Here is a 118,281-nt window from a genome sequence, read left to right as displayed (position 1 = left end):
GTCCATCACTCCACCACCATCACAAACAGCCACGCCAACTGACCTATTACTCCACCAACACCAACCACCCCACCATACCAACTATGCACCACCACCAGTCCACATCATTCCACCAACACCACCGTCATCAGAAACAACCACACCAACACCCCCTGACCATCACTCCATCACCACCACAAACAACAGCCACTCCACCACCCCACCAAAGATGACTACCCACCACCACCAGTACACACCATTCCACCAACACCACCATTACCCCAGAAACAACCACACCACCACCAACTACCTCACTACCACCTCCCAGGCATCATCACACCAGCACTCCGCTACCACCCCATCTTCACCCAACCATCACTCCACCACCATGGTACCACCACAGTCCCACTGCCACTGATCCACTACCTCCACCATCGCCCCCACCACCATACCACCCAGGTTCATCCACCCCCATCCCATCCTCGCCCCACCATCCTAGCATGTTGAGGAAACAGGTTCCAGAGGCATGAGACCACTGGTCTAGACCGTCTAGAAGATTCACACAACTTTTTGTTATTATTATTTTTACTATTATACTTTAAGTTCTAGGGTACATGTGCACAACATGCAGGTTTGTTACATATGTATACATGTGCCAAGTTGGTGTGCTGCACCCATCAACTCGTCATTTACATTAGGTATATCTCCTAAAGCTATTCCTTCCCCTCCCCCCACCCACAACAGGCCCCGGTGTGTGATGTTCCCCTTCCTGTCACACAACTCTTTAAATCTGTCATCAGAGAATGTTTAGCAAGCTGTCTAGGACAATAAGTAATAATAATAGCTTATAATTTTGAGTAATTGCTATGTACCGGGGACCATTCTAAGTGCTTTTCATGCATTAACTCATAATAACTTTATGCAGAAAACACCATTATGGTCCCTACTCTAAAGATGGGAAACTAAAGACAGAGACGCTAAGGAACTTGCTTAAAGCCTTGCAGCCATAAGTAATATCTGGGACTTAGCCCAGGCCATCCATGCTCTGCACCAACTTGTCACACTGTCATCTCACAAAATAAATCTTGGCACTTTAATGAAGAGTAGTTATTAAGTTCACCAGGTTACTGGCGGCACCAGTGCCATAAAGTGAGGCAGGATGCACCAGCAGCCCACGCGCTTGGCTACTAATATTTGCCTCTCCCATGCACACCACATGCTTAAGGAACAAAGCTGTGATCCTCAGTAACAATGGCCAGGCACGGTGCTAACTGTGTACACGATCTGTTTCCTTACTTCTCACCACAATCTCCTGAGGTATAAGAATTTCCGTTTTATGTATGAGGAAACTGAGGCTCAGAGGTGATCAACAACTTGCTGGTTACATGGTAGACACACATGAGAGGACCCTGTTCAGAGGGGTCATATTTACCCAACACGTGCCAAGCATCCTGTGAGCTCTAGGAGTCCACAGCACTTAGGGCTGGTTCCCTCCTGTGTTCCCAGCATTTAGGATGGAGTCTGTAAAGTCCTGCTTTCAACAGTGAGTTGTTCAATGTTACTCATAACTAACATTGGAAACACAACAAAAACAGACAACAATCCCTAAAGGCCAGAGAGGCAGACAGTGTAACAAATGTTCATTTTGGAGTCACAAGTAGGTTTGAACTCAGAACTATGTTCTGTGGCCGCGACTGCACCCACGTGGACATCTGCTGTATTTCCTCCAGCCTGACCTACTTCAGGGCAAGTGAAGGACTGCAGAGCTGCTCCTCCCTAGGATGCTGACTTGTGAAAGTGGCTGCGGCCCTTTGCAATTAGACACTCTAAGACCTCAATTCTGTGCACTTAAATATATACAGTGACCTAAGTGCTGATGTGACCAAACGACAAGGGAAATTGTGAAATTGTTCCCATTAAAATCAGCCCTAGAGGCAACCACTGCATAACCAAGAGGAAGGCCTGGCCAGGTCCTCGGGTTTTTATCATAGGATCACAGCTTCTCCACAGCTTTCCACCTCCAAAGCTCTCATTTCCCTCCCTGCCACGCCAACCCCTGCCTCTGCCCCCTTCCCACACATACACACAAACAACACATTCTTCTAACAGCCACTGTATCCGTGGAAAACCTTCAGCTGTGTTTCTAACCGGAAGGAGGGACTGTTCCTATAAGATTTTAAAAAACAGGTATCCTCTCTGCTCTAGTTTCGGGGGGGCGGGTGGAAGACAGCAAACAAGCTGGGGCACTAAGCTTCGCATTCTCATCTTGTGCCTGGGAGACTCACTTTTTCATATCACGTCTTCCTGGGTTCATGAGACAGGGATACTTCAGCTCTTGGCGGGGTATCCGCTACAGAGCCTCATCACAGCACCTCAATTACACTGCTAACAGTAAAGAAGAAAATTTGAACCAATTTTAGAACGAGTTAAGAGGGAATAAGAAAAATCCCAGCTATGATCTTTTTAAACATAAGTTGTGAAATAGTTCCCTCTTGTGGCTAAACTGGGAATTGCCACTTTAACCTTCCGGTTCTCCAATGGCTGGAAGTTAATCAACTTTTTAGTGTCAGAAGAAGCCTATGGACGTCTTCCGAAATTTATAATTACAAAGAAAACTAATTGCATTTCAATTAATTTATCCAATTATGAACAAGTGGGGGCTATGCAGATAGATGTTGTTTTTTAACACAGTAAACAACAAGACCTAATGGCAGGTCTAATTACCATAAATTCATGATATGCTCATTTGTGATGGGCATAAATGACATTTTGAGAAATCAGTGGCAGCTGTAACAATATGTGAAAAGCTGAGATTTCTAGAAATAACAAAGTCTCAGTTTCTGGTACTACTACAAAGGTTGGTTTTTTGCTATTTATAACTGAAGTAAATTCTAAATTTCAGAAGTTAAGCTCTAATCTTCTCCCATTCTAGTTCATTGAGCTCTTGAAGCCTCAGCCTCCCAAAGTGCTGGGATTACAGGTATGAGCCACCATGCCTGGACCTCTAGTTCACTGATCCTTTGAATTCTATTCCTGGGCCCCTTGGGGTTGGTGAAACCCAGCTGTTCTAATCTAGCTTAATTCATTCATTGAGCAGCCTCTTTACATGAGGCAAAGTTACCAATTTTGTAGTATTTCTGGGGAAAAAATCCTCCAAGGTGTGTGAGAACTAGGAAATCTGAATTAAATGGTCAACCCAAAACATTGTATACAGCTGAAACAAATCCAAAAAGTCAGAAGCACCAGCTTCCCTCCTGTCCTGGCTGAACATCCCCCTGTTGAAGTGAACTTCAGCCAAATAAAGTGTAGAGAGGACTAGAGGCAAAGGAGGGCCATTAAACCCAGCAAAGTCTCCACAAGCGTGGGGTGGTGGGGGCAGGTTTGCCTGTACTAGGAATAATTAAAACAGCCAAGTGTCTGAGCATCTACCAGGGCCAGTCTGTTCCGCTTTCTAACACTCTCAAGAAGGGATCGTTACTCTCATTTCAACAGTGAGGCAATGGAGGCTTAGATGGAAAAGTCTTGCCCAGAGTCATACGGCTGTTTAGTGGTGAGGCCAACACTGCCTCCCAGAAGACCCCATGGGCCCCCATGGCTTGGGGAGAAAAGCCAGTCCACAGGGAGGCTCCCTGTTGTATCCATGCCTCTGGCAGAGGCAGCGAGTGGGCAAGACAAGGTCGGCTGAAGACCCCACAGCCACAGATAGTGACTCCCACAGCACAGCACCCATGGCCCACAAAGGACCCCCTGGATGGAGCACCCAGACCCCGCTCTATAAGCCTCTAATCTACCAAGGAATTCTGCACCAAGTCCAAATGTACTTCTTCTCCCTGCTGAGCTTACTAACCCTCATCTGACCACCTCTCTCTTGTGCTTACATCTTCTTGGCGCTTTTTACATTTAACTGAGGTCTCCTGCCTGCTGCCCCTTCTCACCTCTGAACCCCCCAACACATGGCTCTTTGTCTGAAACGCTCCACTGCCCAGCCGGCACAAGCACCACCTTCCCCACTCCACACAAAAGCACACCCAGAGCGGGCAGCAGTCTCCCTAGGAAGGAGCACCAGTGGTGTCCCAGCAACTACAGTCAGGTCCACCCTGGATTCCTGCCCCCAAGCCCTCCTCAGCCATTAACATCAACTGCAAGATTTCCTTATGGCTGAACACCCTGTGAAATGTCCCATGTCTCCCCATATGTCCCAGTGGCCTCCTCAGGACCAATCCCCGAGGCAGGGTACGCCTGGTTAACCTCACTGTGCCCCCCACCAGTAGGCCCCCGCCCCCCACAAAGGGCAGAGGGTGCGCCCTCACTCTTGGGACCCAGGATTAAAAGCCCAGTTCCCAGGAGTTTGGGAGAGTCCTTCAGGATAATTAGCTTTGGTGACATGTCAGCATGTACTGGCCTGAACAGCAAGGCCTGGGTGCGAGCCACCAAAATCAGCCTTCTCTTTGACTGGTTTCCGTCACCCACTAGCACCCAGCCTTTACAGCATCTGTGGTTGGGAGCAGGTGTGAGGGTGAGGGTCTGTTAGATAGAGCTTGGAATGGGACATGCCACCCAGGTTTGTCCACAATGTTCTGATGGCACAGCCCTGGCTTGTGAAGTTCAGCGCTGAGGACGAGCCCCTGCACCCCGTCCTCACTGGGTAGGTGCAGACACTTTTCGGCGGCCCACTGTGCGCTGGTGATGGTTGCAGCACCAAGAAGGCATACTCTGGAGTTCTGAGTAGTCAGACTTAGCGCTGAAGCTTCCTGTGCTCTGAGAGCCCTGGGGCCCAAGGGCCTCACCCTTTTGACATCACTGAGCTCCACAGTTTCTCAGCCTCTGATCTGGTCCATCTCAGAAATGGGCCCCAGGGATCAAACAGGCTTCTTCTGACTCTAAAATGTTGATTAACTTCTCGTGCATCTCAGAAATGGGCCCCAGCAAGACTCAGATGCTCTTCTACTGGGGCCAAGTGGGAGCTTCATTCTCCCAAAAACACCCATTGTTTCTAGTGGGTTCATTTCCACCATGGCAGCCTTCTCCACAGGTGGGGCAATGCATTGGCCTACGCCTTACGTAGCATGATCAGGCTGGGCCACTGTAGGAATATTCTTGAATGCCAGGATTCATGTTCTTCTTTCGCAGTCATAGGGCATTTTGCCTGGGAAATAAGAAAAAAAAAAGGAAAAAAAAGAACACTCCTCAGCACTGTGGCGTAAGTGATTTACCTCCCCCCATTCTGGTGACCCTCATATCTGACCAGCGGGTGAAAACATTCAGGCTACTCTTCAAACTCAGTTTCATCCCCCTCCCAACAGCAGCTTCTGAGAGCCTTATTTCTGCTCACCAATTCTCCAATGGGCGTCATCATCAGACCATGGGGTGCAGTTGTGCATGATGTAAATATTCTTTGCCATTCCAGAGATGGACCAAATGTGCTGGGTGGCTGTGAATTGAAGCCCACCAACCCAGAGACACAAGAAATATTCACTGACTGATTGATTGATTGAATTTATTTCTGACTCAGAAGCTCATTCCTCAGGGTGCTGAGAAATTCCATCTCAGTAATGACTGGTTCCCCACACAAACACCCCAGGGGTTGCCAGGTGCTCCCTGGGCTACTGCCTGGTCTCACGGTCCCTTCAGATGTGGAAGCCCCACTGCGTTTGAAGCATGACCCCTCTGGGAATGCTGTGATCTCCTACACCAAAAACTCATCCTCTCTGAAATGTTACCACTCCCTTTGACTCCTGCCAGAGACTGCAGCTTCTGCTGCCACCCACCCTCCAACCCAACAAACAATCCCAGGGGCAGAAATATGCAACGGGTTTAGCCACCTGGCTGGAGATGAAAACAGGGACAAATACAAGAGCACTGCCACCCACAAATTCACATCTTAATACAGTATTCACTTGCAAACCTATCCTTCTAGCTCAATGTCCTTCTCTTCTGGAATACAAATTCCCAGGCGCGGTTTAATCCCCAGCACCTAGAAGAAGAGTAAGCAGTCTCTCAACATACAGTTTTGAATGACTAGGAAGAAAAAAAAATGAAGGGATAAACGATGGATATAAGGAATGAGAGCAAAAGTCTTTCTAAAAAACAAAACTCCATGAAACAGGAGAAACTTTGAAAACTAACATCTAACTGCAGTGAGATCCCAGCTTCATCACAGGCCAGTCCCAGGTATTCAAGCTCCCTGTGCCTTGTTTCTTCCTCTCCCGTAAAATGGGAGATCAAATCAGTGGCCACCTCACAAGTGGTGCTCAGCTAAAATAAGTTAATGGACTTTAAATGCTTAGAAGAGGACCCGTAACATGACAAGCATTCAGTAAGTGTTAGCTGTTTTCAGCAGCAGAGGCAAGAGCAGCAGCCAAGAGGAAGCTACACTCATTGGAGCAGTTCAGCTGAGAGGCAACAGGGTGAAAGGAACCCGAGCCCCAGCTCAGCTACTTGGCAGCCATGTGGCCTTGGACAAGTTGCTCAGCTTCTCTACAATGAAGTTGACTCCTCTGTTTTGAATGAATATGAAAGAAAAAATACCATTTTCATAAGGTTCATATGAAACTTCAATGAATTATTACGGGCTGGGCATGGTGGCTCATGCCTGTGTGAAAGGAAAATCTTGGAAATCTTGGGGCCCCGAAATTACTAAGCTAAAGGGAAAAGTCAAGCTGGGAACTGCTTAGGGCCAACCTGTCTCCCATTCTATGAAAACTCAACCCTCTGCTCACTGAGATAAATGCACATCTCATTGCCTTCTTTGGAGAGTCTAATCAGAAACTCAAAAGAATGCAATCATTTGTCTCTTATCTACCTATGACCTGGAAGGCCCCTCTGGGCTTGAGTCTTCCCACCTTTGCTTCAAGTTGTCCCCCTTTCCAGACCAAACCAATGCTCATCTTACATATGTTGATTGATGTCTCGTGTCTCCTTAAAAAGTATAAACCAAACTGTGCTCTGACCACTTCGGGCACGTGTCGTGAGAACCTCCTAAAGCTGTTTCACAAGCACGTGTCCTCAACCTTGGCAAAATAAACTTTCTAAATTAACTGAGACCTGGCTCATATTTTGGGGGTTCACACCTGTAATCCCAGAACTTTGGGAGGCCAAGGCAGGAGGATCACTTGAGGCCAGGAGTTCAAGATCAGCCTGGGAAAAATAGTTAGACCCCCATTGCTACAAAAAAAAATTGAAAATTAGCCAGGTGAAGTGGCACACACCTGTAGTCCTAGCTGCTTGGGAGGCTGAGGTGGGAGGATGTTTTTGAGCCCAGAAGGTCAAGGATGTAATGAGCTATAATAATGCCACTGCTCTCCAGCCTGGGCAACTCTGTCTCTAAAAAGTAAAAATAAAATGAATTATTCAAATACTCATCACAGCGCTTAGAACTAGCAAGTGCAAATACATAGCTGATGTTGAGCAAGTCGCTATTGTAAGGTCAGCTAAGAGAAAGGATGAGTAGACCCAAAGTCAGCCAAGTGAGTTTACTGACCTGCCAGGCTGCTCCTTGACAGGCAGAGGCAGCCCCGAGCTCACACACCAGGGAGGTTTATGGGGGTTGACTGTGGGGGCTGGCATGGCATACATTCTGAGTAAACCCACACCCTAGAGTTGTTTTGCTACATCCTAACAGCACTGCATTATTTCTAGCTCAGGTTACATAACATCTAAAGGAAATGGGGGGGGAATCCTTGCAGGAACAGGGGGCTAAGTTTCACCTATTATATAAAAGAAAGCGGCTACCATGATATCAGTGAAATCGAGCAGCTACTAACTAGAGGGGAAAATGTGAGATCAGTAAAGATTGTACCAAATCACAAAATATGATGGCCATATTTGAAAATTGTTTTGGAATGCTCAACATCACTAATCATCAGAGAAACGCAAATCACAACCACAATGAAATGTCATCTTACCCAGTCAGAATGGCTACTATTAAAAAGACAAAAATAAACAGATGTTGGTGAGGATCTGAAGAAACGGGAACTCTTATACAGTTTTGGTGGGAATGTAGACTAGTAGAGTCACTATGGAAAACTGTATAGAGATTTATCAAAAAACCTAAAATAGGAGAGGTGGAGCAAGGTGGCCAAATAGAAGCCTCCAGCCATCACCCCCTCTGCAGGAACACCAAAGTGAACAACTATCCACAAAAGAAAGCACTTCACAAGAACCAAAAATCAGTGGTTGGACATATAACACATTCTCTATAAAAAAAGAGTACATTGAGAAGTAAAACTTAGTCATGACTTTATTAAATATGTCAGTCCCTAATCATTCTTACAGTATTTTGCTATGTTCAGAATATAAAAGAAAAAAAGTAAATTGCAAAAAATATTGTATCTATAAGAAATTTAAACATTTTTAGTATTAAATACTTCAAAAAACTGGTTTTTTACCTTTTTTAAAACTAAAACTAGAATTACTACTTGATCCAGTAATCCCTCTATTGAGTATCTCCTCAAAGGAAAAATAAATCAATGTACCAAAGGGACACCTGCACACACAGGTTTATTCAGCACTATTCACAACAGCTAAAGTATGGAATCAACCTAAGCACCTATAAATAGATGAATGGATAAAGTAAAGAAACTGTAGTATATATACACACAGTAGAACATCATTCAGCCATAAAAAACAAATACAATTATGTCATTGGCAGCAACATGGATGGAACTGGAGGTCATTATCTTAAGTGAAATAAGCCAGGCACAGAAAGACAGATACTGCATATTCTCACTCAAATGTGGGAACTAAAAAATTTGATCACTTGGAGGTATAGAGTGCAAAACGAGACAACAGAGGCTGGGAAGGGTGAGTGGGGGCAAGGAGAAGAAGAGAAGTGGGGTAAAGGACACAAACATAGAGTAAGATGGAATAAATTCAATGTTTGATACCAGAGTAAGGTGGTTATGCTTAACAGAAATGTATTGTTCCTGGGTGATGGGCACCCTGAATATCCTGGCTTGATCACTACGCATTATATACATGTATCAAAATGTCACATGTACCCCATAAGCTTGGACTAATTTTTTCAAACACATTGGTGACACTGTGTGGCAGACCAAGTGCTGCAGAAAAAGGAATTGTGAATTAGATTATTTCAAGAAACTTCTCCAATCAAGAAAAAGGTTGAAGATTAAAATAATGGGTAGAAAATAATAGTAGCTAACATTACTAAACATTTATTATGTGCTATAGAGATAGAAAACATGTGGAGAGATCTAGTATCTGTAACAACAGAGACTCCAGAAAGCAGTCGAGAGCGCATGGAAGAGAAGCGATAAATCCTCTAAGCTTACTAAAGGCTTGAGTATTTGTATCCAAAGCTCATCTGGACTTCTGGGGTTCTGCTCTGACATGTGAAGAGCTCAGCAGCCACCCCTTCATCCTCACAACAGAAAAGAGCTGAACAAACTGAAAATCCACAACTCTTTTTTTCATCCACCAGAGAATCAAGACCGGAGAAATAGACGAATACAGAACCAGGAGCCAAAGCCACTGGAGCCAGGATCTAGGAGGAAAAAAACTGTAATGGACAAACTGCTGGAAGCTGAGTGGGGCCTAGACTGTGTGTTAAAAACTCCTGGGGTCCAGTCCTAGAGGGGCCTCCACGTTTTCATGAGTTTCACCTCCAAAAGCCCTACCAGAGTCTTGTGGTGAAAATTTGGGGGAAACCCCCTGATGCTTCCAGCAAAAGGGGAAAGTAACCATCTGAGCATTCTGTTCTCCACTTGCCCTCAAGGGAATCTATACTGGTTACAATGTAGGGGAAAGGAAATACAGTCCCCACTCTGTATCCATAGGTTTTGTATCCCTAAATTCAACTAACCTTAGACCAAAACAAATTTTTTTAATTGTATCACTACTGAATACCTACAGACTTTCTTTACTTGTCATTATTCCCTAAACAATACAGTATAACAACTATTTACATAGCATTTACATTGTATTTGGTATTATCAGTAATCTAGAGATAATTTAAAGTATATGGGAGGATGTGCATAGGTTATATGCAAATATTATACCATTTTATATCAAGGACTTGAGTATCCATGAATTTTGGTATTTGTGAGAAGTCCTGGAATCAAGCACCTGCCAATGCTGAGGGACAACTGTAACCAACTCCAGCCCCCTTTAACTAACTTCCTGTCTCACCTAAGGAGTAAAACAAAAGCTGGGAAGCACTTGTGAGGGTCACAGGCCAGGGCCAAAGGCTCCCTGAAAGATTGAGACCAAATCATAGGATTACAGAACATTTCTACCCTCACACCTCAACACCACATCAGTAGCGCTCCTGTGTAGTAATAACAGATTACGCTGAAACAACTGCAAGCCTGAGGCTCTATTTAAGAAAGAATGTCTAGGGAAAATCAAAAGCAACAGGGAAAACAAAAATAAGGACACTAAAGAAAACTGAAATCTCGGACATCTACAGCTATGGTAAGTGATAAACACAGCCAAGTTCTTAACCAGATAAACATAAACCCTTATCCTAAAGATCTGTTTACCTCAGGCCCTTTTAGCCAATATATCAAGTCTGCCTTTCAACAATAAATTACAAGGCATATTAAAAGGCAAGAAAAACACTCTGAAAAGATAAAGCAAACAACAGAACAAGACTTACATACGGAAAAGATTTTGATATTATTTGACTGAGAATTTCAAATAATTATACTTAATATGCTAAGGGTTCTAATGTAAAAGTGGACAGCATGAAAGAACAGATGAGAAAATATTCAGTGAGCTTGAAGATATGTCAAGAGAAACTTCCCACAAACTGAAATGCTAAGAATGAAAAATTGGAACAGAATATCCAAGAACTGTGGGATAATAACATAACAAGTAATATATTCACAAAGGGAACACCAGAAGCTGAAGAAAGAAAGGAGTAGAATGAATATTTGAAGTAATAATGGATTAGAATTTTCCAGGATTAATGATAGATACAAAACCACAGATCCAGGAAGCTTGGAGAACACAAATCAGGACAAATATAGAAAAGTCTACACTTTAACAAATCATATTCAAACTTGCAGAAAACCAAAGACAGAGAAAATCTTGAAAGAAAGCAGAGAAAAACCTGCCTTATCTATAGAAGAATAAGGATAAGAATTTCATTAGACTTCTCTTCACAAACAATGCAAGTAAGAGGAGAAGCAAGGAAATATTTATGGTGTTGAAAGAAAATAATCACCAACCTAGAACTCTGTATTTGGCAAAATTATCCTTCAAAAGTAAAGGAGATGATTGTAGACATAAATATAAAACACAAAACTACAAAATTTCCAGAATATAACATAGGAAAAAAGCTAGGTGACCTAGGGTTTGACACAGATATGATATAACACCACAAGCATGAGCCATGAAAGAAAGAATTGGTAAGTTTGACTTCATTAAATTAAAAACTTTCACTCGGTGAAAAAGCTTTTTCTCTACAAACTGGAAGAAAATATTTGCAAAACATATCTGATAAAGGAACTACATTAAAATATACCCCCAAAAAACATTAAAATTCAACGAGAAAATCCTATTCAAAAATGGATAGAGGTCCTGAACAGATGTCTCACCAAAGATACAAGATAGCATATAAGCATGTGAAAAGATGCTCAACGTCATAAATCATTAAGAAATTGCACATTAAAAATAATGATATACCACTACACACTTATTAGAATGGCTAAAATCCAAAAAGCTGACAATACCAAATGCTAGCAAGGATGTGGAGAAACAGGAACTCTCATTCAGTGCTGGTGGGAATGCAAAATGGTACAGCAACTTTGGAAGACAGTTTGGCAGCTTCTTACAAAGCAAAACAGTCTTATATGATCCAGCAATTGTGCTTCTAGGTTTTCACCCAAATAAGTTAAAAATGTATGTCCATACAAACCTGCACATTAATGTTTATTCATAAATGGCAAAAACTGGAAGCAACAAGTGTGTCTTTCAAAGCATAGATGGATAACCAAACTGATATATCCAGTATTCTCATACAATGGAATATTACTCAGTACTAAAAAGAAATGAGCTATGAAACCACAAAAAGGCATAAAGGAAACTTACAGGCCAAGAAGGCGGTCTGAAAAGGCTACATATTGTATGATTCTAACTGTATGGCATTCTGGAAAAGACAAAACTCTAGAGACAATAAAAAGATCAATGGTTGCCAAGGATTAGGGAGAAGGGTGAGTAGGTGGAGCACAAGGGATTTTTAGGACAGTGAAATATGAGACTGTGATGGTGAATACACGACATTATGCATTTGGCAAAACTCCATAGATGTACAACACAGAAAATGAGCCTAACATAAATGATGTACTTTGGTTAATAATAATGTGTGAATACTGATTCATCAGTTGTGATCATGAGCTACACTAATACAAGATGTTAACAATAGGAGAAACTGTAAAGGGGTGGGGTAAGGGGGGTACAAGGGAACTCTATGCTTTCTCCTCTATTTAAACCTAAAACCGCTCTTAAAAAATCTATTAAAAAAAAAAAAAAAAGTTCATCTATTACCAGGTAATTTGACTAAAGACAGACCTTTGCTGGAGAAAAAATTCAATTCTAATGGTTAAAAGTTTTGTAACACTTTACTTATAAGGAAAAAAAGTCAACAAACCTCTCTTCCACAGCACTGTGGTCTGTTTCAAAGTGCCTTCCCTTGTGCAGTTGCCTCATTTCCATCTACATTGTATTTCCTTTCTGAAAACCCCAATAGTGATAAAAGACACTGTTAGGGAAAGGGAATAATATAAAGACCTTAAAATATGAAATAAGAAGAAAGTGAATCTTCCTTTAGGAGCCAAATACTCTTTCATTAAAGGGAATGGTGCAGCCAACGCTGGGTACACGTGGCCTTTGTGGAGTCACCACCCTGTTGTAAATTCCCACCTTCCTGCTGATGAGAGAAGCCAGAGGATGCAGCATATTCAGTATAACCCAGGGAGCGGAACAAAGAAATTGCTAATAAACCAAACTGAGTATAATTTATTTCCTGTTGCTATGGTAATAAACTACCACAAACTTAGTGACTCAAAACAACACAAATTTATCTTACAGTTCTGGAAATCTGAAGTCCAAAATGAGTCTCACAGAACTGACGTCAAGGTGCTGGCAGGCCTGTGTAGGCCTTCCTTCTGTAGGATCTAGGGGTGAATCTTCCTTCCCTTTCCCAGGTTCTAGAGGCTGCCCACTTTCTGTGGCTCATGGCCCCATCTTCTTAGCCAGCAGCATTGGGTCAAATCATTTTCATTCTGCCATCTGTCCTTTTCTCCTTTTTCCATCTCCTCCTTCCACTTTTAGGAAATGGAAATCACACTGGATCCAGCCTGATAATCCAAAATCATCTCCCTATTTTCAAGTCACACGATTAGCAATCTTAATTCCCCTTTGCCACGTAGCCTAACGTATTCACAGGTGCTGGGGAACAGACATAGGCCATTATTCTGCCTGACGTTGTCAAAAGGAATTAAATGTGATTATGCTCTCTTCCCTTTCTAGGTATAGCTATTCTCTGTGATTCAATGTTAAAAGTTTCTTGCTGAAAACTACTTAAATATCAGTCTAAAATGCAAATCTTCATTTAAAAAATTATGATACATACTTTGGATAATTTTGAAAAAACATAAAGCATAGTGGGATTAGAGATTGGTAGTGATTCAATACATGTTACTGTTGTTAATAATGTCAGGTGTGGCTGAACTTAGAAATAATTCTCTAGCTAAAAACAGTCTTTGGTCTCTATGAAAGAAAAAAACTCCAGTTTTAGATGCAACTATCACAATTCACTGTGTCCCTTCCACAGAGGGTCACAACACACCTGCTTCTGGGAGTTGGTAAGTCTAAATACAACGTGAACCCTGCGTGCACTGGTAGTGGAGACTGCCTTAAGGAAGAAAACTGGGTCAAGGGACAGGGGCAGGAAGGACACTTACACCATTTTCTACCTTTTGAAATTTATACCGTGTGTGTATTGCCTATTCAAAAAAACATACTACTTTTAAAAAGAATACATTATGCAGCCCAGTCCATTGTGGTGGGCTGATGAAGGCTGAAGGGGCCATTCCTTCCAGGGTTCAGTGGAAAAAGGAGACACTGGCCCCTCGGGGAGTTCCTCATCCAGAATTGCTGACACCTACTGGCAACAGAGAAGCCCACAGGCTGGAGGCAGAGTGAGACTGGTGTAAGACAGAAGGCAAGAACAAACCTCCTGAATGTTCAAAAGCCATCCCAAGAAGGGAAAAGAGAAGAGGACCAGCTATAACCAAGTTATAATAGACTGTGTTTACATATTTTATAAATCAAGTAATAAAAAAATGCAAATATCAACAAGTATAATCAAGATGTACAATGTAAAAATAATAGTGCATTAGCAATTATTAGCCTAAACCCTGTTTATTTGATTTCCCTTCCCCATCCCCTCCCCCTTTTTTTTCTTTTTTTTTTTTTTTTTCTTGAGACAGAGTCTCGCTCTGTGGCCTGGGCTGGAGTGCAGTGGCCGGCTCTCAGCTCACTGCAAGCTCTGCCTCCGAAGTTCACGCCATTCTCCTGCCTCAGCCTCCCGAGAAGCTGGGATTACAGGCGCCCGCCAACTCACCCAGCTAGTTTTTTGTATTTTTTAGTAGAGACAGGGTTTCACCGTGTTAGCCAGGATGGTCTCGATCTCCTGACCTCGTGATCCACCCGTCTCGGCCTCCCAAAGTGCTGGGATTACAGGTTTGAGCCACCGCGCCCGGCCCCCCTTTTTTTTCTTAGACGGAGTTTCACTCTTGTCGCCCAGGCTGGAGTGCAATGGCCGGATCTCAGCTCACTACAGTCTCCGCCTCCTGGGTTCAAGTGATTCTCCTGCCTCAGCCTCTAGAGTAGCTGGGACTACAGGCGTCCACCACCACGCCTGGCTCATTTTTTGTATTTTTAGTAGACATGGGTTTCACCATGTTGGCTAGGCTGCTCTCGAACTCCTGGCCTCAGGTGATCCTCCCACCTCGGCCTCCCAAAGTGCTGGGATTACAGGCATGAGCCACTGGGTCCAACCCATCCCCTACTTTTTAAGAAACAACATATGGCTGAGAAGGAAAAAAAGAATATTAATGCTTTTAAAATTACAGGTAATAATATTTCAAACAACTAGGAAACATAAAAGAACACATAATTCAAGCAATGAAAGACAGATGTAGAAAACAGAAAGGATTAAATATTTGTATCAGACAAAAATATCAAAAGATCATTTAATTTTACCAAAATCGTTAAACTTCCCTTTTAAATTCCAAAAAAAAAAAAAGGTTGAGTCAAGTAACTAAATCTAAACATCTCAAACTAAAGCAGGTGCACACATTAGATTAGAAAACCTGCTAATACATCCAAAAACAAAACAACAGTAGTCATATAAAAAGGTAGGCAGGTGCAATGGCTCATGCCAGTAATCCTAACACTGTGGGAGGCCGAGGCAGGTGGGTCGCTTGAGCTGAGGAGTTCCAGGCCAGCCTGGGGAACATGGTGAAACCTCCACCTCTACAAAAAAAATATAAAAATATATATATATATATATGTATAAAATACATATAATATCTATAATATATATATAAATATATATATATAATTTATAGATATATAAATTAGCCAGGCATGGTGGCAGGTGCCTGTAGTCCCAGTTACTCAGGAGGCTGAGGAGGTTGAATCAACTGAGCCTAGCAATTTGAGGGTGCAGTGAGCCAAGATCGCACTCCAGCCTGGGCAAGAGCGAGACCTTGCCTTAAAAAATAGAATATACTGCAAGATGGAAAAGGGCCACTCTCATGTTCACAATAAAGACAGACTTGATGAGTGCGAATCACGTGGGCTTCAAAGTGTGTAAAGCTTAAAACAGCTAAAAATATAGGAAAATTTAAAAACAGTGGTAAGAGACTTGAACCTCTTCACCTCTATCACTTGTGTTCATAACTTAAGCAACTTTTAAGCAGAAAGGATCACGGGAGCCACAGAACTGAGAGAAGCCAGGATCCTTTGCAGTGCGCCAATGAGGAGAAAAGGCAGACAACTTGGATGTGTCCCAAACTGATAACCTACAAAGGTAAGATCAGTCATTGGGCAGGGACACAGACTGGCAGTAGCTTGTGGCCTGAGCCTCGGTGGGATGGAGCCCTCTGGTTCACAGGCTCTAGTCGATCTGCTCACAGGGCATTCCTAAGCCAATCCTGCCCTGTGGTAGTGGTAAATACTAAAGCAGGCCAAGCATGCAGCTTCTCAGTCACCTTCACGCGGGCTGCAGCAGAACCCATCCTCACTCCCCTGATCAGCTGATTATTATGGTAATCTTGCTGATAATTTCCAAAAATTGACCTAAAAAGTGGTATTTGAAAAAAATACTCCTAGAGTAAATCACATAAGCAATGAAAAACATGCCCCATCCATGACCACTAAATTATCAGGTTGCAGGTGTAAAAAAAAAAAAAAAAAAAATTAAACACTATCTCCCTTTTGTAGTCTCATGCATTTAGTCAAACTGGGTATTTTTTTTACATTTTCCAATTCACCATTTGTCAAAGAAATAATGGAAACTATAAAGCTGAAGAATAAACACTTTAAATAAGAATTCATACTCCAAAGAAGTAAGAATCTTTCAACTTTTATTTCTAGGATACATTCATCTGGACCTTTTTTTTTCTTTACAATTTTCCCCCTAAGATAAATGAATACAATAAAAATATAATCCAACTACCAGCAATGTTTCTAACCAGAAAAGAATCTAAAATCTCTGGTGTGATAATATAGGATTTTTTTTAAAAATATAAACTTCATACCAGAAATAAAGCCTGAATATTCTCTTTCTTTAAAAATATAATTTTTCCTTCTTTGCTCTTCCATGTAAATCTTATAATGAACCTGTTATTTCTAATGTCTATTTTTAATCCAGCAACTATAACACTACCTAGCAGGGTTTTTTCCTTTACACCTTGTTCTGTACTGTGAATCAACTAATAATTGCAAACGTCTCTAAAAGGTGAGATGCCACTTGGCTGTAGCAAGATTCTTCAAGAGATGCTGAAAATTAAAAAACAAAACACAAAAAATCCCTATTAGCAAACTGAAACCTACTTAACAAATTATATTATCCTGTTTCTGAAATCAGAACATGTATAAAAGCACTTTTGCTAACTGTAAAGCTCAAATGGAAAACATTTTTTAAAATCTGTTTTGACTATAAAGACTGCTGACTGGGATAGAACTTTAGGGACACAAGGCTCTGTGAAATCCATTCTTTTTTTCTGTAACTTCTTAGTTTTGAAGGGGAGGATTATAAATTGCAAACAAGCTGGGGTATGGATACAGGAGTATCTCATAAAGATTGATTGGTTTGTGGTGACATGTGACTGTTTTTCTTAACTGAAAATAAAGACCAAGGGGCACAGGGAGAGTTCTCTTAGATCAATACTTAATATCAGACTGATAAAAACTAGACAGTGTTTTCCCTACTTCTGACTAGTTCCTCTATGCAGAGCTTCATTATTTAAGTATAATCCAGTTTAAAATAGTATTCCAAAGCTCAACATAAATGGTCTGGGGATGATTTCCTTTCCTTGGTTTAGGAAGATAATAAAGCCTAATTATAAACATGGGTACAACACACCTGAACCACAGAGTAGTACCCTTCCAACTCCAAATCAACAGTATTATCCGTAACAGCAATAAAGGGCTGCATTTCGTGTGACTGATTGTCCCCAGACACAGGTGATCAAAAAGAAACCAAAGGATGAGTGAACTGACAAGAGGAAAAGGGTTTCGGTTGCTACATTTAAAAGGTTACACTAACAGAGCCGATGAGAGTCAGGTGTGCTGTGGCAGGAGCAGCTATGGGGGCCTCCTTTCCTAGTTTCTGAATGATCTTCCTGTGGCTCTGGGAGCAGGCCCAGCATGGGGAATGGGCTAAAAGGCTTATACATCTCTTTTTGGCCCTCAGATGCACTTACCCTTTTCTTTGGTGCCCTCTTTCCCCAAGAGAATATTCAGGCCAATTTTGTTTTTTCCTTTTTTCTGCATTAGTAAGACATTATAAACTAGCAATGTGTAATACCTCTAACTCTCACTGAGTGTCTTATGTTAGTATAAAGTACCTCAAGTAATAAGAATGTGGAACTTAAATGCCACTTACAGAATAGTCAAACAAGCCCATGTCACACTTTGATAATCCAAAGTATTAAATCTTAGCAATTGATAAAGTAAAAAACTACTTTTGCTAAGGTTTAACTATTGGACTTTAAACCAATTTTAATATTCCATGAAATCAAAGCCATTTATATTGAATTAACATGCCTTCATGTTTCCTACACACAACAAAGTTTAAAATATACATATATTTTTAAACCAATTCACTCCCTTTTACAATCATACTTTCATTCGAACATTTAAAATATAAATCCAAACTGTCAATGAAAACAACAGTGGGACAAGCAACACTATCATTAAAATGAAACAATAATGCAAGAAAAGGTCAGCGTTGAAACTCAGAAAATAAACATAAATAGATTCATTGGAAATCTGCTCATACGCCTAATGTGTTCAGAAATGAACCTCACATAAAACAGATCCCACTGCGATGTTAGACAACTCATTCCTTTCTCATTTTCTCATTCCATGATGCATGTCTTCACTATTTTTACTGAGGTTTATACAGTGAGTAGATATCCTAACGGCAGAGATGAGTATTAAATACATAGCCTACTCCAGAATTGGCATATGTTCCCAACCATTTTTTTGTATGCTCCTTGAATTATAAAATAGTCCAATCTTTAAGGAAAAAAAATTAAATGGCTTAGATCTATTCATACATATTGGGCATTAAATGTCACTAAGTTAACACAGTAAGGTGGAAAAAAGGATAAGAGGGTACAGTAAGTGTTCCCCAAACAATTCCATTACATTATGAAGTATTGTCAATGGCATATTTATTTTAACCAGGTTACGGGGAAAAAAATGCAAGAATTATTACCAGAATTTGCATCAATTTTCTGGAGAAGCGAACAATAAAACATTAAATATACACATTTATTTGTATATTTATTTGAAGAATCTTTGGTAGCAATTGCTTGTTTCTTCCACATTATAGGACTTTTTAAAATAAATGTCAAAAGCCGTTTACTAATCAGCATATGAAAGATAAACTATGATACTATTCTTTTGGTTTCCCTATAAAACGTCCTTGATAATAACTTGTACTATTCATGCACTTAAAAAACAGTATATGTTTAACTTATATACATACAAAATGAGACTAATACCAGAAAAAAAAAATTAGACAGTAATGAGAATCAATAACAAAACATAACAATGACAACTGTTCTTAAGTAATTTATTTTAAAATTATAAGATTTACAATGCCTTGATTATGCAAAATAGCATAATGGAAATTAAACCAAATCAATAAACCAAAGGGAAAGAAAACTTAATTTTCTCGAGTATCCATACTTAAACCATCTTTGTAAGTATCTGATGTCCCAACAGTGTCTTATGTAGAAAGTATAATAGTTTCAAATGTTTCACTTGCAGGTTTAATTTCTCATTTTCAATTTTTATGAACTGTAATACAATTTCAAATCCTATTATACCTAGTGTTTATACTGCAACAGCAGCAAATCTCACATGTGTAATCATATGTGGAAGTGGGGCACAGCTTCTAGCTGTAGACAGAAATTATACACTGCATTCAGTCCAGGAGAGTACATTACATTAACCAGAGCGTAGAGTTTAGTACACTTATTGCAGGGTTGGTATTTCTTTCCCTCTGATCTGAATCAGCTGAGCTGCTGAGCAGACATATTACTGCTGTGGATAGTAAGACTGCTGTGGGGGCTGAGGGAAGGGGTATGAAGGCTGCTGGGGTCCTGGGTATGGAGCCTGTCCAGGGCTCTGGTGATACACTGGTGGATATGGCATATTATACTGGCCATATGCATAAGGATTATAGCCCATGGGCATGGGCATTTGGCAATACCTGATAGGGAGAAGAAAACAAAAAAAACTTGATTGGTAAATCAAATACTAAAAAATAAAACAATAATTATTCTAGAATTACGTTTTTCATGAAAGTCATTTCTATTTTTTAGTCTGTTAAAGAACAGTGGAGAGAGAAAAACTGTTTCAAGGCACTTGTCAGAGAAAAGCATTCCTATCCTGTTCTTAATTACAACAAAAGAGTACCAAGTGTTTAATACTATCCAAAAAAATACCGAAGAAAATAAGATTAAGTATTCAAGTATTAAAAGAAAGAAAAAATATGGAGACCCTTCATTTTAACGTGGCAAAACTAGTCATCTAAATACATTCCTCTTCCACAATATTCAATATTCACTGTGATGTACATAAATTTACAACTTTAAAAGTTCTAATATTTGGAAGACAACATGTACTTACTAAGTAAAATTTAGAGCACACCTTAAAAGGTAGTCAAATGTTTGGATTTTTAAGATTAAGAAATTATCACAGAGGTTAACCTTTAAGAAAGTGCAACCCATAATTAGATAAATTTCTATTCAACTGTTTATTAAATGCCAAGTATTCTAAGTATAGGGATGTAAATAAGGCCTTATCAGTTTTGCTATGCTACGCTCAGAAAAGGTACCTGTTTATCACCTAAAGTCCAAGGAAATACCTACTGAACTCTATACAGAAGAGATTATTTAATATAAACCCAATATGTAAGGTATAAAAACAAATTTTAAAAGCCTAGGAAATAGCTATTTATGTAAGTGACCATAACATTATTTTCATTTCTGGATAAGCTGACAGTGTAGCTTATTCATTCATGACACTTCCATTTGTAGAAGGGGTGACCCTGTTTTTAACAGGTTAGCCAGAGCCTAGAAACAATATTAGCCAACTTGGGATACATGATGTTGAAGCCTTACCCAGGATATCCTGGATAGGTGGGATAGGGTGGTCCCTGGGCCTGTGGAGGAGGAGCTGAGCCAGGTGTTTGTGATGGAGCTGGTGCAGCAGTCCCAGCCCCCACTGGAGCTGGAGCAGTAGCAGAAGGAGCTCGATTTGCTGGAAGCACAGGTGGTGGAGGCCTGGCTGGGGGCTGGGGCTTAGTAGGCTATAAGAAAAAGTCAGCATTGACTATAAAATGTTTCATTTCTCTCAAACTGCTATTAATTAAAATTAATAAGGACATATGAGAAACTCTAGAATCCAACCAAATATATTTTTATTTCCCATTCTTAAATACTGGCTTATTACTATAGAAATATATCATAGTTGAATAATTCTCCAATCTGTGGAAACTCCATAGCCACTGCTCTTTTCCTGGTGCCTAATATTTAATCATTTACTGCTTCCTGAGTGGCTGGACATTTGAGGTGGAAGAAAGCAGCACAGGTACTGTTTACTACCATCATCTCCTCCCAGTCCCCAAACTCTATATGAAAAATGTCAAACACCAGAAAATTTTAAAAGAATAGTATATAAAATAATCACACATCTGCCAATGAAATTCAATAACTATTAACATTTGCCATTTCTGCTTTATCTATAACTACATCCATACATATTTGCAGAATCGTTTGAAGTAAGTTGCAAACTTCATGACACTAGCCCTAAAGACTTCAGCACTCAAGTTCTCATAAGGATATTATCCTACATAATCACAATACCATTTTCATCCTTAAAAAACTAATGCTATTCCCCAATGTCATCAAATATCCACTCCAAATTCAATTTTCCCTAATTAACACAAAAAAGCTCATATAGCTATTTTTATAAACCAAAATCAACTCAAAGTTCATTTGCATTTGATTGTAAGGAAACTTTCATCTCTTTTCATCTAGAATATGCCCTTTTTTTAAAACCTATGACACTCACTTTTAGAAAAGATCAACTCAGTTATTTCATATAAATGTCCCATGTGATAGATTTGTCCAATTGTTTCCTAATGGCATAATTTAACTTCTCATTTTATCATTTGTTTTATTTGCTGTAAACAGAAAGTTTGTTTAAGGGCTTGATTAGATTCGGGCTAAGCATTTTTTTGGTTAAGAATTCTTGAATGATGCTGTGTTTTACGTATCGCAAAATATCAGGAGGTTGGTTACCTGATGCAGGTGGTAACCACTAGATCCTTCCTATGTAAACCATGTTTTATCCATTAAAACAAGTAATCATCACTAATGTAAAATCTCTGTTTAAAATATTTGCCTACTAACCGGCATGGTTCTTGGCGCTGGAGTTGGAGGAGTTGGTGCATGTCCTCCTGCTGGCGAGGACTGATATGCAGGTGTAGGAATTGAAGGAGCACTAGGTTCTCTGGCAATGCTTTGTTGCAAGTCCCTTATCAAAGACAAAGTATTAAAAATTAACATGATAGAAAACAATGAACACACATAAAATACCAGCTTTTCTTTTCTTCATACATGAAATATAGAAAACAGATTCCAAACAATGATGGCATTTTAAAATATACTACATTTCAAATTAGTACAGCGACTATGGAAAACAGTATGGAGGTCCCTCAAAAAACTAAAACTAGATCTACCATATGATCCAGCAATCGCTGGGTATATATCCAAAAGAAAGGATATCCATATATTGAAGAGATATCTATATTCCCATGTTTGTTGCAGCACTTCCAACAGCCAAGAATGAATGCAACCTAAGTGTCCATCAGCAGATAAATGGATAAAGTGTAGTATATATATGCAATGGAATATTATTCAGCCATAAAAAAAATGAAATTCTGTCACTTCCAGCAACACGGATGGAACTGGAGGACATTACGTTAAGCGAAATAAGCCAGGCACAGAAAGACAATTGCATGTTCTCATTCATATGTGTGAGCTAAAAACAAGGAGACAGAGAGTAGAATGATGGTTACTAGAGTCAAGGAAGAGTAGGGGGTGGGGATCAAGAGAGGTTGGATAATGGGTACAAAAATACAGTCAGATAGAATAAATAAGTTCTAGTGTTTAATAGCACCATAGGGTGATGATAGTTAATGGTAATTTATTGTGTATTTCTAAATAGCTAGAAGATTTGGAATGTTCCCAACACAAAGAAACGGTAAACATTTGAGATGAGGAATATCCTAATTACCCTGATTTGATTATTATACATTGTATTCATGTATCAAAATATCACATGTGCCCCACAAATATGTGATGAATATCCTAATTACCCTGATTTGATTATTACACATTATATTCACGATCAAAGTATCACATGTACCCCATAATATGTACAATTATTTATCAATATAACAAAAACTGAAAAAAAATAAAATATACTACATTTCTATTCTTGACTAGAATCTCAATCCTCTTTCTTCCTACTGTTTAATAAAATGAAGTTGTATCTTTTTTCTATTTCTGAAGACTAGGGGAAAAAAGTAAACATTTTCAGAGATCACAGTTATAGCTAGAGTAAGAAACATGTCAAACTGGGCAAGTAATCCTAAAAGACTGCCCACCCTCTAATAAAAGGTAGTCCCTGGATTTAAAAAACTCCTAACATCATCTATCTAAAAGTTATCAGAAAACTACAATGACTTATGTAGCCAGTGTTGTAATCACTTTATCAGTGTTTATACAAAATAAAACAGATGAAAAAGCTAACCTTTTATGCAAACCATTATGCAAATTTCTAGATAAAAACTTTCTGAAGACATTCAAAGAAATGTGGCATTGAGATATTTTATGTTAAAAGATAACACATGACCTGTCACTAAGGTAAACTCATGAAAGACATATTGCTGAAAATACTCTTACAATTTAGTACTAAAAATTAGAAAATTTTGTCTTCTCTAACAGTAATTTGAAATTCATCCCAAAACCACACTAAACAATACCTAAGGTAAAATGCACTCCATGTAATACATGATGTCAATCATCTTTTCACTGCACTGATTAATGTACACAGAGAAGTAAATATGACAAGTCCCAAAATGTCTGAGACAGTACCTTTTGCCCTGATTTAACAAATAACAGCAAAGCCCCACATTGTCCGCATCCCAACTTCCCTCTCAAGAAGGGCCCCAATCACTCCAAACATAAAGAAAACTAGTATACATTCATCAAAAAAAAAAAGCTACTTCTTAATACAAGTAAATAACTGCTTATTATTTATTAATAAGTTTTTAATATCAAAATTCTAAAAGGTCAGATTTGGAAATATCTAAAATATATATATATATATTATAAAGCTTTAACACAATACCTTTTTTCCTTTGATAAACTCTAGGGATGGATGCAGTAAATAACACATTTACAGGGCAAATGATAATTTCCTAGCCACTTACAAAAGATATAAATCAATGCTATTAAATAAAACCAATAATGTAAAAGAGCAAAAAGATATTTTAAAAAATGCCACCAGTATTCCTACGCCCAAAATCTGACAATGGTTTTCAAACCATTAGTAAAAAGAAAGTAAAGCTCAGAGTAAACCACTCATTCTTCTTAAACTCTTTAAATTACTGATGAAAGATTTCAATGAAAACAGAAATTAAAAAGCAAAGCCTCCAGCTAATAAGCATATAAAAAGGACATATTAGTCATCAGGAAAATGAAAATTAAACTCATACAATGAGATAATACTACAAACCCAGCAGAATATAGCTAAGGGCAAAAATGTGGAGCAACCAGAACTCTCAGATATTGCTAGGAGGAATATAAATTAGTACAATCGCGTTGGAAAACTATTTGAAATACCAACTAAGCATACACATACCCTTTGACCTAGATATATACCCAACAGCACTGCATATAACATGCTCACCAAAAGCATATACTGTCTAATACAGTAACCACTAGCCACATATAGCTATCAAACATCTGAAATGTGGCTAATCTGAATTGAGATGTGTTGTAAGTATAAAATACACATTAAACTGGGCACGGTGGCTCACGCCTGTAATCCCAGCACTTTGGGAGGCCGAGGCAGGTGGATCACGAGGTCAGGAGTTCAAGATCAGCCTGGCCAAGATGGTGAAACCCCGTCTCTACTAAAAATACAAAAATTAGTCGGGCTTGGTGGTGGGCGCTTGTAAACCCAGCTACTCGGGAGGCTGAAGCAGAGAATTGCTTGAACCCAGGAGGCAGAGGTTGCAGTGAGCCGAGGTCATACCACTGCACTCCAGCCTAAGCGACAGAGCAAGACGCTATCTCACCCAAAAAAAACAACACACACACATTAGATTTCTAAGACTTAGTATGAAAAAAAGTAAAATATCTCTCATTTATAATTTTACATTGATTATATGTTAAAATGATAATACTTTGGACATACTGGGTTAAATGGAATACTGAAATTAATTTCACCTGTTTTCTAACTACAGCTACTACAAATTTTACATTTTCCATTGCATATGTCACTGCATAGTACTTCACCATATAGATATAGTTTTATTTAATTAACCAGAACCAGACATTTGACTTGTTTCTATATTTTTACTGCTACCAACAATATTGGACAGCAGTGATTTACAACATTCATGCCAGCACTATTTACAAAAGCTCAAAACTAGCAACTATTCAAAATATTCAACAGAATAAATAACTTGTATATTCACATAAAATATATACAGAATTGAGAATAAAAGATCTACAAATACACACAACTTATACTGATGAATCTCACAAATACAATGTAGAATAAAAGCCAGTCATAGAAGAGTACATCACATGTGATTCTATTTATATGCAATGCAAAAACAGGAGAAAGTAATCTATGTTCTCTCACAAGTTAGGATAGTGGTTGCCCTGGAAGAGAAAGATAAAGAAAGACTGACTGGGTGGATGCATTAACAATGCTTTTAGTGTGCTGAGAATTTTCTGTGTATTGATCTAAGTGCTGGTTGCCTGGGTGTACTCAGTTTGTGAACATTCAACAAGATATACACTTATGTATACTTTTCCAGTATACATTATATTCCGTAAGATTTCAAAGTATTTTGGCCTTGAGTATTAACAATGACTAACAAAATTAACTCTCAGATATTCAAAAGCTAATATTATTATATGGCCTACTTTTCCATCTTTCATTCACCTTTCAATCACTGAGCTGAAAATATTTGACAAGTGTATATAATAAATATACACACAAATAGCAACAAACCTGCTTTTTAGATATATGAATTATAAAATATTTAAAATGACAATATTCCAATCTTTCTTCCTTAGAATATCCAGAGCTTCTTTGTGCATAAACAAGTCAATTTCTATGTTTATTGTTTTCTTCCTTTTTACACAAAGCATACTCTACACACTGTTCTGCGTCTTTTTACCATAACTATCTTGAAGATCTTTCCATATCAGTAAATTGAAAACATCCTGTTTTTTAAAATAGCTGCACAGCATTTCACTATACAACTATAGCTTTATTTCAGCAGCCCTGGTCACTTTGTTTCTGCTTTTTTACTGCTATTTGCAATGCAGAAATGAATAAGCTCATAAATATGTCATTTCTAGCATATTCTAATATATCCTCAGAATAGATTCCCAAAAACAGAATAGCTGGATTAAAGGATGTTTGCGTTAGTAGTCTTATTCTTTACAGCTAAACTGCCCAACACAAGGATTGCACCATTGTGTATTCTCACAGCAATATAAAATCTATTTCTCCAACATGTGACAACAAAGCATGTTATCAAACTTTCGGATTCTTGCCAAACTGAAAAATATTATTTCAGACTAATTTTAATTTGTATTTTATAATGAATGAGGGTATTCTTTTTTTTATTTCATTTATTTAAGAGCCATTTATATTTCCTTGTCTGCAAAATTCTGTTAGCGTCTTTTCCTCAGTTTTCTATTGGGTTTTCTTCTCATTGATTTCTAGTTCTTTTCTAAATAAAGTAAATTAGCCTTTTGCCTGTGAATAAGTTTCAAATATTGGATTCCCAATTTGTTATATCCTGACTCTGTTTACCATATTTCTGTGAGGAACTTATTCTTTTCTTTTTTTTTAATACCTTCTGGAATTTAAGTAGGAGTTATTAGATGCTGCCCATCCCAGCTTTATTAAGGAATTCTCCATTCTATTTTACACCTTATATATCATTTACAAATTTCAAGTTTGGTCCACTCAGAACTTACTTTGGTATAAAGATAACTTTTATTTTCTAAATGGCTGGGCAGTTGTCCACAACCTCTTCTGGTTGGCTGAAGATCTTTTACACTAAATTCACATATGTATTTCAATCTATTTCTATTTTCTATTCTGTCTTTGTCTAATCATGTACCAGCATCACTGTGTTTTAATTAAAGATGGTATTATATACCTTAATATCTGGTAGAACTAGTATCCCTTCACTATTCTTTTTACTGTTTTCCTGGCTGACCTTGTTTCTTTTTCTACTTGAACTTCAGGATCAACTTGTCTAATTCCAAATGAAAAGCTGCTGACATTTTTAATCACAAGTATGTTGAATGCATATGTTTATTTCTTTATTTATGTTTGTTATTAGAGATAGGGTCTCACTGTTGCCCAGACTGGAGTACACTGGCTATTTACAGGTACAATCATAGCGCACTACAACCTAAAACCCTAGGGCTCAAACCATCCTCCCACTTCAATCTCCCAGGTAGCTGGGACTAGAAGTGCATGCCATCACGCCCGGCTGATGTATAAGTTAACTTAGAATTGACATCTTTGGCCGGGCGCGGTGGCGCAAGCCTGTAATCCCAGCACTTTGGGAGGCCGAGACGGGCGGATCACGAGGTCAGGAGATCGAGACCATCCTGGCTAACACGGTGAAACCCCGTCTCTACTAAAAAATACAAAAAACTAGCTGGGCGAGGTGGCGGCGCCTGTAGTCCCAGCTACTCGGGAGGCTGAGGCAGGAGAATGGCGTGAACCTGGGGGGCGGAGCTTGCAGTGAGCTGAGATCGCGCCACTGCACTCCAGCCTGGGCGACAGAGCGAGACTCCGTCTCAAAAAAAAAAAAAAAAAGAATTGACATCTTTATGAAGTTGAGTCATCCTATCCAAGAACATGTTTTTTAAGTCTTCTTTTGTGTCCCTGAAATAGTGTTTTCTTCACATAGATCTCAAATATTATAAACTTATATTTTATCTTTTTTGTTGCTATTTTAAGTGGGTCTCTTCCTCCATCTTATCTTCTAAAGGCTTATTTACATGAAAGTCACTGATTTCTACAAATTATATTTATGATCAACAACTTCAGTAATAATTATTTTATTATTTGCAGAGTTTTGGGGTTTTCTTGGGTTTTCAAGTAGTTGTACAATCATAATGTCTGTAAATAGTGCTAGTTTTACTTCTTCCTTTCCAATTTTTTAATTTCTCTCTCATGTGATTGCCTTGGCTGGTACTGCAGTACAGTATTTAAAAATAGTGCTGATAGTGGTTATTTGTTTTCTGTTCTTGACTTGAGAGGGAACTCTTTATAGTGCTTCTCCATTAATCACTATACTGAGTTTTGGGCAGAAATATATACACACACAAACATATATATACTTTCATGTTATGGAAGCATCTATCTTCTATCTATTCTTATTTTACTGAGTATCAGAACACTCATTTTCTCAAATGCTTCTGCCTCATCTATTAAGACAAACCAGTGATCCTTCCTTTGATATGAAAACACTGAATACTGAATACTGGAATAAACGCCCCCCCTCCCCTTGTCAATAATTCTTTTTTAACGTCCTGGTGACTATTACTGTCAAATACTTTATTTAGGACTTTTGCATCCATATTCATAACTGAAACTGGTCTGTAGACTGTTTTGTATTAATTTTTGTTAGATTTTTTATCATTAAGACTAATATGGAGAATACTCATCTTTTTTTAGGCTGTGGGGGTGGCTCACACCTGTAATCCCGATCACCTGAGGTCAGGAGTTCGAGACCAGCCTGGCCTACATGGTGAAACCCTGTTTCTACTAAAAATACAAAAATTAGCCAGGCGTGGTGGCGCACACCAGTAATGCCAGCTACTCGGGAAGCTGAGGCAGGAGAATTGCTTGAATCCAGGAGGCGGAGGTTGCAGTGAGACAAGATTGCATGATTGCACTCCAGCCTGGGTGACAGAGCAAAACTCCGTCTTTAAAAAAAAAAAAAAAAAAAAAAAAACTTTTTTTTTAAACATTTAGAACATTTTTAAAACATTCTATTTATTTGCTTTTTATAGGTTTAGCAGAAATATTCTAAAAGCAACTGACCTGCTCTTTCTTAGAAGAAAATGGTAACTTCTCTCATGAACATGAGCAGAGAGGTGAATGAACACGAACATGTTCATTCTCTGTTCATGAATATGAACAGAGAGATGAATAAAGATCTAGTTGCCTGAAAGGGTCATCAGTATAAGACTCTTTCAGCTCTTTATATTTATTACTAATGAATATAAACTTTAGGATCAACTTGTTTAATTCCAAATGAAAAGCTGCTGACATTTTTAATCAAAAGTATGTTGAATGCATATGTTTATTTACTTATGATGGTTTTTTATGTACCCGAAGTACAGTTTGGATATAAAATCTTTAGCTTGTATTTATATGATATAAAATCTTTAACTCATATTTACTATCCTTGAGATTACAGCAATCACTCCACTCTCTTCTAGCATACAGTGCTTTCAGCCTAATTTTTTTCGCCTTTTTATACATTGACTTGTTTTGCCTGACTGCTAAAGGATTCTGCCATTATCTTTTAAGGCCAATAATTTATATGCCTTGAAGCTGACAGTTCTTGATCATTTTCCCCTACCATATGATACACTCTTTCAACAACCTTCACTTACTTCAAGAAAATGTTCTTGAGTATCATTAAATAAGTGTTCTGTTTAGAGAACGTTAAATAACTGCTCTGTCTGGTTTTTCTTCTTTGAGAGAAATCCAATTTTGCATATATTAGGTTTTCTGTGCCCATCTTCTCTCTAATCCTTTGTAATTCTTTCTTGACTTTGATTTCATTTTAATTTCCGAATTTCTACTCTGTGTTCCTGTGTGTTCTTCAGCATTTATTTGCCCTTTGTGCTCCTTCCCATTTTGTGATGGTTTTATTCTTCCCTTCTACTTCTTTCCTGAATTCTGACACCTCACATCTTATCACTTCCTGTTTTCTTACCATATTCCTGCAGTTCTGGAATTTCTGCTCAAAGTGTTCCTTAGAGTGCTTGCAGTCCCCAACCTTTTTGGCACCAGGGACCAGTTTCGTGGAAGACAATTTTTCCACAGGGGAGCGGGAGATGATTTCAGGATGAAACTGTCCCACCTCAGATCATCAGGCATTAGTCAGAGTCTCACAAGGAGCGCACAACCTAGATCCCTTACATGGGCAGTTCGCAATAGTGTTTGCGCTCCTATGAGAATCTAATGCTGTGGCTGATCTGACAGGAGGTGGGACTCAGGCAGTAATACTCGCCCAGCCACCTGCCTGCCTGCCACCCACCTCCTGCTGTCCAGCCCAGTTCCTAATAGGCCACGAACCAGTACCAGTCCATGGCCCCAGGACTGGGGACCCCAGCCTTAGAATGACTGCCTTCTTACATTTGTTGTTGTTGCTGTTGTTGTTTAGTTCATGGTCAGATGTTTGCTCATAATTTTCATCTATTCTGTGGCAATATTATTTTGGTAAATGTTCTTCATCTATGAAGTTTTATTAAATTTTGTTAATGTTTTTTACCTTTTATCAGCACTGTGCTACTCTGTATTGATTACTCAGCAGAAAATGAGTTGTATGTTAACTGGCCCTGCTTTCTCAGCAGCCTCCTTCTAAAAGTGATTTTGCTGGTATTCTCCGAGCTATTCATGCTGTCTCCTCCATGTTCTATAGCTGTAGTTTTATGTAAGGAACCTACTTGCTAGTTCAAAATAAACTGCTTGTATTTACTGGCACTTCCTGAGATCTGCCACCTGAACTGTTTTATCATTTCTGTGACCTCACTGTACTTCCTGCATCTAGAGTTTCTGCTTCTTTTCGTCCTTTCATTCCCAGATTGTGCAGCTGTTTGCTTGTTGCTTTGTAAAATACTCGATCTACTTCCTTCTTCCAGGAGAAAAGGAGGGAAATTGCTATCTCATATTACCAAATTCACACCAAAAGTCTCTACATGATTTTTTAAAAGAAAATTCTTTAAGTACAATTTGATACACAAAACAGACTTACTTTAAGAGTTCATCTCTTTCTGTCTTCCGCGCAAAAACTATATCACTGCATTTGTTCTGGAACCTGACCAGGATTTCAGTCAACTCATTGTAAAACTATAAGCAAAGAACAAATACAAGTAATGAACAAGAACAATTTTTTAATCCAGAGAGTAATGTGATCTAAAGCTAATTTGTCAATGATAGTTAAAGCCGAAGAACTGAAATCTGCATGAGATACATTCATACAATTTACTAGGCCCAACAACTTAATATTAAATGTGATCCAAGATTCCTAGAGAAAATAAAAATAAAATCATTTTTACAGAACATTCTCATCAAAAATGTAACAAGTTAAAAGTTTCATGATCATGAAAATCTTCCTAATTCCTAGAGAAAAGTCAATTACTTAATAACATTAAACCTATTTAAGTGGAAGGATTAGGTTTTCATATTCACTACAGAAATGCAAGCACACTTCAGAAACCCTTAAAAGAATTTCTAAAGGCTCTCTGGAGGGTTTTCTCAGCTTACCTATTTAAACAAAGCATTTTAAACCAAATTAAAATGGCATTTTACTATCCTATTTGGAAGGCTTTGCAGTATTTTCACCCTTTCTTCAGAGGGTTTTACATTTTACCTACTGTATTTGTGTCAAGGTAACTTTATTCAGTGAGTATTACGAAGTTAAGTACCAAAAGGAATTATGCATCTGAAAAAACTTAAAAGTCACTGCTCCCTCAAAAACAAAGTAACTGGTAAAAAGAAATATAAGCAAATTCCCTAAACTTTTTAAAGGACAAGACAAGAAAGTACTTACATATTTAGGAAGCCCTCTTGACGCTTGGGCAGGCCACAAGTCTGTCCTCAGCAAACCACCACACAGAATATAAAAGTCATGCCCCCCACCTTTTCTATCACAAATCAGTCCCCAAATTAGTCAATACTCCTGTCCTCTCAAAATTCATCAGTCAACTTCCTATCCCTTAAAAAGGTGTCACTGACATCTCTGCTAATTCCTGCTACCTCGAATATTTATACCCCTTTTCTGCCAGTTGAAATATGCAATCCCATGAAATGTTGCCACCTTCATTAAGCTTTCTCCCTCCTATAACAAACTTCGCAGAGACAATAGCGTTAACGCTAAAATTCCAGGCAAAGAGTAATTTGGTTCAACTGGAAATACCATTTAACTTCCAAACTATACGTTCACATCTGTACTTGCTAGCTATGATTCCTTTTGCATGTACTTCATACCTTTGTGCCCTCCTTCAAATTAGCTACCAGTTCAACAAAGTTGTCATATGCAGTAGCTAAATTCTTCAAAACTTCTTCTCTTAAGTTAGCTTCATTATTAGATTGTTTCATTTTCGAAAATTCCTGATGTGAGACCTTGTTAAAAGAAAGATTTATGTATTTACATTTATTTATAAAATATAGCTCATAACATTTTTATTGATCTTTTCCAATTATGAAAATCATATGTAATTAAATACATATCCAAAATTACTAGAATTACCTAGTATACTCTTTTGAAGTCTCATTATGCTTTAAATCTTTCTTAAGTAAAAATTTCAAAAATCCAATAGGAGTCAAAACAACCAATAATGACCATGGATTTCTATTAGTATATAACACTTGCAAAAAATATAACATGAAAATTATTTTACCTTTTGGAATATTTTATATCATATATAGATACAATATTTAGGAGTAGAAATGCATGTTTAATTCTGCACGTTAACTATTAAAAGAGCAAAATTTCAAGTCTTTGTTAGTCCAAATTACCTATCTGTAAACACGAACACTAACTTCAAACTTCTCAACATACTTAGTTTGCATTATCTTTTAAAAAAATGACTGAAGTCTGTACGTATGTTAGCCATATAATTAAAGGTATCAGTAATTCCAACTAATTTCGATTTTCTTCCTATACGGAAAAAAACCAAAGCTATTAAAAACTTGGAACCATGAAAAATATCTGAAGTATCAAGCACTCCTAAGTAATATGCAACATTTTAGCCATAGAAATGACTTTGTTTCTGCAGGGCGTGGTGGCTCACGCCTGTAATCCCAGCACTTTGGGAGGCTGAGGCGGAAGGATCACGAGGTCAGGAGATCCAGACCCTCCTGGCTAACACGGTGAAACCCCGTCTCTACTAAAAATACAAAAAATTAACCAGGCGTGGTGGCGGGCACCAGAGGCTGAGGCAGGAGAACGGCAGGAACCCGGGAGGCGGAGCTTGCAGTGAGCCAAGATCGTGCCACTGCACTCCAGCCTAGGTGACAAAGCGAGACTCCGTCTCAAAAAAAAGAAAAAAAAAATGACTTTGTTTCATAGATATAAATAAAACTGATGTGCCAAGTTTAATTTTACAAAATACACATGTATTAAGTTCTACTCTTAACTACAGATATTCTCCAATGTCATTTTCCTAACTGAATATAGGTTTAGTCCAGACATATCCTTTCTGTAATTTTTAAAACATATATCTTATTAAATATATGAATTTCACCTGAATATTTTTAAGAAGTTCTTCCTGTTTCTTTAGAGATTCTTGGACTTTAGTTGTAAGACCTCCATAGACTCGATCTAGTTCAGTAACAGAAAGAGCTTCTTCATTTATCACACCATCTTGAGCCAGAGCTGTCAAAAACTTGCTTGTCATGTCAAAATTCACAGATTTCAAGTCATTCTCCAGACCCTCTCTTTCCTTCTTTACTTCATCAAGATTTGACAATAAGGATTTTAAGACATTTACAACCTAAACAATAAAAAAGACACCTTAGTTTAACTGAAAAAAAAAATTTTCAAAAAGGAAATAATATATAAAGGTTCATTCGGGCTAAGAGAGAGATGGTTTCTCAGAGAGCCAAATATAAACTGAACGTCAGGTTTATATAGACAGACATTGTACCTTCAGTTGACTCAGATTAAAACAAAAGCAGCATTAATAACAATAGCAACAGCTACAATTTACTGAACTCTTATGTGTTAGGCACCATGCTAAACACTTCAGAAATATAATTTTATGTATTCCTTACAATACCCCATGGGGTATATATATTTATGACCCCTATTTCAAAGATAGGGATAATGAGTCTCAGAAAAATTAAGTGACACAGTTATACAGCTACCATGGGGCAGAGGTGAAATTTGAGACCTAAGTCTGACTAATTACAAAACCAATCTCTTAGCCACTCTACACTATACTCCCTCCCGACCATAGCTGTGAAGCAGGGGAAGGTATGATTTTGTAGGTAAGTAGATATCCTATTTTGCCTAGAGAGACTGAGAGAGACATAGAGAAATAGAGGTGAACATAGAAATACAGACAGTTATGAAGCAAGCATGGTAGATGGAGAAAGAAATAGAGAAAGATACAGATATAAACCTATATACCACACATCTATTTTATACACTGGGAGAGGAAGAAGGTAAGAGGGTTCTTGTGCCTCTCTTCAAATATCATTAAGAGTTTTAGGCCAGATGTAGAGGTTCGAGCCTGCAGTCCCAGCACTTCAGAAGGATCACCTGAGCCTAGGAGTTCGAGACCAGCCTAGGCAACAAAGTGAGACCCCATTTCTACATTAAAAAAAAAAAAAAACTAGCTGGGCGCAATGGTGTGCACCTGCACTCACAGCTACTTCAGAGGCTGAGACAGGAGGATTGCTTCAGCCCAAGGGATCAAGGCTGCAGTGAGCCATGATCATGCCACTGCACTCCAGCCTGGGTGACAGAGAGAAACCCTGTCTCAAAACAAAACACAAAAACAAAATAGAAATTTATCTCTTGTATTCAGTCAAGACACTCTCTGACCTATACCCACATGATTCATAAACACCCCTTCATATTAATAGTGTTCAAGCACCTTCTAATGAGCACTTTCAAGTTGCCCCTTTCACTCATCTCTTCATACTTTGCTAGGACCACCACGAAAAACATCAACCCAATCTCCCTATTCTGCTTGCCCCAATGAGGCTCATAGAAAGAAAACTGGAGGAAAGACAAAGGAAGAAGAGGGCACCATGAGCCTTGTCTCCACCCGTCTTTCTCATTACCAGCAGCAATTCCAATTCCCATGGATCCCCCTACCAACTGCCTGTTTCTAAAAATTCCTATCCTACTCTTCCTTCCACAGTCTTAGTTAGCTCCTTAATAGGAATGTCCAATGTAACATCCCTTTGTGAAGACCAGAGACTCGAGGTTTCTTCTAAAGGTAGGTGAATTTCCTTTTTGGCCTCATTTACACCCATATCTCCTAAATATCCTAATTTTAAAACGGAAGGAAGTGAAAGGAAAAGAAGGGGAAGGGAAAGGAAGAGAAGGGGGAGGGGGAGGGGGAGAAGAGAGGAAGGAACGGGGAAGGGAAGGAGAAAGGGAGTGAGAGAAAGAAGAGGGTACAGGGGAGAAGGCTGTGGAAAGAGAAACATGATTCCTAGAAAACATCAAACCACAGAAACTCTAAAAGGAAGGAGGAAGAGAAAGAATCATACTGGGTGGATATGGCAAAGTCTGTTGAAAGACCTAGTAGTACTTGATATTAGATGATGTGAGTAAAACTTTTCTTCCAAGTGACTTCCAGGATATATTATTAAATGAAAAAAAAAAAAGGGGGTACAAAGGCATATCTAGTATACTGCAATTTGAGTGAGAGAGAAGGAAAATCAGAAAATAAATACACACATATATAATACGTATATATGTATATGTATGTATTCATAATTTTGGGGGGTTTTTTGTTTGTTGTTGTTCTTGCAAAAAGAAAATCAGTAAGGACAAACCAGAAACTAACAAATATGGTTACTTACAGGAAATATACAGGAAAGAAGTAGTAGGAAAAGGAATGAGGCTTTCTGCATGTACCTTTTGAATCATGAACATTTACACACTCAAAAAACAAGATTAAGTCAAAACTTGGATAAGGAAACAAATGAACTAATGGTCTATCAAAGTGAAACGTAATTACATAGAAAAAAAGTAATTGCATAGGAAAAAAAAAAAACTTCTACTCTGACTGTACTCCCTTAAAGACCATAATGGACTTAGTTACTGTGCAATCAAGGACAGGTTACTACTTAGAAAATCCAATTTTCTCAACTGCAAAATGGGCATAATAGTACCTATGTCAGGACTGTTGTGAAGACTGAGATAATCTATATAAAGTGCTCAACATAACTTCTAACAAAGGGTAAGTATTCAATCACATTACCTAGATTAGGAAGAAAAGCTAACCGCAACTTCCATGGTATCTAACCAGACGGATACAGAAGCTTTCTAACCAGACGCTACAGAGGGCCGAATAGTTAACAAATCCTGTGATATTCAAAAATGCAATAATTCTAACTTTCTGGAAAAAAAAATGCCATTTCAAACAACCAATTTATGAACAAACTTGTGGACTACCACACAAAGATAGAGATCCCTTGTATTATGAACATCTTTTTAAAAAATTTCATATGCAGTATACTAGTTTAACATAATTCAGATTATATGACACTGGCCTCATTTTAACAGAGTAAATGAAGTAGAAAATGAATTAAACTGCTTCCACAAATGACCAAGATAATAAGAAAACCACTGCCTACATTTTCTTATAAATTCAAATTTGAGGTTTAACATGTTATTAAAGTATATAAATAATTAGAATCCTAGGGTATTTATTTCTTACATACAGCTCCAGCTATCTTTCAACTGCAATTAAATGTATCCCTTTATTAAGTTAGGCTGCCAGTGATGATTATTCAAACAAATACTTTTGTTTTGGGTACCGTTCTAGATGCTATGGACACAACTACTAACAAAAACAGTCTTTTCCTTCATTTGGGCACCAGAGAGGATTAAATAAATATGCAAAGGGGAGGATTAAACAAATACACAAAAATAGAATAATGTGGGTAGACAATGACAAAGATGGAGAAGAGGTGACATCTGAGACTAATGAAAAAGAAGTAACAGCCACGGAAATGGGAAGAAAGCCCTGCACAGAAGGAAACGCAAATGTAAAAGTCCTGTGGCAGGCACAAGCTTGGCAGGATCAAAGGAAAGAAAAAAAAGGCACTCTGGCTAAAGCATAGTAAACAAAAGGCAGAACAGCAGATGAGGTCAAACAGAATGGCAGGAATGGCATCACCTAGGTTGTCAATACTTTGTCTTTTAGATCAGAATCTTACAAACTTTTTTGGTAAAGGACCAAACAGAAAATATTTTTGCCTCAGTAGGCCACAGTCTCTGTTGCAGCTCTTTAACTCTGCTTTGCAGAGTGAAAGACAATGTGTAAATGAATGAGCGCAGCTATGTTTCAACAAAAATGTATTAACAAACACTGAAATCTGAATTTTATATAAAGCCCATATATTAAAACATTCTTTTGATTTTTTTTCCAGCCATTTAAAAAATGAAGTAGAAAGTTTTACATTTTTTTAAATGAGTTTCACATTTAAAAAATGTAAAACTCATTCTTAGCTCATAGGCCATACAAAGAGAAGAGGCAGGCTGGATTTGGCCCACAAGCCAGTTTCCTGACCCCAGTTTTATATTTAAAACCCTCTGTAGCATTTAACAGCACCAAGTACAATATGAGACATAAGAAATGCCCTCAATGGGCTGGGAGCGGTGGCTCATGCCTGTAATCCCAGCACTTTGGGAGGCCAAGGCGGGTGGATCATGAAGTCAAGAGATTGAGACCATCCTGGCCAACATGGTGAAACCCCGTCTCTACTAAAAATACAAAAACTAGCTGGGCATGGTGGTGCACACCTGTAGTCCCAGCTACTCGGGAGGCTAGGCAGAACTGTTTGAACCCAGAAGGCAGAGGTTGCAGTGAGCCAAAATTGCACCACTGCACTCCAGCCTGGGTGACAGAGTAAGACTCCATCTCAGAAAAGAAAAGAAAAGAAAAAAGAAAAAGAGCTACTCGGGAGGTTAGGCAGGAGAATTGCTTGAACCCAGGAGGCAGAGGTTGCAGTGAGCCAAGATTGCGCCACTCCACCCCAGCCTGGGTGACAGAGTAAGACTCCATCGCAAAAAAAAAGAAAAAAGAAAGAAAGGAAAGAAAGGAAAGAAAGGAAAGAAAGGAAAGAAAAGAAAGAAAAGAAAGAAAAGAAAGAAAGAAAGAAAGAAAGAAAGAAAGAAAGAAAGAAAGAAAGAAAGAGAAATGCCCTCAATGAAATCTTCTATTTTACTTTTATAACCTTGTCATTTTATTTTCAGAAAAGGCAAATAAGCAACTATCTCTACAGCAATGAAAGCAGAAACTTGATACATTTACCCTACACTAAAGGTAACCTAGAGGAGTTTTTTTGTCTCTTTATGTTAGGGACCAAGGTGCTCAGCACAGTTCTGGAATAAGTAGGCCTTCAAAAAACACTTGGTGAGTAAATAAATAAAGAGATTCCAGCCATTCTCAGTATGTCTATAAACTTTCTGTCATGAGGAATCAGGAGTAAAAGCTGTGTTTGCAGATCCTCCACTAGTCTGTGAATCCAAAAAAGGCACTCCTTTGGGAGGGCACACAGTTTTAAACAGTTCTCTCTATGCTGTACCTCTAAGGAGGTAAAGCGTTTTTTTTAAAGGTCCCCCCCACCCCCCATTACTCCCAGCAGATGTAACACTTTGAGTGTAACTGAACATCATCCTTGTGCAAAAAAAGATGTTCCTTCCTCTGGCTAGACTCAGCCCCATATACATTAGGGCCAAGGCTTGGCCAGCCAACCATAGACTAGATTTCATGCCACAGTAGATCATAGGCAACCAATCACAAGTGATCCTAGGTATTTAATATAAAAATTTTTAAATACAGATTACCACTAGTCTGCAAAATTTTTCAGAGTATGTCAATATGTAAAACCAGATGCCTGAAGAGACTGAAAATAAGTAACTAGACAGTAGGCTTCTTCACAATGAAAGAAAAGAACCGCCCTACCATCAAACTTGGACTTTTTAATAAAACGTGTACATTGCATCACTCTAATCAGCAATCAAAAAACTCAGTTTTTATCATAAAAATTCTGGCTAAAATGTGTCATCAACTATTATGACAACCATCTGAAATAGCTTTGATACACCTGATGCTTGCCTTATTTGATAAAGGCATATGACAAATGAATATACAGAGAGTACTGAAATTTTTGTGGTTCCCTGTCAAGAAACTTCCATAAAATGACTTCATATTGACTACAAAAGTTCCTTTCTCCTGTGTAACACAACTAAGGATTAATAAAACTGATACAACTGAATAAAATATCAACAAATCAGTGCATACTAATGCAGATTTTGCTTAGCACAAACCATTTTTGCTTTTCTACTGAAAGCAGAAGAATCAAGGGATGAAAGCCACATAGTTCTGAGTCATGTACAAGACACCAAAAAGAATACGAAGAGAGTACTAAACAGAGATCTTTTTCTAAAATAAAAAAGGTACCAGAATTTATTGCTGTTCCAAGGGTCTGCAGTTTCTTCTTCGGGTTCTTTGTTCTTTACAAGTTAACCTTCTGACCACCTCCCTTTTCTCCCCTACGTCCTCAAAGCAACTAACTCATATTCCTTGTTCCATTGGGTTCCCCTGTCACATTCAGGTTCAATGCACATTCAACTATGTAGCTTTCTCTTCCCTTTGAGAGGTGCCCAGTACCTGTGCATTTACCCTACACTAAAGGTAACCCAGAGGAATTTTTTGTCTCTTCATGTTAGGGACTAAGGTGCTCAGCACTGTTCTGGAATAGTAGGCCTTCAAACACTTGGTGAATAAATAAATAGATTCCAGCCATTCTCAACATGTCTATAAACCTTCTGTCACGAGAAACCAGGAGTAAAAGCTGTGTGTGCAGATCCTCTGTACCTCTGATAACTCTCTAGACACAGCCACTACTCGGCCCTTCTCTGATCCTACACGTTTACTTTTTCTGCCTATCCACTCTGTTCTCGTAATGCGCCAATCTCTTAAGAAGCCTCTGAAGAGAACTGCTCCAAATTACTGAAATTTAAGTACTTCATCTAAATCCCCATAACATACCTCCTATACTTTCCCTGTGACATTTTTAAACTTCTTCCCTATATTACAGTCATCCTTGTACATGACTGATATTCCACAATGGATCATAAATTGAGGGTAAAGCCTGTGTATAATTCATGTTAATTTTCCAATGTATCCACCATAGTGCCTTACACAGAGCAGATATCCAGTAGGTCTTGGAATAAATATATGAAATATATAAAATGCTTCTATGGAAAGACAAATAAGGAATGAAACTAATACTTTTCAGAACTTACTATCCCAGGAAATTCACTTTTTTCAAGAAGTTTTCAGCAGTATTTCTTGCCCTTTGGCTTGTTTTCCTGTGCAGAGATTTGGGACCTCTATCTTATTCTACTAACTTACCCTACCTCCAGTGATAGGCCATTAAATTATACTTGCACTTTCTCTTCTTTTAGGACTTTCCAAATCAGATGCCCTACTATTCGATTTTCTCTTTCCTGTCATCAGTAGAAACACCATGATGGTGCTATCCATTTATTAACATGCACACCTTGTCAATCTTCATTTCAAAGGTAGTCCCAGTGAAACAAGGTGGAAGGGAGTACAGAATAATGTAAGAAATAAAGAATTTGTGTATCCGGCCATACCCAGTCTTTCATTTCAGGAAATTTCTATACTTCCAAGTTTCTCTCTTTTATAAAACCCGAATTAAATAATGTTGACCTGTGAAGTATCTAAAATTTAGTTCAAAAAACGGCATTCAATAAATGGAAGTTACTATTATAGGATAGTTAATATTAGTATAATTATCTATTACACAGTCTATATACTACTTTAAATATAACAACCCCAATTTATTTCTGCATTTTTTTAAAGATGACAATAAGAAAATTGGCAGTTCTTTATATAAAATGGCTTGAATGTGGTTTTCTTAAGCAGATGACCACCCACATCAAAATGCCCTTCTTACCTCACTGCCCTGCATGGTCTTTGCTGGATTAGCAGAAGGGATGGCAGCATTCAGCTCAGGCTCTGGCTTACACAAAAGCACGATGGTGTCACGATGAGACTGGTAACATTCTTTCACTTGTCCATCTGCTTGCACAGCTTTATCTAAAACTGTTCTGAAGTTGGTTCCCTCTGGGAGAAAATAAAAGTTTCGAGAGCATAGAAGTGATTCTAACAGCAACGTTTATGGGCTGGTTATATGTTGAGTTCTAGTCTCCAACTTTACTTATCTTCCCCTTCTATAGACCCCTATTCACTTAATAATAAAAACAGCTCCTAACAGTCTTTGCATTCTCGTTTTTGGAAAGATGACAAAATCACTTATAAAATCAAAAGCATAGCTATACCTTAAAATATACTTGGTAGTTATTATCTGCCAAATAAAAGCTAATTAATATTAATCTTTTCCTACAACTCATGAATGTAGGAAGAAATTATTCTCTCCAAAAATTGGTCCATTTATTTTAAAAGTACTCCTCTCTCAAAAGAGCAATGTGACTTTAAAAAAAAAAAAAAAAGATTTATTTTTAGAAATATCTCAATAATATGCAAACTTTTTACAAAGATAAGTAAAACTAATCTGCAGCCACCATGAAGACAGCATTTATCTCAGCTAGCACAAAATCTTAATAATCCAAGTCTTAAGCAGCATAAGTTTGGCCTCAAAATAACTTAAAGCTCTTTTTTTTTTTTTACCACCCAGGATTCACTACTAAATGAAAAAACATTACAAAACCATAAATGCAATATGCCCTCATTTATGTTTTTAAAATATGCACAGGGGCCAGGCATGGTGATTCAAGCCTATAATCTCATCAGTTTGGGAGGTGGAGGCAGGTGGATCACTTCAGCCCAGGAACTCAAGACAAGCCAGGGCAACATGATAAAACCTCATCTCTGCAAAAAATACAAAACAAAAATTAGCCAGGCGTGGTAGCATGTGTCTATAGTGTCAGCTACTCAGGAGGCTGAGGTAGAAGCATTGCTTGAGCCCTGGAGGTTGAGGCTGCAATGACCTATGATCCTGCAGCCTGGAGTGACCTATGTCACTCCAGCCTGAGTGACAGAGTGAGACCTTGTCTCAAAAAATTAAATAAATAAAATAAAATATGCACAGAGCTTAGAATAGAAAATGAAAGTTGGAGGATCATTTTAATTTTCACTTTATACCCTTCTTAAGAATCTGTACTTCTGACAATGGGCAGATTACTTTTGTGAACTTTTTAAATCTTTATACTAAAACTGAGGAAAAACAATTTCAGTAAAAATGAATTTACAACTGAGCCTAATTTAATCAAGCAAAAATGTGGGTCCAAATTGGGAATTTATTTAAATGAAGGTCATTTATACACATTTTTACCTGCTCTTAAAGGCTTATACAGTTCATTGGATGGTGTCCTTTGCCAGCGTTCCTTAAATTTTGCTCTTAAATCATTATCAGTTGCTTCTTCTTCATCCAACAACCTTAATGACTTTAAACGGAAGCAAAAAGAACCCTGAAATGTCATTTCTGGTATAAAAAATGTAAAGCATTAAACAAATGTTCATACACAATATAAGTGAGAATTTGGTGAGATGGGAATACTAGGTTAGAATATAAATCGACTTTTTTCTTGCAGACATCTAAGTTATAATGCATTTAGCAAAAAGTCTTATAAATTTAAGGCTGAATTAGCTATTACCTTTCTCAGTTAAAAAAAAAAAAGGAAAAATAAATAAGAGACTATTTACATCCATACACCAATTTAAAGAAAGTTTTAAGATTAAAATAAATAGAAGCCATAAATAAAACAAAGGGGAAAACTGATCAATTACATGAAAATAAAAGATTTAGACTTCCATTCCAATACAATAAACAGAAAATTATGTTTACATATTTTTAAATGCCTTTTTAATGTATAGATAAGATGACAGGATAGTAGGGGGCCAGAAACACAAGAAAATACTAATCTACCAGTAGACACTGTGCTAGCACCAGCAATATATGACAATTCCTGATAGCTCAGGACAAAGAATAGCAAACTTCTGTCAAACACCACAGAGTAAATATTTTAGGCTTTGTGGGCCACCGTCTATGTCACACAGAATTCTTCTTTTTGACAATGCTCTAAAAAAGATAAAAATTATCCTTAACGACAAAAGCAAGCAACAAGCCAGCATTTGGCCCACCCATCCATAGTTCACCAGCTGTGTAGTTCACCATTGGCTTGGATTGTGAATTTAGAACATGGAACGTCAACAAGAAACATAGGTCGGGACAATAAAAGGTGAGAGGTCAGATCAAAAGCACTCTCCACCTTCAAACCAGTATAGTTCCAAACAGGTGATTCTCAGTGGATGAATCTTTAAAACAGAAAACTGCCCTACAGAAGAAAACATGCCTGTCTGAAGAAGTATTATCTGAGATTCCAGATCAAAAGCCTGAACTTGGGACTAGAAACCACACTATCTGTGTGACACAAAGTCCTAAGGTAAATTATAATTAAAAGATTATAAAAGAAAGGAAAAAACCTCTTAACTTTAAGGAGGTGCCAGGTATATAATGCCTTTTTATGGCAGAAGCGAACACAAATCCTTTCTAGAATTCACCTTAAACCTAGATCTCAATGAATTCCCACAAATAAATTACAGGAAATATGAATGCACAATCAAAACTCACTGAGCACTAAATGCAATACAGTACTCTGCACTGGATCTTGGAACAGAAGGAGGAACACTGGTGGAGTAACTGGTAAAATCTGAGTAATAATACTGTACCGCTGTCAATTTCCTAGTTTTAACAAATGTGCCATGACAGCATAAGATTTTAACTTTCAGGGAAGCTAGGTGAAAAATACACAGGAACCTTCTACACTAAATTTGCAAAGTCTCTGTAAATCTGAAACTATTTTTTAAAGTTTTAAAGTAAAAAACAGTAACAAAAAAACTGAACACAAGAGAAAACAAGCCACCATAAGCAAGAATCAGCAAAAACTACAAATCGTAGAATCAAACCCACAAAAACTACAGATATTGGAATTACAAGATAAATAATATAAAATAAATACATTTAATATATTTTAAGAAATTAGGGATAAATTAAAGGGTTTAACCTTCCAGGTTAAGACAAATTAAATTAAAAAGAAACATCTTGCTACATGCTATTTACAAATGACACACCCTAAGGCATATGAGTTGAAGGGCAAAGATACTACAAGAAAACTACAAAGCAGTATCTCTTATGAATATAAACACAATATCTTCAACACAATACTATCAATCCAAATCCAGCAGCACATTATAAGGATTATAAACCATGACAAGTAGGATGTCCCAGGAATGCAAAAGTGATTCACACCTGAAAATCAATTAATAGAATATTCCACATCAGTAGAATGAAGGAAAAACCGTATGATCATCTTGAGAGATGCAGAAAAAATATTTGACAAAATCCAACACTCATAACCAAAAAACCTCAACAAACTAGAAGGGAACGTCCTCAACCTCATAAAGGCCATCTATGAAAATCCCACAACTAACATACTTAATAGTGAAACACTGGAAGCTTTCCGCCTAAGATTAAGAACAAGACAAGAATGTCCACTCTCACCATTCCAACACTGTCACAGTCCAACTCACCAGTCCAACACCGCACTGGCCAGGACAATTAGACTACGACAACAACAAAAAGGCATCCAAATTGAAAAGGAAGTTGTAACACTACCTCTACTTGCAGATGATATGACCTTATATATAGAAAATCCTAAATAATCCACAAAAAAAACTATTAGAAATAATAAATTCAGCAAAGTTGCAGAATATTAAACCAGCTGCATTTCTATACTCTACCAATGAACAATCCAAAAAGGAAATTAGACAACAATTCCATTTACAATAACATCAAAAAAGCATAAAATACTTACGAATAAGTTTAACCAGAGAGGGACAAGACATTTACACTGAAAATTACAAAACAATGTTGAGAAAAAAGACCTAAAAAACTGGAAAGACTTCCTGGGCTCATGAATTGGAAAACCTGATATTGTTAAGACTGGCAATTCTCCCCAAATTGATCTAAAGATTCAATGCAATCTTTAACAACCTTCTAACTGTTTATTTTTGCAGAAATCAGCAAGCTGATCCTAAAATTCGTATGGAATGGCAACAGACTGCAAACAGACAAAACAATCTTGCAAAAAAAGAGAAAAGTTGCAGGACTTACACCTGTTTCAAAACTTACTATACAGCTTCATTAGTAAAAACAATGTGGTAATGGCCTAAGTATAGACATATAAATCATGCGATTTTCTAGGAAGGTGCCAAGACCATTCTCTTCAATAAATGGTGCTGGAAAAAACTGAATAACTAAACTCAAAAAAAGAAGTTGGACCCTTACCTCACATCACATACAAGATATAATTCAAAAGGAATTAAACTCCTAAACCTAAGAGTTAAAACTGTAAAACTCAGCCAGGTGCAGTGGCTCACACCTGTAATCCCAGCACTTTGGGAGGCTGAAGCGGGCGTATCACGAGGTCAGGAAATCGAGACCATGGTGAAACCCCGTCTCTACTAAAAATACAAAAAATTAGCCGGGCGTGGTCGTGGGCGCCTGTAGTCCCAGCTACTTGGGAGGCTGAGGCAGGAGAATAGCGTGAACCCGGGAGGCGGATTTTGCAGTGAGCCGAGACTGTGCCACTGTACTCCAGCCTGGGTGACAGAGCGAGACTCCGTCTCAAAACAAACAAACAAACAAAAAGTCTGTAAAACTCAGCTGGACGAAATGGCTCACGCCTGTAATCCCGGCACTTTGCGAGGCCGAGGCAGGCGGATCATCTGAGGTCAGGAATTCCGAGACCAGCCTGACCAATATGGTGAAACCCTGTCTCTACTAAAAAATACAAATTTAGCTGGGTGTGTTGGCACATGCTTGTAATCTCAGCTACTTGGGAGCCTGAGGCAGGAGAATTGATGGGAGGAGGCAGCTGCAGTGAGCCCAGATCTCACCACTGCACTCCAGCCTGGGCAATAAGAGCGAAACTCTATCTCAAAAAAAAAAAACTATAAAACTATAAAAGAACAAATAAAGATAAGTCTTCATAAATTTTTGGCAATGGAATCCTAAATATAACACCAAAAGCACAAGCAACAAAGAGACAGATAAACTATTGTATCAAAAGAACTTTCCTCCATCAAAAAAAATACTATCAAGAGAATGAAAAGACAACCCACAGAATGGGGGAAAATATTTGTTAATCATATATATAATAAGGTCTAGTATCCAAAATACATAAAGAGCTTTTATAATTCAACAACAAAAAGACAACCCAATTTTTAAAAGGGCCAGAGACTCAGACATTTCTCCAAAGAAGGCACATAAATGGCAACCAAGCACATGAGAAGATGCTCAGCATCACTGATCATTAGGAAAATGCAAACCAACACCACAATGAGATACCATTTCACACACATTAGGGTGGCTGTACTTTTTTTTAATGGACAATTATAAGGGTTGGTAAGGATATAGACAAACTGGAACCCTCACACACTGCTGGTAGAAATGTAAAATGGTCCAACTACTGTGGTAAAGAGTTTGACAGTTCCTCAAAAGCTAAACTTAAACCCACCAAATGACTCAGCAACTGTGCTCCAGGTATATGCCCAAGAAAATTAAAAACAGACATTGAAACAAAAACTTGTACACATATAGCAGCATTACAGTAGTCTCCCCCTTATCCATGGTTTTGCTTTGTGCAGTTTCAGCTACCCGAGTTCAACCATGGTCTGAAAATATTAAATGAAAAATCTCAGAAATAAACAGTTCACAAGTTTTAAATTGTACATAGTTCTGAACAGTGTAATGAAATCTCTTGCTCCCGTCCTCCTGCCTGGGTTATTAATCATCCCTTCATCAAGTGTATCTGCGCTGTATATACTATCTGCCAGTTAGTCACTTAGAAGCCATCTTGATTATCAGATTTAAAAAAACAAAAAATACTAAGGTTCACTACTATCCAAAGTTTAAGGCCTCCACTGGGGGTCACGGGACATATCCCCTGCAGATAAGGGGGGCACTACTATATGTGGAATTGTCAAAAAGTGGAAACAACCCACATATCCATCAGCTGAGGAAAGGATAAACAAAATACGGTTTAAGAATACAATGGAATATTATTTAGTCACAAAAAGAAATGAAGGACTGATACATGCTACAACCCGGATGAACCTTAAAAACATTATGCTAAGTTAAAAAAGCCAAACTCAAAAGACCGCATATTATATGATTCCACTTATATGAAATGTCCAGAAGACATTTCAATAAATCCACAGAGACAAAAGCTAAATTAGTGTTTGGCAAGGGCAGGGGAAAGGGAGAACGAGGAGAGACTGTTTATGGGTGCAGGATTTCTTTTAGGGGGATGATACTCACACAACACTGCAAATAAACTGAAAACCACTGAAACATACACTTTGAGGAAATTAATGGAAAATTTACATTATGTGAATTTTACCCAAAAAAAAACCTACATGCAGTTGTAAGATAAATATAGGTGAGTTTTTAAAATGAGGAATTAGATATCTTAGAAATGAAAAAGATCAATAAAATTAACAACAACAAAACCACTCAATAGAATGGCTTAAGAATGTTAAAAAACACAGCTGAAGAGCCTATTAATGAGCTGGAAGGCTGGTCTAAGATAGTCCCCCTGAAAGAAGAACAAGAACACAAACAGGAAATGTTAAAGATAATGTTAAGTGATATGTAGAACTGATACTATCAATCTAAAGAAATTCATGAGGAGATTATGGAAAGAATGGACAAAAAGGAATGAACAAACAGAATCCATGGATAGGGATCTAAGATATAAAGATCCTAAGTATGATAAATTATTATTTTTTTAAAAACTAGTGAACACTTCAAATTTATAAAAATCAAGACCAAAACAAAATTTCTGAAAGCTACCAGAGATGAACACTCAAAAAGAGTATCAGCTTTACAACTTAAATTTACATCTTACTTAAAAATCAGACTCTCCAAGTACAAGTGACAGAATAACACACACAAGGCTGTTAGGAACATCAAGTAAGATAAATAAAAGTACCTCACATTAAGTTAGACAACAGACTTATGCATAAACACTAATGTGAGGTTTTTTTATGTTTTCATATTTCTAAAGATGCTTCTCACAATTGACACATTAGACAATGTTTCTATCAAAAAAAATTTACAAAACCAAACATACATATTCAATTAATAGCAACTTAAAAGGAAATACAGTTAATATTTATATAACTACTAAGTAGTACACACAAATTCCACTTCACAACTATCTTATTGGCTAACTAATATTAACCCTATTTTTTTGGATGATCAACTGAAACATGAAGATATTAAGTACTTTACCCCAAGTCACAGGTAGGTTTAAGAGCTGGGAATCAAATCCAAATACAACTCTACATTCTGAGTCCTTAACCAATGAATTATGTGTAAACTACCAACTATTAAATGATGATTTACTCTTACTTCTATTTGCTAAATGTCCCAAGACTGCTTTTCATTTGATGTGCTATGCCTGCATTTCTTAGTGTTTGTCTCCTCCCTCACTATCAGACAATTACTTCTTGCTGCTGCCACTTGCATGTGGTCTTATACAATACTCTCCACTTTCTTCTCCCTATGGCTAATAAAGAAATTATTAGACATAATTTTAAAAAGGACATTAGAAAAATGTCCTTTCAGTGAAACACCAGATCATATGCTTCTTTACTCACAAATCAACAAATTTTAAAGAACTATAAGGTACAACAGTGTTTGTCAAATTTTAATAGGCACACACAAGTTACTTGGGAATCTTGTTAAAATTCAGATCCTGATACAGTCGGTCTGACATGGGGCCTGAGATTCTGCATTTCTATCAAGTACAACACAGAAAAGCTTTAGTACTGAAGTACGTAATACCAATTATGATTTCTTTAGTTTTTCTGTTTATTGAATGTGTCTACACAAATAAGGCTGGTGAATGTCAACTGTATAATTAATATAGAACCCCTCATAAATAGCAGCTTTCTCAAGTCAACAACGCAGTAAATTTCCACCTTAACCTTTTTCAAAAGCTGATTTGGATTGAAAGGTGAGTAATAATCACTATCTCATCATCATAACAGTTAAAGTAACTGCAATACACCATCATCATTAAAGGAATATAATAGTAATAATAGCTGTAACTTATTAAAGCATATCCTATAGTCCAAAGGCTAGGCATCTTACTGTTCTAGCTTAATTAATTATCTAAATGACCCTGGGAGGTAAATATTCTCATCCACAAGACTCACACTCTCTCAAGTACTCTGCCCCTACCCCAAAGTACTTGGAAATGGTATAAATACAATATCCTCTGAAAGTTAACTGAAAAATCAAAACATCATAGATTAAAGCATTGATAAGTCATCTAAAATAGGTAACATGACTCCTAAACTGGCAAAAGCCCATATAACCAGTGAAATGTATTTTTGCTAAGGAAAGAAACTTTACCAATTAGGGAGAAGAGGTGAAAGCACTATAAAAAGAGAATAACACTGGCCAACAGTTAGCTTTAGCCAAAAAAACTATAAATAATATTTCACTCCTACTAATAAAATGCCATCTCTACTGGAAAATGGATGCAGTTGCCTTATAAAACATCTGATGGCCTAACTTCCTTTGTCTAATTTCCATGATTACAAGAAAGTTGATCTGCCTATGTATAAAATAAGTCAATAATTACAAAGACTGAACAGTTTGTATAATAGTTAATTTATCTTGGTATACTAGTTTTACACAGTGGTCATTTGAGTTTCATTAATGTGTACTTACTTACCCTTAAGATACGAATGAAACCCATTCTCACTCAACCAGAATTTCTCTTATGCTAAAGAGAAGGCTCTGGGCCACAGTAAATTCACCAAAGTGATGAATACTAACTACACTGTGAACACTAGCATGAGGATGTCTCCAGGCCCAATCCCTGCTGGACATCAAGGGATCACAGTGTTTATACTTGAAAAGCAAATCTTATAAAACATACCTCATCTAGGATTTCTCTATTTCGTTGCAGTAATTCAGGCAGCTCTTTAATCAACTGATCAACAGTCTGGATGCCTCCCTGTTCAATCACAGATCTGGATTTAGTCAATATAGACTGAGGTACAGTGTCTCCAGACACATCTTCAATTGCTGCTGGAAGATTAAGGGAAGCTAGCACCCTGAAAAAATGAGATACTATATTATGTTGAAGTCTAAAACAATTTAAAATAACTCCTCATCAATATTTACTTTATTTAATTTAATCTTCTATAACCAAATCAACAGCAATGGAGTTAGCACCCAGAAAAACTAGATAAGCCCTATCAATGAAAAACAAAGCAAAGATTAACAGAAAAACAAAACAAAAAAAATCAGTGATTGATGAAATTAAACCAAAATCATTAAAAAAATTAAGTTCACAATTCAGAATTAAAAGCCAAAAAATAGGCTGGTGCAGTGGCTCACACCTGTAATCCCAGCACTTTGGGATGCCAAGGCAGGCAGATCACCTGAGGTCAGGAATTCGAGACCAGCCTGGCCAACATGGTGAAATCCCGTCTCTAATAAAAATACAAAAATTAGTCAGGCATAGTGGTGGGCACCTATAATCCCAGCTACTTCGGAGGCTGAGGCACGAGAATCACCTGAAGCCAGGAGGCGAAGGTTGCAGTGAGCTGAGATCTCGCCACTGCACTCCAGCCTGGGCAACAGAGTGAGACTCCGTCTCGGGGGGGAAAAAAAAAAAAAGCCAAAAAATAAGAAAAACTATGACCACATTAAAATATATTAGGTATCATTGGTTTACAGTTCAAACTTCTTTCAGTCTAAGTAATTAAAAGTCAAAAATTCTATCCTAAAAAAAGTCTTTTATACTTTTGATTGTTACAGTATCTCTAACAAGTCAGAAACAATACACAAATTATTTTTTTCTTTTCTGCTCTCTTTCAACAGAATCAATAGTTATAATTTCATATCATCTAGGCAAAATGTCAACAGAAAATAGATGCCCTAAGTATTCATTACAGAATCTTCATCTGTTCTCAGTTTTGTGGCACAATAACAATTCCTGAGTTATTTCATTTACATGATGGGGAAGGGAGGAACATATCCCTACCTACTATGTAAAGACAAAAAGGCAAATGAAATCATGTAATACAATGAACTCCTCAGAAAATAAGCTCTGTAAAATCTCGGACTGTCTGTTAATCACATGCTAGCGTAAACTTACATCCCTTTCTTGTTCAAGAAAAATGATGGTAAAATCCATGCATTAATCAAAACTAAAAACATGAAAAGGCAAGCCAACTACGAGAGAAATATAGTTGGCCCTTAAACAACACAGATTTGAACTACATGAGTCCATGTATATGTGGTCTTTCACCTCTTTCACCTCTGCCACCTCTAAGACAGCAAGACCAACCCTCCCTCCTCCTCTTCCTCAGCCTACTCAACATGAAATCGACAAGGACGAAGACCTTTACGATGATCCACTTCCATTTAATCATAATAAATATATTTTCTCTTCCTTATGATTTTCTTAATAGCATTTTTTCTCTAGCTTGTAAGAATATACTATATAAGACATATACAAAATATGTGTTAACTGACTGTTTATGTTATCGGTAAGGCTTCCGGTCAACGGCAGGCTATTAGTAGTTAACTCAAAAGTTATATGCAGATTTGACTGTGCAAGGGGGTCAGCTTCCATAACCCATATGACCGGCGCTATGATTAAGATAGAGAACATTACTGTTACCCTAAAAAAATTCTCTCATGCACCTTTCCCAGTCCTCCTTCTCCTGGCCCCTGGCCACTACTGATCTGCTCCGTGTCTTAAGTTTAGTTTTACTTTTTATACAATTTAAAATAAGGGTAATCATTCTAGCATATACATATACAGTACTTGCACTATGTACAGTATATACTTAGAATGTGTTTTGCTTTTTTTCACTTAGCTACAGTTTTTGAGATTCATCTACATTATGTGTATCAGTTTGAGTCTTTCTATTGCTGAGCAGTATTCCATTTTATGGTTATAGAGCAGTTTGTTAAACTCTTTCACCTGTTAATGGACATTTCAGTTTCTATGAACATTTATCGAAAATGTTATCGAAATTGGTTCGGAACACTATAAACGTACCATGTATCTGAGTTCATTTCTTCTTCTCATTTCCCCCAAATAAATACATCTTAAAATACAAATTTTTAATCAAATATCCTCACCTTGTTTCTATAATTTCTTCCAACTATATTTGCTAGAGCTTCATAAATACAATGTTCACCAAAAATGGTTGTGTGTGTCTACATTTTCTATTTTATGTACTCTTGACACTTAGCTCTAAGCTCAGAAACTAAAATGTTCATGAACTAAAGAACAACCAAACGGAAAACTTTAGGCTCTAAAATTAAGCTCTACCTACCCATTTGCCAAAGTGGTGGCTTCTCTCATCTGAGCAATTGATCTGTTAACCAAATCAGCCTTCCTCTGATTATAGGCAGCCAAAGACTGCTGCACTGACACAGGAACCATCTTCTCAAACAGATCTAAAATTAGGAAGAGAAATTACAACAAAATTTTAAGACAAAAATCCGAACTGTAAAAGCAACTCTTCATATTTTCTTTCTAATATTTACATAGTCTATAAATATTTGATATTTAAAGATCAAAATATCAATAGTCTATTGATATTTAAAGATCAAAACTAAATCACTATTTAAAACACAATGATAAAGAGAATTTTTAGATCACTACATTCATGGACAATGGCAACAATGAAAAGTTTCTTCTTTGAACTTAATTTTCTTTAACTTTTTCAGATGTGTGAGGGATCTTCGGTGACGCTGTTCATTTGTTGATTAAATTGACTGAGCAAGGGGCCGGGAGTAGTGGCTAAGGCCTGTAATCCCTCCCAGCACTTTGGGAGGCCAAGGTAGGCAGCTCACCTGAGGTCAGGAGTTCAAGACCAGTCTGGCCAACTTGGTGAAACCCCCATCTCTACTAAAAATACAAAATTTAGCCAGTGTGATGGTAGGCACCTGTAGTCCCAGCTACTGGGGAGGCTGAGGCAGGAGGATCATCTGAATCCAGGAGGCGGAGGTTGCAGTGAGCTGAGATGGTGCCACTGCACTGCAGCCTGGGCAACAGTGCAACACTCGGTCTCAAAAAAAATTTAAAAATTGACTGAGTGGGTCACAGCAGCAGGATTCTATTTCTGGCTCCAACACTTCCTAGCTATGTGACCTTGAGGAAATTACTTAACCACTCTGTGCATCAGTATCCTCATCAAATAGGGATAATAACAGTACCCCTCTCAGGGCACTTGTGAAAACTAATGAGCTAATATTTGTAAAGTGCTTAAAGAGTGCCTGGCACATTGTAAACACTTTGTGTTTGCTAAATGAACATATAATCACCCTTTCCCAGTAACAGAATGTTCTCCTTGGGATCTCAGCTAGAGGCTACCATCTGTTGTATACATCTACAATATAATAACATTTATTTATCTCATACAAATATCACTACAGAAGTTTACATGTTTGAAGAAACAGGCTGGGCACGGTGGCTCATGCCTGTAATCCCAGCACTTCGGGAGGCTGAGGCAGGTGGATCACCTGAGGTCAGGAGTTCCAGGCCAGCCTGACCAACATGGAGAAACCCTGTCTCTACTAAAAATACAAAATTAGCTGGGCGTGGTGGCAGGCACCTGTAGTCCCAGCTACTTGGGAGGCTGAGGCAGGAGAAATCTCCTGAACCCGGGAAGCGGAGGTTGCAGTGAGGGAGATAGTGCCACTGCACTCCAGCCTGGGCGACAAAAGCGAGACTCTGTCTCAAAAAAAAGAAAAAAAAAACAGTATTTTTGTGGTTTATTTTTATATTCCATTTTTATTTTATTTTATTTATTTATTTTTTGAGAAGAGATCTCACTCTGTCATCCAGGCTGGAGTATGGTGGCACGATCTCAGCTCACTGCAACCTCCACCTCCCACACTCAAGCAAACCTCCCACCTCAGCGTGCAGAGTAGCTAAAGCCACAGGCATGCACCACCATGCCAATTTTTTTTTTTTTTTTTGTAGAGACAGGGTTTCACCAGTTGCACAGGCTGGTCTCTAACTCCTGAGCTCAAGCAATCTACCCATCTCAGCCTCCCAAAGTGCTAGGATTACAGGTGTGAGCCACCACATCCGGCCATATTTGTTTATTTTTAATGACAGCATCTTAAATAACAAATGTTAACAAAATGACAAGTGCTACAGTCTTCATCAAACACACAGTTTCAAGTCTTCTAACCACTGTATACTTTACATATGCTTTGTTTACTTTCCATCTTAACATTGCACTGACACAATACAATATTTATTCTTATATTCATTTTAAACAACATGAAAGCGAATTATATTCAAAGCATACAATAGCAAATATGTGATTTTTAGCTAGGAAAAACAGAGTAAACTAGAGGAAAATAAGATTAACGTGTGTCTGAATAATTGACATACCAGTAAATTTCTGACTGATGGGTACATTGACTGGGGTGGATTTCACAAGTGTGGCTTTGCCAATAGGATCTAGATCTTTAAGGTCTGGAACTCGATCATGATAAATGAAGTCATTATCCTTCTTTGCTGCAGTAAGGGCACGATTGATTTTGTCAGAAAAATCCTTCACATTAACATATTCATCATAGCGAGATGCCACTGTTTTAATCAGTTCTGCTGCATGCTAAAAAGAAAAACGTCAACAACAACAACAAAAAAAGGAGATGATTTTCTTTCTCTTTCCCCACCAAGTATTTAAGCATTGGTTTCAAAAATATATATTTAATTTGAAGACTTGCATTTCCAGCAATGTGGCTGACAGGATTATCTGGAAATTCTCCCATCACAAAATACCTGAAAACTGAAGGATAATACATAACAGCCATCCCAATAAACACATAGGCAAATTATCAAGATAATAAAAGAAATCCATGAGCCAATCAGTATAAACTGACATTGAAGAAAGCTGGCTGTTGGGTTCTTTCTTTTTTTCTTTCTTTTAGACAGAGTCTCACTCTGTGACGCCCAGGCTGGAGCACTGTGGCGCCATCTCGGCTCACTGTGACCTCCCAAGTTCAAGCAATTCTCCCACCTCAGCCTTCCAAGAAGCTGGAATTACAGGTGTGCGCACCCACACCAAGCTAATTTTTGTATGTTTTGGTAGACATGGGGTTTCATCATATTGACCAGGCCAGTCTCCAACTCCTGATCTCAAGTGATCTGCCCACCTCAGCCTCCCAAAGTGCTGGGATTACAGGCATGAGCCACTGTGCCCCATCTGGCTGTTGGTTATTTCTATATCCAAAGAATTAGCAATTAAAACTTATTAAAGTCCCCCATGGAGACCTGAAACAAGGGTCTTGAAACCACACAACACAGAGAATTGAGATGCAACTCTTTCACTCCTTCGCATGAAGGCAGGAACTAACCCTCAGTGAAAGGGTGGATCTGAAAAAAATTACGCAACAACACAGGAAGTGAACATGTCAATATCAATAATAATTTTTTTTTTTAAGTTTGGCCTTATAAAAAAAAAAGAACATAAGCCACATACAAATTTAGGTGGTATTAGGTATAAAGACATCATATAAAATAGACAATGAGGCCAAAAGCATTATTAGGGATAAATATAATACATAATCTTTTAATATTTGCCAATTTGCCAGAAAGATATAAAATTTCTTACATTTGCCTGTAATAGTTTCTATATAAACAATTATAATGAGAAATTGATACATCTACCCATAATCAAAGTGGAAGATTTTAACATATCTGTCTCAGCAATGGCTGGACCAGATTTTTTAAAAATGTAAGATTATAGAAGATTTGAGCAACACAATTAACAAGTTTGGCTTACCACACATAGAGAACACTAGACTCCACAAATAGAAAATATATTATATTATCAGGCATATAGAAAGCATCTACATCTATAAAATGACCAGATGAAGAGATAAGGCAAGTCTAAAACACCAAAATTACAAGAATACAAAAATGGTTTAATACTAGAAAATCTACTTATATAATTCTCGAAAATAATGTTACAAAATCAAATTTCTCCATAGATGTTGAAAAAGAATTTGATAAAATTCAGTATTCTTGATTTTTTAAAAATCTTAGTAAAATAGAAATAGATATATAGTTCCTTAACATGATAAAAATCTTAACCTCCAAAGCTGGTATCAAGCTTAGAGAAAGACAACCAAAACAAAACAAAAGCTACCCTTCAGTGTAAACTAGGAAATGGGAAATTGCACAAATTTAAATCACTTTTTAAATTTGTAAATCAAATTTGATTTGTAAATGTGGTTGAACCCTCCCCCAAATAGCAAACACTAGTACCAGAACCATAGGTACCCTATACATAGAGGGGGAAAACAAGGGAGTGCTAAGGGTGCCACCCTCAGTTAAAACTACTTTAAGCAAATCTGAAAACAATAAAACAGGATAAGTAAACCTTGCCAGGTGATGATAAAGGCAAAGCCAACTGGCCCCTATCACGCCACCAGGGGATCACAGAAAAAAATGTGATGCTGAAGGGTCTCATCCCAAGAGAGCTGCTGAGAAAAAGAAGTAGACAGATTAACTAAAAAGACAGGGTTGCTAAGGGAAGCAGAAACAGAGAACAGAAAAGTAGGGAGGGAGAAGAAAAGGCATAAGCACTCAGAAAATGCCAGCAAAATATAAACCCTAAAAGTAGCTGCAGCAACTTGAAATGCAAAGGCTGTGAGGAATTCAGGGAAGCACAGGTATGGAGGTAGTAGGATTCTTCCTAATCCAGGGTAGGCTTTAAGAGCCAGAGAAGCGTACCTTAGGAGGGAGCCCTTAACACAATGATGCTTGTAAAGCTAACCCTGCCCATTTCCCCACACAGGAACCTCCTCCAGCAAAATAAATCTCATTCAAACACAAGTAACTGAAAAGGCAACTCATCTCTCAACATAAAAAAACCATAAGAAAAAAACTGAAAACAAGCAGTATATCTTTCCAGTAGATAATGAAACTCACCAAAGAAATGTTGCCGCAAAGTAGATGAAAACAGTATGCCAAAAACTAAACTAAACTAAAATACTTAAGAACACAATGACAGTACCAAAAGAATAGAAGACTGGATTGCCCAAACCAGAGTGAGTGATAGCCAAATAGCAAAAGAATATAAAACAGGAAGTGGCAGAACTCACAAAAGTAAAGAAAAATACGAATTTAAGAAAGCAAGACTGAGACATTTATACGAGGAGCAAAAGGGAAAATAGACATCACAGAAATCGTAGTAAAAAAACATACAGAACAAGAAAAAGTGAAGAAAACTCAACACAGAAGTTGGGAAGGAGAAGGCTGTTACAAATTAAAGATTCACAGAGCATATCAACCAAATGCAAAGTGAGGACTTTGTGTGGATCCTGATTTGAACAAACCAAGACCCCTGAGAAAAAAATCAGGGAAAACTAAACTAGATGTGGATAATAATGGATTATGACTACTAATTCATATTAATATTAATTTTGTTAGATTGGGATAATGAGCCATCTAACAAAATTTTTTGTTTAAATTTTTGTGTTTTAATTTTTTAAAATCTTTATCTCTTAGAGATACAGGCTAAAAAACTTAAGAATGACATGATAGGTGAGATAGTTGTAAAATACTCCAAAAAAATAAGAAGGAAAGGGGAAATAGCTAAAACACAAAATAGTGAAATACTGATAAGCACTTAAGTTGCGTAATGGAAATTCAATGATCATACTTTTATATATGTTTGATGTTTTCCATAATAGTTAAACAAAAAAAAATTCATATGAAGAAACATATGCAAGAATAGTCAAGAAAATTCAGAAAATGACAAAATTCAAAAAACAAGCAAGAATAGGCAGAAAATTCAAAAAATAAGAGATAATAATACCTATCAGACATTAAAACAGTCTAGTATAAATAACTAAAATGATATGGAACTGGAGTATGAACAGATAAACACGTCAATGAAATAACAAAAGCAGAAATAGATCCCAGTACATACCATGAATCTAATGTGTGAGAAAGTCAGAATCTCATATCAGTGAGGAAAACAAGGCTATTATAATAAATGGTTTGGGGACAACTGGCTAGCCATTTGGAAGAAGACTTTAAAAACTGGATCCCTATCTAGCACTACACATCAGGATAAATTCCAAGTGGATCAACAATCCAAATATATAACAAATTACAGACATATTTATATTTTGCTATCAGCCATCATTTCTATTAATTTATTTAAGATATACCTGCTGCTATGTACAGGACTGTGTTCCCCAAATTTCTTATTTTGAATCCCTAACTCCTAATGTGATGGTATTTGAACATGGGACCTCTGGAAAATAATGGGGTTTAGATGAGGTCATGAAGGTGGGGCCTCACAGGGGATTGGTGCCCTCATAAGAAGAAGACACCAGAGGGCTTGCTCTTGCTGTTCACCATATGAGGACACAGAGAGAAGGCCATCTGTAAATCTCACCAGAATATGACCATACTGGCACCCTGACCTTGGATTTCCAGGCTCCAGAACTATGAGAAAATAAATTTCTGTTGTTTAAACCACCCAGTCTATGGTTTTCTTATGGCAGCCTAAGCTAAGACACCTGCTGAAGTACAAAATAACTTGTGTACGTGATTTTTTACTGTAGCACTGTTTATAATAGTGAATCCTGGAAACATTCAAGTATCCAGCAATAGGAGACAGCAATAAACTGTGGTTTACACAGTGAAGTATAAAGAAGCTCTAAGGATGATCTAGCTACTGCTGAATTAAGATGAAGAGACCTTCAGGATACATTGTTATATGAGAAAAGAAGGTATATAACACTGTATATATTAATAGCATACTACCACTTCAGTAAGAATGAGAAGTGAGAATATGCAATGTATGTGTGTGTGTGTATGTATGTGTGTGTTGTGTATGTATATATTTGCTTCTATTTCAAAGAAAGAAAAAGAAAAAAGAAATTAATGGAAATTAACTATGGGGCAGTGGGAATAATGGATGGAGGGAAAAAGAGGAACAGGAATTAAACTATATAATCTTATATATACCTATTTTCCCCATTTTGAAAAATTGCAAGCCCACAAAATAATCACGTAGGTTCAACAATTACCATTTTGCCACATTTGCTTTATCTATTCCTTTCCCATACAAACACATAATCATGTACCTTTTTTTCTTTTATTGCAGAACTATCTGAAACTGAAGTTAGATGTTATGAGCCCTCATCCCTAAACACATCAGCAAGTATTCTTTCTATAAGGACAATCTCCTTAATACCTACAACCTAGTATCATAACTAAGAAAATACTTGCACAAAATCGATTTACAATCTTGCTAGGTCCTTCATTAATGAGTCAAATAAATCTTTGACATGTAGTCATTCCATGTGAGTCATGTTTTTGTATCTGTGTGTATATGTGTGTATTTCTATATCTTTTTGAAAATTGTATTTCATCATCTTTGAAGATCCACCAAGATGACCAAGAAGATCCATCTTCTGGGGCCACATAAACTGCACTGTTCAAGAACTGCAACTCATGAGCTGTATTAAGCTCAGGTACAATTTTTCTTGGCCCCAGAAGTGATTCCAAGCAGTAATTTTACCATTGCTGCCATTTTATCTATTGTTTTGATTTTCCTGATTGTGATTTTATTTTCATTTCTGGTTTGCATAGGACCAGTAAGTTATTTCTCTTTGCTAGTAGCCAAAACTAGAAAGTTGGTTTAATAGTGTGACCTCCTAATGATCTCCATCAGAATCATGGGGTATTATTCTCTCCTGAATGAGAAACTACAGAGAGTATGGTTTATTGGTCAACTTCCTGTCTGTTCTGTTTGCCTTCTTGGGAGTGTAAATCAATTAAGAATAACTGTCCTGTGAAATATGGACCAGCGAGTGTGTTCTGTGTTAACTTTTTTTGAGAAGGGGTGTCACTATATTGTCCAGGCTGACCTCAAACTACTAGCTTCAAATGATCCTCCCACTTCAATCTCCCAAGTAGCTAGATTACAGGCAGGTGCCATCACACCCAACTTCTGTCTTAACTTTTAACCCATAAATAAAGCTGTAAAACTAAAGCTGCTAAATCTATGTGTCTATAACTGAGGAAGTCTTTACCTCTCTCCCATTGTGTGAATTTGAAATAATTTCCATTTTCAGGGGTACTTAAAAATGAGATTAAATTTCAAAAGGAGTTCTTTCTCTGACTGATTATATTATAGAGACTAAATATGGGCTTACTTAAATCTAATAGTCCCAGAAACCAGAAAATAAAGAAACTAAACTTATAATTTAAATATGCTAGCCTTAAAAAAAAAATTCTTTCCACAAATTCCTTGTTCAGAATCATTTTTATATATGAATCTAAGTTACTGTAATCAAAGTGAAGTCCCAGACAAATCTGGGTTTGACTTTTTTAAAAAGTCTTTCTCTCATTTGGTCACTGTGAGATGTTTCCCCATGAAAAGGCTAATTAATTAATCTGAACCTCCTAAACAACATTTCCATTGTTATGGTCTGAACGTGTCCCCCAAGTTCATGCGCTCCCAATCCCAAAGTGTTGGGACATGGGGACATAATAAGAGGTGATTAGATCAAGAGGGCTCTGCCCTCATGAATGGATTAATGTCATTATCAAGGGAGAGGGTTAGTTATCAAGAGAGGGGCTTCGTTAAGCAGTTCGGCTCCCCTCTTGCTCTCTCTCACTCACTAGCACTCTCTTGCCCTTCTACCTTTCATCACAGGTGACACAGCACAAAGTCCCTCACCAGGTGCCAGCACTTTGACATTGGACTTCCCAGTCTTCAGAATTGTGACAAATTTCTGTTCTTTATCAATTACCCAGTCTGTGGTATTCTGCTATAACAGCACAAAATGAACCAAGACAACCACAGTATCTTCTAATAATCAGTACATATTTAAACTTCCCTAACTCAAATGCCCTAAGTCATATTTCTATCCTCTGCCTACTAATACTCAAAACACAAACAACTCATACAAACAGCTCTTGCTCCTGCTAGCAAGTTGCCTCAGGTGCCATAATCTCACAGCAAGTTTCTGACAACCCCAATGCCAACAGTATGAATACAACTGCACAGACGGTACTTGGCTATTCACAAGAGAGAGAGATATATATGTGTGTGTGTGTGTGTGTGTGTGTGTATATATGTGTATGTGGGTGTGTATATATATATGTACACACATCTCTCCACTGTCCTCAAGTAATGGAAGTATAGGCCCAGTTTAGACAAAGACCAGTCCACAAGTTAAACACTACACATACTCCTGGAGCATGGCAATTAATTTAGAATTATTTTCACACTAAAATAAACATGCATAAAAAAGAGAACTGAATGCAAATTTTGCATGAATTTTTCAGAAAAAATATGAGCCCTCAAAAAAAACATGCAGTAAAGTCTAAAGATAACAATCTGGAGATGGCAATTAATTTAGAATTATTTTTACATTAAAATAAATATGGACTAAAAAAGAGAACTGAATGCAAATTTTGCATGAATTTTTTAGATAAAATATGAGACCTCAAAGAAACATGCAGTAGATAAAGTCTAAAGATAAAAACAATCACTGTCGCTGTTGATAGGGGTGATTAATGGGAAAGGTTTTTATGGGCAAACTTGGAAATCTCACTAGGAAAAAAAAAAAGAGATCCAAGTTAGTTACTTAAATATTTATTACCAAGAGACTCACCTGTAACCTTGCAATTTCTTCTCCAAATTTCTTCTGCTGTTTTGCCAGGATAGACTGATGGTACTCAGCATTGGCCTGCATGATACAGTGCTTTGCAGCCAAGACAGGGAACACCTCCTGGAAATAAAAATACTGACCAGGGGAGAGTCCAACCACACAAACCATCACAGACAACATGGGATGCAGGAAGAAAAAGGAAAAGAAGACAGAAATTAGAATCACCCCATTAATGGTTTAGAGATTAAGGTTAGTCATTAGGTGTAAACAGAGAAGACGACATGATTTTGTATGGACTGAAATCTAAATCCATGAATTAAATTTTTTTTCTTCCAATTGAAGGGGTTTTTTTAACTGTTAACTGAAGGCAATTTAGGTTTTTACAATTCTCTTTAATTGATCCATGAAGTCAACATTTTGTTTACAAAAAGAAAGAAAAGCATGCATTATTAGAAAGAGAAGTAGAATGGACATTCACAGAGGAACACCAAGCACAGGGCTTTAGAAGCTTTCTTATGAGCCCTTACCCAGCCTGTAGAGTTAACTAAACCATCATTACTCACAAATACTAATGAAATTGCTCTATAGATGAATGTTTCATCATGTTTTAAAAAAAAGACAGTAAATTCTCACTTAAATTCATATCCTACGAGGGTTCTTACTAAAGATGATTTTAGCCATATAAAAATGATTTAGTATCATAGATACACTAATATTTCAGTATCATGTACTCAAAAACATATAGACAAATGCACTAAGTATATGACCAATGATAATGATAAAGTGCTATTTTGCCTATTTGTTTTGAAAATAATTCCAGTCAAAATTAATTTTAAAAGATCCAAAGACATAAAGCAGAAAAGCAATTATATTAGCAGTGGCTCTTCCAAAATGCCAAATCCTAACCTGTAACCTCACTGCTTTTAGGAAGTATATGATATTAAAAAATCCAAAGAATTAGGATAGACAATCACTGTCTAAATAAAAAATGTAAAAGAATCAAAAACTGAATTACTACCTTGTGTGCTTTCCTGTCTCCCAGGGAATAATTTCCTACCTTCCTGGATCACTACTTGCAGACATTTCAGTTTTGTAACTAGAATATGAAAATACCTTATGAGCTTTATTAGTAAAAAGGAAAAAATAAAAGACATCTAAACTTCAAACTACACTCATGCCAATTCTCAGGGTAAGGCTGGAGCAACTTGATTCTGAAACAGGAGATTTTCAAGGAATACCAGGAATGCTGCAGAGGTAGCTTCCAAGTCTTTGTAGGTGACATTCTTCTCTCCATGACAGGACTGAACTAATGGCCCAACAGGAAGTAACGGAACACTGTGCAGCTGAACATGAGGTCTTTCAGATGAAAAAAACATGAGAGGAGATCCCGAGTCTCTTTTTAAGAGGAAGGCTATTAATACCCAAGAGTCCTGGGCAAATTTCTACTAGGCTCTTGGTGTATCTTAAATCCCCAGGAATCGTCACATTAATTCCTTATTGATCATTTTCTGAGTAATAAGTACTGCTGATGCACTTATCTGCATTTCTACTTTGCCCCCAAGTTGTCTGCAATTTTTTAATGTACAAAGATTCCTGAACATGACTTATAAATCCATAAATTCCCCTACCAAAAAAAAAAATCATGTAACAGATACCATATGATGAAACTAATTCCTTGAACATTTCTGAAGGAAGTAGTCGAAACATATATTTCACTCAAACTTTAAGTTTTCTTTATTAATCATTCCAAATGTACCTGTTAGTGATTTGCTTTGTCATTAAATGATCATCACTAAATAGTCTTTTCAATTGACACTTCAGAAAGGTTTACATTAAAACATTATACTTCCTGTGATATGTGGTTTAAGATGGTTGCTTTTCCTTAGCTGTCCATTAGCAGCCCAATTTTTTTTATCCCTGTTGGCAAAACTTAATTCTAATCAAAGTATCAGATGAATTTGTTAAGTTTTCTTTTCCTTTTTTCTTTATGTCTGTTTCTGCGCTTTAAGACTCATCTTTAAGAAAACAGGACAATAATTAAAAGTGTGAATAATCAACATGCTCAAGTATATATGCTTGTACCAAGTCACCAATGATTCAGAACTACACAATGCCTTGATTTGATAAAAGTATTAAAAACAGACGGTCAACGTTTTCCAGAAAGAGTTCTAGCTTGGAAAAACAAGTTTAGTAAAAGGTAAAGACAAAGACATCCCCTAAATATAAAAGAATTGTTCATGCATCTTAAATTAAAAAAAAAAAAAAGAAAAAAACTATTTCTACTATATACTTCAGATAACTATATTAAAACTTCAAATTTCTTCGTAAGTTTCAACTTGCTTCTTATACACAAAAAAGTCTAAATATTTCCACATGCAAAGTAAGTAAGTGTTTATAAAAACAATAACTGACCTTGGGGAGAGTATCTTTATATTGACACTGTTTGAAAGCATCACCAAAATAATCTGCAGCCTGATTAGCCAATTTAGCTATGATGGCATCTTTCATTTTATCTGGAATACAATACGAAGTTGACCATTATAATTAAAATAAATATGAGTTAATCTGACACGTCTCAGTATAAACATCGAGATCACAAGTTTGTACACGCATCTTAAAACGTCTTTCTTGATAAATCACATTTTCTGCACAAAATTTAAAACAGACAAAATAGATTAGTGGTTGCCAGCAGTGGAGGAAAAGGGAATGAGGAGTGACTGCTAATGGGTACACAGCTTCTTTTTGGGATGATGGTAATGTTCTAAAATAAGATAGTGGTAATCAAAACTCTACGAATATACTAAAAATCTTATGTTGTACACTTAAAAAGGGTGAACTTCAGTGTATATAAATTCTATCTCAATATAAGTTGTTATTTTAAAAGAAAAAAGTATTCCAATTCCTATTTCTTCCACATGATGACTCATCTCTTATTTTCAATTTCTCTGTACTTACATATTCAGCCTATATTTCAATCTAAACTTATATGTCTTATAAGAATTATTCTTATTCCCTCATTCCCAGGGCCAGGGACTGTGCCTGGATAGTTCCTTCTTGTCATTTAGGTCTACTTTAAACAGGACCTCCTGAAAGAAAGCCTTCTTGACTAATGAATCTAAAATTAGCACAGCTTCCCCTACATCCCTATCCCATAACCATACCACCAGCCACTGTCATATAATTCTTTCTTATTTTTTATAGCAATTATTTATGAAATTAGCCTGGCAACTTAACTCTTGCTTATCATCTCTCCCGTCGCCAAAACATAAGGTTGTTTTCTAACTGTTTATCTAGAAACTAGAACAGTGACTGGCACAGAGTAAGTACCCAATAAATATTTGCAAATAAATGTTTGACATGTTAAAAACATACACAAATACTATTCCAGAATGGAGTGTTTAAAGACAATTACTAACGATCCATTTCATGACTTCAAACACAGCCTACATTCTTAAATGTGCATTTGTGCCACAAATTCAGAAAAGGACAGCTAAAAATTTTCAATAATCCATATATCAAGTTCAAGAAGGAAAGCTCAACACTGAACATATATTCTAATCACTTTCTTAATTTAAAAGCCTTATCGCTTCTTTTCACATGCAACGAAATGGAAGACAAATTGGAGTTACCTCTTGTGGCTTTTAAAAAAAATACTTCTTGAGCCTGTGCCAGCATAATAAGACTGAGGGTCCCAACAGTATCTGGAGATATGTCCACAGTAGGCTCTCGATTTAAGGCAGATAAAACCGTCTCTTTAATATGTAAAAAGGCACCACTAGCAAACTAAAGGGGGGGGAAAAAGAATTTCTTTAAAACCTACAGGAACTCAGCAAGACTTAATTTCCTACTGTTACATATAAAAGTCATTTCAAATGTTAACTCAGTGAACATTTAATATATTTAAATTTTTATATTATGCAAAACCAATCTAAAACATCTGACCTACAGACAATAAGGTTATCTTTCTAAAACTCTATAGCGTAAGAAGAGATTTAACAAAGGATAAAAGTAAATTACAAGGAAAAACAAAGTAAACCAATGGAACAATCTGATTAAGCTATTTTTAGATACACTTCCTCAAAATTAACATGAGAATAGACACAGGGATAAACATTAAAATATTTTTAGTACTGCAATACTCTTGTTTTGGTCCCAAACAAATTCATCTTACAAATAATTAAACATGCCGTAGTTAGGGGACACCCCAAATAGCACATACACCTAGTCCTCTGAGGAACAGCATTACTACCCATTGCTAGTGATTTCCGTCTGGCCTTCAGAGCTCCCTAGCGAAACGTTCCCCTTCAGATTTCTCATCTCAATTATATTTTGTTAATACTGAAATAATTTTGCTTCTATGAAACAAATTATACTAAGAAAAAGAAAGAAGTCAGTCTGGGATTAAAATGTGTCATGAGTTGGCCGGGAGCAGTGGCTCACGCCTGTAATCCCAGCACTTTGGAAGGCTGAGGCAGGCGGATCACCTGAGGTCAGGAGTTCAAGACCAGCCTGGCCAAAATGATGAAACCCCATCTCTACTAAAAATACAAAAATTAGCTGGGCATGATGGCACACACTTGTAATCCCAGCTGCTCAGGAGGCTGAGGCAGGATAATCACTTGAAGCCAGGAGGTGGAGGTTGCAGTGAGCCAAGATCATGCCATTGTACTCCTGCCTGGGCAACAAAGCAAGACTCCATCTCAAACAAGGGAAAAAAAAGTGTCACGAGTTAGATAAATAGACAACACAAAGAAAACTCAAAGTCAAATGTATTAAAATGAAAAGCATGTTTGCAGTCATTAAGTATTATAAGACTAGAGTATCTGTTAGGAACGAACAACTGAACTTGTTTAGTAAACTAGTGAATCAAAGTCTAGAACAGCTAGGTGTCTGAGTCTCTCATTTACAGATGAGGAAATGGAGGTACTAAAGAGGTTAAAGAACTTGCCCAATGGCACAAAGCTTCTGGGTGGCGAGCAGCCTAGATAAGGACCTAGGTCTAATACCACCAGTTATCTTTCCATGATACCAGGTGCCCTGCTGTGAACACTCACAGAATGGAATGTTTCTTTCATAATTCTGAATGACCTTTCTAAAATATCATATACCAATTAACTGAGTTACAGTTAACCAAAAGCTAAATAAAATTTTACTTCGTTTTCACTATTTTATCTTATTTATTTTGAGACAGTCTTGCTCTTGTCACCCAGACTAGAGTGCAATGGCACAATCTCAGCTCACTGCAACCTCCACCTCCCGGGATCAAGCGATTCTCCTGCCTCAGCCTCCCGAGTAGCTCAGATTACAGGCACCCGCCACCACACCCAGCTAATTTTTCTATTTTTAATAGAGACAGGTTTCACCATGTTGGCCAGGCTGGTCTGGAATTCCTGACCTCATGATCTGCCCACCTTAGCCTCCCAAAGTCCTGGGACTACAGGCGTGAGCCACCACGCCCAGTTCGTTTTCACATTTTAAAATATTTGCCATGTATAGCCTCAAAAAGAAACAGCATATGCATTATGTTTGTCATCTATGCCTATTCAAAACTGTAAGGCAAGCCACAATTTGGAGCATGTTGTTTCCTTAAGGTACATTTTCCTTTTACTTTCTCAGAATAGCATTACTCACCTCTCCCTTAAACATAAACAATAGGAAAAAGCAGACTATCTTTGAGACAAGCAAATTTCATGGGAGGTTTGGGGGTGAAATAGTGGAAGGACATTTGGAATTACATGAAATTTGGAATCAGAACTACTGAAACCCAAATGGACTGCTAAATTAAGACTTCTGACCTTTAGTCTCCTCATATGTAAAATGGGAATGACATTATATGACATACATTGCAAGGTTTATCTGAGGGTCAAATAATGTACACGAAAACACTTTGCAAATTAGAAAGTAATATAAAATGACAACACGATTATATGTATTACTTGACACTAATCATTTTTTTAACCAAAACAAAAAAAAAAGCTGAATAAATAATAAAACAACTGCCACAAAATAACATGCCATATTAGTAAATGATTAGTATGTAAAATAATTAGGTAACTTATGAACATTACGTGTCTGACTACATTTAAATATGACCTCTCCACATGTCTCAAAGTTAAAATTTTATTTTCTTGCCAATTTCTTGTCTTTATTTTTGTAACAGTGAAATTTCAAGTGTGTCTCACTCTAAGAAAATATATGAAAATAATGTACAAATTTTTTAAATTAGGTGATTTATTTAAAATGGATTTACCCTAAATGCCTGAGATGAAATCTCAGACATTTCATAATTTCTTCAACCAACAATTATTGAGCCTCTATTATGTGCCAGGCACTGTGCTAGGTGCTGGGTATAAAACAATGAGGAAAAACAGACTTGGTCTATAGACAGTTTATCTAAGGGCTTCAACAGTAAGAATCAATTCATTTTAAAAGTGCATTCATTTAAGAAAACATCTGTTGGGTAAGAAGTATCTATAAACCTAAATGCAAATTATTTTCCACTTAATCCAATTTAGTGTTGATCATTATTGCAGTAACTACTTTTCCGCATACCTGGTAATGCTTAGCAGCGATTTTCAATCCTTCATCATTATCCAGGTTCTGTTCTGCTGCAATTTGGCTAGCTAAGGCTGCACAATTGAACAACACACAGCTCTTTTCATATCCTAAGCTTGCAAGAGCTGTAAAAAATTAAGAAGGAAAAATTTATCAGATTATTTTTTCTAAAGAAAACAAATGTTTCAAAGAGAAATACTATGACCTCTGTCATCCCGCTAACTCTCACAAAAACAAGTTTCCAGACCTGTTTTCTTGCTGTCATATGCTCCCATATTTCAAGCTGCCCTTACAGGCATTTATTTCCACAACAATATTCCCATCACCTAAAACGCTAAAGAACAGTAAGTTATTCTTTCTCTCCTTCCCTTTACTTCCACATTTCTATTACAATCAAATTCAAATGCAAAAGTCATTTTCATGTCATTTCTCTCAGTTTCTTAAATTTGAATAATTATTTCCATTTTTCCACCAACTCTCAAAATCATTGTCCCACCACAGTCAAACCAGTTCCTCATTACCACAAATCTAAGTCAATGCAATTACTCCTAGCTGGCCTTATGCTTTACTCCCTCAGGCAAATACATTTCTCAAAGAGCTAGCAGATTAGATGGGCTAAAACCCAACTCTGATAAAAAATCTACACACCTCACATCCACTTAGGATAGCTCCTATTAAAAAACAAACAGAAAATAAGCATTGATGAAGATACAGACAAACTGGAACCCTCATGTACTGTTGGAGGGAATGCAAACTGGTGGTTGGGTATGGTGGCTTACTCTTGTAATCCCAGCACTTTAGTAGGCTGAGGCAGGAGGATCTCTTGAAGCCAAGAGTTTGAGGTCAGCCTGAGCAACACAGCAAGACCCCATCTCTACAAAAAAAAAAAAAATGTTTTTAATCAGCCAGGTATGGTGGTACATGTCTGTAGTCCTACCTACTCGGAGGCAAGAGGACCATTTGAGCCCAAGAGTTCAAGGCTGCAGTGAGCTATGATCATGCCACTATACTCCAGCCTGAGCGACAGAGCAAGACCCTGTCTCAAAATAAAAAATAAAAAAAGTGCAACTACTGTGGAAAACAATACGGCAGGTCCTCAAAATATTAAAAATAGAACTGCTATTTTATCCAGCAATTCCACTTTTGGGTATACACCCCCAAAAATAATGAAAGCAGAGTCTCAAAGAGATATATGTATGCCCATGTTCATAGCAGCATTATTCACAATAGCCAAACATGAAAGCAACTCAAGTGTCTGTGGACTGATGAATGTATAAACAAAATGTAGTATATACATACAATGGAATATTAGTGAGCCTTAAACAAGAAGGAAATCATATGCTATAACAGGGATGAATCTTGAGGACATTAAGCTAAGTGCAATAAGTCAGCCACAAAAAGACAAATATTGTATGATTCCACTTATATGAGTTACCTAGAGTAATCAAATTCATAGAAACAGAAATCAGAATGATGGTTATCAGGGATGGTGGTAGGGGGAGACGGACTGTTGTTCAATGAGTACATTATTTCAGATTTGCAAGATGAAAAAGTTCTGGATATATTCTACGACAATGTGAAAAACACCCAACACTAGTGAACTGTACACTTAAAAATGATTAAGATAACAAACTTCATGTAGTGAAACTTTTTTTAAATGCAGTCTATGATTCTACAGTTAAATTCAGAGACAGAAAGAATGGTAGTTGCCAAGGGCTGAGGGAAGAATGGGACATTATAATTTTTTTTTCCTTTTGAGACAGGGTCTCATTCTGTCACACAGGCTGGAGTGCACTAGTGCAATCACACTCATTGCAGCCTCTACCTCTTGGGCTCAATCGATCCTCCTGCCTCAGCTTCCTGAGTAGCTAGGACTACAGGCATAGGCCACCACACCCAGCTAATTTCTGTATTTTTTGTAGAGACAGTGACTCACTATGTTGCCTAGGCTGGTCTTAAACTCCTTGGTTCAAGCAATCCTCCCAACTTGGCCTCCCAAAATGCTTGAATTACAGGCATGAGCCACCACCCCCAGTCTGTGAAGTTATCATTTACTGGGCAGAGTTTCAGTTTTGTAAGGTGAAAAAGAGTTCTCAAGACGATGTTTGCACAATAATGTAAATGCACATGTACACTGAATATGTACACTGAAGTGTACACTTAAAAGGGTTAAGAAGGTATATTATGTATATTGTATCACAATTGAAAAAATAACTTTTAAAAAAGAATCTATAATATCTCCCTATTACTTACAGAATTCAATCACTTTGGAATTCAAGATCTTGCATAATGTGCAAGGCATTGACCACCAGGCAAAATAAGGTTCCTTACAAAAAACACTGAACAAACCATCTAGGAGAATCAGAACACTACATTTGTATGTTTGTACCACAGAGTAGTGCCATAAAGTAAAGCCCTCCTTGTTACAGTACTTTGGTGGCCTCCTATGTAATAATGGCCAGTTTTCAACTTGCTTCCAAACCATTCTAGTCTCCTCATTCTAAACTAAAGCAGACATAAACATTAGCATTCCTTAAAGAGATTCAAAGATAGTACATCCATAAAAGAACAGGATTTTCTTAATTAATAAGAAAAAGCTCCTAAAAATTAAAAACTTGATTGTTAAATTTTTTCCCAAAGTTTTAAAGGTGGCGGAAGGAAAAAAAATTTTCAAGTTTTAAAATTAGTATCTAGGCAATCTCTCAGAAGTAGAACATAAAGTCGAGAAAATAGAAATTACAAAAATTATGAGTGAACAACTCAGAACAACCAACATCTAAAAAAGTATTCCAAAGAAAGAGAGACAAAAGAGACAATTATCAAAGAAATATAAGAAAACTTCCCAGAGCTGAAGGGAGATATAAATGTTCAAACCAAAAGGGCCAAAAACACATGCCCTACAAATGAATAAAATGAAATCCCATTAAGTCTTTTGAGATTTGTAAACATGAAAGACAAAGAGAAGACTGTAAAAATATTCCCAAGAGCAAACAAACAGATCACTTACAAAATAACAAAACTCAGACTTTTCATCAGTAACATTAGATACTAAAAGGCAAGAGATTGGCTGGGTGCAGTGGCTCATGTCTGTAATCCCAGCACTTCGGGAGGCTGAGGTGGGCAGATCACCAAGTCAAGAGATCAAGACCATTCTGGCCAACATGGTGAAACCCCGTCTCTACTAAAAGTGCAAAAATTAGCTGGATGTGGTGGTGCACGTCGGTAGTCCCAGCTACTGGGAAGGTTGACGCAGGAGAATCGCTTGAACCCCGGAGGCGGAGGTTGCAGTGCACTGAGATCGCGCCACTGCACTCCAGCCTGGCAACAGAGCGAGACTTCCTATCAAAAAAAAAAAAAAAGGCGGCCGGGCCCGGTGGCTCAAGCCTGTAATCCCAGCACTTTGGGAGGCCGAGACGGGCGGATCATGAGGCCAGGAGATCCAGACCATCCTGGCTAACACGGTAAAACCCCGTCTCTACTAAAAAACACAAAAAACTAGCCAGGCAAGGTGGCGGGCGCCTGTAGTCCCAGCTACTCGGGAGGCTGAGGCAGGAGAATGGCGTAAACCCGGGAGGCGGAGCTTGCAGTGAGCTGAGATCCGGCCACTGCACTCCAGCCTGGGCGACAGAGTGAGACTCCGTCTCAAAAACAACAACAACAAAAAAAGGCAAGGGATCCATGCCTTCAAGTTCTGAATATAATTTTAATTAATTCAATAAATATATACATTAGGCTAGTATGGCAGGAAAGAGCAAGGAACAAAATTAAATATCAGCCGGTCGCGGTGGCTCACACCTGTAATCCCAGCACTTTGGGAGGCCAAGGCAGGTGGAGCTGTTAAGGCCAGGACTTCAAGATCAGCCTGGCCAACATGGTGAAACCCTGTCTCTACTAAAAACACAAAAATTTGCCAGGCATGGTGGTGCGCGCCTGTAATCCCAGCTACTCAGGAGGTTGAGGCACGAGAATCACTTGAACCCCAGAGGCGGAGGTTGCACCGAGCTGAGATCACGCGGCTGCACTCCACCGCCGGCAACAGAGCAAGACTGTTCTCAAAAAAAAAAAAAAAAAAATGAATGAAATATATTCCGAACAAGAAATAAAAGTAAACTGTTTATATATCAGATATGTATCTCAATCTATTAACTTGCCCATAAATATTATCATACCAGACTGTAGTCTCTCATTTTATTTTGACAATTTCTCATGTATAAGAGCTTTTATGAGATTTTACATATAAGAGCTATTTTGATCTTGCAATTAACTCTTTTTTCCTTTATTTTCTTCTATCCATCTAAACTTAAACCAGGTTTTCAAAACAATATTTTCCTTTTTTCAAAGATGACTTTTTAAATATTTAACTGTATTCTTGTTTCTTACTTGCTCTCTTTTTCATTAAGTTTTTCTTTTATCTTTTGTTTTCTTTTGAGACAAAGTGTTGCTCTGTCACCCAGGTTGAAGAACAGTGGCATAATCACGGCTTACTGCAGCCTTAACCTCCCAGGCTCAAGCGATCCTCTCACCTCAACTCCCCAAATAGCTAGGACTACAGGCACGTGCCACGATGTCTGGCTAATTTTTGTATTTTTTGTAGAGACAGAGTTTCGTCTGTTCCCCAGGTTGGTCTTGAACTCCTGGGCTCAAGTAATCCGCCTGTCTCCGCCTCCCCAAGTACTGGGATTAGAAGCATGAGCCACCACTTCCAGCCTCCAAACTTTTCAAAATGAAAATAACTAAATTAAAAATCACCCAAGATCTCATCTTCCACAGTTAACCAGAATTTATTTTTTGGTATCTCACAAATAACTACATACACATTCACACACATAACTTTTCACAAAGTGGATACTATACCACACTCGAGTTGCCTGGAATGCACAACTCAAGGGAGGAGGAACCACTCTAGGTTCTATATGAGCACCATCCCAAGGAGCCCAACTCAGGGGACCCTAGAGTTGTACGATGCAACAACTCTGAACTAAGGCAGGCCTCTTATTCAATATTCCATTGATATAGCTTTACATATCAACAAATATATATATGCATTTTTATTCTTAGTATTCCAAAAGTACACAATATTTAAATGAATGAGTAGTCTTTTATTTAACCAAGACATTACTGAATGACATTTAATTACCAATTTTTGCTACTAGAAATGCCTTGATGAACCACCTCCTGCTTTATGATCTCATTTTTTGCTTCCCAGTTCTTCTGGATACTTGAGTTCATCACTCAAGTGTCTCCTAGGTCTCCTGCCATCTGCTCCTTATTCGCAGCCTACTAAATTTCTTAAGTCATAACAACACTAAAAATCCTTTTCTTCACCTTGACTCCCTCTCAGAACGATGCTCCCTTTGTCCCCAAATCTTTACTGTAAATTTCCTGAAATGAGCAACCCACATTTACTGTTTCCATTCCCTCACCTCCCATTCACCCTTCAATCTGATGCTTCTTCAGGAAACTCCAAGCGAAACTTCTCTCTGCCAAATCCAAGGACTTCTCCAACCTTACATGACTGAGTTCTGCCACAATGACTCAGTCAAGGATGTTCCAGCCTGGACCTGGGATGATCATCAGAATCACTTGGAGATTTTTTTTTTTTTTTTAGACAGAATCTCTCTCTGTTGCCCAGGCTGGAGTGCAATGGCACGATCTCGGCTCACTGCAACCTCTGCCTCCCAGGTTCAAGCGAGTCTCCTGCCTCAGCCTCCTGAGTAGCTGGGATCACAAGGTGTGCACCATTACACCTGGCTGATTTTGTATTTTTAGTAGAGACAGGATTTCACCATGTTAGGCTAATCTCAAACTCCTGACCTTACGATCCACCCGCCTCCGCCTCCCAAAGTGTTGGGATTATAGGCGTGAGCCACCGCGCCCAGCCACCTGGAGATATTTTCAAAGATAATAATTCCAGTGCCCTACTCCAAAATTTTCTCCTATCACATCTGGCACTCTGTAACTTCATCTTTTATCTTACATTTTCCCCAGGTAATACTAATATGCAGTCAGGTTTGGGAACCACTGGACCACATCAACTTTGAAACTCTTCTGGCATTCCTTCACATCTCTATTTTACCCTGGTTCCTGTAAGATCTGAAAGCTTTTTCTCAACCTCATTCCCAGAACCTCTTCTTCTATTTCCCCGAATGTTATATTGCTTAGCTCTGACTTTTATACTTTTCTCAGTCAATTATCTGCCAGAAGGAATAAATTTATTATCACCTAATAATTGTTCTCGAATGTGTATCTCTTTCTCTTCTGAGCTTTAAATCCTTTATTTCAGAATGCCAGAGAAATGTCTACCCAGAATAATACAGAAAAGTCAGACTCAACCTTTCTACTAAAAGGAACAAATATCCAATAGGTCAAACCAACTTATAAATCTCAGAGTCAAGCCTCAACTCCTACTCTTCCTTCTAACTGGTAGTCAGCAAATTCAGTCAACTTCACCTCTGAAAAGTCCGAAATCCCTCTCTTCTGTGACTCGCACACACTAGCTTGTCTAACCTCATTATCTCTCATCAGTCTCCTAACCGGTTTATTTCTCTCTAGTCCCGGGAGTTAGGCTATCTAGATTCATATCCCAGCTTCATTAAATCCTAACCATATGACTTCAGAAAATCACGTAATCTTTCTAAACCAGTTTGTTCAACTGGCAATAATAGCACTTTCCTCATTAAGCTATTAGAGAATTCAGAAAGATTATTTATAAAGTCCCTTCCAGAGTGCCTGGGTAAAATAAATGCCCAATAAACATTCACTATTATTATACAAGAGGGGAAAGTAAAAAGTCAGAAGCATAATATTTGCAACTCTTCACAATCTGCTTTCTAATATCATCACCCTCTATAATCCCCAATTCAACCTATGGTTACAAGCCACAACAATAACTATCATTATATTAACATTATATATATCTATTATAAAATATATATTTCCATTTCCTCACCTATATATACGCCATAACAATAATTAAATTATTATATACAATATCTACTATAAAATATATATTTCCATTTCCTCACCTATATGTAAGTATAAACCTTAAATAAGATATAGATATATAGCCGGGCACGGTGGCTCATGCCTGTAATCCCAGCACTTTGGGAGGCCGAGGCGGGTGGATCACGAGGTCAGGAGATCGAGACCATCCTGGCTAACACGGTGAAACCCTGTCTCTACTAAAAATACAAAAAATTAGCCGGGCATGGTGGCGGGTGCCTGTAGTCCCACCTACTCCGGAGGCTGAGGCAGGAGAATGGCGTGAACCCAAGAGGCGGAGCTTGCAGTGAGCCGAGATCGCGCCACTGCACTCCAGCCTGGGCAACAAAGTGAGACTCAGTGTCAAAAAAAAAAAAAAAAGATATAGATATATGTATGTATATGGTATGTACATACTATATAATACATATTATATATCTATATCTTATAAGGTATACAGTATATATTATAGCATAGCTTATATAATGTATATGTATGCTATAAAAGGAATATACTATATAAGGCATATTATACATAGTTATACATAATACGTGTATATATACATAAATATCTATACATTATATATTATATAAATATATGTATATATAATAAACATATATGTATATGAATATATACAGTATATATACTATACATACACATATGTATATATGCATATATGTATACAAATATATGCTGTATACGTATGTATACGTAAGTATATATACATGTATGTGTATAATATATACATATATACATAATACACATATATACATATAATACACATTACAGATACATACAATACATATTATATACAAATACATATATACCATATATACATTGTATATACATAATATATACATATACATATAATACATATATATCATATATGCATTACAATGTTATGTAATAATATAATTATTCATTGCAGTTAATACTTATTGAGCACTGTTCTTAGGACTTTACAAGTATTCACTCATTTAATCCACATAAGAATCCAATGACATCAGCCAGGGGCTCATGCCTGTAATCCCAGGCACCTTGGGAGGCCGAGGTGGGTGGATCACCTGAGGTCGGGAGTTCAACACCAGCCTGGCCAACATGATGAAACCCTGTCTCTACTGAAAAAATTACCCAGGTGTGGTGGCGGGTGCTTGTAATCCCAGCTACTCAGGAGGCTGAGGCAGGAGAATAGGGGAATCACTTGAACCCAGTAGGCAGAGGTTGCAGTTAGCCGAGATTGTGCTACTGTACTCCAGCCTGGGCAGCAAGAGCAAAACTCTCTCAAAAAAAAAAAAAAAAGGAATCCAAAGAAATACATAGTATTATCTCCATTTCACAGATGAGAAAATTAAGGCACAGAGATGTTATCTTGCTGGAGCTGGTAGATCAAAAGTCCTCGCCCTTCTGACCTATGGTTATGATTTTGTGTCTGTAATATTATTTTCTACAAATCCATCCTTCAAGGCCTAACTCAAACATTGTCTGCTTTCAAAAGGTAGAATTACTTTCTTCCTCATATATACTTCCGTGAGTTTGTTCATAGGCTGATATTACATATTACACTTTTACATGATCAACTATCTTCCCAACAACTGAGTACATCGGTTTTACTCATTTTTATAACTAGGACAGTGCCTGGCAAGGCATGGGCTCTCTACAAATATTTCAAAATTGTATTAAAAGTTGAAGTTAAAAAGAAAATGAGATGTAAAAAACTTTAGTATTTATAAAGAGTCATTAGGATAACAATTTTAAAAACTAAAAACAATGCAAAGTAGTTAGACCAATTTTCCTATCACTTTTATTAAAAATTACATACCCAGTTTTACAGAGCCTCCAAAAAGTGAACCTTTATCAAAAGCATCCTTCCAGGTAAATGTCAAGCAGATCTGGATAGAATGAAAGAAAATAGAAAATTATGTTACCTTCCTGAATCTCATTAAATATTAAGTCTCCTTTGAAGAAAAATCCACCATGAAAAAAAGGACAAAAGCTCAATCTGTCTAAAATATTATCTCCTATAACCACCCAACTCCCTTTCCTTCTCCTTTTAAATTGAAATTTTAAAAAAGTAAAATACTGGCACTAGGATATTTCAAATGGTCATTCTGCCTCGGTAATCATAAACACTATCTTATTCATCTTTATAAACACACGATGACTTTAATGGAACAAAGTAAGTAGTAGACGCTTGTCAAATAAGCCAAGTGAAGCAAGGGAAATAAAAGTAAGTACTACAGGTTTCCTAGAAGATGAAATTAAAAACTATTCCATGATGACAAAAATAGGAGAATGGTTATTTTGGGGGATGGGTTAATATTTATCTAGGTGGTGGTTACACAGGCATACTCATTTTGTAAGATTCAAGCTATTCCCATGATTTGTTCATTTTTCTGTATGCTACATGAAAATTAAATATTTACTTTATCAAAAAACTCTCTCTCTGCTCCTAAAATATGCATTATCACATACAAAGATTAGAAAGGAGTAAACCTCATTTAAATTATTTATCATAATCTAATATAAAAATGTCTACATTCTTGATTAGGGAAATTTTCAAACATACAGAAAAACTACAGAGAATAAAGAGAATGAACTCCAGTATATCCATCAGCAGCCTTAGTCTTTTGCCCTTCTTGGTTCATCTACCTCCCAACTTGTCCTGCCTCTAGTCACCTACAACACTTTTTTCCCAGGAATATTTTAAAGGAAATCTCAACATATAATTATTTCACCTGTAAAAACTTTAGTACAAGAATGTTTAAAGTACTTTTCTTATAACTATTTTAAAATTTAAAAGTATCACTAATTTTAAAATCTTTATCCAATCTCCAAAATAAAACTATAAGAAATTATCAGCATTTTCAACATCTAGCCTTTAAGGAGAAGATAAAGTTGACATTTGTGTAATTAACATTTAATCACAACAGCATTTGCAACTTTTACATGCAAATGTAACTTGTACAAATAATTTTTAAAGCACATAAACTGAGACTAATAATTCCTGAATTCTGCAGTTTCCTTCCTAATTCTGAAAAAGTCAAAGGGAAGGACACAGTAGATTAATCAGTCAATAAATCCTACTGACATAAAATGAAGTCCCAAAAAAAACAAAGAAACCATTGTTCTACATGAGCCCCAGAAGTGACTGAAGAATGACATGAATGGAATTCCAGGAGATTCTTTCTTAGGAAGCACATATATTCACATCAGACAGACCTAAAAGCTCCTATTTTTATAACACTATCTCATAAAACTCTAAAGACAGTGAAGATATTGGCAGAAGGAAATGGGTGCCATTACCATATAATTTTAAGACACAATTAATGACTTACCTGATTTTCAGAAAATGGGAATTTGGGTTCAATAGAACAAATCTGATCATAATATCTAAAAAACAGAGTAGAATTAATAATTACCAGAGCCAAATATTACATACATTCATGTAATTATAACTGGTTTAAGATGATACAAAAATTATTCATGCTTACTTCAAGCAGCTATTTTATATTAAACAAAGTATTTTAATACATAAACCAGAAGCTAAAAAAAAGTATGCAGTGAAAAACTATGAACAAAAACTCATACCCACCACCACAGAAAAATATTTATCAACTGTCATTGGCTAAAAGCACACTAACATCTGCTCCGAAAACCAAAATATTTCTTAAAAACACTATTTCTTACTAAAACAACTATGTTTATATCCAGTAGACAAATTAGTATCTCTGGTAAACTGCCAATTAAAAGCAGGCTTACCAACTTTCAAATGTTTTGGGTAAGCCCACCACTATCTGTCTCTAGCACTGCCACACAGCACATCAAAGCTACCACAGTCTTTCAGCTAGAAATCCTAAAGTTTCCTAGACAATCTCTCCATTTCCTTTCTCATTCTTTCCAACCTGTTTTCTGCATAGCAGCCAGAATGATCACAAAATATAAAGCAGTCTTCCCCCTATCAGGGTGAGCTTTCAGTCAGCAAGTCTGGCAGGGAAAGGAGTAGAAAAGGGTCAGGCCAAGCTTTCTAACTGGCCTCTAATCTTTCCTCCTTTCCTTTTTCCTTCAACTTCCCCCACCCCTTCATCAGGGGTATTTTTGTAATGATTATTTCTGGGGGCAAATTTTCAGCAGGAGTGGGCAACATATCTGAGACCAAGCTTTTGGCTGGCATGGCTAGGAGTTTGGTTATAAACAGGAAAAACTATGAAGTTAAGTAAATACATTGAAAATAATGGAAGCCAAGTTTCTCAAGATCAGAGATACAAATACTTGAAAGGGCCAGGCAAGCGCATCATGCCTTTAATCGTAGTACTTTGGGAGGTTAAGGTGGGTGGATCACTTGAGCCTACAGTTCGAGACCAGCCTGGCCAACATGGCAAAACCCTGTCTCTACTAAAAATACAAACATTAGCCAGGCGTGGTGGCACACACTTGTGGTCCCAGCTACTCATAAGGCTGAGGTGGGAGGATCACTTGAGCCCTGGAGGTCATGGCTGCAGTGGGCCAAGATGGCGCCACTGTACACCAACCTGGGCAAGACCCTGTCTCAAAAAAAAAAAAAAATCCACAAATATGAGAAGGCAGAAGGTTAGAGTAACTCCACAGTTTTAAACTGGAACTAGAGATATCAATGTGAACTTTGTTTGTTTACTGACAGGGTATCGTTCTGTTGCCCAGGCTGCAGTACAGTAGCGCAATCACAGCGCATGGTAACCTTGAACTCCCAGGCTCAAGCAATCTGCCCACTTCAGCCCCTGAGTTGCCAGGACTACAGGTGCATGTCACCACACCCACCTAGTTTTTTAACTCTTTTTTTTTAAAGGTAGCAGAGAGAAATAAAAACAAGTATAAAAGTGTAAGTATGTATTTCCTAAATGTATATGCTAAGAGGGCCTATAAGCAGTAACACTTTATAGTAGCAATAAGCACACCTACTGCCCAGATAATCTTTTGCATTAAAAGGAGCCAAGTGCTCCTTAGAGAAACTGCTGAATCCAGGGCTGAGACTGAAAAAATTCAATATTCAAGCCTAAAACATCTTGCTATGCCAGAAAGTTAAGGAAGTACTCAAAAAATGATGAGGACATGTCAAAAGGGCACAGGAGGTAGCTTTAAGGGGCTCCCAATGGCCAAGCATAGAACCAATCTAACTAATATAAGTAACAGTAAAATATAATCCATTGAGGAAAATAAGAACACCACTCTGAAGTAAATAAACAGGTGCATAGGGAAAACTCTACCCTACAGTACCATAATCTAGAGGAAATTAGAAAAATTACCATTTGGTACCTTTCAGAGTATAGTATCTAATTCTGGCACGGTTCATCAATAAAGGCTAAAATAATGAAAAGTGTGTAATGAAACAGGATATTACATAGTCTCAAAGTATCTCCCCACAAAATATTTACTAATTAGTACAACATACTTACTAACTGTAAGGTCAAGAAACCTGGCAAACACCATCTTAACCAAGTGATAAAAATAAACATTACCACTACAGAACAAATTCACATCATATTTTTCCTGATAAGCACTAGAAAGAACACAGCATCACTTCGCTGGCACTCCTATGCAAAAATACAGAAATCACAAGAAAATGAGACAAGCCCTTACTGAGGAAAATTCTAAAACCTAGCCTGTCCTCTTCAAAAATGTCAAGGTCATCAAAGACAAGAGAAAACTGAAGAACTGGTCCAGACTGAAGGAGATTAAAGAGACATAATAATTAAATGCACTGCATGATTCTAGATTAGATCCTGAACCTGTAAATAATATTGGGAAAATCAGCAATATTTGAATGAATTCTATGGATTATATGGTAATAATGAATCAATGCCAACTTCCTGACTTTGAAAGTTGTACTATGTAGGAGAATATCTTTGTACTCAGGAAATAAACTCTAAAGTATTAAGTACTGAAACTCTTTGGTGGATTCCCATTATACTTAAAATTACATCCAAAAATGTTGAAGATCTTACAGGATCTGGCTATCATCCAACTCTCCAGCCTCATCTCAGGATATTCACTATACATTCTAGTCACTAAATTATATGCTCTCCTTGCTCAGGGCCTTCACTCTTTTTATCACCATTTCTCACTTCTGTCTAGGCTGACACTGTTATCAAAGAAAGTTCCTCATTCATTCATTCAACAAATATATACCAAGAGCTTACTAAGGAACCAAACACAGTTTTAGGACATTAAGAATTCAGCAGTAAACATCTAAATATCTGTGCTCCTGTGAAGCTTTTAGAGGGGAAGACAAACAAGCAAAAATATTATATAGAAGACAGTGGTAAGTGCCATTGAGAATAAAGAGATAAGAGGAATAAAGTGAATATATGGGGACAGGTAAGAAGGTTGTCATTTTAAATAACATGGTCATTTGACTACATGAAAAAAAAGCTTTAACTTTAAAACAGCATGACTATAAAAGGCGTGAAAAAGGTGGTAAGGTGAGCCAAGCAGATATCTGAGGATTTCCAATCTAGGGAAAATCAAGTGCCAATACCCTGGGATAAGAGCGTACTTGAGAAAGTATCTAGCATGGCAAGGAGACCAAAATGGCCATAGAGTAAGCAAGGGAGAAAATAGTGAGGTCAAAGTAGTAATGATGCCTTGAGTGCAACTGTAAGACTTCTGAGTTTTACTATATAATGTGAGAGGGTGAACCACCAAAAGGTTTGGACAAAACAGTAACATGACTTATTTTCATAGAGTCACCATGACTATTGTGTAGAAAACTGACTGCAGGTGTGCAAGGGCAGAAGTAGAGATCAGTTAGGAAGCTACTGTAGTAATCCAGTCAAGAGACAACGCTAGCACGGATCAATGTAGTCCATGGTGGCAGCAGAAGTGATAAAGTCAATCTAGGCCAGGCGCTGTGGCTCATGCCTATAATCCCAACACTTTGGGAGGCTGAGGTAGGAGAATCACTTGAGCCTAGGAGTTTGAGACCACCCTGGGCAACATAGTGAGACCTCATCTCTATACATTCACACACAAAAAATTAGCCAGGTGAGGTGGTGGGCCTACAGTCCCCAGGGAACTATGCAGGGGGATAAGGTGGGAGGATCACTTGAGCCCAGGAGGTCAAGGCTGGAGTGAGCTGTGATTCCACCACTGTACTCCAGGATGGGCCATGGAGTGAAATCTTGTCTTAAAAAAAAAAGTCAATATAACCCCTTTTTAAAATTAGTTTCCCCTCCATTTATAATCTCTCAGGTCCCTGAACATTTCCTTCATATGATTTAACACAATTTGTGATATATTAATTGTGGGATTATGTTTACTGCCTTTTCTCTCAAAGGATTCTCAATTCCATGAAAGCAAAGACTGGATCTATTTGCTGTTTTGTTGCTAGCCCCAAGCAAATGAATCGGTAAAATGCAAAGTTTTCTTCTATCTCTGAAAAGTAAAACCTAAAATTCTGGTTTGTGAATGAACAGGAGCTATCAAAGAACAAGCCCAGAAGGAGGGAAAAGCAAGCGCTAAATGCCTGAGGCAACCATGCCTAAAAGTGTGCTTGGCACAGCAAGGAGGCCAATATGACCACAGAGCCAGGACTGGCAAACTTTTTTCTAAACAGTGATATTCTAGACTCTGCTGGGAAAAGGGCTAAATCAAGCATGTAATAATTATGTAAGTACTTATATAACAAGAGAAAAACCCCTGCCCTCTACCTTTTTTGCCTAGGTTGGGCCATCCCAAAATTGTGGCACACAGCCGCCCAGGTGCCATCCTGGAGACATTCTCCAAAGAAAAAGTACCTGTCTGATGGAGAGGAGCCATGGGGAGATGGGAGGAGTGACCGACATGGTCAGTTTTACTCTGCCCCAATGAGACCAAAACTCTCAAGGAGGGCCTACCATGGGCACCTGCCCCAGCTGGTTGGAGGTGAGATAATTTGCTGAGTCACCAATTTCCAGACTGAGATTCTACCATTTAGTGCCAAGCCATTGCCAAGCAGAATACCCAATGTGTAGGCAGCACCACAGTAAGTCTGGGCAGCAATAAAGCATGGCCACTGGCCAGGGGGACAGGAGCTAGAAGCAAAGGGGAGAATGGAACAGAGGCAAACAGCTAAGCTAGTTCTCCAACAGTCACCATGCTAACCCCCTGGAGCAGTGCCCATACGCCATACAAAAACAGGCAGCTGAGCAGGCCTTATTTTGCTGACCCTTGCTATAAAGTGAACAAGGAAGGCAGTAGTAGGAAATGAGGTTACTTGCTCTGCAAATGGGTGGGGAAAGAAAGAATGGTTAAACTGAATGCACTAAAGTTTTTATACCCATTCTCTTCACCCCGAAGTTTTTGAAGCCAACTAACAAAACCTGAGCTGTATGGGGGGAACAGCGCATTTATATCCTATATCTGAATGATTCGAAGCTATGTGATGAAATCCTCAAAGTAAAATGGCTATCTTAGGACAGATTTAGAAGTTGAAATAAAAGTACAACAGGAGGGCAGTCACTGGAAATCAACAATGTCTGATCGGTATGGAGAAAACTCCAACAAAATGAGAGAGATCAATGAATCTTTACAAAAGAAAGTAGCCATTGCTAACTGCAGTTACCACAAGCAAAATGCTGTTCCAGGAGACCCAACTACCATAAGCTACTCCTTCAATATAATTCCACAAGGTATTACCCTCACAGTTCAGCCTAGATCTCAAGTACCAAAGTTCTCTAGGTAAGGAACCCACAGAAACAAAAGAATCTACCACACCCTTCTCTTTAACATTTAAGTACACTTTACTACAGCAGCAGATTCTAGCCTAGAATGGATTTCTAACAAAGTAGACCTAGGCTGCAAGTTTTGTACAAGTAGGCACAGGGAAAGCCAGTATGCTAAGTCGTGGAGTTGGTAAAAACTAGCACACTGTGGAAAACAATGCTGCAAAAAAATTGGTGTCTTTATAGATTCTATTTTAGAAATAAGCAAATTTTTTCACCAAAACTATAAAATCCCAAATATATTTAAAATGTATGATGTCACAGTCTTTCAAGTCAGATAGCCCTGAGTTTGAATCCCAACTCTTAGCTAAGTGATCATGAAAAAATTATTCAATCTCTCTGAACCTTTCCTAAAGAGTAATAATACCTCCTTTAAGGGTGAGGAATAAATGGTACTGTATACTGTATATCAAATCCTTAAAATAGAGCCTGGACACACAGTAGTACATGTATGACAAATGGTATAGATAATTATTTTGCAACTATGTAGAAGTGCTTATATATGTTCTCCAGTATTTTATAAAACTTAACCACTTTGGCACAAATATATAATAACTTAAAAATCTCATGGGGAAAAAGAAACTAGGAAATAAATACATTTCTCTGAAAATACTACAAATAGGTACAGGACAAATTCCCATTAGAAATTCTAGTTTAAAAAAAAAAAAAAAAATTGGCCAGGTATGGTGGCTCACACCTGTAATCCCAGCACTTGGGAGGCCAAGACAGGAGGATCGCTTGAGTTCAGGAGTTCAAGATCAGCCTGGGCAACATAGCAAGACCTCCTCTCTACTAAAAATTTAATAATTAGCCAAGTGTGGTGGTATGTACCTACTTGGGAGGCTGAAGTAGGATTGCTTGAGCCCAGGAGATCGAGGTTGCAGTAGGCTATTGTGGCGCCACTGTACTCCAGCCTGGGCAACTGAGCAACTGAGCAAGGCCCTGTCTTAAAAAACAAAAATGCTAAAATTTTTAAATAAAGATTAAATTATACATTTAATTTTGAAAAAGCAAAAAAAAAAAATTTTTTTTTTTTTTGAGACAGCGTCTCACTCTGTTGCCCAGGCTAGAGTTCAGAGGTGCAATCTCAGCTCACTGCAACCTCCACCTCCCGGGTTCAAGCAATTCTCTGCCTCAGACTCCCAAGCAGCTGGGATTACAGGCACTCGCACCATGCCCAGCTAATTTTTTGTATTTTTAGTAGAGACAGGGTTTCACCATTTTGGCCAGGCTGGTCTTGAACTCCTGACCTCGTGATCCACCCGCCTCAGCCTCCCAAAGTGCTGGGATTACAGGCATGAGCCACCGCACCCAGCCGGAAAAAAAATTTTTAATTTAAGGGGAAGGTATGGGATCAAGAACAACCAATTCACGTGGCCAAAATAATACAGCAATGCTAACTGACACAACCTTATTCAGCTCCAGTCTGTATTTAGGGATGTGCAACTCCAGACCACCAACTAGAGGAAGAAACAAGGGAATCAGAAGAGCTGGGCCAGAGATATTGGTTGCAGTTCATATATTCTTTGTGAACTTTATTTTCACACTTCTTTCCTCACCCTATTTAACACATGAAAAATCATTAATCAAGCACTACTGCAGCAGAGAGTATGGCAAAAAGTAACTAGCTGGGGAATCAAGAGGTCAGGATCTTAGTCCAGTTCTGCCATAAAGATAGCTGTGTGGGCTTAAACATTCTGTGTAAAGCACCTCAGAAGATTCTTCTTACAGATACACAGAATGATAATAGTCCTGATAAGCTATTTACTAAACACCAGAAAAGTCAAAACACATAAAAACAATCAGATTTTAAATCTTTCCTTATGTATTCATCTATGTGGAATAAAATTACTGAGCCAAAAAGGTCTGCCAATTACAGATATTCCTTGAGACCAGGGACCAAGTATATCTTTATATCCTCCACATTGTCTCCTATAGTATGGTTCACACAGACTCTCCATTAGTATCTGGTTAACAAATTGTAGCAATGTCATTGTGCTAATATTATCTCAATATTGAGACAGCCAGGTGGGAGGGTGTCCCTGGAGAAACTCCAACCAGCCTCTTCACTAAGGTGGAGCCTCGAGAAGTTCTACAGGGAAGAGTCTGGCCCCGCCTCTTCCTGTGTGGAACCTGAGATTCAAACTGCAGGCGGAATGTGCTCTAGCTGGGACTCTAGCCTTGCGAGAGTTCCTGTTTCCCCCCTTCTTCCTTTTTCACCCAATAAAACCCTGCTTTACTCACCCTTCAAACCATCTGCAAGCCTAAATTTTCAAGGCCGTGGGACAAGGAAACGTTCTGCAAACAGTATGTTCACACCAAATCAACAATCAGAATCCAAACAACAGTTGTGAAGTAAAACAGAACATTTTCTTTCCTGATCTATAAAACACGACTGTGTAGAAAATATTTCAGAAATTAAGAGTATTCCATCAACTTCATTTTGCAAATGAAAAAGATAGTAGGACGCAACCAATACAGACTGAGAAAAAAATACACAGTCCTAAAATATATTAGAAAAACCAGAAAGATGGAAAACTAACCAATCAATACAAAAAGACAGAAAAAGGGAACAAAGAACATTTTTTTAAAAAAATGAATGATAAGAGCAGAAAACCAACCAAAAAGCCTTGGTTTTAAACAAAGAAAAGGTGGCTGCAAACCTTTGGCAAATCTGAGGGAGGAAAATCGCACATAACACGTGCACATTAGGAATATGAAAAAAAATCTTAACTACAGATTATGAGATGACAACATTTTGGGGGAACTTCCAAGTGACAAAAGATAGCATAAACACAGTTGAAAGACAAGAAAAATATTGGAAGATTTTTGCAACATACATAATGAAAAAAGTATAAATATCCAGAAAATGTTACAACTCCTGCAAATTAGGAAAAAACAACTCAATAGAAAATGGGCAAAAGAAAAGAACAAGCAATCACAGAAAAAGAAACAAAGTGGCCAGTAAACATAAACTGTTCAACCTCAGTAAAATAAGAGGAATGCAAACTAAAGATATTACCTCTCACCCATCTGTTTAGCAAAAAGTAATAAATTAAATTATTAATCAGTATTAGCAAGGATACGGAGGAATAAAATACTCCCATATACCTGCTGATGAGAATGTAAATTGTTACAAGCACTGTGGAGAGCTGAAAATGTAAACACCTTCCTCTTACAGTTAAACAAATAAATCAGAATAAACACCCTTCTTTGCTTCCCACCAAAACCCACTAAAACAAGAATTTAAAAATGTAAAAGATGTACATGAACATGGACAAAAAGAATGGCAAAGGGCACACAGGATATAAGAGGTTTCAACAAAATTTATTGAAAGGTGAAAAGTGAATAAAAAAGAGAAAGCCAAAATCTTAACTGGCTAAGAGGGAAGGGAGCCAAAGTAGAAGCCAAATCATGCCAGAGAAGCCAGAAAAGGATCTGAATTAAGAAACATGAGGTACCTCTGTATATAGTTCAATGTGAGGGTGGAACGAGAAGGTGTGGTCGAAAATCCTTCAAAGAAAACCTCAAGCTCCCAGATCCTCTCTGCTCTGAGGGTAGGTTCACTCTTAGAAAAATGTCAGAGATTGGCCCGGCGCAGTGGCTCAGGCCTATAACCCCAGCACTTTGGGAGGCCGAGGGGGGTGGATTACCTGAGGTCAGGAGTTCGAGACCAGCCTGAGCAACATGGAGAAACCCGTCTCTACTAAAAATACAAAATTAGCCGGGCAGAGTGGCGCATGCCTATAAATCCCAGCTACTCGGGAGGCTGAGACAGGAGAATTGCTTGAATCTGGGAGGCGGAGGTTGCAGTGAGCCAAGATAGTGCCATTGCACTCCAACCTGGGCAACAAGAGCGAAACTCTGCCTCAAAAAAACAAAAAAAAAAGTCAGAGATATCAAATACAACTAAGGTGGAGATCAAGCACTGTTAAGTGGGGTAGGGAGCGCTAACTGACTACATCATTATCAGTCTATCCTATTCCTTATTAACAAAACCATGTATCTTTAGCTGAGTATACAGCTGTTCATAATGAAAATTCCTTTTCCCAGCATCCTATGAGAAGTGGACACACATGATGGCTGCTAACATATAGGCAGGGGGTTGTGGAACAGTTGCCAGGAAACACCCTAAAGGGCAAGCCCTGTACCTGGAACTTGGATGATTGCAACCTGGACCTGAGAATAATATTCTAGGTTTTAAACAGCAGAAAGCTGAAAGGAATCTGAGCCCCAATTAACTTTGCAGAACCACTATACCAGCCCTGGGCTACCAGAACTACCTACCTGCCAACTTTTTACAAAAGAATAAAATATTAACTCAGATAATTTGGGATCTGCCACATAGAAATGAACCTAACCCTAATGCAGGTGTCATACTAAAAATAGATGTACCTGACAGACTGCATACATGATTGTTAAGATCCCCAACCTCCGTTTCCCAGAATAAAATTTAGAAAGCTGATAAGCAGACTTTTTCATAGAAGGAGACTAGAAGCTTTCTCTCTAAAGAAATTGATCACCACAAAGAAATTACACAATGCTGGTAACTGGTATATATGGAGCTTCAAATAAAATACAAAATAAAAAATAAAAAACCAGCAGGGTTCCCATTTGATCACCCTAGGTCACCATTTACCAAGGTCTAATCAATTTTTAGTAACAGCCACTTTATAAAGGAAGAAGTATCATACAAAAGGGTTTTGTTGTTGTTGTTTTGTTTTGTTTTGTTTTGTTTTGAGACAGGGTCTCAGTATGTTGTTCAGGCTGGCCTCAAACTCCTGGGCTCTAGTGATACTTCTGCCTCAGCTGGAATTATGAGTGCATGCTACCATACCCAGAACAAATGAGGTTTTAAGTACTCATTCTCATTATTATAATATGCATAAATGTACATTGTAGGAAATTTTAATAGAACACCTACAAGTTAGTAATAGGAAAACAAGTCTATCACTGAAGCTATATATGGAGCTGCATATCAGGACTTACCAAGCTAGCTTCAATTCTTTAGGAATTAGCTTAAACTCTCTTTTTAAAAGTTCATTAGTTTAAAAGTTCATTAAGTTAAAAAATTAATGTTAAGTTTACACAATTATCCAAACATCATCATTAAAAGTAAAATATTCTGCCGGATTTGAATGAACATCACACAACTGATTCACATCTAATTTTACAGCATATATTCCTAAGGAACCTCTGTACCTATCTCCATTATAAACCTTAGTAATATCTCCAAGCTTACCCTAACCCCTCTAGAAGACCAAAAAGTGAAAATACTTAATATTTGTTGAATTAATGTGGCAGGAGGGGATTATATAGAGGTGGCTAAAGAAACATGGTTAGTTTCAAAGAGACTATATCTACAACAGGTTCACTACCTAGGAACAGTTTACACATTTAAGTCTGGTAAAAAGAATAAAAGAATGAACAAATGAATTAAGTTTTAAAGTTCACAGGAGAACCTTATCCAAACCATTATCCACCAACCTCCCATGTCTGTTAGTCTAAAACCCATGCACCAATTGCTTCTGAAGACCCCAAATCTGAGGGCTGGAACCAAATTTGATATATTCAACAAGATTTTTATCACAGGGTTCATTATACCACAACTATGTTTTCTTAATATTACTAATGGAAAATCCTCACTGAATGCTATTCATGCCTACATAAAAATTACCTTGAAATTGTTTAATTATGTTAATTCTAAAGAATGGCTAAGTATTCCTAAGTTAACTTAAAAGAAAATTGCTTATGCTATTAGACTAATTACCCTTGCAGCCCAACAGTTCTAGCTCTAAAAATTTGAAACCAAGGGGTTTTAATTCCTCTGAACAATCTATTCAATATCCCTTCCTTTCGAGAACCAACCCTTCCCCAGCCCGGACTCATCTTGCTTTGACACATGGGGTAAGAGGAAATTAAATCGGTTGAAAGACTCAGATAAGGGCAATTAACTTAGCCCATTTCCCACCATCATAAATGGGTGCAAACAAACCCAGAAGCCTCCCATGGACTTCCACCAGAGCTAAGGAGAAAAGCACTCTCTTCTGTAAGATACTGAGTGTTGTGGACGATTGTAATTACACTACAGCCATCCCTCTCAATACAGGAACAAAGCTTTCGAGGGAAGCATCATGGAGGCAAGACGATCTCCAGTGATACCCAAAGCTAAGGAAAGAATATCCCTAGACTTTTCAGTTAGCAGAATAAGTCTTTTCTTTCTTTTTTTTTTTTTGAGACGGAGTCTCGCTCTGTCACCCAGGCTACAGTGCAGTGACGATTTCAGCTCACTGCAGGTTCCGCCTCCCGGGTTCACGCCATTCTCCTGCTTCAGCCTCCCAAGTAGCTGGGACTACAGGCGCCCACCATCACGCCAGGCTAATTTTTTGTATTTTTAGTAGAGACGGGGTTTCACCGGGTTAGCCAGGGTAGTCTCGATCTCCTGACCTCGTGATCCACCCGCCTTGGCCTCCCAAAGTACTGGGATTACAGGCGTGAGCCACCGTGCCCGACAGAATAAGTCTTTTCTCAGCTCAAGCTAGTTTAGCCTGGGTTTCTGCTACTTGGATTGGAATACAGTTGTGATTCTCTTGTGAAACAAATAGAATATACTATACGGAGATGAACAAGGTAGGCAAAAGAAATTTTTAACTAAAAAATCCTATAAAAATGTTCTTATAACTATTAAGTATAATGAAACGAACCCTCATTAAATCAGAATGAGCTAAATAAGCTTGCTAAAATAACAAATTTACTCTATTATGTATATACCTGTTTGTGAACAAACTGCTTTTAAACAACCTACCTTGAACGGTTCTATTATGTAACTAGAGTTTTATTTCAAATACTTGTAGCTCCTAACTTTCAGAATTCTCCATCTGTCATTTGATTATTTTGAACTGAGGAAGATGGTCCATTTCATGTGGACAATGTGATGAGTTGATCAGACATTTGGTCCAGTGTCCCAATTCCCTCACTTCGCCCACTTCCTTCAAGCAACTACTATTATGAAATCTAAATTTGGCCCAAGAAAGACAGTGATGGAAAAATGGGGGGAAAGGGGAAGCTTCAGAGACCCAAAAAAGTGAAAACTACTTCTAAGTAAATGTGGCAAGAGAAATCAGTACATGGCTGACTGCTGCTCCCAAGCACCTGATCGACGGAGCCCTCGCCGACCAAGGGCTGGGGCAGGCGGGCAGGCAGGACAAGCGGGCAGTCACAGCCGGCCTGCAGGGCGGGTCCTTTTCACCAGCAAAGAATGCAGACCACACCTACGCGCCCGGTCAGGCCGGGGCGGGGCGGCTCGGCCCAGGTTACAGGATTGAGGGAAGGGGGAAGACAGGAAGAGGGGCGGCGAGGGACTGCTGGCAAACAAACTACCCACACCCAGCCCCGCGCCCACCTCAGGAGCGTCTCGAGCGCGCCCTCGTGCTTGTCCAGCGGGCGACCGACTGCGGCGCGGCGCAGCTTGCTGAGCTCCTCCGCCGCGCGACAGTACTGGGCCTGCTCTTCCCCGCCGCTTGGGTAAGTCTGCTGGATGAACTTCACCAGCGGCTTGGCCAGGTCCACCTCTGAGGTCTTTTTCAGCTGCACCGAGATGAACGTCGCCATGATCAGCGCCTCCGCCGCCGTTCGGGCCAAACAGACAGCGGACAGCCTACGACGGCCGAGAAGAGAGAGGTACTGGTCTGGCGGACTGGCGGACTGACGGGCTGACGGACGTGCGCTCCGCCTGCGTTCCGGGTCCGGCCACTTCCGGGAGCTCCAGCGCAAGCGCACTGGATGCGGGGTCCTTAAGCCGTTCGCGGTCACGTGAAGGTGTCGCGGCGGCGACGCCCTCCTGGACCCAGTTCAGGCTGTGCTATGCTGTAAAATACTACTTTCTCCGCATCTGGAATTCTTTCCTTCCTCCTTCTTGCCGCAGTGGTGTACTGAGCACTTTCACGTAAGAGTATTCATCCACTCGAACAACCCCCTGGAGAAGTACTCCTGTCACTGCCACCTGCGAGAGTTTGCGGCTACCTCCCCAAGATGCGGTCCCAGGGTTATTGTGACCTATGATGTTTATTAAGCTACTGTTGACGGGCTGCTGTGCACAGGAACGGAGTGCACAGGGAACCTGGTAGGCAAGACTCCTGCCATCGTGCAGCTTACTGTCAGGTTGACACAGATACTAAGGTAAACGGAAAAAGTATCAGGAAGAAAAACAGGGTACTTGGGATTTAGGAGATGTTAAGATCGCTTGGAGGACCCTAATTTAAATAAGATAAAGAAAGTAGGTTTTCTCCGGAGTAGGTGAACTGAAAATGAACCTGTGTCTGTGGTTGCTGTTTTGTAGAAAGAACAAAATTTTAAATACATTGAAAACGACACCTGTAATTTGAGAAGATGCTTGGCATCAGGAGAGGAGAAGAGTGGAGAGAGGTGGAGTGGCAAAGGAGAGTCTCCAAACCAAAAGCCTGCGTGCAGAGGCCCTAGGAGGCAAGCACTTACCATGTTTCGGGAGTAGAAACGAAACATATGACAAGACTCTTAAAAACAAATAGAATTGGGATGGAATAAAGTTGGATGAGTAAGCAGACATCAAATCGTTCAGAAACTTGTAGTCCAAGTTGAAGATTTTGTTTAGTGTTGTATAATAAATGCAGAGGAAGCTATGTACATTTATAATTTACATTTTTTAAAGGCCACGTTGTAGCTCAATCGGATAGTTTGTCTTTTGATGGAATGTAGTATACAGTATCATCATGATACATTCCACGCAAAAATATTTAACTTGAATCTATCAAGCCTTTGCATGTAACAGACTTTATAAAAAAATACAACTGATAGATGAACAAACTAAATGATGCCAGAGGAAGTAACTAGACAGAAGGTGAAACCAGAAGCTGAAACATTCTGCAGGATAACTGGCCCATCTCTTCAACAATTTGTCATGAAAAAAGCAACTGCTTTATGAAAAGAAATTTAAGGGACATAACAGTTTGAATTGGATCCTAGTTTGAACAGACTATAAAATGCATTTTCAGGAACATTAAAGAAATATGAATGTAGATGGACTGAGTATTGGATAAAATAGAACTGTATTGCCATGGAAAAGATCATTAACTGAAAAGAGCAAGTCACAAAGTAGTATGTTACAGCATCCCATTTTGGTTTAAAAATGCACATCTGTGTATTTAGGTACAATGAAAAAAATAGTGGCCTTATACCCTAAGGTGTTAGTAGTGGTAATCTTTGGAAGTGGAAATGTGTATTTTCTTATTTATGTTTGCCTATCTTTTTCATTGTAACTTTTGCAGCATATAGACTACTTTCATTATAGTCAAAGTTTATTTTACCACAATTTTTTTTTTTTTTTTGAGACAGAGTCTCAATCTGTGACCCAGTCTGGAGTGCAGTGGCACAATCTCAGCTCACTGCAACCTCCGCCTGCCAGGTTCAAGCTATTCTCTTGCCTCAGCCTCCTGAGCAGCTGGGACTACAGGTGCATGCCACCATGCCTGGCTAATTTTTGTATTTTTAGTAGAGACTGGCTTTCGCAACATTGGCCAGGCTGGTCTCGAACTCCTGGCCTCAAGTGATCCACCCACTTCAACCTCACAAAGTGCTGGGATTACAGGCGTGAGCCACTGCACCTGGCCTATTTTACCACAATTTATAAAAAGTTTTGTTTATTTTAATTAAGTTATTCTAGGTTAAAATAAGTAGCCACCCTTGGCTGATGCATAAATAAAACATTAGAGGAAGGAAAGAATGGAAGCAAGGAGGCAAATCATGAGATCATTTCAGAAATCAAGACAAGATCATGAAAGCTAACATTAACAAGAGTGAACCAAACGGTTAATATCTTTGAGTTTAAAACTGAAGAATTTACCAATGAATTGCATAGGAAAGTAAAGGAAGTGGTCAAGGATAGATCCTGGTTTTGGGGCCAGAACATCTGAGTGGTTAGTAGAATCATTACCAGTTGATAACCCATGGAAGAGGGTCGGGGATGGGTGGTGTCTTGTAGGTTGGTTGACAGGACTGACCCATTGGGAAGATAATGAAGAAGCAAAGTATATGAAAAGAGGAGGAGAAAGGGTAACCAGAGGAGGGAGGATACAAAGAGAGTAATTAGCCATCAGAAAGATGAGGGACATGACATTTGTTGAGGCAGATGATGGGGAAAAGAAAGTTAACATAAATGTGATTAGTTTTGTGACATTGACCGAAGGAAGATTAAGGTGATACTATCTGATGGCTTAGAATGAAAACCAAACTCCCTACCACAACATGATGGTCTTTCTCTGCAACTTCATATTTTGCCTCTTGTTCCTCATTTGTTACCACTGAGTCACAGTTGTCTTTTTAGTTTCTCAACTCACCAAGGTCTTTCTTGCCTCATGGGACCTAGAATGTTTTCTCCCTTTCTTCATGTCTTAGTTGAAAGGTCTCCTCTCCTCATCATCATACTATCTAAAGTACATTCCCTCCCTTGTTAACCTCTAGCGCAGCCATTAGTTCCTTCATAACACTTACCCTAACTTGCAAGTATTTTGTTTGTTGATTTAATTTTTATCTGACTTCCCCACTAGAATGTAACCTCCATGAGGGCAAAAATTGTGTGTTTTGTATACCAGTATGTCTCTAACACTTGGTATAGCAGGCACTCAATTTCAATTTTAAACTCAAAGATAGTATCTTAATAAACATTTGTTCTTTGCTCACACAAAGTCTAATATGGAACAGGCTTAGAGTTGTCCTCCAACCAGTGTCTGAGCAATCCAGACCACTTTGATCTTGTAACTCTGCCGTCCCAACATGAGATTCCACTTTCGCTGCAGAAGAGGGAATGTGTAGCATCATGCAGTGGCTTGTCACTACCTCAGCCCTCCACTTCCACTTGTATTTCACTAGCTAGAACCTTTCATATGGCTCCGCCGAACTGCAATGGGACTGGGAAGGGAGAATCAGATATTAGGGAGCATTCATAATGCCTTCCGAGGGGTGTGTGTCACTGCTTCCAAACTTGCTTATGATGATGTTAGTTTTTCATCTATGTGATGAAATGCCATGTATTCTTAGTGTGTGTTCTCAGCATAACAAATACATTTTGGGAATATTAAGTAAATGGATTTTCTTTCTCAAAAATTCCTAGTTCTGGGCCTATCATTAACCCCACTGATTGAACCAGTGGAAATAGTTGCCTCTTTGAATGGACAGAACCCTGCTAAAGGCAGCTTTGAGTTTCAAAATAGTGTGTTTCAAGTCCACGTTGAGACAATAGCCTGAAAGTAAGCACTTATGATTTTTGGAGGAGACTTTGTTGTTAAGGAGAAAAGAGGCTTACAGAAGTCAGATTCAGAAGACTGTAATATTTTTACAATAAATGAAAGTAAACAGTATAAGAATTTGATGTAAGGGAAGTTCCTGCAGTGCAAGAAAGAAAGTCCTTTTGGTACTGAGCGGAAGAGTCTAAGAGAGAGAAGGTGAACAATAAAAGGAAAATGTAAATGTGGGATTCATACTTCCTTACTCCACACTCAGGATAAACCTAGAGCATGAGGTAGATGGGGGAATCTAGAGGGGAAGAAGCATGGAATAGGAACACCCAAATAGACTTGATGAAACAAAAAACATCAAGGATGGCTCCTGTGTCACCTGGAAGACACATATCTTGTGCGGAATGGAAAAAAGGCAATGGTAAAGGACCAGGGCCCTAGATTTTTTACAACGTGGGATAGAGAACTATTTGTCTCCTTAATTTACTAGCATATTTACCTTTAAAAATTGATGAATGAAAGAAAAATTACCCATTTTTCAAACATGGGTGTGTAAATTTTTTCCACTTTGTACAGAAAATTTTAAAGAAATAGAAACTACTGAACACCTTATATTCAGAATTACTCCCTGTATAAGCCCATTCCAATCCCATATACTGCTGATTAAATTTTCATCAGTTGGCAGTTCTCTAGTATCGGTTTCACTGCTATTTAAGTAACTACTGCCCTTTGCTACCAGTGTCTCTCTTGGGTGAGAGTCACTTTACTCGAATGAGATAACTTCTGAGAATAAATTGATGCACTATTTTGGAAGAATTGCTCTATAGAGTAAAAAATAATTCTGGATAATTGAAAGTTATCTTGTGAGTATCTGCACATTAAGGATACATTTCAAGACTCCCATTTTCACTAAAATCCCGTATTTGTTTAAGCATTTCAAGTTAAAGGGAGCACCCTCCCCCTTTCACCCTGACTGTTGTTGTTCATTCGTTTTTGGAGCTATATAAGAATGTTTCTTTAATCGATTTTCCCTTAGGCATACATTAGCTCTCTATTCAAAACTCAGTAGCAGGGAGTAGTAAGTAAGTGGTTATTAGTGATTCTTCATATAAAGCACATTTGAGTTTCTTAGAAGAAAATTATGCATAAAGATTACCTTCAGATATCATGTCTTTAGTTTGTTAATAGAGAAGTTTCTTTGGACATGTAGAACACTGTAATAAGATAAATTTTAAAAAAGAAAAGTAAGCATATATACAAAATGTATGCAATTTCATTTCACAATTGAAATGAAAACCAAATCCTACAAGCTTCTTGGTACAAAGTTTTGGTAACACTTGGATGACCAGACTGAGTTATTCAGCAAATATTTTTGGAGCTTCCACTGTGTGCCAAACAAAATGTAATTCAAGAGAATTCTATGACCAATCTATTAATCTATTGTATATATTTACAGAGGTCTTTATTCCACCCTTATATAAGGTAGTTCGGCAAATAGTTCACAGGAGGAGGTCTAGGAAAGCAGTTAAGGAAAGTCGTAAAATGGCAGCTCTGCAGCAAGCAGAAAGTACAGCTAGCCCAGAATAAGGAGAGGGTGGAGGACCGCAGGAGGAAGATCCAATAGAAACAAAAAAAAAGGTTGGAGGGATGATTAGATAGAATGAAAACCACCGGGTTTCTCGTTGGAAAAATTATTCTTTTCCCTTTGTAATTAACAACTAATTCGTGGGAATATAATTTGAGGCTATATAAAATGCTGTTCCACATGAAACTTTCTTCCGCTAGTTTTAGCATACTTTGATGATTCTTGCATGAATCTAGTATTTCTATGATGATTGCAAAATGGCGATTTTCTTATTCATTATTATGCCTATATCAGCTGACATTATTCTAGAAAGAAGAATTTTCTTTTCTCCTGTATTTATTTATTCATTTATATGTTTATACCAGCATGAACCCATGGATTTTTATTCAATTTAGTAGATTATAAACCACTATTATTATTTGTTTTGATGCTCAAATTGTCCAAGATTTGACTAATATGAACACCCTCAAGGTGGCTCCTATGTTCTTTTTCTTCCAATATTTCCTTTTTTTTTTTTTTTTTTTTTTTTTTTTTTTTTGAGACAGGGTCTTGCTCTTTCCTCCAGGCTAGAGTGCAGTGGTGTAATCATGGCTCACAACGGCCTCAACCTTCCAGGCCAAGGCTCAAGCAATTATCCCACCTCAGCCTCCCAAGTAGTTGGGACTACAGGTGCACACTACCATGCCCGGCTTATTTATTTATCTATTTTTTGTATTTTTTGCAAAGACAGAATCTTCCTATGTTGTTGAGGGTGGTCTCAAACTCCTGGACTCAAAGGATTCTCCTGCCTCAACTTCACAGTTCATTTTAAAAATTTCAGACACAGCACAGAGTTTTGCAGTGAATGCCCACCTACCCACCACCTAGATTCTAACATTAACATTTTACTATGCATGCTTTGTCTCATATCTGTCTGTCTGATCTTCCCTCTATCCACTCATAAATCTACGTTGCTTTTTGGATCCATTTCATAGTACATTACAGTCATCAGAAAGGAAAAGTAAAATAAGTAAATTTATTGGTAAATAGGTAATTGATGGGAGTCAAGAGATATTTAAATGATATCAATGAATGTCGCTTAAAGCTGAAAAATCAAATAACAGAAGGAAGTAAAGAAAAAGACTTTTAAAATGACTCACAAAAGAAAACCCAATGTGATAGATTATAAAATTGGCCACACACTCTTCCTCTCCCTTTGTCATGATTTTGCAGTATGACATTGCAGATCTTCCCATCAGGAAGTGGAGTCTTTTTCTCCACCCTTTAAGTCTGGGTCATTGATGTGAGCTGCTTTGGCCAGTGGGGCATTAGCAGTTGTGATGTAAGCAGACACTTCAGTCATCACGGTTTGTCCTCTCTTACTGCACTTGCAACCCTGTAACCTCCATGAGTGCCGTCTTGCCTGCTGGATTATGAGACACGTGGTTGAGTCACTCTCCTAGCCCTAACCAACAGTCTGCTAATTGTCGGACATATGAACAAGGCTATCTTAGATCATCCAAGCACCAGGCAACACCCTAGATGACCTCAGACACATAAGCAAGCACCTGAAAGATCAGCTGAGCCAATGTAGACCAGAAATGTTAAGCCAACCTACAGAATTATGAGCTAAATAAATGGCTGGTTTTTAAGCCACTAAGTTTTGGTATGGTTTGTTATGCAAAGAAGCTAACTGATACACTATCATTATGGTACGTACAAGCAACATACCTAAAACAAAATGATTCAGAAAGGCTAAAGAGAAACAAAGAGACAAACTAGGTGCTATGGACTGAATGTGTACCCCCAACAGTCACTTCTTTTTTTTTTGAGACAAATTCTCACTCTGTCACCCAGGCTGGAGTGCAGTGGCACGGTCTTGGCTCACTGCAAGCTCCACCTGCCGGATTCATGCCATTCTCCTGCATCAGCCTCCTGAGTAGCTGGCACTACAGGCGCCCACCACCATGGCCGGCTAACTTTTTGTATTTTTAGTAGACACGGGGTTTCACTGTGTTTGTCAGGATGGTCTGGATCTCCTGACCTCGTGATCCGCCCGTCTCGGCCTCCCAGAGTGCTGGGATTACAGGCATGAGCCACCGCGCCCGGCCAACAGTCACTTCTTGAAGCTCAGTTCCAAATGCGATGGTATCTGGAGGTGGGACCTTTGGAAGGTAATTAGGTTGTGAGCACAGAGCCCTCATGAATAGGATTAGTGCCCTCGTAAGAAGAGGCACAACAGAGCTTTCTTCCTCTCTCACTCTGCTACATAAGGATACAGTAAAAAGGTGTCTGTATGCAAAGCAGTAAGAGGGCACTCACCAAAACCCAATCATGCTGGCACCCTGCTCTTAGACTTCACATCCTCCATAACTGTAAGAAATAAATGTTGTTGAAGCCACCCAGTCTACAACAGCCTGGACTAACTAAAACACCAGACAAATGGAACTAATAGGAATGCAGGGTCGTTCTTTTGATATCAGACAATTCAGACCAAAACGGCTTAAATGTAATTAAGGACATTTCATAATACTAAAGGCTAAAATTATCCAGAAAAAAAAAAAAAATGTAGCTAAAAGCCACAGTACAGATAAAAGTTTGAAATATCAAACTTTTGGATCAGATAACCCAAAATACCTGTGTACCAAGTAACATAGCAACCCCCATCATAAAAAAAAAAAAAACTATAGGATTACATTTCCAAGTAATAATTTCTCATATTTGGCCAACTCTGTGAGTAGCTAAGGGAATTTTAAAAAATATTACTCAGGGATGATCCGAAGAAGATACATTTGAAAGCAAGATTGGTGGATTAGGTCTGTGCTGAATAATAATTTGTCATACCTCATTATAAGAGATGTGGCCATGGCTGGGAGCGGTGACTCACGCCTGTAATCCCTGCACTTTGAGAGGCCAAGGAGGGCGGATCACTTGAAGTCAGGAGTTTGAAACCAGCCTGGCCAACATGGTGAAAACCCGTCTGTAATAAAAATACAAAAAAATTAGCCGAGCGTGGTGGCAGGCGCCTGTAATCCCAGCTAGTCAGGAGGCTGGGCAGGAGAATCACTTGAACCCAGGAGGCGGAGGTTGCAGTGAGCTGAGATTGTGCTCTTCTGCCTGGGTGACAAAGCAAGACTCCATCTCAAAAAAAAAAAAAAAGAGAGAGAGAGGTGGCCTTGTGAAATTATAGGACAGATGGGAAAGTATCTTCTACCTTGTGGTTAGGCTGTACTCTCTATGAAAATTAATATTTGTCCTTGGGAAATGGTGATTCAGCAGTCTCCTGCAGCACAGTCAGGAGAACAAATAAGTTCATTAATAACTCACAGGAGAAGTGAGTTCCTTCACCTGTCCTTTACTTTTTGGTGAAACTTGAATAGTTAAAGTTTCCCATGTACTCCATCCTAACTTGGAATATGAGAGAACTCCACTACTCTTACCCAGCACACTCTCCCCCAGAGTATTATTCTAGCTTACTTGTTATCAAATGGGTAATTTTGCTCTCCAGTGAACATTTTTGGTTGTCACAACTTAGTGGGAGAGGATGCTACTAGCCTTTAGTGGATAGAGGTTAGAGATGCTTCTAAACATTCTACAATGCACAGGACAGTCTCTCATAACAAAAATATTATCCAGTCCCAAATGTCACTAGTACTAAGGGTAAAATTCACTTAAAAAGCATATTGCTCAGAACAGGCTCCAATTTTTGAGAAACATACTGCTAGGGGTATAGTCTGATCTATTTGCAAGGGATGGGTTGTTCCAAAGAATGAGTAAAGTCTTGCTTTGAGAGATGAGAAGAAGGAAGCATTGTTGCAGAGATGTTGGCTCCTAAGAATAGGGGAGAAAAATAAGGAAGTGGAGTACATCAATGAGGGGTGAACTTCCAGAGGAATTTTCCATTAAACTAAAGAGAAAGTTATTGCCATTTTCTTTGTTGACCCAACCCTCGTTAAAGGCAGAATGAAGAAACAAGACAGCAAAGAATGTGACTAGTCCCATGGAAAGGAAGCTGTATCCCATCGTGGGGACTCTGTCCAGATGTTCCAGATGGTGACCAACAGCAACATGATATAGTGGTTTGTGCAGACTTCTCCACATATGTGAGGAGCAAGCTTGGAAGTTCAAGGGGTTTGATGTAAGTTACTGTCTGGTTCTTCTACCTCCCATATACTTTCACCCATTCACCCCTCTCTGAAGTTAGTATCCTGATCTCACCTGGATGTCCTCACCTCTCCCTCTTTGTTCTTTGTCTTAAGCCTTAAGGGATAAGGATGTGGCTCAGGCCTTAGATCATTATCATAATCCCGTCCTCAAGCCCCAATAGTACAGAAAAAAAAAGAAAAGAAAAGAAAAAACATGACCCAATTCTGACTATAGAGATATAAAAAGAGGTTTGCCAGAGATATCAGAGAAAGAAGCTTCTTAGCTCTTTTGAGGGCATTTCTGAAAGTGACCCGTCTCTCTAGATGTGGCTGAAAAAGCGTATCTCTGTGTATTAGGGTTCTTGCACACAATAGAAATGAACTGTGGATAATTTAAGCAGAAAGCAAATTTATTAAAGGATATCAGGGAGTCCATAGACTCTCTGGAAGACCACAGAATCCACCTTTAGGGCCACACAACAATTTATCCTATTGTAGAACTGCTCCAAAGAAAACACCACTGTTGCTCCCAATGAGCACAAATACCCCACTGGCAAAGGGTGCTGGGCCCTAGGGACTTTCACCTGAACCTCTGCAGCTGCTGCTTCTGGAGATAGTACTGCTACTCTTGCGAGGAGGGTTTCTGCATGGTGCTTGTATCTTCATGTCACCAGATTTCACAGAGCTGCAAGGGAGACTGGGAAAGAGAATTTCTGAATTTCACATTGAGGAAATAAGAACTTACAAGACGGAGAACTCTCCATAGGAAAGGTTTTCAGGGTGCCTTGTGGCCATTAAGAAAACATATGTCCACTATACCTTGGGAGTTGTTGTCAGCCATCTTATAACTTTGATAGGGAATTAGCCTGATGTCCCAGAAGCCAGAAAACAGAAAGAAACAGGGTGGATGATGATATCTCTGAGATGCTGAGTCAAACCCCAGGTGAAGTCCACTCTATTTCTGAGATCTCAGTCCATTGCCTAATAAATCCCCTCCATTGTTTAAACATGTTTGAATTGGGGTTTTTTGTTGTTGTTCTTTACAAATGACTGCATCCTAATTGATACAATAAACAAACGAAAAAATCATTAGAAAACACTCCTAAATTTTTTTTTTTTTTTTTTTTTTTTGAGACGGAGTCTTGCTCTGTTGCCCAGGCTGGAATGCAATCAATGGCCCCGTCTCAGCTCACTGCAACCTCCGCCTCCTGGGTTCACGCTATTCTTCTGCCTCAGCCTCCTGGGTAGTTGGGATTACAGGCGCCCGCTGCCATGCCCAGCTAATTTTTGTATTCTTAGTAGAGATGGGGTTTCACCATGTTGGTCAGGCTGGTCACGAACTGCTGACCTCATGATCCGCCCACCTCAGCCTCCCAAAATGCTGGGATTACAGGCATGAGCCACTGCGCCTGGCAACACTCCTAAATTCTTAATGATGGCATTACTGGATTATAGAGTATGCACATTTTAAATTTGGGTATATTGTATCCTAGATTCTCTTCCAACTTTTTGCACCATTTTTTATTTCCAGTAACAGTTTTTGATAATTTCCATATACCCTCACTAACACTAAATTCTATCCTACTTTTTAATATTTATTAACCTGTTAGATGAAAAGTAGTGTATTATTTTACTTTTAGTCTTTATGTTTAATGAATTATGAGTAAAATCAAAAGTCAACATTTAAATTGATTAGGTGTACACAGTACATCATGTTTTCTTTTTTTTTTTTTTTTTTTTTTTGAGACGGAGTCTCGCTCTGTCGCCCAGGCTGGAGTGCAGTGGCCAGATCTCAGCTCACTGCAAGCTCCGCCTCCCGGGTTCCCGCCATTCTCCTGCCTCAGCCTCCCGAGTAGCTGGGACCACAGGCGCCGCCACCTCGCCCGGCTAATTTTTTGTGTTTTTAGTAGAGACGGGGTTTCACCGTGTTAGCCAGGATGGTCTCGATCTCCTGACCTTGTGATCCGCCCGTCTCGGCCTCCCAAAGTGCTGGGATTACAGGCTTGAGCCACCGCGCCCGGCCCACAGTACATCATGTTTTCTATGTGTTTTTTTCCTTTTCATGTTAAGTTCAGGAACAGAGTCCAGAGGATCAATCCTGCTTATAACTGACTTTAAGAAAGATGGAGCCGGGCGCGGTGGCTCACGCCTGTAATCCCAGCACTTTGGGAGGCCGAGGCCGGCGGAGACCATCCTGGCTAACACGGTGAAACCCCGTCTCTACTAAAAATACGAAAAATTAGCCGGGCATGGTGGCGGGCGCCGGTGGTCCCAGCTACTCGGGAGGCTGAGGCAGGAGAATGGCGTGAACCCGGGAGGCGGAGCTTGCAGTGAGCCGAGATTGCGCCACTGCACTCCAGCCCGGGCGACAGAGCCAGACTCCGTCTCAAAAAAAAAATAAAAAGAAAAAAAAGATGGAAAACTACTCCAGTCCAAACAGACCCCAGCCTCTGCCTCCTCTGTCCCACAAGGTGTCACTGTTGAGACATAGAATGTCTACTGTAGCAAGACCTTTCACAAGATGGAGCTATTAAAATTTAAATACTCTGGGCCGGGTGCGGTGGCCCGTGACTGTAATCCCAGCACTTTGGGAGGTCGAGGCAGGTGGATCACGCGCTACTCGGGAGGTTGAGGCAGGAGAATCGCTTGAATCCCGGAGGCAGAGGTTGCAGTGAGCCGAGATCGCATCATCGCACTCCAGCCTGGGTGACAGAGCGAGACTCCGTCACCAAAAGAGAAAAAAAAAATTTAAATACTCTGGCAATCTATGGTTCCAAAGTTACAAACACAAAGGGCTTTTTTCCTAGGACTCACCTGTGATGCTAGAGTAAAATTTGTAGGAACTGAGCTAGAAACTTGTTGCAGCCAGGATTGTTAAGCCCAGATAAACAGTCCAGGCTCCCCTCTCCATGGTGAATTTCTCCTGTCTTTTGCTGCCTTGTCAGGTCAGGGCCACTTCAGTCCAGAGGTGATAGAGTAACATTAACCCTCCTAAAGGAAGTGATCAGGGGTCTCAGTAACTGCCTTCCCAGAAGCTTAGTCTTTGGGAAAATTTGCTGACTTTCTCCCAGCAGCCTTTGAACTTCTTGTACCGAAGAAAATGATGAAAAGAGCTTCACTGTCAATTCCCACATGTCCAGGTACAGCCTTCCCCTGTGTTTCCTTACATCTACCTAATTAAAATGATCCCTCGGTGTGTCTCCCAGAACAAAGGGCTACTAGGGGATCTCCACTAACGGAGATGCTTTGCTTATTTGAGGCAGTTCAGTCCAGTGGATAAGAATGTCTGGAATCCTGACTGCCAGAGTTTAAATTCTAACTACAATATTTATCAGCTGTGTCACTCTAGGTGGTTCACTCAACATCTCCAAGCCTCAATCTTCACACCTAAAGATGATGAAGAATACTACTTACCCCCAAAGGACTATTGTGGGAATTAAATAAAATATATTAAATACCTGACAGGTTGCCCAGAACACAGTAAGTATTCAATGTTAGTTACTGTTGCTATTTTTTTTTTTTTTTTTTTTTTTGTAATTTTTATCACTATCATTGCTGAAAGCCTCTTCTTTTTTTAAAATAGAAATAGGGTCTTGCTTTTTGCTCAGGCTGGCCTTGAGCTCCTGGACTCAAGTGATCCCCCTGCCTCAGCCTACCAAAGTGCTGGGATTACAGGTGTGAACCACCATGTCTAGCCAAAAGCCTTTCTTTGTATCTCCTCAACGTTTAGAAGTAGAAATACTTCATCTCTAGAAAGAAAACGTTCTATTAATAAATGATGGACAGAGTGCAGATTTTTTTTCTCACCAAATCTAATTTCAGTTCCCCATGAGTCAACCTCTTACCAATACTGACCACTTTCTATATGATAAATTTAATACTATATCTAGCTGTTAAAAAAAAAAAACTTTAAATGAAATTAACACATTTATTTGAGTAAAAGAATGATTCATGAATTGGGAAGCACCAAGACCAAAAGAGGTTATGGGCTCTGCTCTGGAAGCAGCTACCTTTTATAGGCTGAACACAGAAGCAAAGTAAAGAAATTACCTGAATTGCTACAGCTAAGCGTTTGCCTTATTTGGGTGTAGTCTGATGGGAGAGCCCTAGTTATATAGCCAATTCACTCAATGGCTGTTTGTGACTGGTTAGGGCTATATTTTTGTTTGTCTATTTAAGTCAGTTATAAGAAATACCTCTAAATTAGGCTTTGGTCTGGGCACAGTGGCCCACACCTGTAATCCCAGCACTTTGGGAGGCTGAGGCAGGCCGATCACTTGAGGTCAGGAGTTTGAGACCAACCAGGCCAACATGGTGAAACCGCATCTACCAAAAATACAAAAAATTAGCCCAGTGTGGTGGCATGTGCCTGTAATCCCAGCTACTCGGGAGGCTTAGGCAGGAGAATCACTTAAACCCGGGAGCCAGAGATTGCAATGAGCTGGGATCATGCCACTGTATGCCAGCCTGGGTGACAGAGTGAGACTCCATCTCATAAAAATACGTACATACATACATACATACATACATACATACATACATAAGGCTTCAGCTTGCTTATGTAAGGGCTCAGGGTGCAGAGACAACCTCAGGCTAGTGGCCTTTTTATTAACTTTAAAACTGCTGAAACATCCCATTGCCATGGGAGTGATTTAAGCCAATGTTCTATTGTTGAGTATTTAGGTTGTTTCTGCTCTTTTTTTTTTTTTTTTCTTTTCTCTTTTAAGAGAGTCAGGGTCTCACTCCATCACCCAGAGTGGAATGCAGTGGTGCAATCATAGTTCACTGAAGCATCACACTCCTGAGCTCACATGAGCCTCCTGCTTCAGCCTCCCAAGTAGCTAGTACTACAGGCAGACACCACCATGCCCAGCTAATTTTTAAATTCTTTGTAGAGATGGGGGTCTCACTATGTTGCCCAGGCTGATCTTGAACTCCTGGCCTCAAACAGTCCTTCTGCCTCAGTTTCCTAAAGCACTGGGGTTACAGATGTGTCACCCCACCTGACCTGTTTCCACTTTCTTAACGTTGTAAACAAAATGGCCAAGATGGTAGCTAACTCCTTATGCTCATGTGTCATTCATTAGTATTTTGTTGCAATAAATTCCAAGTGCTGATTTTTTTTTTTTTTGAGACAAGAATCCCACTCTGTCACCCAGGGTAGAGTGCAATGGTGCAATCATAGCTCACTGTAGCCTCAAACACCTGGGCTCAAATGATCCTCCTGCCTCAGCCTCCCAAGCAGCTAGGACTTATAGGCACATCCACCATGCCTAGCTAATTGTTTTATTTTTTGTAGAGACAGGGTCTCACTATGTTGCACAGGCTGATCTCCAACTCCCGGGCTCAAGTGATCCTCCCACCTCAGTCCCTACATGCTGGGATTACAGGCCTGAGCCACTGTACCTGGCCTAATGTAGACATTTTTAAAAGCTTTTGATCTGGCTTATGAAATTTTGCCACATCTAGAAAAGATGGTTGACTGCATTTCTAACAACGGTGTATAAAAGTACTGAAATCTAACCAACATTAGCTATTTTGAGGTTTTTTTAATCTTCACCAATTAAAAAGGTGAAAAATTGTTTCTCACAGTTTTAATTTGCATTTATTTTATTTCTAGTAAGGCTATGGATTTTTTTTACTTGTTTCTTAGCTGATTTTTGGTACACTTTTGTACTTTTCTCCTTTTTTTCCCTTTCGGTTCTAGACCTACAGATGTACTCTTTTAAATTGCTATTTTGAATATTTCTTTTGGAGAATTTATTTTTTCTTCTAAGAGTACTTTCTATTGTAAGAGTAATAATTCTTTATTTTTCAAGTTGCAAATATTTTCCCCAATTTTTTGCTTGTGTTTTTGTTATATTTATGGAATTTTAAAGCATCAGGTTTCTGACATGGAATTTTCTACTCTTATAGGCCCATACATTGTGAAATATCAGAACATTAGAGACAAAGAGATAATGTTCTAAGTGTCTGGAGAGGGGAAAAAAATGGGCCATGTACAAGGAATGGTAATAAAAATGACTTTGGGCTTCTCAGCAACATTTGAAGGAAGAAGACAATGGAAGAGTGTCTTCAATGTGATGGAAAATGCCTTCCAACCTAGAATCCTATAACCAAGCAAACTGGCAATGTGAAGATTGACTATAGACACTTGTAACATCTGAACAAAATTAGGCCAAACATGGTGGCTCACACCTATAATCCCAGCACTTTGGGAGGCCAAGGCGGGCAGATCACTTGAGGTCAGGAGTTCAAGACCAGCCTGGCCAACATGGTGAAACCCTGTCTCTACTAAAAATATGAAAATTAGCCGGGTGTGGTAGTGGGCGCCAGTAATCCCAGCTACTTGGGAGGTTGAGGCAAGAAAATTGCTTGAACCCAGGAGGCGGAGGTTGCAGTGAGCCAAGATCATGCCTCTGCACTCCAGCCTGGGTGACAGAGTGAGACTCCATCTCAAAAAAAAAATCTGAAAAAATTATCATTTATATTGATTTTCTTTGCTGCTATAACAAATTGCTACAAACTTAGTGGCTTAAGATAACACAAATTTATTCTCTTACAATTCTGGAGATCAGAATTCCTAAATCAAGATGTTAGCAGGACTGTTTCCCTTCCAGAGGCTCTAGAGGAGAATCCATTTCCTTATCTTCCTTGTTGCCAGAGGCTGCTTGCATTCCTTGTCTTGTGGTCCCTTCCTTCATACATCCATATTTAAAACCAGCGCAGCTCTCTCTTCTCTCTATCTCTCACTGTCTCTGTCTGTCTCTTTCTCTCATACATACATACACATGCACACATATACCTCCTACTATCTTATTATATGGACCTTCATTACTACATGTGGCCACCCAAATAATCCAGGATAATCTCCCAATTTAAACATTCTTAATGTGATCACATCTTCAAAGTCTCTTTTGCCATTTAAGGAAACATATTCGTAAGATTCGAATGTGGACATTTTAGGGAACCAGTATTCTGTCTACTACATCACACAATCACATTGCCTGTACTAAGATGAGAGAGTCATCTGAGAAAGAAGAAAATACGGAATACAGAACGTAAGAGATTCAACACAGAGAAAAGGAAAAGACTCTCCATGCTGGTGGTGAAGTCGTGATGTTAAAATGACACCTGCACGCAGTCCTGATTGGGGCAGTGTGATATGAGAGATAGCCATGTCAACTGCTGTCCTTACCATGTTTCTGCCATTGTAACATGCTTTTAACTTGATGGATATGCTTCACCAAATAGGGAATAAATCTAAATATAGAAAGACAGATTAAGGGCCCAGAGAATCTAACTAGAACCCATAAGACTAGATAACAAAAACAAAAACCAACAGAAATAAGTGATATCAAACAGCCCTGAAAGAATCCAGACATTGCAATTATTAAACACAAATAATAAAACAACTATATTTACTATGTTAAAGGACACTAAAATTATGCTTGAAAATTTCAGCAGGAAACTGGAAACTGTAACAAGCTACAGAGCATGTTTTAAAAAGAATCAGATTGGATTCACCAACGGAAAGAAACCATAAATCAAGTTTAAGAACGGTGAATGGGTTTCCAGCAGATAGCAAACTGGAAGATATATCACAAACACAATCATAAAACACTGCGACACTGCTGGGAATTACATTCACATATATGTAATAATGTAAACACTGATTATTGATTTGATAACTATTGTAATATAACTGTATTGAGAAGATTAAGGATAGCAGAAGACAGAATGGCATTGTAAGACAGACAAGTTCTCATCTACTACAATATGAAGCTGATAGATAATAGCTAAAGGTAGTATATGCCTATTATTTACAAATTAGGTAGAGATGTAAATGCCAGAGAGAGCTAGAAGCATAAAAAAAATAGTTATCTCTAGGAAGGAGGGAAAAAAGTAGAGAGGGATGGGGAAGGGAAATGCTGCATTTTATCATAACCTTTTTGATACTACTTAACCTTTTTAAATGTGTATGTATTATTTTAACAAAATAAAATTGAAAAATAAAGATAAAAAATTCGTAGGACTGGATGAGATCATAAGATAGGCAGATAAAAACAAAAAAACAAAACACCAGTATATAAGCCCAGGTCCCTCCAATATTTAGAGGTCTGGTAAACGAAGAGGAACCAGCAAAGGAGAGAGCAGCCGGAACCATAGGAGAACCATAAGAGAATGGTGTCATGGAGTCCAAAGTATAGAAAATATTTCAAAAAAGAGAGAATGATCAACCATGCAAAGTGCTGTTAGGAAGAATGAAATTTGATTATTAAATTTGGTATCATTAAGGGCAACCTTCAAGAGCAATATTGGTGGAATGAAAGCCTAATCTAAGTGGGCCCAAGAGGGTGGAAAGTAAAGATGGCAGGAATAGCAACTCTGTGGTAAGGAAAGGAGAGTAGAAACGGGTGGGTCAAAAGAGGGTTTTGTCTATATGTGTGAGCCTGCGTGTATGGTTTGAATTTTTTTTTTTTTTTTTTTTTTTTTTGAGATGGAGTCTTGCTCTGTCGCCAGGCTGGAGTGCAGTGGCGTGATCTCAGCTCACTGCAACCTCCGCCTCCTAGGTTCAAGTGATTCCCCTGCCTCAGCCTCCCAAGTAACTGGGATTACAGTCACATGCCACCATACCCGGCTAAGTTTTTGTATTTTAGTAGAGACGGGGTTTCAGCATGTTGGCCAAGATGGTCTCGATCTCGACCTCGTGATCCACCCCCCTTGGCCTCCCAAAGTGCTGGGATTACAGGCGTCAACCACTGCGCCCTGCCAGTTTCACATTTTTAAAACAAATTTTGGCCAGGCATGGTGGCTCACACCTGTAATCCCAACACTTTGGGAGGCCGAGGAGGGCGGATCACTTGAGTCCAGGAGTTCTAGACCAGCCTGGACCACATAATGAGACCTTGTCTTTACCAAAAAAAAATATAAAAATCAGCCAGGTTTGGTGGAATGTGACTGTAATTCCAGCTACGAAGGAGGCTGAGGTGGGAGGACTGCCTGACCCTGGAGAGGCAGAGACTGCAATGAACCAAGATCACACCACTGCACTACAGCCTTTTTTTTTTTTTTTTTTTTTTTTTTTGAGACAGGATCTCGCTCTGTTGCCCAGGCTGAAGTGTGGTGGTGTGATCTCAGCACACTGCAGCCTCCATCTCCCCAGGTTCGGGCGATCCTCCCACCTCAGCCTCCCCAGTAGCTGGGTCTACAGACGTGTATCACCATGCCCAGGTGATTTTGGTAGAGACAGGGTTTCACCATGTTGCCCAGGCTGGTCGAATAAAAATATTTGAATGTTGATGAGTGTGAACTATTATGTTATAGGTCAGAAACATGATTAATATGCATAAATTCCTAAAATAAATTCTACTGTGCCAGACAGCATCTATCAGCTCCAGTAGCGATAAAGAATAATTGCTAAACAGGTATTATTAAAACCTTAAAGAGACAGCTGTCTTACTTATGGCACACAGCAGGCACTCAGTAAACATTTCTTGAATGAATAAATGTTATGCTGGCATTGTATCTGCTTTGCCCATCTAAACTGTATAACTCGCTAATCAAAATTTAAACTAGACTATAAAGCTTCTAAATATCTTAAAAGGGATATATTGCTGCTTATGTAAAAAAGAGTCCCCAAAACATGAACTAAACCAGGAAGGGACATTCAACATGAAACTGGTTTAAGCCATCATTCATGTTGTTTCTAAGAAGTACACTGCCAGATTCATTGAAGAAGAATTGAATTAGGTGATAGCAAGCCAGTTGCAATAATGAATGACATCTACAGAAAACTTGAGGCAGAGATGTGGTTCAACCAGTTACAGGCGCTTTGAAAGGAACCATTTCAACCTGGCCCCAGGTAAACTCATGAAACTGGCTTGGTCTGTCTGTGTGGCCCCTAGATCCCGCCTCACTCCTTCAAACTTTTTTCTAGGCTAACAATCCCTTCCTGTTTTCTCCACTCTTTCCAAATTATAAAGAACATATGTAGTATGTTGAAACTATCACCAAACACACTCCTAATTCGTGTATCAAAATAGTCTCAGGGCAAATTCCCCAGAGATAGCATACCACCCCTGAGTTTAAATATGTTCTGGTATTTTCTCTGGAGGAAATGGCCATGATTTCTGGCCTTTATTTTCTACTTTTATCCCAAGTGTGTGGTTGCTGAAAGCCCACTTTCCTCCTCAAGTATTGTACAGGTAGTTAGACAGGACTTGACATGGATCTTGTAGGGGAGGCGGTGCAGGGAAGTAAGCTCTTTAAGATGTTCAGTAATCACACAACAGCCCTGGAATTCAGGGATTATTTGCTATGTAAACACAGCCCCTAAACAACATTTGCCTGGAAAAGAAGATAATCTGATGCAAAATGAATTTCTTTGGCAACTTATTTAGAATCTCCTGTTCCTGCATAATTAGACCTACCCATGATTCTCATTCTGACCAATATTTTACTGCTTCACTGCTAGAGGGTAAAAGAATGTTGCATTTTTAATTCAGTACATTATATCTTGTATATATCCAGTCTTAACTGCTGAAAGGGATTAATGAAGACTTAATAGATCACTGTGTTACAGCATAATACAAGATAGCCCTTTAATACTGTGTATCTGGATCTGACATCTAGAACTGCTGCAGCCATCTTACATCCATGAAGAGACGAATACAATAAATTTTTGCTGAACTTTGAGTATGTGCATTCAGATTTGCACACTGTATAACCAGAGCTCCAGGAGATGGAACCAGAGTAACCACTTTTCAGAAAGCTCATCAGAGTCAGTAGGAAAGTTGCCTGATGATAAATTTGTGCCTGTACATCTGGATTCAACAAACTGACTTGGGGCATAACAGTCAGCTGTGCCAAACTCCACTATAACCAACTTTGAGCTGACAATTCAAGGGGTTGTTTAAACCAAGCAATCATTTTTCCTTGTGAAAATGTGTGATTTCTGCTGTTAGAGGTCCCATCCTTGCCTTTAGTTGGAGACACAGGCTTCAGAAGTCTGTGCTTCCTTTTATATACCTATAAACGTGTAAATACTCAAGACTTTACACTAAAATTATATTCAAATTATATCTTTTCAGCTAAAAACTTACTCTGCCCCAGAATTTCTATTTTTCTTTTGTTTGGAGTCAAAACTGATATACCAAGGATGGCAAAGTAGAAAGAACCTGGTTTCTTGATGATATCCTTATGTTACTAACTATGAGCCCTCCTACCTCTGGATTTGTTATGTGATATAATAAATTTCCTTTTTGGTTTAGGCCACGTTCAGTTGGGTTTTCTCTTATTTGTACCAAAAGTAAAAGAACTGATATACCTTATTTTATTGCTCCATCAAAAAGAGTGTCTCCCACTCCATCACACACTCCTTTATTTCTCTTTATATGACTTAATTACTACCTGAAACTACCTTATATATATACATATACATATATATATCTTTTTTGTTTGCTTGCTTGTTTACTTGTTCATTATCTATAATGCCCACTAAAATATAAGCCCCATAAGGGATGGAGAATCTGCTCCCAAGCTGTCTCATGTGGTTGTTGTTAGCCCTCAGTTCCTAACTGGCTGTTGGCTAGAGGCCCTGTTTCTCACCACGCAGGCATTTGCATGGGGGTGCTGCTGGACATGTAAGCTGGCTTCCTCAAGAACTAGTGATCCAGGAAAGAGAGAGCGAGAGGGCACCCCAGACAGAAGCCACAGCCTAATCTCAGAAATGACATACTTAGAAAGCTTTGCAGTCAGACTCCAGGATTTGAGTCCTGAGCCCTGTGGGTCACATACTGTTTGCCTCAGTTTATCCATACATAAAATGGGAATAATAACAATATCTACTTTTTGTCAAGGAATAAAATAGCTAATATATATTAAAAGCTTTGAATGTTATATTTATAGGTGAATTATAGGACATCTGATGTTTAATTACTCCAGAAAAAGAATGAGTTGGAGGAATGATAGTGATAGATAAATAGATATAGCAAAATGTTCAAATGTTGATAAATAGTTGAAAGTGGATAATGCACATATGTAAGCTCTTTTTGTTTTGTTTTTTTTTATTTCTTAAATGTGAAATTCTCCATAATAAAAATTTACATAAGGTTGGATATGGGCTCATGCCTGTAATCCCAGCATTTTGGGAAGCTGAGGCAGGAAGATGACTTGAGGTCAGGAGTTCGAGACCAGCCAGGCCAACATGGTGAAACCCCATCTCTACTAAAAATACAAAAAAAATTCACCTGGCGTGGTGGCGCACGCCTGTAATCTCAGCTACTCGGGATGCTAAGGCAGGAGAATCGCTGGAACCCGGGAGGTAGAGGTTACAGTGAGTCAAGCTCATGCCACTGCACTCCACCTGAGTGACAGAGCGAGACTCCATCTCAAAAAAAAGAAAAAGTTACATAATTGTTTACATAAAGTGTTTATAATAGTACCTGGAACATTAAATAACTCAATAAATATTAGTTATTACTTGTTTTTTCTTTTGAGACAGAGTCGCACTCTGGCCAGAGTGCAGTGGCACAATCTTGGCTCACTGCAACCTCAGACTTCTGGATTCCAGTGATTCTCCTGCCTCAGCCTCCCGAATAGCTGGGATTACAGGTGTGCGCCACCACGCCCAGCTAATTTTTTGTATTTTTAGTGGAGATGGGGTTTCGCCGTGTTTGCCAGGCTGGTCTCAAAACTCCTGGCCTCAAGTGATCCACCCACTTCAGCCTCCCAAAGTGCTAGTATTAGATGCGTGAGCCACCGCACCTGGCCAGTTATTAGTTTTAAAATGCTGGTTAAACAGATTTTTCTTTATTCAAATGCTATAACTTCTTGCCTACTGGGTCTTCATACAAGCATAAATCTTTTTTTTTATTATTATACTTTAAGTTCTAGGGTACATGTGTACAACGTGCAGGTTTGTTACATATGTATACCTGTGCGATGTTGGTGTGCTGCACCCATCAACTCGTCAGCACCCATCAACTCGTTATTTACATCAGGTATAACTCCCAATGCCATCCCTCCCTGCCCCCCTCTCCCCTCCTCATAATAGGCCCCATTGTGTGATGTTCCCCTTCCAGAGTCCAAGTGATCTCATTGTTCAATTCCCACCTATGAGTGAGAACATGCGGTGTTTGGTTTCTGTTCTTCGCGATAGTTTGCTTGAGAATGATAGTTCCAGCTGCATGCATGTCCTACAAGGACACAAACTCATCCTTTTTTATGGCTGCATATTATAGTGTATTGGCTGCTGCATTTCTTAATCGGTTGATCACTGATGGACATTTGGGTTGATTCAAGTCTTTGCTATTGTGAATAGTGCAATGAACATCGTCTTTATGTGTCTTTATAGCAGCATGATTTATAATCCTTTGGGTATATACCCAGTAATGGGATAGGCTGGGTCATATGGTATTTCTAGTTCTAGATCGTAGTCGCCATGCTGTTTTCCACAATGGATTGAACCAGTTTACAATCCACCAACAATTAAGTGTTCCTGTTTCCTCCACATCCTCTCCAGCACCTGTTGTTCTGACTTTTAATGAGTTGCCATTCTAACTTGAGGTGTGAGATGGTATCTCATTGTGGTTTTGATTTGCATTTCTCCGATGGCTAGTGATGGCCGAGCATTTTTTCATGTGTGTCTGTTGGCTGTATGCATGTCTTCTTTGAGGAAGTATCTGTTCATATCCTTTTGCCCACTTTTTGATGAGGTTGTTTGTTTTTCTTGTAAATTTGTTTGGAGGTTCTTTGTGAGTTCTGGATATTAGCCTTTGTCAGATGGAAGTGGGTGCAAAGTGCTACTCCCATTCTGTAGGTTGCCTGTTCACTGTGATGGTAGTTCTTTTGCTGGGCAGAAGCTCTTTGGATTTAATTTGATCATTTGTCAATTTTGGCTTTGTTGCCGTTGCTTTTTGATGTTTTAGTCATGAAGTCCTTGCCCATGCCTATGTCTGGCTAGTATTACTGGTTTCTTCTAGGGTTTTATGGTTTTAGGTCTAACATTTAAGTCTCTAATCCATCTTGAATTAATTTTCCTTATAAAGGGAGTAAGGAAAGTCCAGTTCCAAGCTTTTCTACTTATGGCTGTAATTTCCTACCATTTATTAAATAGGAATCCTTTCCCCATTTCTTGTTTCTCTCAGGTTTATCCAAAGATCACATGGCTGTAGATGTGTGGTATTATTTCTGAGGACTCTGTTCTGTTCCATTGGTCTATATCTCTGTTTGTGCAGTACCATGCTGTTTTGGTTACTGTAGCCTTGTAGTACAGTTTAGTCAGAGTGGCGTGATGCCTCCAGCTTTGTTCTTTTAACGGATTGTCTTGGCAATGCGGGCTCTTTTTGGTTCGTCACGAACTTTAAAGCAGTTTTCCAATTCTGTGAAGAAAAGTCATTGGTAGCTTGATGGGGATGGCATTGAATCTATAAGTACCTTGGGCAGTATGGCTATTTTTCACAACAATGATTCTTTTCTATCCATGAGCATGGCATGTTCTTCCATTTGTTTGTGTCCTCTTTTATTTCACTGAGCAGTGGTTTATAGTTCTCCTTGAAGAGGTCCTTTACACATCCCTTGTAAGTTGGATTCTTAGGTATTTTATCCTCTTTGAAGCTATTATTGAATGGAAGTTCATTCATGATTTGACTCTCTGTTTGTCTGTTACTGGTGTATAGAATGCTTGTGATTTTTGCATTGGTTTTTGTATCCTGAGACTTTGCTGAAGTTGCTTATCCAGCTTAAGAATTTTGGGCTGAGATGATGGGGTTTTTCTAAATATACAATCATGTCATCTGCAAACAGGCACAATTGACTTCTTCTTTTCCCCTAACTGAATACCCTTGATTTCTTTCTCTTGCCTGATTGCCCTAACCAGAACTTCGACACTATGTTGAATAAGTGGTGAGAGAGGGCATCCTGTCTCATCTTGTGCCAGTTTTCAAAGGGAATGCTTCCAGTTTTTGCCCATTCAGTATTGGCTGTGGGTTTGTTATAAATAGCTCTTGGTATTTTGAGATACGTTCCATCGATACCGAATTTATTGAGAGTTTTTAACATGAAGGAGTGTTGAATTTTTGTCAGGCCTTTTCTGCGTATTATTGAGAGATAATCATGTGGTTTTTGTCTTTGGTTCTGTTTATATGCTGGATTACGTTTATTGATTTGCACATATATTAGACAGCCTTGCATCCCAGGGATGAAGCCCACTTGATTATGGTGGATAAGCTTTTTGATGTGCTACGGATTCAGTTTGCCAGTATTTTATTGAGGATTTTTGCATCCATGTTCATCAGGGGATATTGGTCTAAAATTCACTTTTTGTTGTGTCTCGCTGCCAGGCTTTGGTATCGGATGATGTTGGCCTCATAAAATGAGTTGGGAGAATTCCTCTTTTTCCTGATTGGAATAGTTTCAGAAGGAATGGTACCAACTCCTGCTTGTACCTCCAGTAAGAATTCGGCTGTGAATCCGTCTGGTCCTGGACTTTTTGGTTGGTAGGCTATTAATTATTGCCTCAATTTCAGAGCCTGCTATTGGTCTATTCAAGGATTCAACTTCTTCCTGGTTTAGTCTTGGAAGAGTGTAGGAGTGTCCAGTATCCACTTCTGAGTTTTCTAGTTTGACTGGTACAGGTGTTTATAGTATTCTCTGATGGTAGTTTGTGTATTTCTGTGGATCGTGTTGATATCCTTTATCATTTTTATTGCGTCTATTTGATTCTTCTCTCTTTTCTTCTTTATTAGTCTTTAGCAGTCTATCAATTTTGTTGATCTTTTTCAAAAACCAACTCCTGGATTCATTGATTTTTGGAGGGTTTTGTCTCTATCTCCTTCCAGTTCTGCTCTGATCTTAGTTGTTTCTTGCCTTCTGCTCCTTTTGAAGTGTGTTTGCTCTTGCTTCTCTAGTACTTTTAATTGTGATGTTAGAGTGTCAGTTTTAGATCTTTCCAACTTTCTCTTGTGGCCATTTAGTGCTATAAATTTCCCTCTACACTGCTTTAAATGTGTCCCAGAGATTCTGGTATCATTGTATCTTTGTTCCCCATTGGTTTCAAAGAACATCTTTGTTTCTGCCTTCATTTCGTTATGTACCCAGTAGTCACTCAGGAGCAGGTTGTTCAGTTTCCATGTAGTTGAGCGGTTTTGATTGATTTTCTTAGTCCTGAGTTCTAGTTTGATTGCACTGTGGTCTGAGAGATAGTTTGTTATAATTTCTGTTCTTGTACATTTGCTGAGGAGTGCTTTACTTCCAACTATGTGGTCAATTTTCGAATAAGTGCGATGTGGTGCTGAGAAGAATATATATTCTGTTGATTTGTGGTGGAGAGTTCTGTCGATGTCTATTAGGTCTGCTTGGTGCAGAGTTGAGTTCAATTCCTGGATATTCTTGTTAACTTTCTGTTTCGTTGATGTGTCTAATGTTGACAGTGGGCTGTTGAAGTCTCCCATTATTATTGTATGGGAGTCTAAGTCTCTTTGTAAGTCTCTAAGGACTTGCTTTATGAATCTGGGTGCTCCTGTATTGGGCACATATATATTTAGGACAGTTAGCTCTTCCGGTTGAATTGATCCCTTTACCATTATGTAATGGCCTTGTTTGTCTCTTTTGATCTTTGATGGTTTAAAGTCTGTTTTATCAGAGACTAGGATTGCAACCCCTGCTTTTTTTTATTCTCCATTTGCATAGTAGATCTTCCTCCATCCCTTTATTTTGAGCCTATGTGTCTCCATCCCTTTATTTTGAGCCTATGTGTGTCTCTGCATGTGAGATGGGTCTCCTGAATACAGCAAACTCATGGGTCTTGACTATCCAATTTGCCAGTCTGTGTCTTTTAATTGGAGCATTTAGTCCATTTACATTTAAGGTTAATATTGTTATGTGTGAACTTGATCCTGTCATTGTGATATTAGCTGGTTATTTTGCTCCTTAGTTGATGCAGTTTCTTCCTAGCATCGATGGTCTTTACATTTTGGCATGTTTTTGCAATGGCTCATACTGGTTGTTCTTTTCCATGTTTAGTGCTTCCTTCAGGATCTCTTGTAGGGCAGGCCTGGTGGTGACAAAATCTCTAAGCATTTGCTTGTCTGTAAAGGATTTTATTTCTCCTTCACTGATGAAACTTAGTTTGGCTGGATATGAAATTCTGGGTTGAAAATTCTTTTCTTTAAGAATGTTGAATATTGGCCCCC

General features: G+C 38.3%; 1 protein-coding gene and 2 long non-coding RNA genes across 10 annotated transcripts; 1 reads left to right on the top strand and 2 right to left on the bottom strand.

Moving 5' to 3' along the window:
• Positions 1–2,598: 2,598 nt before the first annotated feature.
• LOC108584735 lies at positions 2,599–7,228 on the bottom strand. Its single transcript, XR_001900197.2, has 2 exons — positions 7,188–7,228; positions 2,599–5,953 (listed from the first exon to the last, which is right to left on the bottom strand). It is a non-coding gene; the product is annotated as an uncharacterized LOC108584735 (long non-coding RNA).
• Positions 7,229–19,298: 12,070 nt separating this feature from the next.
• On the bottom strand, positions 19,299–92,514 carry LOC101007873 (programmed cell death 6-interacting protein). 2 transcript variants are annotated; one of them, XM_009201869.4, is made up of 18 exons: positions 91,513–92,514; positions 78,711–78,765; positions 77,195–77,264; positions 68,392–68,519; positions 65,469–65,622; positions 64,252–64,352; positions 61,843–61,974; positions 54,584–54,806; positions 52,509–52,632; positions 50,090–50,267; positions 42,406–42,517; positions 41,008–41,177; positions 33,576–33,824; positions 32,317–32,451; positions 31,082–31,176; positions 22,164–22,287; positions 20,871–21,058; positions 19,299–19,957 (listed from the first exon to the last, which is right to left on the bottom strand). In XM_009201869.4, exons 1-18 carry the CDS (start codon positions 91,719–91,721, stop codon positions 19,783–19,785), a joined length of 2,622 nt encoding a protein of 873 aa, XP_009200133.1. In that variant the 5' UTR covers positions 91,722–92,514; the 3' UTR covers positions 19,299–19,782. The 2 variants fall into 2 exon arrangements, with proteins under 2 accessions (XP_009200133.1, XP_003895288.1); XM_003895239.5 differs by having other exon boundaries at positions 61,843–61,959.
• LOC108584734 lies at positions 92,134–112,367 on the top strand. Of its 7 annotated transcripts, XR_004181475.1 has the most exons (5): positions 92,134–92,288; positions 100,904–101,079; positions 104,158–104,226; positions 104,422–104,566; positions 107,003–107,359. It is a non-coding gene; the product is annotated as an uncharacterized LOC108584734 (long non-coding RNA). The 7 variants fall into 7 exon arrangements; XR_004181476.1 differs by lacking the exon at positions 107,003–107,359 and adding an exon at positions 111,722–112,367 and having other exon boundaries at positions 104,158–104,566; XR_004181473.1 differs by having other exon boundaries at positions 104,161–104,566.
• Positions 112,368–118,281: the final 5,914 nt, after the last annotated feature.

Source organism: Papio anubis, unplaced genomic scaffold (genome assembly GCF_008728515.1).
Source record: "Papio anubis isolate 15944 unplaced genomic scaffold, Panubis1.0 scaffold279, whole genome shotgun sequence".
In the NCBI taxonomy this organism is placed as follows: domain Eukaryota; kingdom Metazoa; phylum Chordata; class Mammalia; order Primates; family Cercopithecidae; genus Papio; species Papio anubis.
This window is presented reverse-complemented; position numbering and strand designations above follow the sequence as displayed.

What these genes read in the sequence shown, in the direction of transcription:
- LOC101007873 (XM_009201869.4), bottom strand. Translation starts at nt 91,721, where the DNA reads ATGGCGACGTTCATCTCGGTGCAGCTGAAAAAGACCTCAGAGGTGGAC. An exon ending in TGGAGGCTCTGTAAAACTGG is followed by an intron (nt 68,520 to 77,194) that starts GTATGTAATTTT and finishes AATTTTTTACAG; the next exon opens with CTCTTGCAAGCTTAGGATAT. An exon ending in ATAGAGAAATCCTAGATGAG is followed by an intron (nt 42,518 to 50,089) that starts GTATGTTTTATA and finishes TTCCGTTTAAAG; the next exon opens with TCATTAAGGTTGTTGGATGA.